This window comes from Artemia sp. Qi Xiang Cuo, chromosome 21, assembly GCF_049724085.1.
Source record: "Artemia sp. Qi Xiang Cuo chromosome 21, ASM4972408v1, whole genome shotgun sequence".
NCBI classification, from domain to species: domain Eukaryota; kingdom Metazoa; phylum Arthropoda; class Branchiopoda; order Anostraca; family Artemiidae; genus Artemia; species Artemia sp. Qi Xiang Cuo.
In genome coordinates, this window is record NC_142814.1 from 12,516,273 (window position 1) to 12,660,451 (window position 144,179).

The window sequence follows — 144,179 nt, forward strand, 5'->3', positions numbered from 1 at the left end:
TGTCAGTTGTTCGCTAGTATCCGTCGATGGCAGTTCATGTTTTTTTTGGATTTTGTTCAAATCGCGGATATTGGCGAATAACTCGCTTTTATGGTTGTTAGGTAGTTGGTTTTAATTCTTTTAATTTTTGGCTTTTATTGATACATCGTTTCGTTTCGCGCTGAAGAAGAGAGGCGTTTGTCCTCTTGAAATATTCGCTTTGTTTTTTCAGTATCGTCATTTGGCCTATAAAAACCCCATTTTTGCTCGTTTTTCTTTCTTTATGTTCGACTTTTAAATATATGCATGAATAAAAAGCTTCAAGTCATCAAACAGTTCGTCGTAACGAACTGTAAGTAAGGAGCCCGAGTAGTGTGCTATCTATATATTTGACGAGTGATTTCAGGGGTGTTATAGTCCATATACACCATATACAGTGCACTTTGATGTGCATATTGCAAAAAGCGACCAATCCTTTTATATTATAGACCTATAAAGTGAACAAACACGTTTTGAAAGCATAATTGAGATTATATATCGCAAGCAAACAGTTTTTTGAGAAAACACCCATTTTTTAGGGCCAATCAGAGAGAGCAGAGGTTACTCTATATACGATAAGTTGATTGGTAATTGTATAAAAGGAGTGATTTTCATTGCAATTCATATAAGTAAGAGAGTGGAATTCAGAGAGAATAGTTTATTTGAGACGATATTAGTAGAGAAAATGAGTGGAGCATTTACACTATTGGAGGTTGATGGTGGATCCGCTAGCAGCAAAGATATAAGAGTACCAAACGTGGCTGCGGAAATAACAGAGGGCTGTAGACTATGCCTTGAATGGGATGATATGTATGCTAGATATGTGATATCATTAAGCAAATTTAAAATGGAGAAGCAATTATGTTTTGCTGCGAAACTGAATATTATGCATATTTATAGACTTCAGGCAGCATTAGATGCACTAGTGAAATATATTGATGAAAACAAATTGAATCAGTGATTATTATTTTTTTAATTATGTTTAATTTTTCTTTCTATAGTAGGCTAGCGTATATTTTTTTTAAGGGTAGAAAAAAATTCTGGTTAGTCTGAAGTTGGTTGTGAGAGTGTTAGGACTAAAAAAAATGGATAGATTTGAGAAAGAGCGAATCATGGGGAATCTTGTGTTTATGGAAAAACGTTTGATTCTAGATGATGATTTTCTAGAGCTGTCTATTCAAAGGAAGATATTTTCTCAGGGAATGCTTGTCGATATAATGAAAACTGATTCTCCGTCATTAGACTATTGCATGAAGCTTTTACATTGTGGCCCAAATGCATTTACACAATTTATTGACATATTAATCACGACACGGCAAAATGATATTGTGGATATGCTTTTAAACACTAGTTTAGAAATTTAGGACTTTTTTTTCATGAGAAAGATGGTGTTCAAGGATGATTTACTCCTCTCTCTCTCTCTATCCCAACTCAATTTGTTGTTGTTGGTAGCTCAGTTTCATTGTGGCAGTGTGAGTGTCAACACATGAAAACATGTTCCATACATGTCCGCTATGCATGTACACACTGGGCAGCTGGTCATCATGAGAGAATTGTACAATGATTGATGAGTATGATGAAAAGTGTAGATTATGCAACCCGTGAAATTGCATAGACGATATGCTGTACAAATTAAAGGTTGTAATTCCTGTGTTGAAGAGGTGTGTGACTCTCATCCTAGTGGGCACCTATGCTACAATTGCCACTATGATAAATGTAATCAGTGGGAGAATACATATCCTGGTATGATTGGAAACAATCCTAAGCGTGATTTTAGTTTACTGCTACGAGATTTGTATATTCATGGTTTTAAATTGTTTTGGGAGGGGGAATCGGGTCAACGATTCAACTGTTGGAACAACAAAATAATTTGATTTCTACTGCATCGTTGTGAAGACAATGGCTACTATGATTATAAGCCCGCTGATTTTTATTTGGCTGTGACGGAATGTGATTCACCACTTGAGGACACTTTTTGTGACTTTTCTTTATATAAGTAAATTGAAACATGTGAATTCTACTGAATGAATGTGAATAGTATCATTGACTTTACAAACAGATATGACAAGAGTGAGGTTAAACTCTATTGTAGAAAATGCGACCCTGACATTGCAGCACATCAGATCAGTATACTGTGAATTCAGATAATCCATCTGCATTAGTAGTTATTAATAAGTACCTATACCTAGTAAAAGACGAAATCTAAGGAGTAGAAAAGCCTTGTTCATCATGTATATACATTTTTCCTTTATTAATAAACAATTTCACATACATTTTTGGTACATTTTATTCGTAGAGCACTAAAATCAATATTAAACACGCTTGTAAGTATATTTTCCACTAAAAAGTCGTTCAATCGAGGTAAGTCAACATAGATGTAGAGAAACTGCTAGTAGGTATAGCCACGACATCTGAAGATGAAAAAGAGTAGAGCATGAAAGCCATATGTCTTAGTCGTTAAATCGTGTACTCTTCGTTGATTTTGAATAATAGTTTTCCCACTGCTCTCAATAAAGCTGCTGATGTGTGGAGTGTAGAATTTATATGATAGACCAAGAAGATAAAAACATTCAATATTCTTCGCTCTTTGAAAGATGCATAGCCAATGGCCTGTCTTCCAAGTCGATGTACTGGTATTAACAATGAATAGGGTACTGTTAAACACTTGGCATTTTTTCAATGAAGTTCGATGGTATGCAGTAGGACTTGTACTGGGACATTTATGGATCCATACTAAATAAGTTGATTATTTGGTTTGTGTTCATGGTGCTAGGTCTAGTAGAACAATGCCCTCGGGTGTGATTTCCCAATAGGTTTCAAATTGACTCAATTATATTAGCGTGATACTCTCAGTCAAAGCATCGGCACATGTACACTCTAAACGTACATTCCCTGTTCGTACTATACTCATATCCTGGGTACCCGACAAGTCCAAAACAATTACACCAATATTTTTTGAAAACATTGAATTGGTTATTCCATTTCCAAATAGTTGGGAGTCATGATCTAGGGATTGCATGGTCAACTCGTACAGAGTTCTATAGGATTTTTTGTCAAATGATAGAGTGTACAGTGGAATACCATTCACTTTGCACACAAGGCTAGATAGACCGAAAAAATTAAAATCATGGGCGGATTCAGTCCAGGATCCAACGGCACTGCCACTCTTCACAAAGGCCAAAGCCAATTTTGATCGGATTTCTCCATTGATAAATGATGAATCGGTATAGCTACGAGAGCCGGTGGCAATGTGACGTTGATTGGTGATCGTATGGGGGACAAGAAGTTTAATGTTGTTGCCATTGGCTCTTAGCTTTTCCACTGCCAATGCAACAGAGCTCATAACCTGTTGTTTTCGGACGTGGAGAATTGCCGATGTGATAATGACATTTGCATCAGGTGCTGCAGGAAGTGTTTTTCTCAAAATGAAATTCGATGGGGCTAGGTGCAGCTTTATGTCAATCTTGACATTGGGGGGGGGGGGTAACTATTGGGATATATTGTATATCTTATGATTTAGTTTTCCAACAAAATGATAATCCTGGGTCACAGAAGTAGTTAACTCACCGCCAGTATCAACACCTGATCGATATTCATAACCCAATGACTGTCCTCTCAACTCCTTATAAGGCCTTGGTTTCATCATCATAATTTCATCATCATCATCATAAATTGTATGTAGCTTGCATAGTTGGATAAATTATTGCTAGTGCTCACCAATGTTCCATTAATAAATACATTAATTTGTTTGAACAGGTTGTGTAGAATACAGTTTTCGTAGGAGAGACCATCGGTAGCAGTTGGAGTCGTAATATCTGACTTTTTCTTCACCGCAACATTTAAATCAATAAATGTTGATGACAAATCAATGAAATAGTCTTCATTGGAATATATTTGAAAGTATATATTTTCCGAGAGGGGTTGCTGGGGGTGAAATTGTTCATAGTAGCCATACTTGACACTAACATCAACATTTTCGGCATTGAACTGATTCAATGAGGAACTGATTGATGGATGTGATTCCTTGTGGGGGAGATAAGTCATCTTAAGAGAAGAAATCCTTCTTTGATCTAACAATCTTTTTCTTCTCCTTATTGGTCTTCCTCATTTTATTCCTCAAAGTCCTTGTTGATGTCCTTCACTTCCCGCCTAGGTAGAGACTGATGAGTGAATGACGCGCACGCATCCTTTTCAACCCCTTCCCATTTTGCTGAGATTTTAATTGCTCACCAACGGCTCTTGCTGAAGATCTAATATTTTCCTTAACACTCTCCTTGAAATTCTTACCCGAACCCCAGCCCTGTAGTGTTGAGGCAGCAAAATTTGATGCAGCAGGTACAAGATATTTTCTGGCAAGGGGTAGTGCAGAACGAAACAGCCTAGCAAACCAGCTACCAAGACCATAGCCAGACATTGTAGTAAGCCCCTTGTAGTAATCCAATCCATTGCCTATTTGACGTGGACTCAGAGCACCAACATAGCAATCGATATCGGGACAGACAAATGGAATTCTTCTATTGTTCATTTTAGGTGGTGCTGGTGTCGCCGACAATGGGTCGAAAATGACATGTAATCACTGCTAAGCCTTTTGTTATTGCTAGAGGATCACCCAATTCACTTCTTAGTGTTAACTGACAGAGTTCGAAATACGAAGAGTTTACAGGAACATACTGAAGATGCTTTATATTATAGTCATGAACAAGTTCGTGAGTTGTTTTTCGTTCAAGAACACGTAGAAGGGGGACATTTGAATTACCAACTCTCGATGTTTCACCAAAGGATGCATAGAGAAATATGCAAGAGTCCGAGGCGAAACCAGGTGGATAATCTACAAAAATAACTTGATCCATCCCGTGAACGGTGCCAGCGTTTTTCCCATTGATCATATTCTGTTTAAATCCAAGAACGTCTCTCAGATTATCATTGAGAATAATTATTTTAGTGTCAACAGGAGAGGTAATGTAAATCCTGACGTGTTCCATTGAATAATTAAAATGGAATGTACCATTCCTAGGATATGAGATTTTTCTATTGACTGCCCGACACAAATCTCTCATAACATCATATTCTATATATTTAAATATGATATGTGAATGTTCACTAAATATAATTACTTCAACCCATTCATAGCTGGCAAAGAGTGCCCAATCGAATGGTATAACTTCTGTACTATTAAAACAACCTTCTTTCGGGATGTCATAAGCCGTATTTGGAGTAAAGTAAACAAGACCTACTGTATACTTCCTATCATCGAATTTGATGGCGGGGGAGAATTTCGTCCAAAAATCATTTGTGGTATTGAAGGCATTGTAGAAATGATCGGAAACGTTGGACATAAATGTTACATAGAAATCATTGGCCATTGTCAATATCTTCAACACGGATCCAAGAATCGAATTCAGAGGTATATCCTAGCAAACCGAACAAGTAACTATTTCATATGCTTTTGAGTACGAGTCTTTAATATCTTTTGAATTTGACAGATTTTACTATTATTTTTAACTTTTTGTAGTTCATAGTCATAAAAGCCGCAGAGAATCTCTTCATCTCTGGTATCGCGCAAACGATATGTTATGGGTTTAGTGTCTAGGAATTTTAACCACTTTAAAAAGTTCTGTGGACCAAAAGTAATTACCCTTTTTTAAAACATTAGTTGTTCTATTAATTCTAACAGTATCACCAACATTGAATTTTTTTTTATTGACAATCGTTTCATTGTAATATTTTTTAAGAAAGGTATCAATTGTATCAAGATCAGAATGATGAACTTCCGTTGGGGTTGAGTTGGACAATGATCGATGAGGTCGTTGATTATAAATCAACATGATTTTATCTAAATCATGAATAAAAGCAAATGTATTTTGAGAAGTCGAATAGTTCTTATCGATCGTTCGGCCAATGCAGCCTTTATACGACTATGACTATGATAGAGCAGTGTATTATATTCCACTAGTACTTTTGCAACATGGGGATTAACAAATTCACTACCATGATCCGTTTGAACTTTCTTAAACAAACCCTACTCGAGAATACTTTCTATAGCCTGAGCAACTTCAACGCCTCTCTTTGACCGCAATGGAATTGCATATGCATAACGACTGTAAACACTGATTGCAAGTAGAATTTACTTCTACGGTGTATTGTGACGTCTTTGAATCTCATCTAGTCAGGAGATCTGCTTGCATTATATGCAATGGGAAAAAGGCTTTAGTTTTTCGATAATGATTAGCCCGAAGTCTATGATTTCTATGCAGAGTGTAACTTGATTCATTTAGTAGATAGTCTTGTACACATTTAGTGTGAACACCAGTGACTTTGGAAAGAGTGGTGGGGGAGCTTAAACTTTCCGCTACACCAATATTTTCATAAGCATCCTTCAGAACCTCAATCCTTTTGAATGTAAGAACGTAGTTTTGCGTTCGCTACCCTTTTTTATTCAATTGGTTGGCAAGAAGGATGATGGTGAAGTTGCTTTGATATGTTTTTGCTTTTGTATAACTATAAGTGGTGTGCTGCTCCTCCTCCTCACCATTGTCAATTTTCCACTAGGTGTGCTAGTATTTTCCAAGATTGATTTAAAATCTTCTTCTTCTTGTTCATGTTCACATTTTAATGGCGTTGTTGATGATGGTGGTGCATGTTCATTTATTTTTTTTTAGAATTTGTCTATTGCTATTAAGGCTTTTGGGAAAGTTTATTGTATTTAGAAAGTTGTATAGATGATCATCAATTAGTAATAGTAACTTACGAATTGTTACCCTCTCAGAGATTGAAGGAAGAGTATTTAGGGTCTAGCACTGAATTACAATTCTTTTTCCACGCCCATAAGTCTAATTATAGAACTGGGAACATCTAACTTGGTGAGTTAGGAGCCGCGTTCTTTTTTCACGATATGAGTGGGGGCTAATATTTTCAATTTTCGACACAAATGTATACAATTCCTCCTTCAATAATTGTGTTCCAGCAGCAGCAGCAGCAGCAGAATCCTGAGGAGATGATTCTTTTTTTGTGATCAATACCACTGGCCTTCGCACGATAGGGCTTATGTTTGTCCACTCGGCGAAGTGCATCTTGAAGTAAAAGCAGTTTTTTATCATCTTCAATATTCTCGTTGTCATTAAATTTACTCAGATTGTTCTCAAAGTGTTCCACGGGTGAGAGAGCGAGTTCTATTGGCGTTGATTTATAGGGTTTTGCCATTCTCTAGAGAAAACTGTTTACAAGTCCTGCAATTATTGGTAGTAAAAGAGTGAAAAAGCTACCGCCCGCCTGGAGAAGAGGTTTCCTTTTAAAATTCTTTCCTTTGATTTTATAGGTCAATGTGCGTACAATGGAACGATGTTGCTTTGCCTGTTGCTTAACTACTTCTGGCAGTTGAACATTGCCCTCGGTCAAATTTAAACAAAATTCAGATATTAGATTAATGAAATCATTGTCAATACCATGTTTGAGTATGGCTTTCCTAAGCGAGGGTTTTGAAGTGCTTAGAACTGAAAATAAATGTCTATTTTCATGTAGTTTCTTCAGTGTCATGATGGTACCTAATACCCTTTTTTAATGTTCACGGGGATATATACTGTAATTTCATTGTCAAAAATATCTGTGACTACACGCAGATCCTCTGGTGTATTTTGATTAAGATCCAATAGAATGTAGCCGTAGGGTTTATTAGTTGCCTGATTTGTACGCTGAGAGCAGAAATTTAGGGGCGCAAGGGTATATCTGTTTATTAAGATCTATTACCGAGCTAAAATCATGTATAACTCTGAATATAACATATTTGGGACACTTCATTGCAAGGGTTTACATACACTTACTCTAGTAAAATAGGCTGTGTTGAACTAGAGTAACGGAAATCTGTTCATGATGAGAGCGAACAGTGAATATTTGCACCATTTCCTGGGACCATTGTTCAATAGATTCAGCCAGATCGTCAATAATACGCCAAGAGTTTGGTTCAATAATGTTGAAAACATCAAGTCCCTGTATGAATTGTATCTGCACCAATCCCGATATGCCAATTGCTTTTATTTTATCGTATGACTCCTGCCAAATACTGTAACAATAGTACATTTTTTTGGCTTTTCCACAAACATTTTATCGCAATTTTTAATTATTTTAGTTAAGAGTGCTGTTTTGCCTGACATTGATGGCCCACACAGAAACGATCTGAATGGTGTTCTAAATTGATACCTGTTCCCTTCAACAATTCACCTACAACTAACTGTAGACTATAGTTGTATAATGACTAAATAATTTCCCTACTAGTCCGTTCAAGAATAATGAGAAGAAGAAGAAGAATAAAGAATCATATTTTCTTTTATTATACATAAAAGTAATAGCACTTTATAAATACTACACTGAACATGAAAAAATTAAACATGAAAAAATACACTTTTTTAAAAATTTATTTATAATAAAAAATACAACATTTATTTTACATAAGCACTAGAAAAAAAAAACACTTTAATAAATACACTTTTTTTTAAATTTATTTATAAAAAGAAAATACAACATTTATTAGAATATATACACTTAAAATAATATCATACTTTTATTTACAACATTTTAAATTTGAAATAGGGTCCCCCCCAGGGGGGGGGCGGCCGCTGCAGCGGCCGGGAAGCGTTGCGGGCCCCGCTGCGGCGGGCTGGGGGGGGCATTAAATAGTGGAATTTGTGAGGAAATTGCTCTGCCTTGCACACACACACACACACACACATTGAAAATTGTTTGCGATGAAAAAAGAGAAAAAATAATTTAAAAACACACATCACCCAAAAAAAACCTCCCACCCAATTTGTACTTTTAAAGAATTTAAGTTAATTTTTGTAGACCGAGTTGTTTTATGTACTCTACACATTCAAGTCGGTCTGAGATTAAATAGTGACCGTGTGGTAGTACCTTCACACCATCCTCAAGTACATAAACTTTTTCTGATATGGCTGACCTGGCGTTTTCTCAGCTCTAGCTGTTTAATTTTTAAATTGTAAAGAGCAAATCGCGATGACTTTTGCTCTTGGGACTTAACTACGTTCCACAAAGTTTCTATACAAACACATATCGAAATTCTTTTTTTACAAAGTGTGTAAGTACCCCCTTGCAAACTTGTTTGATATCCTTGTTGTGCGTTTCCACACAGTATACTTTCGGCCCAGGAAACACACCACTGGATATCAGACCGCTTCCCGTTTCAGTTTTAACATTAACAATTGATTTGGGGCCTGGCATTTCACTAGCTCTGGATAGAGGGATTCATCTCAATTGGTGTAGTCCATTCGCAAACTAATGTACTCGCCATTTTCCAAATCATTGAATAGATTTTCATTTTTACTTTTGACAGGAGTAACTCAGTGTCTCCATAATACACTTGAACTTGTCCCTTAATCGGCAACTGTACCTTGCATATATTGTAATAAAATGACAACATGAGTTTTTTAGATATTTCAGTTATTGCACTCCTACCTGCAATATTTTTATTTAAAACAATGTTTCTTTTTTTGCGATGTAAAAGCACCATATCAGAGTCTATGATTGTGAACGATGTGAAGTTTGGATCCGCAATGATTCGAGCACAATCTTTGGGATTGGTTACAATGTCACATCGACTTCTGTTTCGTACGCTTTCGCACATTTTACCGAAGGCTGAGTTCAAAATGAGTTTATAGACTTCTTTTTCAACTTTCGTTTTCGCTTGTGAACGCTTACTGACAAAGGTGTCAATAAACCCTTTCATGTAAGGCTTTTGATCAAATTGTAGGGCTCTAAGGACTTCTTTGACTTTGAAACCATTGAACACCATCCATTTCAATAGCACGTGGTGAACAACGATATTTTGTTTTGGGTTGAGGTCGGCAATCAGTTTCAGTTTTGAAGGTATCCAGTGCATATTCCCATCTCTGCTAAAGATGAATTTTAGGGGCTCCGAGAGGCCCTACCTACCGGTCTATTGATGCACGGAAAAACAAAGTGTTTTACCGTGTCATGGATTTCCACGGGTATTTCACCGTCATTTTAAAAAAAACATCCCTGTGCCCCATTCTCCTCAACGCTAGCAATTTCGAGGAATATCGAAGAATATGGATTTTTAAACCATTTATAATTGCCAGACAGCAAAAATCAGTGAGACATTGCCGATGGGTAAAGGGAATTTATATCCAAAAAACTGCATCTGACTTTTCATCGGTGTGCTGTTTATTCGGATCAGTATTCATGATACGGTCCCCGTGAAAAACATACCCACCCCTCATTGATCTCTCTACAAACAGATGCTAATCCACATCGGCGATCAGACCTATTTCTTCTTTGCTGATTTTAAGTATCAAGTCCATCACCAGATGAGGAGTGGAAAAATAATAACCTAACTCCAACCGAAATTCCCCATAGATTTTATCCGTATTTTGCACACATTGTCCAGAAGAATGAGAACGTAAATGGCCAAGTATATTTTACAGTAATCCCACCCTTTTTTGTAACAGTCCTTTGCCTGATCCTTCTTAGCAAATTCATAGTGGCTAGTGGTGCACTCACTCTTATTAAGAGAATTGCTAAAAGCTTAAATGGGCGGTAAAGACACCTCATCTAGCGTCGAGGCAGAGTTGTAGTAAGCATATGCATATATGCCCTTACACGTTAATAAATCATACATTTCATCATCGGTGAAGCGCTGTTTGAGGAGGGGGAAGCTATCAAAATTGTCACTTTTCTGTACCTGAATCAACTGACTTAAGGACTTGGGGAAGAAGCTGAATGAGTTTAAAAAACGGATTTTATTTAGGCACGTGATACCCTTGTCAACTGTTTTCCACATGAATTCTAGCAGCAGTAGCATCTCCAATGATTTGGGTATGACATTATATGAAAAAGAACCATCTATCCATGCGTCATCTACAACTCCGCCCTTGGCAATGCGGGCCAACGCCGGTAGAACAAACTTTAATGCGTAATTGGAATTGTGTACAAAAACAGGTACGAAATATTGCTGTCTAACGTTTAAATTGCACGACTGATGTGCTACCCCTCTAAAGTTACTTCCCCCGATGTAATTTCCTGCCACAAATGATCGTGGTCGATCACCTTGCTCCTCTCTCCATTCCCTACTCCATCATCAAATCCCACTTGTAAACCTAACATATTTTACGATTTTTATTGCCAATCTGTCATCTTGTGATAAAAGTACAGGATAGTTTGCGTAACAAAAGTACAAAATTACAACGGCTACTGTTTTGATTAGACTCGCCAATACCAAGCGCATGCAGTCTTCGCCGCCCAACATCTCAACTACATCCAGCACTTGCATGGTACTATTGAAATCTCGTTGCGCATGAGCGTAAGAGACCCCTGTGGCTTCGTGTATTTAAACACGATTTGGATTTGACAAATCGTACACGTCTTTAAGTCGGGCCTTGCAGTCCAAAGCGATCTTATTGCTCTGTAGGAACGTGTTTTGGAAATTCTTAAAACGTAAGATCGCTCTATCTCCGCTTACCGTCTCCACAGCCTGGTATCCATGACGTTCACAGTGTTTCATGTGATGCTTTAACTTTAAATCAGTCCAAAATCAGAACAGGAATGTCGGACAGTACTAACGTAAACCCCCACATTTTTTACCCTCACTTAAAACCCTACTAATATCCGTAATTGGATTTAAATTTTCAATTGAATCAGGCTCTGTGGGTGGCGTGTATAGAAGCCAGACCCAATGTTCCACTGATTCAATTGAAGGAGCCCTCACTGGAAATAATACACCCTTCTTATCGGAACGGTGGCCCTCCTCAAATTCTGTTTCATACTGCAACACCGTGACACCAATCTTTAAATGCGCCTTAGCCCGTTCGAAAATATCTATTCCTTTTAATGTCACGCGAAATTGGCAATTTAAACAATTAAAATCTACTATTGGGAACTTTGAACCCTCCCCATCAATAATTGCCATTTCATCCAACTTTTTCTTGGATACGTTATCGTGCAGGGGTCTGTATGCGGCAATTAAAAATGCAAATTTGAAACACTGTAGCCTCGTATCGAAATAGATTCGTTGTACCCCCGTACATCCCTCTAAATCTGAATGATATTTTAATTCAATATTCCTCACTCCCCCTTTTAAAATAAAATCCTTTTTAAATCTAAAAACATTTAAATTTAAACTTTCAATAATTAAACCCACTGACGCACTACCCCCTAGTTATAATTGGCAACTTTAATTTGAATTAAGTTTAACTAATCTAAAAAAACCTTCTCATAATTCAATAGATACAAGTGAATCGCTAACATCCCTGTGCGCAAGTATTTTGAATACAGCTCGCTCGCACTTTCTTAAAAAAATATTTTTAGTGCTATTGATGCTTTTAAACTGACCCCCACCCCCCAGAGCCCCATCTGTTGTTCAAGAAAGGCTCGAATCTTATTAACATATAAATCGGTAATGTCCAGGGGATCTCTTATTATATCCCCTGACACTAAAGAGTTAAAGGGGTCACCGAATTTGGCGCTGTAGACCTTTGTAAGGTGCAAGGCAGAGTTGGAAAGAAAAAAAATCTGGAAGTGGGAATAGTTGTGACGATGTTATATCATTATTATTACTAGCAGTATCATTAACCAGAATGGTGGGGGGGGGTGGCATAAAATCGTCAATAACAACACCTCCAGTCTGTTCAACCGCATTGGGTGAATGTGGCATGAATTTCCCTAGGCTACTTAGTATATCTCCTAGGTTGTTTGGGGATAGCTGACCAGGCCAGCCCGTATTGTCCTGAGACGGAATTTCTTTATGAGGACCCGGTTTAGATGCACTAGCACTTCTAACATCACCTAAATGTTCTCTCATAAATTTATCTGTCCATTCCAGGTCCTCAACCATGTCAATGTCACAGGTTAGATCATCTAGGCTGGCCATGTCCCCATAACAATCATTTAGAAAACCCCTATGCCACTCCATATTATAAAAGAACTAGTGTAGGTTCATCCCTAAACTCCCTTGGTGGTGCGATGAATGGTTCAGGTCCACTAAAAATGGATGCTTCATCACCTGATGTTGATGGCTCTGCTAATTCATTGGTCTATGGAAAAAAGGGTTTATTTTCTATGTGAAATATCCATTATTTCATAAAGTTTAAAAACTGTCAATTTTTTACCCTCAAAACTTAATTTCTCCCTCCTAGAATTATCTTAACTAAATATTTGCCTCCACCCCCAGAAAGCTCGGAAAGACGCAATACCCCATTTATTATGAAGCATTTCAAGTCAGATGTTTACCGGAGTAGTAAATAAGTAGCATTTTTACGCCTCCCTCAAAACTTAATTTCTCCCTCCTAGCATGATTTTAACTAAATACATGCCCCATTGGGACTTGTTCATTGTCTTCGGTATTTTATGATTTCTCATAGGCCACTGGCCTAATTTGGCTTTTGTGTGTGCCCCATTATTTTCGAGTGGGATCCATTTTAACTGAATCCCCGTGTAACTGAACCCCAAGCAACTGAACCATCGTGCATCTGAACCCTCTTGCAACTGAGCCCTCTTGCAACTCAACCCCCCGGTGCAACTCCACCCCATTTAACTAAACCTTGTGTAACTGAACCATCGTGCAAGTGAACTTCCGTACAAGTGAACTCCCCGTATAACCGAGCCCCGTACAACTGAACCCTCTATGCAACTGAACCCCCGTATAATCGAATCCTCGTATAACCGAACCCCCATACAACTGAACCCTCGGTGCAACTGAACCCCCTAAGCTATCTGATAAATGGTGCTTGCCATAGAAGTTACAGCTAGCTCGCTACAAAATGTTCATGGGGCATAGTGAATCACGCTTTCTCTCCTCAAATTCATGTCAGTGCTGCCAGTCTCATGATTGAGCTTTGGTCGTTTTTCACTTGACGCCTGAATATCTGAGTCTTGGAAATAAAAATCAATTTTTAGTTATTCACTAGATATTTAAATGCAATGTACGAAAAAAAAATACAATTTCAACTATTAGCTACATTTGAAATTTATTTAGAATATTAATGGTGGGCACACCTTCCTCCAACGCCTCTTTTTTTTCTTCAATAATAACCCCTTTATTAAATACACAAGCGTATATACAATGATCTTCTCAACTATATATGGCACGGAAGAAAATTGCTATCTGTTGATTTAAAAATCGAAATTGTTGGGAACGCTCTTTCACCGAGATATCGCTATACCTGGCCATCTACTTTGAAGCTAGCAAAAAATATACGATCTGAAGCATTTCAAGTCAGATGTTTACTGGATATTAAATAAGTACCATTTCTACACATCCTTCAAAACTGAATTCCCCCTCCTAGCATTATTTTTAACCCCAATTATTAAGTTAGGTTAAGCTATGAATGCATATAGCCATAAAAGTAAAGTTTTTTGACACATCAGTCACATACCCTCCACCAACACTGCTACAAAAATGAGCCAAAAACACATAAAAAAAGGTGCATAAGAAACATTTAAAGCTAAATTGCCTATTAGTGTAGTGGAATGCTATAACATAAATTTTTAAATACGATACATGAAAAAAAAATACAATCTTAATTATTATCTACATATGAAATTTATTCAGAATATTAATGGTGGGCACACCTTCCTCCAACTCCTCTTTTTTTTTTCAATAATTACACCTTTAGTAAATACACAAGCGTACATACAATGATCTTCTCAATTATATATGGCACGGAAGAAAATTGCTATCTGTTGATTTAAAAATAGAAATTGTCGGGGAACGCTATTTCACCGAGATATCTTTATACCTGGCCATCTGCTTTGAAGCTAGCGAAAAATATACGATTACGATCTGAAGCATTTCAAGTCAGATGTTTACTGGATATTAAATTAGTACCATTTCTAAACATCCTTCAAAACTGAATTCCCGCTCCTAGCATTATTTTTAACCAAAATTATTAAGTTCGGTTAAGCTATGAATGCATATACCCATAAAAGTTGAGTTTTTGACACATCAGTCACACACCGTCCACAAACAATGCTACAAAAATGAGCCAAAAATACATAGAAAAAGGTCTATAAGATACATTTAAAGCTAAGTAGCCTATTAGTGTAGTGGAATGCTATAACATACATTTTTAAATACGATACATGAAAAATACAATTTCAACTATTAGCTACATATGAAATTTATTCAGAATATTAATGGTGGGCACACCTTCCTCCAACTCCTCTTTTTTTTTTCAATAATTACCCCTTTAGTAAATACACACGCGTACATACAATGATCGTCTCAATTATATATGGAACGGAAGATAATTGCTATCTGTTGAGTTAAAAATAGAAATTGTCGGGGAACGCTATTTCACCGAGATATCTTTATACCTGGCCATCTGCTTTGAAGCTAGCGAAAAATATACGATCTGAAGCATTTCAAGTCAGATGTTTACTGGATATTAAATAAGTACCATTTCTAAACATCCTTCAAAACTGAATTCCCGCTCCTAGCATTATTTTTAACCAAAATTATTAAGCTCGGTTAAGCTATGAATGCATATACCCATAAAAGTTGAGTTTTTTGACACATCAGTCACACACCGTCCACAAACAATGCTACAAGAATGAGCCAAAAACACATAAAAAAAGGTCTATAAGATACATTTAAAGCTAAGTAGCCTATAAGTGTAGTGGAATGCTATAACATACATTTTTAAATACGATACATGAAAAATACAATTTCAACTATTATTTTATTCAGAATATTAATAGGGGTCGCCCCTTCCCTCAACTCATCTTCTTTTTCTCTACAATAATTATCCCCTTCAGTAAATAGACACTCGTACATACAATGATCGTCTAATTAAGTTTGTTTAAAGTGCAGTGAAATGTAATCTGACGAAAAAACAGCCTTCTAATCAAAACAGCTGTTTGGAACATGTGAATCTTATCATAGCTCGCATATTTACAGAAAGTTCACCTTTCTTTGTGAAACTCAAAATGATAGATAATGCTGTGTGAAACTCATAATGCTAGATAGGAAATAAAAAAGCTTATATTAGTCTACGAATAATGTATATTTACTTACCAATATAATTTTTTTATTTTCAATTTAAAATGAGCGAATTGATTCTTATATACTTATTACAACCTCTATGAATCAACTGATCCATAAATGATCGTTTTGCTCTATATATATAGAAAAAAAAATTATTATAACCAACTGTAAACCGGTATTTCTTGGATGAGATCTTTCTTTGATTACGCAATTTGACAGTTTTTAGTTTTTGGTAAAAAAAAAATTGTTATGATGAAAGTTCGTCAAAAACCAGTCTGCTTGCGTTATATAATCTCAATTGTACTTTCAAAGCGTGTTTGTTCACTTTATAGGTCTTTAATATAAAAGCATTGGTCACTTTTTGCAATGTGCACGTCAAATTGCACTGTATATGGTGTATATGGACTATAACGCCCCTGAAATCACTCGTCAAATATATAGATAGCACACTACTAGCCCGACAGTAACCGAAACTCTAAAAAACGGAATTTTGATACAAATAGACACATCAAAAGAAGAGGATTTTTAAGATGATTTTAATATAAGTTTCATCAAGTTTAGTCCAACCCAGCAAAAGTTACGAGCTTGAGAAAATTTGCCCTATTTTCTAAAAAGGGGGAAACACCCCATAGAAGTCATCGTATCGACTCAGTGGTCCTAGAATTTCGTGAGAGGGCTCATTTGAACGGAAATTAAAGGTTCTAGTACCCTTTTTAAGTGACCAAAAAATTGGAGGGAAACTAGGTCCCCTCCCCCGCTCATTTTTTCCCAAAGTCACCCGATCAAATTTGTGAGATCTCCATTTTGTTCAGCATAATCGTAACATGTAATAACTATGTCTTTCAAGACGACTTAATCCCCCACAGTCCCCAGGGGAAAGGCTGCAAGTTATGAACTTTGCCCATTGTTTATATATAGTATTGGTAATTGATAAGTATACAGACGTTTTCAGGGGAGGCCTTTTTTCTGGGACGGGGGGGGGGGGGGGTCGGGGGGGTTGAGTTACGTGGGAGGATCTTTCCATGCAAGAATTTTTCACGGGAGAAGAGAATTTCCATGAAGGGGATGTTGGGTTTTCTAGCATTACTTAAAAAACAATTAAATAAAAAAAAGTTTTTTCAACTGAAAGTAAGGAGTAGGCCTACCACTAAAATTTAAGACGAACAGAAATTATTACGTATATGAGGGGGGGGGGGTTCTTTCCCTCCTCATAATCTCGCTCTTTACGCTAAAATACTTTTAGTTATTTCAAAAGAGCTATTTTTTATAATTCAACGACGTTTGTGATTCCGGGGTCATTATTAAAGAATTGGAGAAAATTTTGTAGTTTAGCGTAATGTGCATGGTATTGACGAGGGGACGAACCCCGCATATTACCTATATGAGGAATTTCACCCCCTCGTCAATACCTCACTTTTTACGCTAAAGTTCAAATTTTGTTGAATAATGGTCGATATAAGCAATAATTTATTTGTGTTGTTTTCAGGTCAATGTTATCATGTAATTTTACATTAAGCAGCTTCACGATTATGATTTTTATGTGATATTGTGATTTGTGATATTATGTGATTTTATGTGATATGATTTTAAACCAAAGACATTGTATGTCTTCGGGTTTTGGTTGTTATTAAATTAAAAACCAAAAAGTTTTTTCCAACTGAAAGTAAGGAATAACATTAAAACTTAAAACGAACATAAATTATTGCATATATCTTTTAAAGATTTTTCCTTTCATTTATTTCAGTGATTTGAGAATTGCTCCACTTCTGGCTTTCATTTTCATAAAAATAGTTTCGACCTCTTTGGCCGTTTTGTTATTATGCCTTACAATATTAGTTCCACAAATATCATTTAAGGTACGTGGGAGAATCTTTCCATGGAGATAATTTCTCGTGGGGGAAGGGAATTTTCCATGGAGGGGATCTGGATTTCCGTACATGATTAAAGAACGATCAGTAATTAAATAAAAACAAGTTTTTTCAGCTGAAAATGAGAAGCTACATTAAAACTTAACAGGAACAGAAAATATTACTTATATGAGATGGGCTGCCTCTTCTCAATAGCTCTCTCTTACGCTAAAGTTTCTTTTTTAACTTTTAAAAGAGGTTATTATTTTAATTAAACAACCTTTGTGATTCAGGAGTCATTCTTAAACGACTGGAACAAAAATCAAACTTAGGTATTATAAGGTTATTATTAGTTAAAAAAAGTAAAATTAATATACAAATTTCGTTTTAATTATTCGGTACTTTCGCATTATGAAGGCCTCTCGGGTTAGTCACTATAGAGAAGGCAATGATAAAACCCGTTTTTGACATGATAACCGATGTAGACTAGGCAATGTTAGCCTAGTTTGCATTGCGTATACGATATTATACTGTGTTTTTTTTTATTTTAGGGGGGGGGGGAAGGTACCCAGGTTAGGTTAGGTTACGTATTTAATATATGCAATGCTTTACTGTGAAAGCATTGTGTGTTTTGCACGTACTGTGAGCCAAATTCAAAACTTGCATTAATTCAAAAACGTTCAGAAATTAAATAAAAAACAAGTTTTTTAAAACTAAAAGTAAGGAGCGACATTAAAACTCAAAACGAACAGAAACTATTCCGTATATGAAAGGGGCCGTTCCCTGCTCAACGCTCCGCTCTTTACGTTAAAGTTTTTTGTTGTTTTATGAAGCCGAGTTGTGAGAAAGAGCCACACTTTAGCGTAAAGAGAGGGGTGTTGAGCAGGGAATAGCCCCTTTCATATACGTAATAATTTCTGTTCGTTTTGACTTTAATGTCGCTTTTAGTTAAAAAAAAACTTGTTTTTTTATATTTAATTATTAAAAAGAACTGCCGAGCGGAGACACGACTTTTCCAACTACCCTCCGAAATAGAAGCGTTTGTATTAAGACACGTTTTTCATTGGATGACATGAAATCCGACTTTATAAAATATAACTCGTCTCTAAACTTACCATAATATGACTATTCGAGCAAGAAATAAATTACCATTTTTAAAATATTCTAGTATATCCTTCAGACAGCACATCAATTTTAAACACAATAGAAGTATATTATTATCCTTTAGATATAAGGTACTAAAAGAAACGTACTATTTGACGGCAAGTACAAAAGAAAAAACGTATACCCTCTTAGTGATTTTTTTTCATACAAGTGATTGGCTGAAAGTTAAGGACAGTCATCAGTTATATACGCTAAGACTATGCTCACAAATAGTACTGTATTTAATCCCTTCAAGTGCTGAATAGAACTCGTTTTTTCAGACTATGGACATTTCTCTAGACTATTACATTGGAAGCATGTTTAGAAAGTTAAATCACAATCACAAAAGCACATCACAAAAAGTGTTTTCAGTAGTGAATTATATAAAAAAAAGGATATAGAAAACAAGCTATCAAAAAGCACTATTAGAAGTCCTTAGAGTAGTTTATTGAGTTTTTCTACTTATTTTTTAGAGCACAAATAAGTACAAAATTTTAGTACCCGAATAATTAAATTTTTTTTTGGGGGGGGGGCGAAAGAAGGGATTTTGTCTCAAATTTCATTATTTCTGGTAATACTCTACCAAGCATAGAAATGTTAGTCCAATCTGAAATCCTAAAAGCAGATTATTGAGTTTTTCTTGTTTTTACACTTATTTTTTAGTGGAAAATCAGTATATGCCTATCTATCTATCAGTAAACTCCACGTCTGTAACAGAATCAAAGTCAATCATTGTATAATTCATCAACGAGTACATTGTCGCATTTCAAGTATTCGTACACAATGCCTCTTCCATCTCAAGCAGGGTTGCCACCCTGACCTAGAAGAATTTACTAAATCGGAGAGGAAAAATTTACGCACGCGCACCATCAAGCATCGAATTTATTATAGGAGGATAATAAATACGATTTTTCACAATCTTTTTTCCTTTTTTCTTTCGTTTTCATATTACGATTGAAAATTCCGGAAACCTACAAGTTCAAAAATCCTTTTTTTTGGATATATATATATATATATATATATATATATATATATATATATATATATATATATATATATATATATATATATATATATATATATATATATATATATATATATATATATATATATATATATATATATATATATATATATATATATATATATATATATATATATATATATATATATATATATATATATATATATATATATATATATATATATATATATATATATATATATATATATATATATATAAAAAAAAAAAATATATATATATATATATATAATGTTACATTTCTACTTACTTTTAATTTCTCTCAGCAGGCTCCTTTTTACTCAATAAAAATATTCCAGCTGAGGATATTCACCTGATCACCTTGGGTGGCTTGCTTTTGTTTTGATTCCAATAGATTCCCAATCATCACAAATCCAAGCGTCATTATAGCTTCATTTTTAGTTGGTAAGATTTGATACACAGAAAGCTGATTTTGTCGACCTTTAGACGCCGAAAGTGAAGTGTCTGTTGTTTATGAAAATAGGTGACTGCTTGTCTGTCTCTTTAAGAGACAGACAAGCAAAATTGTACAATTGTAAAACAGACAAGCAAAAATTGTAAATTGTCATACATTTATGATAATTTTTTCCCTTAATTCCTGGAAAATAAAAAAAGTTTTGTTTACTATAAATCATGACTTTTTACTAGTTTTTACCAGATTTCGCGAAATCTACTAGATCCTCTAAATTTACTAGATTTATTTTTACTAGATCTAGTAAAATCCTACTGACGGTGGCAACCCTGATCTCAAGACTGCAGTTACTATTCAACAGTTCGTGGTAACGAACAGTAAGTAAGGAGCGATCCGGCTCAATAGTAACCGAAACTCTAAAAAACGAGATTTTGATACCAATAGATACATCAGAAGAATCAAATTTTAATGCTGATTTCAAATATATAACTTTCATCAAGTTTAGTGCTACCCATCAAAAGTTACGCGCCTGAGAAAATTTGGCGGATTTTCGATAAAAAGGGAGAAAGACAGTGGCGGATCCAGAGAGGGGGCGAGGGGCGCGCGCGCCCCCTAACGTAGTCTAAAGTAGCGTAATTTACTTAATTAACTAGAGTTCGCGTTAATTAAACTTGCTCCTAACGCAAGTTTATCGGATCAACCTATTTTGCGCCCCCCCCAAAAAAGATCCTGGATCCGCCCCTGGGGAAAGACCCCCTAAAAGCTATATAACCGTAATGAAAATCAAACATTCAGATTCAGCGTATCGGAGAACCCTACTGTAGAGGTTTCAAGCTCCTATCTGCAAAAATGTGGAATTTTGTATTTTTTGCCAGAAGAAAGATCACGGATGCGTGTTTATTTGTTTTTTTTCCCCAGGGGTGATCGTATCGACCCAGTGATCCTAGAATGTCATCAGAGGGCTCATTGGAACGGAAATTAAAACTTCTAGTGCCCTTTTTCAGTGACCAAAAAATAGAGGGCAACTAGGCCCCATCCCAAGCTGATTTTTTTCCAGTCACCCGATCAAAATTTTGAGATAGCCATTTTGTTCAGCATGGTCGAAAATATGATAACTATGTCTTTTAGGATGAATTAATCCCCCAAAGTCCCCAGGGGGACGGCTAAAAAGTTATGAACTTTACCCAATGTTAACATATAGTATTGGTTATTGGGATGTATACAGAGGGGGGATTTTTTCTGGTAGTGGGGGTGGGTCGGGGGTTTTGTGGGAGGATCTTTACATGGAGGAAGTTATCATGTGAGAAGGGACATTGCTATGAAGGGGGAGCCAGATTTCCCAGCATTATGTAAAAAAAAATCATAAATTAAATAAAAAAAAACAAGTTTTTCAACTGAAAGTAAGGAGCAACATCAAAACTTAAAACGAACAGAAAATATTACGTACATAATTAGGTTCGCCCCTAGTCAATACCTCGCTCTTTAAGCCAAAGATTTTTGTACTTTCATAAGAACTATTTATTCTAATTAACGGCCTTTGTGATTAAGGGTTCATTTTAAAAGAATTGGAACAAACTTCGAACTTTAGCGTAAAGAGCAATGTATTGACTAGGGTGCAAACCCCCTAATATACGTATTAAAAATATATGAATATAGAAACTCGTTACGTAAGTTAATTCGTAGATTATGTATAATTATTACTAATAAAAAACGTTCGTAAATAAATTAAAAAAAAGTTCGAGAAAGCCATTTAACCAAATAAAAGTAAAATTAATATACAAATTTGGTTTTAATTATTCATGTACGGTGAGCCAATATCAAAACCTGAATTAGTTAAAAAACGTTCAAAAATTAAATAAAAAAACAAGTTTTTTTTAACTGAAAGTAAGAAGCGACGTTAAAACTTAAAATGAACAGAAATTATTCCGTATATAAAAGGGGCTGTCCCCTCCTAAATGCCTCGCTCTTTACACAACTCTATTCTTTTTAAACAATAAAAAACTTTAGCGTAAAGAGCGAGACATTGAGGAGGGGACAGCCTCTTTCATATACGGAATAATTTCTGTTCGTGCTGTAGATTCATCTAGACCTCCATACTCTTCAATGCACTCGGTCAGCGTCTTTGAATTTTTATCATACTCTGTAATTATCCAGTATCCCTCTGTCCACATAATAGTCAAGCATTTCTAGGCATCCATCAATAAACTTGACTTTATCTAAGAAGTAAATTTCCTCTAACACAAATTTAAGTTTCTCTAACTTTCTGAGGTAAGGCTATTTGACTCTGACACATTTTGCATCAGCTTTTTTAGTTATATTACCTTTATGCTACTAAAAATTTTCCTTCCCCACCTTCACCTAGAACTATTTCAGTTAAAAGATATTTTTTATGAGACTTACTGCCGACTTTTTAACTTGCTGATAAACTTGCTTTAACTATTCACAGGTTTTTACTAATAAATTAATTGGAAGTCTATGCACACACACACACACACACACACATACACTATATATATATATATATATATATATATATATATATATATATATATATATATATATATATATATATATATATATATATATATATATATATATATATATATATATATATATATATATCTCCAGTACCGGGAGCCCGTGGGCTTCACCACCCGGCCCCAGCATGGCAGGCTTCTATATAGATTTTCATTGTCGCATGTCTTCACACTGAATACAATGTGAGCCTCTTCTTGATGTCTTGGCGTCAAGAAGTCTTCTTGATGTCTTGGCGTGGCAGGCTTGTATATATAGATTTTTTTTTGTCGCTTATCTTCTCACCGCAGACAGTATGAGCCTCTTCTTGATGTCATGCCGTCACCATAGGTTCGATACAACCACCCTGAGCGCCACCAAATTAGTGAGTTTTCTCACCAAATTAGTGAGAAAGTGCGAATTTCTCCTTAAAGTCGTGATCTACTTTTGTAGCCGGAATGTCAATGTGCCAGTTTTAAGAAAAAAAAGTAGCCGATTTCGATGCCGGGCGCCGGCACGGCTACGTGACAGCCTTGTATAAACTGGTTCTTTTTGTCACTTACGTTCTAACCACAGTATACAGATATAGCAGTAAGTTTACCGCAGATAATTTCTGGCTCTTCATTCTCGGTGCAGACAAACAGCTCCTCCCAATTATTCTTTCATTAGCGAGCACAAGCAGCTCATCTCATTTGATCTGCCATTAGAGGTCCAATTACCCTGGAACACGTATTTTGGCAGAAAGTTTCTCAAATGCCTTTGAAACCAACTTGAGACTTCTAAACCAACTTTTAAATCCTAAACACATCTAATAATAACATTGCACTACTAATTACCGATTTTCATATATGTATTGGAATAAATTAATTTAAAATTAGATCCTTCAAAATTTAGCGTTCCAACGTTGAAGCCAAGTTTCGCATTCAAGAGAAATCTGACTTGTCTACCCGTGAAAAGATCTAATGTCGCTTATGTTTCTACGTTATATGGAGCACTCGCACCTCGGTCCGGGTTTTTATAATGGGTGAGATAGGGAAAGATCATACTGCCTATAATTTATACACTGTGGTTCTAACCGAAGACAATGTGAGCCCCTTCTTGATGTCATGGCATCAACGTTGGTTCGATACAACTACCGTGGGAAAAATACAAATTCTTCCTATAAGTTGTGGTCTGTTTGGATCGTTTTAGCAGCCAAAAATATTAATATGCCAGTTAAGAAAAAAGCCATGTATCAAATTTGGAGGCAGGGCTCCAGCACTGGGCATGTGGCAGGCTTGTATACATTGATTCTCGTTATACCTTCAAATTTCTTGTTAGCAACCTTCAAATGAGTCACCTTCGTTTGTAAGAAAATTCCGAGAAAATTGTCTTAGGCAATCTCAAGCCTATTACCTCCAATTCATTATACATTCATGCCTACACATATTATGCTACTACGGGGAGGCAATCGATAGTAGATAAATTAGCTAGGAAGAGGTTTTTCAGGCCGAAAACACCTGCCAAAACAAACCAAGCCCAGAAAAATTATCCATTAATCAGAATCACGTGCGAATGTTGTGTCGTTTATTAACTACTACTACTGCTACTAACAACTCACCGCAGCACCAAGCCGCCTGAGGCCAACACAGCTACGCACGATCCTCCTCCTCCCCAATCTATTCAAAGCCTCCCTTTTTACACCCGCCCACGAAGTTCCCATTTCCTTTAAATCTTTCTTTATGACGTCCTACCACCCCAGAAGAGGACGACCTGCTTTCCGTTTAGCCTTAGATGGTTGGCCGAAAAGAACAATCTTCGGCAATCTGTCATCCTTCATCCACACAACGTGCCCTAACCACCTCAACCTTTCTTTCATTATAGCCCTAGAGAGCGGTATTGAACCACATTTTTCGTATAGCCTATTGTTTGAAATACGGTCAGTCAGCCGGGTACCCAATACAATCGTTAAGCAATTTCTCTGGAAAACATCTAGCAAATCTTCATCTGCTTTTCGGAGCGTCCATGCTTCAGAGCCATATTAGACCACTGTCATCACTGTAGCTTCTAATATTCTAATCTTGGTTTCCAGACTTATCTTCCTATTCTTCCAGACTTTTTTAACTGTGAAAAAACACCCTGAGCCTTGGCTATTCTATTTTTAATATCTTCACTGCTCCCACCATCTTTACTAATAATACTACCAAGGTAAGTGAAGCTGCCTACCTGATCAATCTTTTCATTACCCAACGTCACATTTTCATCTTCACTTATTCCTAGCCTTAGTGACTTATTCTTCTTAACATTAATCTTCAAACCAATTCTAGCACCCTGAACTCGCAAAACCTCTAAAACTTCATTCATTTTGCTCACCCTTTCATCTAGGATGCTTAAATCATCAGCAAAATCCAAGTCCAGGAGACTTTTTCCTCCCCATTTGATTCCGTGGTCTCCCATTGCCTTTCCTGTGCTCCTTAAAACAAAGTCCATCAAAATAATCCATATAAAGGGGGATAGAAAACAGCCCTGCTTAACTCCTGATTTAATACCAAACCAGCTGCTAACCTCATTTCCTACCTTAACCGCAGCAGTGTTATTCTCGTACATAGCACTAATCACTTTAATGTATTTGTCTGATATACCATACAAGGATAAAATCTTTACTAAAGCTCCTCTATCAACAGAATCGAACGCTTGCTCGTAGTCTATAAAACTGAGGACCAAAGGTGTTTGAAAATTCAGGCACTTCTCAATTATTTGCCTATGGCTGAAATTTTGGTCAACACATCCTCTACCTTTTCTAAATCTGCACTACACTTCTATTAAAGCTTTGTCTATGGCATATCTCGGTCTAGAAAGCATCACATTGCGCAATAATTTACTACCTGCAGCGACCAAACTGACTTCATGGTACTTGACCCACCCAGTTTTACCATCTCGTCTGATAAGAGGCTTAAGTAAGGTGTTCCTTAAATTGCTGGATACATCCTCCTTTTCGTAAGTCATATGAATAATATTGAGTAACTTATTTATAATCTTCAAGCCACCATGTAAAAGAAGATTATTTACCACTCTATCAGCACCTGGAGCCTTATTATTCTTTAATCCTTTTAGTACTGTCGCTAATTTTTCCTCACAAAACAAATCTTCCTTTACTTCCAAGGTATCACAAACTTTTTCATTTCCCTCTATATCTTTACCTGCAACTCTATCTCGGTTAAGAAAGTTCTCAAAATGTTCGGCCCATCTCTCTTTAGTTTTTTCCTTATCGCTAATTGCGACCCCTCTCCTATCTTTAACTGAGAAAACTCCGGATTGACTACTCCCTCTCAATTTGTTGACGTGCCTGTACAATATTTTACTATTATGCCATCTAGCTGCATCTTCCAGATCCTCGGCAATTTTAGCCATGGCCTCCACTTCACACCTCCTTAGTTCATATTTTAATGCTTTCTCCACTTTCTTTACATTTCTTTTGTTTTCATACGATTTATCACTCAGATAATTCTTGTACAAGTCCTTTCTCTTTTCTATTAAACATAAAGCTTTTTCACTAATATTCTTAGCTGCAGTTCTAGCTTTCTTCCCTAATACACCTTCAGCAACTTCACAAATTATTTTTCTAAAATCATTCCAACCATCTTCCACATTATAAAATTTTAAATTCTCAAGTTTAGTATTCAACTGTTCCTGGAAAATTTCTCTCAAATTCTCATCCCGGAGTCTACCAACATCTTAACTTCCCGGGAGGTAATTACCCTTCCAATATTTCAGCTTTAAATTATCCCTTGACACCACAAGATTGTTTTTCTTACCTTTAACATCAATTGCGTCCTTTTTGTAGACCGTAGTATCTTGTATTGATCCTGCCAGTCTTTAGGTTCCAATAGATTGATCAATAAGATTTGTTTCCCTGCCGTTATGTTAATACCGTGTTAACTTGTGAATCATTTTATGACCAAACACGGTATTGGTTATAACTAGATTGTTATACCGAAAAAATTGCAAAAGTTTGTATCCATTACTGTTTTTCCTACATCAAATTGACCAAATCGAGGATACCATAATTTCATATCTTGACCAACCGGGTCGCTTAAATATTCCAGCAATGGCGTGATATATCGGTCCGAGACCTTCCCTATTGGCTCATGCGAAAGTAACTAAAATGCGTTCAAGCCATTAGTATCTCCGTTTAATGAGTCAACAGGGGCACATACTAGAATAGCATACAGCTTGAACTTTCCACTCATTAATGAGCACCTTATATTATACGATTAATACCTTCCCAGCCTGAACAAGACTTAGCAGCAATATTTTTCATCTCGATTTTTGCTCTCTGTCTATATGTCCCATCCTTCCTGCCTAAGTGAACAAATTATATATCACCTTATTCTAAATTTCGTACCCCTTGGATAGGAGTTTTTGAAACTCCTAATGAATCCAGTTTGAAGTGTCTGAATTCGTTTGTCAGAATGTCAATACGATGGTCATTTTTTAAGGTCGTAATATTCCAAGTTCCGATTTTCATGTTCTTTAAATCGTTGATATTATTTTCGCCTCGGGAAAAGCAATGATCCCGGATACCAGTGTCGTTTATTAACCAAATAAATAATTACAGATTAACAAATTATAATGATTGAAAACAATTATTTTAATAGACAATTAATACGTAAATATATAATAAATTAAAAGCAAATAATAAATTAATTATTATTTTTGATAGGACCGCACCTCTTTTTGTAATACCCCCACAGTGTTGACATAAATATTGAAACTGGACAGAACTCCTTCAGCCATTAAGATATCACTATCATAGGCAGCGCGCTAGCGCTGCCTAAGTATAGAACGATGTGAGTACTATATGTTGTTGTTTTTTCTCTACACCCGGACACTTCGTATCGAAGTAGTTGTCGTAGAAACTTCGAAAAGTGCTCATTCGGTTGGAAATTGGAGTGGCTAGTGCCCTTTTTAATAGTCGAAAGTGATTGGAGGGCAACTAGCCCTCCCACGCCCGTCATTCCCCAAAACACACCCAATCAAATTTTTGAGATAGCCATTTTGTTCAGCGTAGTTGATTTCCAATTAGAAATATATTTTTAAGAAGGGCACTCCCCCACAACCCTCAGGGCACGGTTTTTAAGCTATTCCCCGGGGGCAAATTTAATTTTTATACATGACGCTGTCGTAGAAACTTCAAAAAGAGCTCACTCGATTGGAAATTCAAAGGGCTAGCGCCCTTTTTAACAATCGAAAGTGATTGGAGGGCAACTAGCCCCCCCACGCCCATCAGTCCCCCAAATACATCCAATCAAAATTTTGAGATAGAGATTTAGTTCAGCGTAGGTTAGTTGATTTCCAGATAGAAAATATCTTTTTTAGGAGAACACTCCCCCATAAACCTCGGGGTAAGGGTTTAATGTTATGCCCTGAGGGCATAGGCCTATAAGAACGATGTTGGCACTGAACTAAGTATTATTTTTTTCCTTTAGATAAGGGCACTTCATATGGAAGGGGTCGTCGTAGAAACTTCAAAAGGGGCTCATTCGATTGGAAATTGAGAGTTCTAGCGCCCTTTTTAATAGTCGAAAGTGATTGGAGGGCAACTAGTCCCCCCCCCACACCCATCATTCCCTCAAACACATCCAATCAAAACTTTGAGATAGCCATTTTGTTCAGCGTAGTTGATTTCCACATAGAAAATATATTTCTGAGGAAGACACTCCCGCACAACGCTCAGGGCGAGGGTTTTAAGTTGTGTCCTGGAGGTCTATAAGGTTTTCATTTAATTGTTCGTCGTAGAAACTTAGAAAGCTGGTCCTTCGATTGGAAGCTCAAAAGGCTATTACCCTATTCAATAATTGATAGTGATTTGAGGACAAATAACCCCCCTCTCACGCCCACCTTTTCCCCAAACACATCCAGTAAAAATTTTGAAATAGCCATTTTGTTCAGCGTAGTTGATTTCCAATCAACTACGGCATAAAGGCGCAAAACCCCTATGCCTTCCCAAGGCCAGAACAAAATTTGCACTTTACTGAAAAAATACAAATGAATGTGCATTGTCAGTTTAATATACATATACTGATATTTAGTAATCAAAATGTTTATATTATTTGATTTATTAAAGTTATAAGATTAAAAACATTTATTTTTTTCAGTAAAGTGCAAATCTTGTTCTGGCCTTGGGAAGGCATAGGGGTTTTGCGACCAACTTATGTTAATTTCTGCTCGTTTTGAGTTTGACTCGGTTAATTATTGTCATTTCTGTTCGTTTTGGGTTTCATTTATTTATCGATACTGATTTGTGGTAGTTTCACGCTTGGTAGATTATTTGATTTTATTTTTGCTAATTTTTGTTTAATGGAGTTCTTTAATTTTCTTTGAAAAACTTATTTTGTGGAAAAAGTTTTTTAAATTAATACCTTGAAATAGCTAACATCGTAGGCTATATAACTTTCATTAAGTCGAATCTTCATACAGATGTGAAAATTACATCTACTCCCCCTTTTAAGACTTATTGCAATAAAGACCTTATTAAGACTTTTGCTTCATACCCACATAAGACTTGCAGAGAAATTAATACGTGAGATTTGCCAGTTCCATACCTCCCTCGAAAGATCAATTTCAACTATTTCCCCTCCTATTTTACATCTCTTTTCTTTTATTCATTTATGAATATCTGAAAATTGAATTATTTTAGAAAATATTAGAAGAATAAAATAGTAAATAATTGAAGCTTTCACATCTGATATAAACTGACATTAAAAACAGAAAATATAAATAAAATTAACAGTAACATTTCAGTAAAATTTGAGTAAAAGAAAGTGCATATCAAGACTTGGGTATATTTACCCTGGCTGCTTCCGAGAATAGGTCCTTTGGGCTCATCTTTTCACGAAAATCAAGATGTTTTTGGTTGTTACCAAGGTTTACTACGTTAATCATATAATTTTCTTCTGTTTTTGCAATCATTTTGATTTTTTCTACTCTTTCTTTGTTTATTATACAAGCTTTGGCTATAATTTTGACTTCTCCATCATATGCAGGTGGGGGGGGGGGGGGGGCTTCGACTATTATGTTAATGTACTTGGAAAAAGAAGAAGGATTGTAATGGACATCCTGTGTTAAAATTAGCCAATTACATTCTAAAGTTTATGGAAAAAAAAAAAAAACGCTTCTATTACTTTAGTAAAATCCACAATGCAAAAGCTTCACCTTAAACTTAAAAGTCGATCTAAAATTTAATATATTTATTATCGAGGTATACATAACATACGTCACGTTCTAAATACACAACATACCAAAAGCATAGAATTTCAAGCAAAATCGCATCACCAGCAAAATAAACCTTCTAAATATAATAAAAACGAAAGGGCAGAACTAAAATTGTCATTACAGTGAACAAAGGCAATAAAAATAAGGGCAGATAAAGTCATTCTGTATATTAATATGCATTATGGTAAAACTGAATAATAGCACATATAACAAAAGTAGTTGAAGATAGTGCTGAACCATTAAGATAAAGTATACAGCACATTGGATTCAACACCACAATGATAAGATCTTCAACCAAATGGAATCAGCAGAGCTACAGATTCATTGCAATACTTCAGCAAAGAATGTTAACAAGATATGCAGCACAATAGATACATCACAATAACTAACAGACCTATAATAAGATCTCCAACCAAATGAAATCAGCAGAGCTACAGATTCATTGCAATGCTTCAGCAAAGGATGTTAACAAGATATGCAGCATATTGGATGCATCACAATGGCTAAACAGAACATTAATCAGTCAAACCAAATGAAATCAGCAGAGGTAGAGATTCATTGTAATGCTTCAGAAAAGGATGTTAACAAGACATGTAGCACATTGGATAAATGTGCTACAATGATTAAATAAAACGACAATAAGATCTCTAACCAAACAAAACCAATAGAGCTACAGATTCATTGCAATTATTTAGACTTACTAAATAGCAGGGGTGTCGTTTCGAGGGGGGGGGGGCAGTTGCCTTCCCCAACAATCGGTAGAATTTTTTTTTATATAGCCTATGCCTCTTGACTATACGGATATGGACTCCTCCTGCCCCCCCCCCCTCGATAAAAATGATGGAGCTAAACCCCTACTAAAGGGTGATAACTTTTGAGAGAAGAGTTTTTGTGGACACTCCTTTTTAAAGGCAAAGTGTAGACGGGGATAAAATTAACTCTCATTCTTTCATACAGAGAGGAGGAAATGGATTTATAGCCCACCCCCCTTAGACATTGTACAATAAACGTAAAGATTATGCACATATTTGGATATTGGACATCAAAATTATATTTTCTTAATACTAGATCCCCTCGGAATCCCATTGGGTCCCCCAAAAATTTGATTGGATACATCTATCTATACACCCAGCCAAGTCACTGACTGAATTTCACTGACAGTGACTGAATATCATGTGACACTCTTCTGGTGACCCTCTTCAGTGACACTGAGAGACAAGTCAATGACAATGTCTGAATTTCAAGTGACACTGACAGACAAGTCACTGACAATGACTGAATTTCAAGTGACAACTCTTCTGGATTGGAGAAATTACATCAGAATTATTAAACAACAACCATTTCAACAACAAGCTGAATATCTTTTACTGAGCACTGTATAGATGTCATCCCCGATTTTGCAGAAAATGGTCCCCCTGCTCTACCTTATATATAATTTAGTCATTAAGCTTAATAGAAAATATCATTGGGAAGGATTGAAAACTTCCTATTTCTGCTCCCGTTCCACACTAATGAAAAAGCTCTCCTGAACCCACTCTCCCCTAAGGGTCGAAACTGTGTTTGATATGTGAACAAAGTTAATGTGACTTGTCAGGGGGGGGGGGAGAGAGCAGAAAATTTTAAAATGAAAATCTAAAAAATTTACAGACGACTAATATACTTTCTTTTTGGCTTGTAAACCCTTCTAATTTTTTACTGCAGAATTATAAAATACCCAGGCTTTGAACCAAACCTACATCTCAGACTCCAAATATGTAATATCGCCCATTTGTTGCTATTTGATATTCTTTCCATCTCCAAGAGGATTTGTGGACCCATGCCTATTAGAAAAACTAGATAGAGGCTTGACTCTTGAGCTTTGTGACAAATTTGTTACAATTTGACTAATAAGAATATTTAAATATCCATTATTGTTCAATCCTACCATTTCCAGAATCATACTCACAATATATTTATTTTTTTTCAAGAACTAAGTATATAGTATCTATGTGTGTAAGTACATACTAACAATATATTTCTTTTTTTTTCAAGCACTTTCTATTTACTTTCTTTCAACGTGAGATAGCCTCTGATTACATCTATGTGTACATACTCAGTGTGAGTTTACATTATCTACTTTGATTACATACTTACAATTTAATTATTTTTTTTTTTAGCGCTATGTATTGACTTTATTTCGATGTGAGATAGGCCTGTATTAACAGACCATCTGTACATACTCAGTGTGAATGTACATCCTCTACTGTGAGTGCATACTCACAATATATTTATTTTTTTTTTCAAGCACTATGTATTTACTTTCTTTCAACGTGAGACATCCTGTACTCACAGACTATGTGTACATACTTAGTGTGAGTGTACATCCTCTACTGTAAGCACATACTCACAATATATTTCTTTTTTTTAAAGCACGATGTATTTATTTTCTTTCAACGCACATAGCCTGTACTTACAGGCTATGTCCGTACACTCAGTGCGAGTGTACATCATCCACTGTGGGTACACACTCATAATACATTTTTTTTTCAGCACTATGTATTCACTTCCCAGCAATATGAGGTAGCCTGAAATGGAAACGGTTTATTTTGGTCAAAGGTCATGGCAAAATTCCTTGGTCACTTTGGGCATGAAAATCATGATGAGGGGGATTCCATACGATTGAACAAAGCTAATAAATCTACACTTAATGCTTCTTTGCTTGCAATGACAACTTCACCTATATAAAGACTAGTTTGAAACGAAAACCACACTATTAGCATAATACAAAAATTCAGCCCTGAATTTTGTAGCCCCTTACTTATTACATTCCTCTTCACTGCAACTAGGCGTTAAAGGATGGACCTAAAAGCATCAAAAACCCCATTTTTTTTTTTTTTGGTTAGAGTCATGAAATGGGGACAGAGGACCGTGCATAGCTATTTTGGCCTCAGGCGGCTTGGTGATGCAGGGAGTTGCTAGCAGTAAATTTAATCTACAAGAGCGTAATACCCTTGACCCTCCTCCACGGGTTTCCCAAGGTGGGGGCGAGCCGCTCCTCCAACTTTTTTAGCATTGGGTAAAATTTTTCACCGATGGCGAAAATTTCGGCAGTAATTTTGCAAAATTGGCTGAAATTTTGCAAAATTCTTGATTTCAGCAGAAAATTCAGCAAAAATCAGGTAGCTATTCGGTAAAATTTACAAAGATCGCCCCCCCAGTAAAATGAGCCTCGGGACGCCCCTGCCCTCCTCTAAACCCCAGCGAGCGTCAAAAGGGTAAAAAAGCTTTTTTCAAAAAATAAGTTTCAAAAAAGAACCTTTTTATTTAAGGAAAAAAACGTACACCCACTTTGTTTTTCTCTTTGTTCTGAAATAGATTGACTGTTGAATTTTTTCTGAAAATAAAAAATTAAAGTACCAGCAAATGGTTAAAGCAGAACAGCAGCAGAACAACATAAAAATACTCAACAAACAAACAATATAATCATGTGATATTTACTACCACGGTATTACACACTAAAATTAGAGTATTCTTCCTAGTTGTTAACAAAATTATCAATGAGTTCTTGCAAAGGTTGTAACTCCCTCCTATCTATGAGGCTGAATTCATCAACAAAAAATATGAAATGCTTAAAAGACGTATTCAAATGTGCTTCCTCTCCAAGATCTACAATTCGACTAAAATGCTGGTGATAAATATGAGCATAAACTCGGAATAATCTTTTCAATATCGTTTTCGCAATCGACAAAAAATTCTTGGGAAAAGGAACTCCAATTTTAGAGGGGAAGAGGGTTTCGTCATCTAGCTGGTCTTGTACCCAGGTCATTAAGTAGTCTATATACTTTGGGGCAGAGCACTTAATAGGTTTTTTCACCGTTTGTCCATCAGCCCAATGGTATTCGTACTTAGGCCCAGCGGACATAACCGTACAACTTTCTTCTGTGCAATACTCAGTTATAGTTCCATACAGCATATTAATCTGATTGAAGAAATCAACCGTATTTACAGCAATCCATTCATTCAAATCTTCACCGTCTGGAAGGGCAACAGCCAATCGTAGATTGCCAGAGCCAAGAGTTGCAGCGGCCTGTTTCATCAGGTCATACTGATGGGTTCCTTCTGGGATGTTCTTTTTGGGTTTAAACGTCTTGACATTTTTACTCCCAAAAAGGAAACTCATTCTGAAAGAATGAAAAGTTATATTCAAAGAAGAAGAAGATGTAAATCATGGATGCGTTCCAGGCACTCTTCCAGTTAACTCTTGACTCTCTTATATAATGACGACCCTCTTAATATTCAAAGACACTTTTTTTATTTAATCCAAATAAGGGAAGGAATCACATTTACTGACTTCAATGGATTGATTGATAGATCTTCTTTATAGGCCTTGTTCAAGCTGATTTTCAGTAACGAATATACAAACAACATTGGAAGCGTTTTCTCCTATTCAAACCCTTTGGGAATAATCTGGAGTTAACCTGGTAAGTACACGGAACGATTCCACAGAATATAAAATACATAAGAAAAACCAAAAAACAATCTAAAAATATGCTTTTCAAAAAGAAAAATAAGCGCTATTAAAAATTGCTGCTTCAACAAGACCTTAAGGTACAAGACTTCAAATGTTTGAGGAATTACATTAAGATAGCCAATTCAAGTTAGGTCTTCCACAAGAGTGATCAAAGAATGGTCACAAAAGGGAACATTTGTAGGCCCAAAAACGTAGTTTCTCCTTAAAAGATGCTTTAATTAATAATAGACTATGTTCTGATTACCATTTATAAATGAAGGACAGACATTGTTTAAAATAGCGTTATTTTCCATTAAGTATATTTGATGATTAACTACCGAGGGTTGGGGGAGGGATGTGAATTTGGTCACAACACCATTTTTAGGCCCAAAGATGTGGATTCCCCTACCTGATGCTTGAACCTGTACTAAACTATGGTCTGTTTGATGAGCTTAAGGAGAGACTCCTGCAGATCATTTAAAATAGGATTTTTCTTCAGGCAAAATACAAGGCTGAGGGGGGCGCGGGAATGTCATAAGTGGATCTGAAGTTAGAGTATACCAAGACCAAAGTAACAGTTTCCTCCAAAATTTTGTTTAAATTTATAAGTAAAGTGCAAGCCATCAGCAAGGAAACTATAGACAGAAGTCACTTAAAAAAAGTTAAAAGAAGAGATCAGAAGCTGGCAACAAAATGGACTATTTCTGGGCCTAAAAGTGAAGTTTCCCCTTGTTTTTTGCTTAAGGTTTAAATAAATGATTTTCTACTAGTCATCCATAAAGAGAACACACATAGAGATTCCCTTAAAATGGCTTTGATTGGTTGCTAGCAATCTAAGGTCTTTAGACTTAAGCAATACTATTATATTTTATATTAGATTAGCAATCTTAGAGAGGATAGAGGGGTTCACATCTAAGCAACAACTCATGATAATCCTACCAAAACTTTCGTGGCAAATTTACCCCCTTCCACACATAGAGATGACAAGGTTAATAACTTGATCTTATGGATTATATATATATATGGATATATATATATATATATATATATATATATATATATATATATATATATATATATATATATATATATATATATATATAAAACCTAAGTCAACCTAACCTGTCGTCATCAAACCTTGTATTGAAATGAAAAAGTTCAATGGCAATGCTGACTAAATCCAACAAGAAATAAAAGGCATAAAGAAATTGACCAGTGAATCTTGACATCCACCAATTATAGACATTCATGGCAACATATATGTATATCAGTTTTTTTTTATATCTTGGAACATAGTTGAGGCAGGTGAATGAAACTCGGAAATCGTTCCATGTTCTTACCAGGTAGAAAAAGACTGAAAACCCAAAATTAAAATTCAATATTTTTGTGGAAATCTAAATAGGAACAGTAGGAGAGTGGGGAGGTGATCATGTGGTCTCTGATTCAGAAGCACTGGAAGCTGTTGTGCCACTATCTGGCTCAGTAGAACTATCTCTGAAGTAAGGGTCATATAAATCCTTTGCTCTTAGTCTCCTTCTTCTAACCTTCAACCTTGGTAGTATAGCAGGTAATGGTTCTGAATCAGTATCAGAAGATAAAAGATAGTTCTTTGTCATTAAAATTGAGGATCCATTATTTGGTTGAACTTGTCTAGTATTTACTCCTTCTCTCATAAGTCTAGATAGTTCCTCTTCAGTCAGTAGATCCTCTTCATCAATGTGAGGAGGATTTACAAATGAGGGAGGCTCTACAAAGAGATAATCTTCTAGATGTGCTAAGACTGAAGTAAAAGAGGCCCCTGGAACAGAAACTACTTCTTGCAGCTTCTTCGGTCTTTTTGCAATAGCTCCCAAAGTAAATTCTGGATCATCATTCTTTTGCCTTCTCATAAATTCTAAAGACTCCAATATCTGAGCATCATTCAGATTCACACCGGGCGTCAATGTTACCATATAAAGCCACTGGTGGGCAATTCGAGCTGATCTTATAGATAAATCTCTATTTTCCAACAGATCATTCCTTGCCGATTTGTATGCCTGGGCATACATTCTGAGAGGTAAGCTATATTGAGGTAAGACAATATGCACTATAACTGACACAAGTGAATTTAAGATAGTAGATGCGTTAATCATTTCTCTTGCAAGTAAATGAGCTGCTTGTAGCCTATTATCTATATCATTGACTTCACCTTCTGAATTGATGCTCATATCAATGTTCTTCAGAAGTTGAAACATCCATTGAGGCAGTCCATTTGAGGCATTTTCACTAGAAGTTTCATCCTGTGATAAGGCTAGTTGGCTTTGTTGGAGCCAACTCCATGAACACATGGCATTGTTGGAGGTTGTGTGACAGAAAACCAGTGTCACATACAATCTTCTAAGACCTATAAATACGAATTAGATAGATTTAGTAGCTTGAAAAGACCTTCCCAAGGTATATATTATATCCTGGATTCCTTCTTGAGTGTTTCATTTATATAACACATTTGCTTTCCAAGATACTAAGAAGCCGTTATGTAATGGGTATCCTCAAAGGGGAGGGCGGTATTAACTCATAAACCTCCTGAAATTGGGGACATATACAGTACAATATAAGGAACCAAAGGATGAGAACGCCATGGAAGCAAATCAAAAATGAAAAATGTATATCAACCCTTGGTCGACCATCAATCAACAGGTTCTGACCCTTAAGAGGGGCAATACAAGTTTTTTTTTGTAGAAACTTCAAAGCGCTCATTCCATTGGAAATTGAAAGGCCTAGTGCCCTTTTTAATAGTCGAAAGTGATTGGAGGGCAACTAACTCCCCTCTCACGTCCATTTTTTCCCCAAACACATCCAATCAAAATTTTGAAATAACCATTTTGTTCAACGTAGTTGAAAGTTCTGAAAATTAGGTGTGAGGATGACAAACCCCCACACCCTCAGGGCAAGGGTTGTAAGCTATGCCTTGAGGGCATATAACGTTATATAGAAAGCACTGTCATAGAAAATCAAAAAGGGCTCATTCAATGGGAAATTGAAAGGACTAGAGCCCTGTTTCATAGTCGAAAGTGATTAAAGGGCATGTAACACCCCTCTCACGCCCACGATTTCCCTGAACACATCCAATCAAAATTTTGATATAGCCATTTTGTTCAACGTAGTTGAAACGCCTGGAAATTATGTCTATGAGGGTGACAAACCCCCAACGCCCCCAGGGCAAAGGTTGTAAGTTATACCCTGAGGGAAAATATACTTTTTTACAGAAAGTGATGTCATAGAAACTTCAAAAAGGGCTCATTCAATTGAGAATTGAGAGGCCAATTGTCCTTATTAATAATCAAAAGCGATCAGAGGGCAAATGCCCCCCCACGCCCATCATTTCCCCAAACGGTCATGATCAACATTTTGATACAGCCATTTTGTTGAACATAGTGAAGGGCCTGGAAATTATATCTTTGAGTATGATAGCCCCCCATACAGCCCTCAGTACTAAGGTTGAAAGTTATGCCCTGGGGGCATATAAGATTTTTTATAAAATGTGTTGTTGTAAAAACATCAAAAAGAGTTCATTTGAATGGAAAAGTAATGGAAGGGACAATAACCCCCTACGCCCATCATTTCCCTAGACATTTCAGCATTTTGATATGGACATTTTGTTCAATGTAGTTGAAAGGTCTGGAAATTATGTCTTTTAGAATGACAAACACCCCACCCCCCATAGCCCTCAGGACAAGGGTCGTAAGTTATGCCCTATGGTAAGGTTTTTATAGAAAGTTTTGTTGTAGAAGCTTCAAAAAGAGCTCATTCGATTGGAAATTGAGAGGACTAGTGCCCTTTTTATTAGTTGAAAGTGATCAAATGTCCCCCCCCCCACACACCTATCATTTCACCAAACACTTCCATTCAAAACTTTGAGATAGCCATTTTGTTCAAAGTATTTGAAAGGTCTGGAAATTATGTCTTGAGGTTAAAAAATCCCCCCAGCCCTCAGAGCGAGGGTTGTAAGTTATGCCCTGGGGGTAAATAAGTTTTTTTATAGAAAGTGTGATCAAATAACTTCGGAGGGGGCTCATTGGATTGGTAATCAGACGCTCTAGTGTTCTTTTTAAGAGCCAAAGTGATCAGACCGCAGATACCACCAACACACATCGTGTTGTCCCAAAATGCATTGAATAGAAATTTTGAGATAGCCATTCCATTCAAAATAGTCTAACTATCATGTAAAAAGACTTTTGGGGTTGAAACAAACCCTAGAGATTAGGGGCAAGGGTTGTAAGTTATGCCCAGGAGATATTTAAAACAATGCCTTTTTTCACCAAATGCATCTGATTGAGATTATGAGACAGCGATTTTTTTCAAAATATTCCAAATAACTTATAACAATGTTTCTACGGAATACATAAACCCCAAAAGCCTTGGGAATAGGGCTGTAAGTTATTTTATGAGGACATATTAGGTTTTTTATTTAATCATATAAATATCAGATGGGGCTTATTTGATTTGAAATTGGAAGTTATAATGCCCTTTTTTAAGAGTCAAAGTGATTTGAGAGCAATCACCCTGTCTCTACGCACAGCATTTGCCTTAACACCTCCCATCAAAACTTGGAAATAAAAGTTTTATTCATTGTAGTTGAAGGCTCCAGAAGTTATGCTGTGAGGAAGACCCCCCCCCCCTATAGCTATCAGGGAAAGAGTTGTAAGTCTAGTGAGTCTCAGGGAAAGGGCTGCATGGCCTTGGGGCATACAAGGTTCTTGCAAAAAGGGTGGTCATATATGATTTGGAGGGGACTCATTGGATTGGTAATCATAAGTTATAGTGCCCTTTTTAAGAGTCAAAGTGATCAGATTGCAGCTACCCCCCTCCCCCCACACACAAACACTTTGTGTTTTCTTTATATGTATCCACTAGATATTTTGTGACAGTCCTTTTATTCAAAATAGTCCAAATATTATATAAAAAAGCTTTTGAGATTGATACAAACCACCAAAGGCTGAGGACAAGGGTTTTAAATTATACCCCTGGGGCATTTAAGGTTTTTATGGAAGGGATTAATGTATAATGTTTAGAGGTGGCTCATTTGGTTGAAACTGGAAGTTCTTGTTCCCTTTTAAGAGTCAATAGTGATAGAGGTCAAGTAGCACCCCACCCCCCAACAAACTACTCCTCTTTTCAACAAATCCATCTGATTGAAACTGTGAAATGGCAATTTTGTTTAAAACAGTCCAAAGAATGTGTAACAATGTTTCCAGGGTTGGCACGACCGCCCCCTCCCCAGAACCCTGGGGCAAAGGCTTTGTTATGTCCTGAGGTATATTAGGTTTTTATGGAATAGATGGTTGTATAAAATTCAGATGGGTCTCATTTGATTTTAAATTGGCAGTTATAGTGCTCTTTTTAAGAGTCCAATGATTTGAGAGAAATACCCCCCCCCCACAACAATCATTTCCCATAACAAATATCTAAACAAAGTTTTGAGACATCAATTTTTTCAGCATTGTTGGAAACTTCAGTAATTATAAGTAGCAATGGTTGTAGTAGCAGTATGCAAATAGGTCCTTTTTTCTCCATCTCCTTCAACACACGATGAAATTTTTAACTTAATATCATCAACCAGTCTTGAAGTATTGCTGATACGTCCTCTTGACAACCTATATGGGCATAGTGTGTTTTGATGTATTTCAATACAGGTATAAAATTGCCAAAATTTCCGCCTTAATTATCTTAGGTTTATTAGTTGTAGTAGTAGCAGCAGCCAATAGTTTAGTAACAGTAGTAAGAGTAGCAAATGAAACTCAGAGAGGAAAGAAAATAACAAAATGACAAATAAAATAAAAAAAGGTGAAAAAACTGAGGATTTTGTCAGCCAGTGGCGAACCATGAAGAAGAAGAAATAAGAAATATTTCGACAACGACCTCCGCCGAGTAGTCCTCAGTGCTAAACAAAAAAGAAAGAAAAGAAACCTAACGAAAATCGAACCTTTTGAAGTTTACTTGTCAACAACAGAACATAAACTAAATAAGAACCAGGTTGGAATCAATGAAAAAGAAATCTACCAAGATGATTGGGCAATAATCCTGTTTTGCTATAGCCTTGGCTGGCCTACAAATTCGTTCATCATTTGATGTGCAAATAGGTTCTTTTAAGTTATACTGGGTGAAAATATTGATTGAGTCCTCCAAAAATTAAACTGTTGTAAATTGGGTTTAATGAAATATCTCCAGTATCTCTATTTACTAGTAAATTTCGGTTCATGTATTTTTTTTTTATCTCAACTACCTCTTTAAAACTTTGTGGTAGGCCATTTACAGTAGATATTAAGGTTGCCTGGTCAAAAAGAACTAGATAGGTCGAATTTACGAAAATATGCGAAGCCAATGCCGAATCAAAGTTGTCATTGTTATTTTTTAGTCTCAGGGACTTAATGTAAAATTTATCACATAAAAACGGAATTCTGTAGACACCACTACCCAGTAAAGGGTCAGTTTATCCTTTCCTGATCTGAAAAAATGTTCAACTTTTTGTTCAGTTTTGAAAGAAACAGAGAGATCATGTTTTTTTTTATTTTTCCAACTTTATCACCAAGTTTCGGGATATATGGTAAAGTGATGAAATTTTTTTTTCTCAATTACCGGGGTAACTGAATCAAGGGGGACGGGCTCCCAATTTTGTTGTTTTATCTTTTTCAATCGTCTATCTATGATATTTTCAATAAGTTTGATTGGGTAACCATTGCAGAAAAGAATATCCTTGACATAGTTTAATTCAGAATTTATATAATTACAGGAACAGATTTTTAAAACTCTGTCACCTAAAGAGATTATTACCCCTCTTTTCACAGAAGGAGGGTGATGGGAAGAGAAATGTAGATGTAATACGAGAGAATGTATAAAAGAGAAAATGTAGAACGTAATTACGTCAAGCTTACGTAGGAGTAGCAATAGTTGCAGGAGTAGAAGAACTATTATTATGATGCAAATATTGTCTTTTGGTTAGTTCAACATCCCCCACAACAAGCATTAGGGAACGTTTAGGAGTTTCAATTGAATTAAAAACCTATATGCATGCAAGTATTAAAAGGGCATATAATCACTATAGGACATATAAGGCAGTAATGCTCTATTGTAGCTAGTAATATCAGATATTTTAAAGGAGCTAATTTGATTGAAAATGAAAGGTTCTAGTGCCCTCTTAAGAGCAAAAAAAGATTGGAGGGCAATCAGCCCTTCTCTTTACCTCATAATTTCCCAGACAGTTCCAATCAAAACTTTAAGACATCAATTTTGATCAGCATAGCTGAATGGTCTAGTAATTACATCTCTAAGGTTACTGGGTAGGTCAACTTCCACAGTTATGTAATTTGCCCATTATGCTTAAAAACTAAATATTACTTTAAAATTAAATAAAACACACACTATTTGCATGCTGGTTGCTAATAAGACATTTCAGCAATATACCTAGAACAACTGAGGGAATTAAGTTACTAGAGGATGTATATGACTAAATTAAACACTACTATTTGTGTCACAATTTTCAAAAGAGTTTATGCTGTCAAAAATTATGAAAAAGTTTTTCCAACATATAAATAGCAGGCCAAACTAGAATAACCAGAAAGATTCAAAATATTATTTTGTTTTCAAACAGTTTGTGGTAACAAACTGTAAGTAAGGAGCAACCCGGCTCAATGGTAACCTAAACTCTAGAAAACGGGTTTTTGATACCAATAGATACAGCAAAAAAATCAGATTTAAATGCTGAATTCAAATATATAACTTTCATCAAGTTTAGTCCAACCCATCAGAAGTTTCAGCCAAATTGTCATTGGCATCAACGTGCCATTTCAGCCAAATTTGGCTGATTTTCGAAAAAAGGGGGAAAGACCCCCTAAAAGTTATAGAGCCTTAATGACAATCACACCATCATATTCATCAGAGAACCCTACTTTAGAGGTTTCAAGCTCCTATCTACAAAAATGTGGAATTTTGGATTTTTTGCCAGAAGAAAGATCACAGATGCATGTTTATTTGTTGTTGTTTTTTTCCCAGGGGCGATCATATCGACCCAGTGGCCCTAGAATATCGTGGGAGGACTCATTGGAACATAAATTAAAAGTTCTAGTGCCCTTTTTAAGTGATCAAAAACAATGGAGGGCAACTAAGCCCCCTCCCACGCTCATTTTTTCCCAAAGGCACCTGATCAAAATTTTGAGATAGCCATTTTGTTCAGCATGGCTGAAAATATGATAACTATGTCCTTTAGGATAATTTAATCCCCGAAGTCCCGGGGGGAGGGCTGAAAGTTATGAACTTTACCCAATGTTAACATATAGTATTGGTTATTATGAAATATACAGACGTTCTCAGGTGGTATTTTTTCTGTTAGTAGGGAGGTGGTTGGGTCGGGAGTTATGTGGGAGGATCTTTCAACGAAGGAAGTTTTCATGTGGGAAGGGACATTGCTATGAAGGGAGCGCCGGATTTCCCAGCATTATTTAAAAAAAAGATCATAAATTAAATATAACAAAAACAAGTTCTCCAACTGAAAATAAGGAGTAACATCAAAACTTAAAACGTACAGAAAATATTACGTGTATGATTGGGTTTACCCCCTAGTCAATGCCTTGCTCTTTAAGTCAAAGATTTTTAGTACTTTCATAAGAGCTATTTATTCTAAATAATAGCCTTTGTGATTAAGGGGTCATTTTTAAAGAATTGGAACAAAATTCGAACTTTAGCTTAAAGAGCGAGGTATTGACTAGGGGGCAAGCCCCCTAATATACGTATTAAAAATATATGAATATAGAAGTTCGTTACGTAAGTTAATTCTTAAGTTATGTATATTTATTACTAATAAAAACGTTCGTAAATAAAATTAAACAAGTTTCGAGAAAGCTATTTAACCAAATAAAAGTAAAATTAATATGTAAATTTTATTTTAATTGTTTATGTACGGTGAGCCAAAATTAAAACCTGCATTAATTCAAAAACGTTCAAAAATTAAATAAGAAAAACGAGTTTTTCTAACTGAAAGTAAGGAACAACGTTAAAAATTAAAACGAACAGAAATTATTCCATATATGACAGGGGCTGTCCCCTCCTCAACGCCTCTCTCTTTACGCTAAAGTTTGACTTTTTAAAACAATAAAAAAATTTAGCATAAAGAGCAAGGCGTTGAGGAGGGGACAGCCCCTTTCATATACGGGATAATTTCTGTTCGTTTTAAGTTTTAACATCATTCCTTACTTTCAGTTAGAAAAACTCGTTTTTTTTTATTTAATTCAGTGAAAAAGACAATGTCAATATAAAACAAACAGAAATTAATTAAAAACCTTTTTCCACAAAACAAGTTTTCCAAAAAAAGTAAAGAACTCCAAAAAATGAAAAGACAAAAAATAAACGAAAATAGAATCAAATACGGTAATATACAAACCATAAAACTACCACAAATCAGTATCAATAAATAAATGAAACCCAAACGAACAGAAATTAAAATAAATAACAGAAACTCAAAACAAGCAGAAATTAATATGATTAGGGTTCAAACCCCTATGCTTTCTAAAAGGAAGAATATAATTTGAATTTTTTAAAACAAAGTCCATCAAAATAATCCATATAAAGGGGGATAGAACACAACCCTGCTCAACTCCTGATTTAATACAAAACCAACTGCTAACCTCATTTCCTACCTTAACCGCAGCAGTGTTATTCTCGTACATAGCACTAATCACTTTAATGTATTTGTCTGGTATACCATACAAGGATAAAACCTTTACTAAGGCTCTTCTATCAACAGAATCGAACGCTTGCTCATAATCTATAAAACTGAGGACCAAAGATGTTTGACAACTCAGGCACTTCTCACTTATTAGCCTATGAAAATTTGGTCGACACATCCTTTACCTTTTCTAAAACCGAACTGTTTTTCTCTTAAAACTTTGTCTACAGCATCTCTTAGTCTAAAAATTATCATATTACTAAGTAATTTGGTACCTACTGAGACCAGACTAATGCCCCGATATTTACCACACTCACTCTTATCACCGTTCTTATAAAGTGGCTTAATTAAGGTTTTCCAAAATCGTTAGGTACTTCCCCTTTTTCAAAAGTCATATTCATAATCTTCAGTAACTTCTTTCTAACCTCAGAGCCACCATATTTAAGAAACTCATTTACCAGCCTATCAGCACCTGGAACCTTATTATTCTTTAATCCTTTTAGTACTGTTACTAATTCCTCCTCACAAAACAAATCTTCCTTCACATCCAAGGTATCACAAACTTTTTCATTTTCCTCTATATTTTTTCCTGCAACTCTATCTCGGTTAAGCAAGTTCTCAAAATGTTCGGCCCATATCGCTTTAGTTTTTTCCTTATCGCTAATTGCGACCCCATTCCTATCTTTAACTGGGACAAGTCCAGATTGACTATTCCCTCTTAATTTGTTGACATTCCAGTACAATATTTTACTACTATGCCGTCTATCTGCATTTTCCAGATCCTCGGCAATTTTATCCTTGGCCTCCACTTCACAACTCCTTAGTTCATATTTCAGTGATTTCTCCACTTTCTTTACATTTCTTTTGTTTTCATAAGATCTATCGCTCAGATAGTTCTTATAGAAGTCTTTTATCCTTTCTAATAAATATAAATATTAGCCACTAATATTCTTGGTTGTAGTTCTAGGTTACCTGCCTAATGCTCTTTCCGCAACTTTACACGTTATTTCTCTAGAATTATTCCAACCATCTTCCACATTATCAAATTTTAAACTCTCAACTTTAGTATTCAACTGTTCCTGGAAAGTTTCTCTCGAATTCTTATCCTGGAGTCTACCAACATAACTTCTCCGGAGGTAGTTACCCTTCCGATATTTCAGCTTTAAATTAACCCTTGACACTACTAGATGGTGATCTTTACTTTTAACACCAATAACGGCACTGCTCTGTACACTAGTATCTTGTGTTGATCCTGCAAGTATTCGGTTTACTATAGCATAATCAATAAGGTTTACTATCTTTCCATCACGTGAATACCATGTTAGTTTATGAGCCATTTTATGACCAAACACCGTATTGGTTATAACTAGATTGTAACATTGGTTATAACATTTATTTATCAATAAATAAATGAAACCCAAAATGAACAGAAATTAAAATAAATAACAGCCAAACTCAAAACAAGCAGAAATTAATATGATCAGGGTTCAAAACCCCTATGCTTTCTAAAAGGAAAAATATAATTTGCATTTTTGCTGGAAAAATTCTTTTAAATGTTTTCACTTTTTTAACATTAAGAAATCAAAAATTAATTAAGATTCTAAGGAACAAATATCAGTACATGTATATTAAACTGACAATGCACATTCATTTGAATTTTTTTTCAGTGAAGTACAAATTATATTCTTGCTTTTAGAAAACAAAGGGTTTTTGAACCCTACTCATTATAATTTCCGCTTGTTTTAATTTCTAACTCTTAGTAGAAAAACTTGTAAAAAAAAAATCTGACTATTTTTAAAATCATTCCCAGACCTAACCAAGGTATGATTTTTAAACCTACAAGTTTCCTGCTCTTAAATTGTATATATCAGCTATTGTAAATTGATTGGTAGCACCCTAATTTACAGTTTTCTGCTTTCAGATTTTTTACTTTCAGTTTTCAGAATTAAAATGTTGCATTGCAGCCAAAATTTTATTATATTGTCAAAATTTGTAAAGTCAGTAGTTTTGCTAAAGTCCTTTGAAATTTTTAATACAGAATTTTGGGCGTACAAAGAGGGATATTGCTATTTGTACAGACGTAAATTCTGATCTTCTACATGGCCCACACTACAATATGGTTTTCTGATGTTAAATACATTATTTACACATGGTTACGCACATGTAATATTTTAGTTTACGTAAATAAACGAAGACAAACACTATCATACAAAATTGCTGAAAATAAATTCCTACTAGCATTCCCATAATCCCAAGAAATTTCCTAGCAAGGCTCAATATGGCCTGCCTTTTCTACCTCTGTGTTGGTAGGTGTGTGAATGTATATTTTAAGCTACATATACAAATATTCTTGCAATGAAAAGGGCACTACTACCCCCCCCCCTCCAAACCAATAATAAAGGGGTATATCAAAAATATTTGCTGGAATCAAAAGAGATTATATATCAGTTTTCACCACATCTCAACACTCATTCTATATCATTTCTCTCTGTTGTGGAACCAAGAAGAGGAGTACCTTAAGGCACAGTCAAACAGTTAAAGTATTTAGGGATAAATATACAATCATTTCTCTCTAATGTTGTGAAAGTAAGAAGTGGAGTACTTCATAGCACAGTCCTGGGCCCAGCTTTATTTAATATTTTCATTAATGATGCACCTTGTAACAGCAAAAATAGAATCCATTCAAGCAAACTTGGACTCATTTACTTGCTGGGCAGAGACTTGGAAGCTGAAGTTCAATGTCCAGAAATGCAAGGTTATCCACTGTGGTAATAAAAATTCAAGACACCAGTACTCAATTGAGTCAATGGACAAAAAAAGGCAACTTATTATCAGTAGTCATGCTGAATACGATCTGGGTCTCTTAGTTGATGAACAGCTAAAGTTCAGTTTGTATGCCCAAACTGTGGCAGCAAAGGCCAGTCAGACTCTTGGTATATTTAAGAGAACTTTCAGTAGTCATTCACCATCAGTTATTTCAAAGCTCTATAAAGGTTTAATTTGACCTAAGGTAGATTTTGGTATATGCATTCCCAATTAATAAATCTGACCAAGAAATTCTAGAAGCAGTTCAGAGACATAAAACTAAAATCACCTGGGGTTTCCATAATATTCCCTACCCCTCCAGGCTTAAAAACTAAATTTACCTTCACTGACTTTTTGCCTAAAGAGAGGGGATATGATTATGGCATTCAAGCAGCTCATCCATAGAGAACTTATCCAAAATGTCTTTCAACCAGAGATCTCTTCAAGGACAAGAGGACATGATCAAAAACTTTTCAAGAAGTGTGCCAACTCAAGATTACATAAGCTACGTTTTCAGACACCAGGTTAAAACACAGCTCTGCACCAGTCGTTTTCAGAAGTCTGGGTTCTACTTGAGTCTGCTATCAATTGTATTCAGCCATTGTGTTTTCTATCATATTCAAACCCAAGTTTTTAAAACCTGGAATCTGCTTTAGTACCAAGTTCAAACATTGGTTTACAGTAATTGGCGCTAGAATTCAAAATGAATTAAAAACCTGAGTTTATAGTTAATGAATTTTGTTCATTAGGATCTGTTGTTCAATTTTATGTGGCCTTTGTCATTGTGGTGAAAACTATCCACAGGTTCAATCTTTCACATTATGACCAATTTATGCATCTCTTTAAGATACAGTTGAAATGCAATAATAGAAACATATTGTAAAATTTGAATTTTCTTTATGGAAAACCATAAAAATCAATAAAAATCTGAAGCAGAACTAACTTCTTCTTGTTCTTGTATTTAACAGCAGGCGGGCTTTAGCCCTTTTCCTTTTGCTTCACTCTGTGGGCTACAGAGCTACTGGCTTGATTGCCTCATGATTATTAGATATTTTCAGATATCTTTCAGTAGATCTTTTGACTCTAGGAGTTCAATTATGAGATGATAGATGTCGATTTCTATGCTCTGTGTGCAGGTATAGTTGGCTAGGCTCTTGGCTGATAGTGAGATTTTGTGGTGTTTGAAGCAATTTAACAGTTTAAAATGCAAGGTATGTTGTGCAGACGTCAGCATATTACATTCAAATAGGCAGTGGTCAATTGTTTCATTATTCATATTACAAAACCTGCAGAGAGGGAACAGGGCAACTGAACCACTTGAAATAGGAAACTGGTACGAGAATGCAAGATAATTTAGTCCATTTGTTCCAGAACGAATTCTATGATAAATTTTAGAAAAATACTTATTGGGAAAGGGGGAAAGGATAGGATTATTTTTATTAAACATAGTATCTGATAGTCTCCATCAATAAATATCTCTAATGCAGTATGGTCTCCTACTTGGCTGGTCAATATTTTTAGCATTTTTTGCTATTTCATCAACCTGATGATTACCACTTATACCAGAGTGGCTAGGAATATACTGGAGGAGAGATCTAATTCCACTTGAAGCAAGATTATCAATAGTACTAAGAGAATGATAAGTGTCTATGTCCAACTTATACCGAGGAGCTGAAGACAGAAACTCAAGGCTTGATAAAGAGTCGGAATAAACTATAATATTATTAGAATTAGCAATAAGAGGTTGGTTTTCCATAAGGGGTTCTAGTGCCATGATTATGGCATTTAACTCTGCATACATTATAGATACATTATTATACAATCTCTCACCCATTGCAATTTTTAAGTGAGGAAGAAAAGCACTACTTGCTACCTTCTCATTTATTTTGGACCCACCAAAAAATATTTGGAAATAGTTTTTATAAGCGATTGTAGTAAGTTCGGCAAATTTTTTCTGGACAAAAGCAACGGGGGTTATATCTGTAGTCCACTTTGAGAAATCAGTATTTATTATGGGGATTGACCAATTCCATGGAGGGGATTGGGGAAAAAAGTAGGTGCAATATACTTTGCGGGTACAGGGAACTTCTTCTGAATATTGGTATACTCAACTGCAATTCCTCTATACATGGGTGGATTTCTTAACCAATTATATAGAGTGTGTGAGCTATTTGATTCAATTTTTGTAAGATGTTTTATCAAGAGAAAGCTACGTCTCTCCCTTATTGTTGTTAATCCACTCTCCATAAGCAGAAACTTGGTGCTTGTGTGTCTCCTAAGACCAAATATGAGACGTATTATATCATTTTGTATTGTTTCAATTTTTTGCATCTGGGTCTTTGCAAATGCACCATAGACAATGAGCCCATAGTCAATATGGGGTCTTATATGTGATTTATAAAACTGGAGTAAAGTTTTCTCCTTACAGCCCCAGGGTGTGGAAAGAAGTCTTTTTAGTATACTTGTTTTTCTATAGGATTTTTTTATTGTGTTTGAAATGTGGAGGTGGAAATTAAGTTTTTGGTCAAGCATGAGACCTATGTAGTTAATATGATTATCTTCTGGAATAGTTGTTCCATTTAGAGTTAGTCTTACATTAACATGGTTTCGCTTTCTTTGAAATTGGATTATTTTTTACTTGGTGGGCGCAATGGGTAAATCTGTGTACTGACAGAAATTTTCAAGCTGGGATAGTGACTTATGCAGCTTCGACTGTGCAATGTCAAAAGTGTTGCCAGATGAACATAGTACCAGATCATAAGTATATTGTATATTCGTGTGGGGAAGGTTCATGTCCCAGAGATATAGGGCAAAGAGGAGGCAGCTGCGGACTGCTCCCTGAGTAAGGCCTTTGGTTATTGTCTTTTGAGGTGATGAGGCTGAACCTACACAAACAATGAAACTTCGCAGTTCTATGAACAATTTTATAACGGATACTAGCTTGGGGGGTAGTCCAAGGTTTGCAAGTTTATTTAAGAGGATTTGGTGGTTTACATGGTCATATGCCCCTTCAAAATCTAGAAAAGCTGCAACTAGGACATTATTTTTTGAGAATGATTCATTTACTGCATTTGTGAATAATATGAAAGCATCTGTTGAGGAGTGGTGTTTCCTGAAACCAGTTTGAGTGTGAGGGATCATATTATTTTTTTCAACAAACCAGAGGAGTTGATAATAGATCATTTTATCCATTATTTTCCCCATCACAAGAGTAATCATTATGGGCCTATAAGACTCAGGTAAATTTTTGGGTTTATTTTTCTTTAGGATCGGTAGGAGGGACAAACATTTCCAGATATTGAGGAATGCAGATGAAGCCAAAGCATGATTATAACAATTTAGAAACTCATGTTTGTATGAAGGGGAGAGATTCTTTATCCATGTAGGGTGTATATTGTCATAGCTGCCACTAGTCTTGGTCCTAATATGATGAATTGCATTATTCATTTCCTAAATTGAAAATGGACTGGTTATATACTCGGATCCTGGGCGAGGTTGGTAACTAGGGTTCATAGGAATTGGGGATGTTTTGCTGCAATTGTTTGATGTTATCTTATTAACAAAAAGAGAGGCAAATTGCTTAGCTTTTTCATTATCATTGTCATAGTGGGTATTATTATGTATAAGCTCATACAGGAGTGGGTTGGGGGAAGTCTTTTTCCTACAGACGTGGCTTACAACTTTATGTATCATCGGCCCATGTGTTCTCAGGAGAGATTATTTGCAAAATTATTCCGGTAGTTATATTTGGCATTTATTATAGTCCTTTTTAGATTAGATTCTGCTTGTAATTTTTTTATACATGTAGTAAGTAATGGTTTTTTTTAGGAATGTTCTCCTAGCTGCCTTTTTTGTTCTCTATTTATTTTGGCACTCATTGGTCCACCATGCTTTGGGAATGTTTTCCTAGGTGTTGTCCTGGGGATAGCATGATTAGCTGTATTTATCAGTAATGGTGCCAAGATTTCAGCTTTTGTGTCAACTGTTGCATTTGAAATGCATGAATTTTGGGTGAAACTTGTAATTTCATCATTTAGCTTATTTTGGGACATAGGCCAATTTGCTTTAGTGTTGATATATTTGGAGGTATGTGATAGAGTTTCAGCAGGTTTGTTTAGAGAGCAAACTATGGCAAAGTGTTTAGTACATAGACTATCAATTTTATTTATATAAATTTTATTCAAAATATTTAATGACACAATTTGTAGGTCAATTGTAGAGAAACTGACACTTCTGGGGTTGAAATATGTATTCAGGTTTGGAGGGGTAGCAACAGCTAAATCAATAAGGGCATGGGCAAAAGGGCATGGAATGGCCTTCTCTGTTGCTATTTGGAGTGTTAGTGCTCTTTTCTTATATGCAGGGCATTGTGATTTATTGGTGGATTCATGTGGGCCTTTACAATTGATACATGTAGGCTGAGTGTTGTTGCAAGTTGTCAACTCTTTAGGATGGGAGCCTTTACAATTACTACAGGCTAGGAGAATTTAATTGCATTTATTTGTTGTGTGTCCCTGTTTTAGACACTTATGACACTGGATAGGCTTTGGCTTGGATTCCTTGTGTGGTTCGATATGCCCAAATAGGAATAACTTTTCTGGGATATTAATTTTTTCCTTCAGTGTAAATAAGAAAGATCTACTTGTTTTTAATCCATTAGAGTTGGGTTTACCCAGTTGAGTGACATCTTCTACAGTGATTGTGTTACCAGCCCTATCTGAGAACCCTTCTTTTAACTCCTGAATTGGTATTTCTAGGGGAACATGACATACTACTATTTTTGTTGGGGATTGTTTTGGGTTCCATTTAGATGAATTAATTGAGGTATTCAGAAGAGATTTTAGATTAAGTATTATATCTGCTGATTTCTGATCTTGGACAGCTATTAGCAAAGATCCATCACAGTGAATGTTAAGAGAAAACATTGATTTTAACAATTCGAAAATTGCAACCATTATTGTAGTAATATCTGTTATCTCAATGGGGGTATTAGGAGTAATTTTGATGTAAATGTCCAAGTTTTGAGAAGAGAAGCTTGGACTGGGAGAGGGGAATTACTTTTGATTGCGGAAATTTGTTCCCTTTATTTTGAGCTCCTAGAAAGAACCTCTTAAAAGCCATTATCATCTATGGTGACATTAGCTCCAACACTGATCATTGTCCTATTCTCAGAATTTGAGCTTTGTGATAGAAAGCTTGACCAGCCAAGATGGGGCAAAAACGGATCAATTTCATTAGCATTTAGGGTAGGATCTGGAGGGACTTTTTTTTAGGGGGAATTCTTTGCATTGCCTATAGGAATAAGCTTTAATCTAGGCAGGAAAGGATAGTACTATGATACAAGACCGTCTGTACTTTACTGTGGAGAAATCTTCACCATCCACAAAAGAAACACCACAGTATGGCCCTGAGGAGGATTTTGAGCACGATTGGTTCAGTACAACTACTGATAAATCGAGACAATAATTCACAAGAAATTTATTTTTAAATTTCTTAAAGTGTTGTTATGTTACTTCTTGATCTATTGTTTTTCTTCTTAAACCTCAAAGTTACTGGAGTCTATATAGGTTTAAAAGTTCATATTGTACGATTTTTGAATTCTTGCCTTAAATCCAACCATAAGGTGTTTTCAGCAAAGTGGGTACCAACCCTGTTCTTTGGTTCCAAGTATTTTAAAAATACTTGCTGCACTACATGTGTCCAGAAATTTTTTGCAGTTCTTATTATTGACTTACAAATAAAGTGAACATACCACTTGATCCCTTTTTTTATGCTCTTTATAAATATAATTATTGGTTCTATTGCAAATTCAAATTTACCTATCCCCCCTCCCCCTAATGTGCAAATATATACCCTGAATTGGAATATACCATGAATTGTCAACAGCAAAGTTTTGAATAGCAAAATTCAGCACTATTTTTGTTGATGGCATTCAACAAACTTGAAATGGTAGGAAAACACTTTATATTTGAGTTTCCCAGTAAATGAGGTTCAAATTGTTATAAATAAGTATTTTTGGAATATGTTACTCTTGAACAACTTATTTATAAACTACTGATATATTTTCAACCACTTTTCAATAACTGAACTAGTGTTGATAACTTCTTTGTGTGGTTACAATTTAGGCCTAAAGTGCATATTTGCACATTAGGGGGGTGGGTAGATTTGAATTTGCAATAGAAGAGATTATTATATTTGTAAAGAGCATAAATTAAGGCATCAAGTGGTATGTTCACTTTATTTTTAAGTCAATAGGCTAATATGAACTGCAAAAAATTTACCCACATCCAACCAGCAGGGGCATCCAAGGGGGGAGGAGGGGTATGCTGCCTCTCCAACAGTTTTGGCATTTGGTAAAATTTTCAGTGAAGGTGAAAATTTTGACAGAAATATTGCAAAATTGCCCAAAATTTAGCAAAATTCTTGATTTCTGCAGAATATTTGGGATAAATCATGTATTGATTTGGTAAAATTTACAAACATTGCCCCCTAATGAAATGACTCTTGGGACCCCCTGCTAACCAGTGTTGAAACCTGTGGTGTCAGAAAACAAAAATAATAGCAAATTCTTTTTTAATTGGGTGATGAATCTACAGAACTTGTTAGACCAGGTAATAGTCTCTTATATCAGTATTGAGTTCAGTCATCAGTTGACAAAGAATGGTGCAAAATGCCCTGGCAATTATTTAGGAACTCATCTGATCAGTCAGCAAACAATCTTCACTGACCAGCAAATACAAGATCATCCTAGGCTATTACTGGCAAGTGTTATTTAAGATAATGAGCCTCCTGTGAAACCATACCCTAGTTTTGGTAAAATTCTACACTAGCTACTTTTGGCTATCTTGTTAAGCGGTTGTGTTAGGAAAATGAAACTTTCAGGGATAGGTCTACAGGCTAAAGTATGTCCCAGGAAGGTATTTTGAAGTACCTACCTCCACTCCTTCTCCCTCTAGTGAGTCATGACCTTTAAACATCTGTGTTTTATTGATTAATAAAGAACTTGAACTTGTGTGTCATAAAAATGAAACCTTGCAAAATAGATCTTCTGCTTAAATGAAGTACAACAAAATTGCTTTCAGCTTCACAACTTTGCCCAATCCTAATTTATAAGGTTTTAAAGATATGCAAATACATTTCTTAAATTTTGGAAAAAAAAACATTGATATGGCTTAAAATTCTACTCAAATAGCTGGAACTACATTTTCAGAACTAAAGCCATAGGCCTAAAAAAAGAAACTGATAACTGAAAATTAAGGTAAAATGTTGTTTTATCAAAATTTCAATAGGTCATGTAGGCAAATTTCAGGACCTTCTAAAGAGAGAAGGAGTGGAGGTAGGTATTTCAGAATACCTTCACTGGACACATTTAAGCCTGTAGACCCATCCTTGAAAGTTCCATTTTCCTAACCTAACCCCTTTAAAAGATAACTAAAAGTAGCTAAAGTAGAATTTTCCTCTTCAAAATACCGGTAACTATATACCAAATCATATTAATGAGTTTCAAATAAAGTGAATATAGGCCTACCACTTGATGCCTTTTTTTTGTGCTGATTTCAAATAGGCTATAACAACCATTTCTATTGGAAATGAATCTTAGCCCCCCCCCCCTATATATGTCAATTCAGGATATATATTTGCACATATGGGGGTGGGAGTTAGGTTACAGGGGGGCTGAAAATCATTTCCAATAGAAATGATTAGCTATTATATTTGTAATCAGCATAAAAAAAGGTAGGCTATCAAATGGTGTATTCACTTTATTCCTAACTCAATAATATGATTTGGTAGGTATATATTTACCAAAATACCTTCCTGGGACATAGTTTAGCCTGTACACCCATCCCTGAAAGTTCCAGCTTCCTAACTTAACCCCTTTCCAGGATAGCCAAAAGTGGCTAAATTAGAATTTTAACTTAGTTTTTTTTTTCTTTTGGAGAACAAAACGATACCATACGTTCACCTTCTACTAAACAGAATAATGGACAAAATATAACCTATTTGCCAAATCCCTTTCAGGTTCCATTGTCAAACCCACACAGAAAGAAAATCAACCACTACTACACATTTTTATAGCATGAGCTGCGAAAAAATTGTTATTCAGTATCCTCACCTTTAAAATGACTATGAATTCTGATTCTCTCTTTGCTTTAACTAACCTTTTTTGCTAGGCTATCTTGAGAATATTCTGTCAATTGTTTTCTTGTCTTTCTTCCAATAGAAAAGTCTACGAGGTAGACACCTATCTTAAGCATTAAACGCTATCTGTTTCTATGGTATTGTCATTATCACGTGATTAAAAATCCAAATCACAAGACTGAAATTAATTCTATCATTCCATTGAAGAAAGTATTAGCTTAGGTCTATCAGGTTATTAAGTATTTGATAGAGTAGTCATGGCGCTTACAGATGCCGACGTCCAGAAACAGGTAATTTTGATTGAAAATTGGGCTACAGAGGTAGGGTTGACTAGACTTAGCCTAATTCTCACCTCATATCTTAGTTAGGCTTGTACTTTATAACACTCGTGAAAGGGATGATTGGTAAAGGTCTAGAATTGGGGCAATTGAGAAGGAAACAGGTTAAGAAAGCAATCCTTACTTTATAATTTGCAAGATAATAGGCTAGTAGTTAGGCCAACATAATTTGACTACAATCACAATAGGCTTAGTTAAATTTTTGGCAGTTCAAATTTTTGACTTACAAATAAAGTAAACATACTATTCAATGCCTTTTTGGTAAAGTTCTACAAAATCATATTATTGAGTTAGGAAAAAAGTGAATACACCATTCTATGCCTTTTTTTATGCTGATTAAGAATATAATAATCATTTATATTAGAAATGAGTTTTAGCCCTCCCCCCCCTATATTTGCCAATTCAGGGTTAGGTTAGGTTAGGTATAGCCGATATAGGGGGGGGGGGGTGCTGAAATACTTTTCCGATAGAAATGCTTAGGCTATTATATTTGTAATCAGCATAAAAAAGGCATCAAATGGTGTATTCACTTTAGTCCTAACTCAATAATATGATTTTGTAGAACTTTACTGCCTTTTTTATGCTCTTTCCAAATATAACAATCATTGTGTTGTGAATTTTACCCCCTACCCCTATATAGGCTAGGCATATACCAATTCAGGGTAGCCTATATATTTGCACATTAGGGGGGTGGGGGTAAAGTTTATTTGTAGTGCAAATGAGTGGTAAGTCTAAACTCCTCCCCCTCCCCCTAATGCACAAATATATACCCTGAATTGGTATATATAGGGGGGGCTACAATTATTGTTAGCTATGTTAGCTACAATTATTCTGTTCTACATATTATAAAGTAAGAATTATTTTCTTAACAGGTTCCCTGCTCAATAGCCCCAATTCTAGATCTAGCAGATAATCCACTAAATATACAAGGTAAATAGGCTATTGAGCAGTTCATATTATTGACCTACAAATAAAGTGAGCATACCTCTCAATGCCTTTTTTATGCTATTTTTAAATATAATAATTGCTTTAGGTTCACATGAACTTCACCCCCACCCCTATATATACCATTTCAGGATATATAATTGCTGATTGGGGGGTAGGGGGGGCAAAGTTTATTTCTGATGCAATTGGATGTTAAACTTGGATTCATGATGCAATTCTGACTATGGAAGTAAGCTTAAACTTTTCTGGGTAAAATTCTACTTTAGCTACTTTTGGCTATCTTGGAAAGGGGTTAGATTAGGAAAATGAAACTTTTAGGGATGGGTCTACAGGCTAAAGTTTGTCCCAGGAAGGTATTTTGAAATACCTACCTCCACTTCTTCTCCCTCTAGAGGATCCTGAAATTTGCCTACATGACAGGTCTATACCCATTGAAATTTTGACAAAACAACATTTTACCTTAATTTTCAGTTATCAGTTTCTTTTTCTCTGGCTTTAGCTCTGAAAAATGTAATTTCAGTTATTTGAGCAGAATTTTAAGACCTATAAATAGTTTATTTCCAAAATATAGGAAATGTATTTGAATATCTTTAAAACCTTATAATTTGGAATTCAGCAAAGTTGTGAAGCTGTAAACCATTTTGTTGTACTTTATTTAAGCAGAACATTTATTTTGCAAGGTTTCACTTATATAACTCACATATTTTTAAAGTCATCAAAGGTCAGGACCCTCTAGAGGGAGAAGGAGTGGAGGTGGATACTTCAAAATATCTTCCCAGGACATACTTTAGCCTGTAGACCCATCCCTGAAAGTTTCATTTTCCTAACCTAACCCCTTTCCAAGATAGTCAAAAGTAGCTAAAGTAGAATTTTACCCTTTTCTGTACAAATATACACCCTGAATTGGTATATATAGGTGTGGTTGTACAAGTCAAGTTAGTTCAAGTTCAATCATTTTATTATTCACATATACATGTATATATTTGACATAGGCCCATGGGGAGACAAGCTTGATAAACTAGGCCTAGACTAAGATAAAATAACAAATTATCCTACAATACAAAGATAAACACAATGGCATAGATACAATAACAATAACACAACAATAATATGGAAGTAGCAGCTAGCCCAGGATCCATAAATAATTAAAAAAAATTTCAATATTATTAAATATAAATTATTACTAGAAGATAGCCAAGAGGCCCACATTTACCCAGAGCAATAAACCATACAAATAACTTTGTCTTATTAAAAAGATGCTTAATTAAAAATAATCCTAAACTAAATGACTCTTTTTTTCATTTTTGATTTCATTGATTCAGTGATTTGAAAGTTCATTTGTGCCAAAAGCAATTAGTATATTCAGAAAGAGCATAAAAAAGGCAAGTGATATGTTAACTTTATTTGTAGGTCAGTAACATGAACTGCTAAATATTTACCATCAGCACAGCCATATATATATATATATATATATATATATATATATATATATATATATATATATATATATATATATATATATATATATATATATTATATATAATATATATAAATATATATAAATATATATATATATATATATATATATATATATATATATATATATATATATATATATATATATATATATATATATATATATATATATATATATATATATATATATATATATATATATATCCTAGGGGGTGGCTATATTTGTCCCATTAGAAGTGTACTTCCCATTAGAATATGCTGCAAGATTACATCTTGAGTTGGTGGCTTACCAGAAGAAAACATCTTAATGAAAAATAAGTAATAACCCTACCATTAAATTTCTTATCTTATGCTCATTCTAAACATCATACTTGCCTTATGCTTTCTTTTAAAAATGGGATTTTTGCATTAACAATGTGTAAAAACTGCTCCACTGGGTAATTGCAATTGAATTACTGAATAAAATTTCATTTAGAAATGTGGATAGTCTGACAATGAAAGGAAACATGACAATTTAGTCAAATAGAAATTTGCTACATAATAAAAAAAGTAAGAATTTCATTGCTTTAGTGTTTTCTTTTAGTTTGCAGCTGATTTTTCATAAGGCTATTAATAGAACAATCAGAGGGGGGCATTGTCAAAATGCAAATATGATGTTTGAAAGGAGCATAAAATAGGGAATCTAACTGTACTACTTTTAGTTATACCCTACTTTTATTTTGTTAAAATGTTTCCTTCTATGGAGCCACCAATCTAGGACTTTCCCAGGATGCAATTGTAATAACTATAATAATTACATTTGAAAGCATTAAATAGGGAATCAAATTATATTTTTCTTAAGTTTTATGTGATTTTCTGGCCTATATTGTAATTTACTCATCCCTTGCTCTTTCTAAATTTAAGAATTGTGACTGATGCAATTCCCTTCCCAGCCTCCTAAGCTAACCTTTAATAGGTCTAGACAGAGCTGTAGTCTATTTTATATACAAAAGTCTTCCTAATATTTTGGGTTTGCATTATTTTTTTGCACTTAGATTTACCTTAAATTACCTTACCTTAAATCATGCTTGCTAGCAATAAGACACTATTTCATCAATAGTGATTCATAATACCAAATAAAGCCTATTTAAAAAAAAAAATCAACAAACATTTGTATAGCTACTTAGGGCTCTGCCTAGTCCTTAAGGGGAAGGGGGATGAAATTGCTATGGCATGCTTGTCATATTTGAATAGAGCATTCAAGCATTCCAATATCTGCAAAAATTGCTGGCTTTGATGATTTTATCCTCTTTCTCATTAGTGGATCCTCTTTCTCATCTTTGTTTGTCCTCACTTCTCATTTGTGGTTGGTTTGTAATCCCAATTTTGAAAAAAAAACTCAACAAAATCAATATTTTTTTGCACATTACCTTAATTAATTACCTTAATTTGCACTTTAGAGCAAATATAGATCCATCTTGATCTGTTAATTGCTCCATACTTGATTATAATAATAATAATACTAATATATTGAAAACCCATTGTATACAGTAAATGTACAATGACAGAGTATACAAAAATGCAAAAAGAGGAAACAAAAAGAAAACATACTAAAAGAAAAATAACAACAAAAGCACCAACTTCTTAAATAGTATACAAAATAGTACAAAAAGAGGAAACAGAAAGATAACATAGGCTACTCAAAAATTACAACAGAAACAACAACTTCTTTGAAAATAGCAACAAGGACAACAACTTCTGAAATGAGAAAAAAAAGGGGAAACAAGAGGGACAAAACAAGCAAACTTACCCACTCATGCTTTAGAATTGCTGGTTTTATTTTTTGCTGCCTAATAAGTGTCTCAACAGCTAGATTTGGGTCTGCTAGGTTGTAGTGCCAAATCAAAAAACTTTTTTGTCCAAGGTGACAATTTTAGTAGGTACTTGGCAAAACAGAAAAATAAAGAGTAGATTTTAGACTTTTCATGGTTTGCCAATAATTTCCAGAAAGGGGTCACATATAATATATGTGGCAGAGCGGTAGCATTGTAAATACTTGCCAGTAGTGTACAGTTTAATCTCAGAGTGGATTTAACAATCAAAGCATAGGAGCTGCAAATTTGCCATTCAAGATGTGAAATCAGGAGGGAGCAGGTATGCTGTAATCTGGTGCCTATTGGCAGCCCCATATGTACTATTTTATCAACGAGTTTTACTGAGCAATCACCTAGTGTGACATTAGTAGGAGGGTCATTCTTCCAATTGTAAAGCAAGACTTCCAACTTTTGAGAGTTAAATCTCAGACTGACTTTCTGGGATTTTCAGACCAGCCAGGGAGGGTAGGATGATGGGGTCTACTTAGAGGGATGGCAGCTTTTTCAGCACAGCAAAGGGCATGGCCAATTTCTGTGCAATAAATATCAACTGATAGTTGTGTTTCCTCCTTTGAAAGAGCAGTTAATCTAGAGAGAAGATGGAAAGGGACACATATCTGACTAAGGACTCTGGTGGCTTGGTGTTTTCAAAGTTGTTTGCATTTGTGTATCTGAGCTGTGGCAAGGAATCTTTGCTGAGAACTGTATTGGTAAGTGATCAGATAGTTGAAAATCAAGCACAACCTTGACAGGCAAAATCCTAAGATTTGCAGATGCAATGATGTGATCAAGATCTGATGTAGACATTGAGGTGTGTAAAATTTAAATCTTTGCACTTGAGATCAAGCTGGTCTCCAAAAATACTAAGCAACAATGTAGAACATAAAGACCTAGATACAAGCAGTTCATTCAAATTGCAATCAAAGTCACCAACTAATTTGCATTGAAGGCTTAAGGATCTAATATGGTTAATACACTGGCCAAGTTTATCACTAGAATAAGTAAAAGCACACTCTGAACCCTCATCATGGTAATTTGTAGGAAAATATACATTAATAAAAACACAGCCCTCAACACAAGATCTTAGAGTTGAACAAACAAAAGTGGGAATACCACAGGAAGGTCACCCTTTTCCACTTAGCTGCTTTGCTGAAACTGAATAAACCAATACTGAACTATTAAAACTAAGAATACTTTTACTGCAGCTTGTAACAAAATGTTCTTGTAAACAGACAACTTAATTTTGCTCAAATACAACATCTAAGATCAGAATTTTATTTGTGAACAAGCCATTAATGTTCCACAATAAACATTTAACTGCAGAAGCTTCAGATGTCATTTCTTTTGTGGATTACTGTTTGAGGGACATTTTACACTGTAACACGTATGACTGCCGATTTTGCATTCAATGCAGAATGTTGGCTGTCTGCATGGTTCATCTTGCATAGAAAAATGTTCATTTGAGGCACATCTAGAGCATAAAGGTTCAACCATACACTGGGAAGCAAGGTGACCAATTTTGTGACAGTTATAGCATTGTCTTGGCAAGAACTTAAAGGGATCAGCAGTTAGATGCTCATAGCCAATAATCACCAAAACACTCAGAAATTGTTGGAGCTCACTGTTAGTGTCAAAATACACTTGAAAGAATGGGATTTTCCACATTGTTCAGTCTTTGTACTATTTGGGATTAGATTTTTTTAGTCCTTCACAGTTTATATCCTCAGGGACATTTTGAATCACAGCTATGTGCTGGGGTTCTTGAACAGCAATTTTGAGGTCGGACTTGTAAGATTTTGCTTTCTCAACAATTTTTGCTGCTGCAGCTTTTGACCTGACCACAAGCTTCCATTTGTTTGCAGATTTTCAAAGTTCGCTAATGTCATTTGCATTTTCACAGAAACTGTCTATGAAAGCTTTCTCATTAGGGCCATTGAGTTCCTTGGGGGGATTTTTCAAGACAACAGAATAGGAAGGATCTTTGGGCTTGGACATTTGAGGTGCACTACAACTGCCTGTGAAAATACTGATGGCTGGAGTGGACTGGGTAGCTAAAAAACTATCAAGCTTCTGAGAGAGTTCATTTACTTTGGCAGTAACTGTTGCATTCCCCACATCTCTGATAACCAGAACCAAGCAGGGGTTAAAGATGACAAATTTTGGCATGCTGACATTATTTTTCACAGCTCCTACTAGAAGTTTGCACATTTCAATGATATTGTCTTCATCTTTAGAGTAGGTCACAAGAAGATTTGTAATATTCAACTCAGTATGAAGGATTGCCTTTATAACATCTTCATGTGTATAGAAAGCAACACACACTTTTATGATACAGTCCAATTTTATTCCATCTGTAAGTGCTCTTGTAACACAATTCAGTAACGGATTCAAAATAATTTTTTCACTTTCTGCCATTGTAGGTCCAAGCATAATCAAATCTCAATGTAAAGTTGCAAAACAAAGACTTACCCGCAAGGGGGGCTTTTTTAAGTCCCCCCACTTTCCAATAAACGCCTTCTAACTATCCAAATGAAATAATCCAATCCAAATGAAATAGTACAAATAGTTCAATCACACAGCCTGACAGTCAATATAACCAAAAACTGGTTTTTTCAATAGATAAGTCTCTCAGAAAATAAGAGCTGTTAACTGCATGAATGCTTGACCTGAATGATGAAACATCAAATACATCTCACTGGAACCTCCAGGGAACACCATTCCATTTGATATCTAATAACTTCTTGAAAACTTCATCATTGGGTGCTGAGACTGTTGTATTTGAGACTATTCCAGTGGTTTACCAAATCGCAGAAGAAAAACTGTTGTCAGTGTTGAGTTTTGACAGATGGCTTGAACAGCTTCTTTGAATGTCCTGTCAGTGCCAATATTTATATAGCCGAGGACTACTTCCAGGCAACAGGGGGGGGGTAGGAGTGTAGTTAAACTGAACTTAACTCTGCAACTCTGGTAATTAGAATTTTTCTGAGCCTAATTACCTTAAATAGTATTGTCCAGAAGTGTAATTGAGGGAGAAGAATTTTAGCCTTACAATGTAAATTTACCATAAAGACTATAATAGCAAAATTTTTAATTCATACAGATTTTTCCAAAACTTGATTTCAGAATCATATCCAATTTAACTATGACACAAACAAAGGTGGATCTAGAGAAACAATCTCAGGGAGCCTAACATAACAAGGGCACGAATAATTAACCAAATTGGCAAGTTTATTTAAAAAAGAATAAATAACAGAATGAGGATGCCAGAAATTTTTTTTTTTTGGGGGGGGGGGGCCCCGGGACACAAAAGGCTGTTGCTACAATATGGATGGTAATTAGAGTCTTGAAATGAGATTGCTACTTATATTGTCTCTTTTGTCACTCATGAACCTTAATAAGATGAAGGAGAATTGCAGTCACAGAAGAAGATTTGATTAGTTGTTGAAGAAGAATAATGCCCAGAAAAGGCAGAAATAATTGGGTCTGTTTTTAATCAGAGAGGCAGTTAAAAAAAGGGTGAGAAAACAAATAACATGACTAAGATTTTTCAGCTATATGTTTCAAAAGCTTTTACTAGCTATTTTGGCAATGAGTATGATATTCTCTGTTAATGAATGTTCTGTCAGTGTGTTTCATGTTGTAATGTAATCTTTGGAAAAACCAAAGATATAATTTTTAATTTATTTTAAACAAAAATAGAGTTAGCCATAGGCCGGTCTCATTGCTAAGACAATAGACAAATGCAGCAACAAAACCATAAATGTAACAGTATGAGGCTGTTCAAAGGGGGGGGCGACTGGGGTGTTGCCCCAGGCACCATGGCTGGGGGGTGTGTCTCCAGGGTTGCCCAGTTTGATCAAAATTTTTACTTGCATTTGGCTTTTTTTTGAGTTAGGAAGAAGGGGGGGGGGCTGTAATTAATTTGTCCCTAGGAGCATCTCTGAGTCTGATAGCCATTACAAAATAACAGCAACAACATAACAAGAATAGCACTTTTGTTTCTGAGCAACAAAGCCATAAACATTATAGCCTCATTACCACTTCACATTACACATACTTCTGAATATACAAGGAAACAAATTCATAGTACTCTTCTTAGAAGGGGAACTAAGTAAAACATACCATACTAAGATCATAAATATTATGGTTCTATATACTGCCATATTTATTCTGGATATTATTGCCTGGGGTCTGGAAAATAAAGCTTTTTCTAGGTTTACACCCTCTTATTATTGTAAAACAACTTACAAGACTAATGTAGATTGAGAAGAAGTTGTTTCTCAACAGTATGTATGAAGAAGTTGTATTTGCTCTTCTCCAGAACTTCATTGGGTGGCTTCTTGGTCAGGTATTGTTGTTCAACTGGGAGAAAAATTCTCCAAAATAGTAGCTTTTAGGCTACCCCGTTTTTTTGTAGCTGAGGGACAAAAGATATTGGACTTTCTGGCCTCTCTTGCACCCAGGACAAAATCTTGATTAGCGCCCTCCCCCTGTCTCCCACAAAATTTTCAGGCCGGATTGAAAAATTTTCCATTTATTAACAAAATAATTTTTAATTTTTTTAATTGTATAATGATTCATTTTTTTATTTGTCATTGAAATTATTTAATTATTTTTAATTCATGAATTATTTTCATTTATTAACTGTCCCCTCTACTTTATTAATAAAATTTTAAAATTACAAAATGATTATAACTGTTAGATTATTTGTTTGAAATTTTGTGCCCCTAAAATGTCTGTCCTCAGGGAAAGTGCCCCTTCTGTCCCTCTCCTTAAACTGCCTATGCTGAGGGAGGGAAGCTTGAGTCTCTCAAGATGCAATGGATAATCACATTCTTTTGTGTTTTTATGCGCTCGTTTTACAGTATTTATTTTATTTTAAAGTTTGTTTCTATTTAGGAACATTTTGCTTATAATATCAATTAAAATTTATTTAAACCAATTTGTAATTTAACAAAATGTCTAACAGAAATAAATAATATTATACTTTTTAACTTCAATTAAAAACAATTTCCAACATTAGCCCTAGAAATCCGCTTTTGTCCAGTCTGCATCACCAGTTGAAAACATCTGGTTTGGTTGGTAAAAGTTGTGGGGAAACATAATTGAAATTGAGATTCAAATTTATTTTGTTTTCTCTTTTCTGCCATTTTTCCATCAGTTTCTGTGTTAATGATGGGTGTAAAATAAATTTAAACTCAAATAGTGACTCAGATAATAAAATGGATAAGTATGCTGGCAAGCAGGGAATTTCATCAGGAATTTCAGAGGGAATTTCATCAGGAGTTCACTATTTTTCTGAAGAAATATGTTTGCTGAATTCTTGTTCTCAGTCTAAGCTTAGATGACTTGCTAGAACCATAGGTAGACACAGGTTGGATCATTAGAGTAAAGGTGGATCTGGAAACAGATGCATGCAGGGGCGTTAGCATGAGGGGGGACTCCCTCCCCCCTAATATTTTCAGTCAGTTGGTAGCAAATTTGAGGTGGTAAAATAGTGGTATAGAGCATCACTGTTTTACTTACTCAAATCTTTTTTTTATTGGATAAATGGGCAGTCTTTGCTGGTAAAAAAAAAACGAATGAGGTACTTGTAATAGCAATATTGCCCAGATCAGTCAGTAGAAATGGCCAGAGCAAGTTGCTAGCTATGGCTGTGGATGCATGGTGATGACTGGATATTAAAATATGTTGTTAATGCCAGCCAAGATGGGTCCGGACCCAATGCAGTTCTTTGGATAACATTGCTATCAATAGAACATTTTTCCTTTCAAGTTAAGATTTCAGATAATTATTAAGATACACATAGTTAAGAATCTTCTTTTTTTCAGAACATCAACATGAACATAAAACTTTGTTTTCAAGTATGCTTTTTGTTAAATTTTTGACTTTTTACATCTTAAACCTAAAGATTGCATTAGCAAAGTATGTCAGTAACTAAGCTGGTGCACACACTCAAAATGGTTATTTTTTTTTAATTCAAGTTTTTTTCTATAAAAGGTGTTCTTTTTAAAATCCCATTCACTCAGAAACAATTTTTTTATAGAAAATTTGTAAAAAGAAAAGCTCCTCCCCATTGGAATTCCAAGAATTTTAATCAAACATAAGATCATTTTTTGTCTTTTTCTAAAAGTGTATAAAAAGACTATATTTCTTTTTCATAAATTAAGCAAATAATGGGTGTTACTATGGAAGAATTGAGCTAGTTTTTAAGTATAAATTTTATTTTTTTCATAGATTAAGCAAATGATGGGCTTTATTACCTTAAATTACCTTAAATCGCATTATCCAGCAAAATAAGGAAAACAAATCCTGTAGAGTTGCTGGTTGCTGGTCTGTGATGATGGGGATCCATTGGTTTGGCGGCGTCTCACTTATGGTTTGGTGGACCAATTCTTATCAACGGCGATCTTGAATGCGTTGACAGAGGAAGTGGTAACAGTTGCATTGGGAAGACTGTTCCAGGGGGCCACCCCTCTATTGGAGAAATAGTGGTTGTGGAGTCTGCTGTGAGCTTTCTTCTGAAGCAGCTTCTTACTATGCCCTCTTGTCCTGGTTGATTTGTCAAGTTGGAAAGGCTTCTGAGCAGAGGAATCAGCATGCAGTAGCTTGTAAGCCATGATGACATCACCCCTCTGTTGTCTGTAGACAAGTGTTGGGAGCTGTAGTTTATTCAGGCAAGATGGATAGTTAAGATTCTTGCATCCATCAACAGCTTCAGTTGTGTGCCTTTGAACAGAATCTATTTTCTGTTGGTCACCCTTATTCAAGGGCTTGGCTAAACATATCCAAAACTCCCGTAATGGTCGCACAAGACCCTTGTACAGCTTTGTCGTGACTTTGGATGATCTGCTACGTACTGTACGCTTAATTATTCCAAGGGTCTGAGATGCTTCGGCAACCGCTGTTTGTGTGTGTTTGTGGAAATTTAATCCTTCATCGACGACTATTCCCAAATCTCTTTCAGCTGCTGAAGAACTAATCGATTGCCATCCCCTCCACTCATATGGTACTACCACTTATCATTCTTTTTCTCGAAATGGACTGTCTTGCATTTCTGAATGTTAAACTCAAGCTTCCATTGGCGGGCCCAAAGGGAAAGTGAATCTAGGTCTTCCTGTATAGTGGCTCTTGTTGCTGTCGACTCCCTGGGCCCAATAAGCTTTGAATCGTTGGCATAAATGCTCATCTTATTTCTTATAGCCTGTGGAGCATCATTAATGAAAATATTGAAAAGTGTTGGGCCCAAAATTGTTCCCTGGAGAATGCCACTATCAACTCCAGTAACTTCTGGGAGGACTTCTTGCCTATTATCCCCAAACACTTTAACTGTCTGCTTTCTTCCTGAGAGGAACTGCATCACCCATTCAACAACCTCCGCATGTATCCTGGTAGCTAAGAGTTTTGCCTTCAAACGATGATGGCAAGCTTTGTCAAAAGCCTTTGCAAAGTCTAATAGGATCATATCAGCAGGGATACCCAGGTCTAGCAGTTCGGTGACATATTCATATGTATCAATAAGATTTGTCTCAACCAAGCGTCCAGATCTGAATCCATGTTGGCTATCAGTAAGTAATTTGTTGTCAATAAGGTGTTTCATTACAGTGGTTTTCATAATTCCTTCAAGGATTTTACTGACTGTTGAGGTGATACTAATGGGTCGGTAATTGGCAGCACAGATCCCACTTCCACCCTTGTGAACAGGTGTAAAATTAGCATTTCCCAAATCTTGAGGGACTTGTTTAGCATCAAGAGACTTCTGGAACAGTTTTGCTAGGGGAGGGCAAGCTCCGCCTGAGCCTCTTTCAAAGTCCGAGGGCGAACCCCATCAGGACCAACTGACTTATTTGTGTTCAAACTTTTGAGCCATGATTCCACATCCAAAGTGTTGACAGTAATAATTTGCATTGGTTTCTGAATATCATATTCTGGCACCTGTGGCAAGGGGGCATCTCCTTTAGGTGTAAAAACTGACTTGAACTGCTGGTTCAGATCTTCAGCTATATCTCAAGGGTTGCTTATGGTATTCCCATTAACCGAGAGTTCCGTTACTGAATGTCTTCCAGGCTTTTGAGTGGAGGCATACTTCCAAAATTTCTTTGGGTTTGTTTTCAATGCTGAAGCTAAAGACTCCTCATACTTTCTAGTAATTTCTCTTGTAAGGTAGCGGACTTTGTTTTGTATTTGTTTGAATTTGTCATGATTTGCCTGCGTTGGGACCTTCTCCAAAACTTCTTTTTCTTTTGGACTGCTAGCTTGATTTCTCATGTGATGAAAGGGAGCATTCTTGGTCTTTGTTTCCAAGTGGTTGTTGTGTTTTTTGCAGTTGTTTCACTGATGACCCTTTCCATCTCAAGCCAAGTTTCCTCTACATTATTCTTTTTAACAAAAGACCAATCTTGGTTAGCTAAGTCTTGCCTGACCTTGTTATAGTTTGTATACACGTGCTTTCTAAAATTGTTTATCTGCAGATACATCTTTAGTCGACAAGTTATGGTTACATGGTCGCTTGCGCCAAAAGGTGGCTCTGGGTCTATACTTTGGATTGCCTCCTCGACTTTGACAACTAGGAGATCCAGGAGAGATTGTACCTAGTCTTTCCTAGAGGGTACAGAGATTGTACCCTCTCTGTACTTAGTCGGGAAATCGATTGTCTGATACAATGAATGTTCTTTTTGGCCCTTGAGGAGTGGGCCAATCTGTTCATTGTTATCTCTTGTAGCAGCGTAACCACTAACTCATTGAATCTGAGGCAGGTTGAAATCTCCAACAATTACTATATTATGGCAAGGACGACTCATCACTGAACTTATAGAATTCGCAATTGAGAGGTGGGAATCTTTCTGACAGGGAGAGCTTGAGCTTCTATAAATACAACCTATAATTAAGGGGTGACCCTTTAGATAAATTTTATCCAGACCTACTCTACCCACGGCTCATACTGAGAACCAAGGTTAAGGTCTTTTACCTTCAGTGATGATTTGACGTACAGGACAATTCCTCTTCCTTCCGGTTTCAACAGGTTTGAAATTATTGAGCAAGAATTGAGCTAATTTTATAAGTATAACTTTTACTTTTTTTTGCAGTTTAAGCAAATGATGGGCTTTATTGAGCAAAAATTGAGCTATTATATTATGTATAAATTCATTTTGTCATAGATTAAGTCAATGATGGGATTTATTTAGCAAGAATTAGGCTAATATTTGAAGTAGACTATAAATTTTGTTTGTTTCATAGTTACAGCAAATGATGGGCTTGTTGACCAATAATTTAGCTAATTTTGTATATATAATTTTTTTCCATTGGTTAAGCAAACAATGGGCTTTATTGAGCAAGACTTGAGCTAATTTTATAAGCATAATTTTTTTTTTCCAGTTTAAGCAAATGATGGGCTTTATTGACAAAAATACATTATGTATTAATTTGATTTTTTCATACATTAAGCAAATGATGGGATTTATTGAGCAAAATTGAGCTTTTATATTATGTAGGCTATAAGTATTTTTTTTTATAGATTAAGCAAATGATGGGATTTATTGAGCAAGAATTGGGCTAATATTTTGAGTATAAATTTTCTTTGTTTCATAGTTAAAGCAAATGATGGAATTTATTGAGCAAGAATTGGGCTTATATTTGAAGTATAAATTTTATTTGTTTCATAATTATAGCAAATGATGGGCTTTATTGACCAAGAATTACGCTAATTTTGTAAATATAATTTTTTTTTCATTGATTAAGCAAATTATGGGGTTTATTGAGCCAGAATTTTGCTAATATTTTAAGTATAAATTTTATTTGTTTCATAGTTTTAGCAAATGATGGGCTTTATTGAGCAGGAGTTGAGCTAATTTTTTAAGTATAAATTAATTTTTTCATAGATTAAGCAAATGATGGGCTTTATTGAGCAAGAAGCTAATGAGAAAGTAGAAGAAATCGATGCTAAAGCAGAGGAGGAATTCAACATTGAGAAAGGAAGACTAGTGCAACAGCATAGACTGAAAATTATGGAGACTTATGACAGAAAAGAAAAGGCAGTAGAACTACAAAAGAAAATGTGAGCAAAAAGCATATTTCTAAGAGAATAATAGTTATAATAGAACAATAATCATAAAGTGACAATTCAGCTTTCTGTTATATATTTTTGTTGTAATATAAAATATAATCTAAGATATAGCTACAATGTAGTTTTCCATGGAGCCGAAGCTTATTGTCTCCATATACAAATAGCAACAAACCGGTTATTGTCTGACTTTATAGATCTAAATTCTCGAGTGTGTACTGGCTAACAGATAAATACCTTTTCTTCTAACAAGCTATCATAATACGTTATCTTCTGATTTTAATATTCTTTTTTTTCTGATTAAGTTTTATCCTCTTCAATGACCATTTTAGGGGCTTCAAGGATCATTTCAGGGATCTGGGTGAGCATTTTAGGAATATGACCATTGTAGGAATTTCAATGACCATTTTAGAGATTTTATTGACAGTTGTGGATGCATAGATAGTTTTAGGGAGGGACAGAGGAGGCATTTGCCCCGGGTGCAGAAATTGTAATCATTTTGTATTTTCGAAATTTCATTCTTATAAAAATAAAACAGAGGGCGCAGTTGGCAGTAATAAGTAAATCGAATCTGAAATTTTAATTTTTCCCATATCTTCGTTACCATTGCTTGAAAATAAAAGTAAGTAGACTGAATTTAATGTTTTGTGATATTTGTATTCAAGTTCTGTTAATAAATGAAAATTTTTTGAAGTTGGGCCTGAAAAATTTTTGAGAGGAAGGGGGCCTGACCGAGATTCTGCCCTGGGCTGAAGAGGGCCCAGAATCACCACTGTAGGGATGCCCAAATCGGGCAGCCTGTGAAAGAGTAGAAGAAAACTAGTAAATATAGATGCACATTATGCACACAGTTTCCAAACTTAGATGGAACTAGAAGATTGTCTGTTGAAGAGTTTAATGTCTAAAAAGTGCAATTTTAGGCCAAACTTCTGAAAAGAAACATTGGACTTCTTTGGAGCAATCCTATTGAACATTATTTCTGGCCTTTGTGTATGGTTATAAGGAAAGACCAGTTCAAATAAATCTGCTGGATGACCTCACATTACTAGAAAACAAAGAATGTTGTTTGAAGTTGCAACTGTATGTCTTTTCTTCCTGCTAAATTTTGAATGTTTTATTTATTGTATTTGCCAGTTACAAGAATTCTAATTTAACAATTCTCTTTTTTATTAAATACTGTATAAGGCCAGGCAGATACATTGTATACTTAAGGAGATATACTATCATATTACTATTACGATAAGATGTACTATCATATTACTATTACGATAAGATGTACTATCATATTACTGCTATGACTGTAACTACCGTTTCTTTTTCAAGTCAATCTTCGACAATGCTGAATCAAGCTCGTTTGAGAGTTTTAAAGGCTCAAGATGATCATGTTGGAAATGTCATTGAAGAAACGAAGAAACGACTGAGTGATATTACTCGGGACCAGGCAAAGTATTTAGATGTCCTTAAGTCTCTGATTGTGCAAGGTCTATTCCAGGTAAGATTGTTTTTTGTGTCATTTTGCCTATCTTCTTATTCAGCAAAAAAACTCTTGGATCTGCATCACTCAGGGTCCTTGTGGCTTCGAAGTTGGTTGATGCTCCTCAATGGCATTGATGTTTATTCTTCCAAGGGGGGAGGGGGAGAAAACTACTTTGGCTTTTTCAGAAGGACAAAACAAGGAAGCGTAGGGTCCTGTTACCTTTTTCGCGCAATTTAAGAGTAGAGCCTTTCTCAAAAGTACGAAAAGCTTATAGGACTTGAACGGCGTTGCCAACGCTTAGAAATAAACTGTACCAGTTTTTCGACTAAAATTATACCGTGAGAGATTGATTAGTACCATCTGAACAGATAGTTGTAATTTTGCCATAATAAGAAGAAAATTTTCGTTAAAATAAAATTTGAACAGATATCGGCGCCCGAAAGGAGCAATTAAAACTCGTGTACTGGAAAATTTGTATTGTTCCAACAATTGTACCAGGACCTCTAAATTATACCAAAAACGGTACAATTGTACCACGTTGGCAACCCTGTACTCAAAGTCCTTATCCATTCCCTGAAAATATCCATCTTATCAATCTGATTGCACTTCTCTTGATGAAAACGGGTTATGTGGACAAATATTCCGTTTTTTTTTTCTCATTTGGATCAGAGTGGGGAATTTTATATTTTGGGCTGTCAAAATTGTATCAAAGATAAACAAACTTCTTTTTCTGAAAAATGTAGTATTGTGTGTGCAATACCAAGAGCGCCACAAGTAAATTTTTCCTGGGGGAGGGGGCATTTTAAAAATTTGAAGAACAAATTTACTCTTTGTTTACTACAATTGACTCCTTGTAAGGAGTAGATAAGGATTAAATTGACTGTAAATTATTCCTTTTATATAAATACTACTCTTTTTATGTTAGTACTACTCTTTTTATATTACTACTAATCCTTTTATATTAGTACTGCTTCTATTGTATTAATAGTACTTCTTTTATGTTAATACTACTCCTTTATATTCATTTAATTTTGTCATGGCATCCCCCCCCCCAAAAAAAAAAATTGAATATACGGGCAATTCTTGTTCAAATTACCAAATCAAATCGTTGTTTTATTGTTGCTCCCCCCCGCCCCCAAATATTTTTATTGTTGCCCCCCCCCCTTATTCCGAAAAGAAATTCTTGGGTACGCACCTGGCTGGAGGTAAATCCAAAGAAACTACGGGAATCTTGGTCAACGAAATAGCATACTTGCACTATTTCGCAAAGAGCTTGGAAATGAAGTTGGTACTTTCTGGCTCTGTTGGGGAAAGAAAGGGGGCAAAGGGACTTCAGGTTTTGCGTGAGGGGCAAAAGATAGGGGACAAATAATTTCTGTTCAAGGTTGCCACCTTCAGTAGGGTTTTACTAGATCTATTAAAAAAAACTCTAGTAAATTTAGAGGATCTAGTAAATTTCCCGAAATCTAGTAAAAAGTCATGATTTGTAGTAAACAAAATTTTGCTATTTTCCGTGAATTCAGAGAAAAAAATTAGGCTCCATTCTTTACAAAATCTGATTTCGATTACGTTAGATATTATGGCTGCTATTGCTCTCATCTTTGCGATTTCGCGTCAACCCTAGCGCTTAAGAATCTTTACTTTTCTCTCGGCTTCTTCTTCATACTTGCTTTGAAAGGCAAACTATTTAAAATCAGGACTGGTAGCCGGCTTAATTTGTTTTCAGACAATTTTCCCAGACTCTCATAACAGCTGCTACGTTTGTTAGTTAGCCTTGTCCCTTTTTGAAGACGCTGCTGGAAACGAACTTTTTCCATACTTGCCTAAGTTCTTTCTGACTTTCTGCAGCTTGCCCCACTCAAGTGCTGGAGCAGAGATACAGTTCTTGATTTTGTCGGTCATCAAAACTAAAAACCGGAATAGGCTAAATGTCTTGAGTATTTCGTCCTTGATGAAAACGAAGCAACTTGTTCTCAGGTCGTCAAGTGGAGTACATGACTGGGTGATCCCCAGCAATTTGACTCGGGCTATCAAGAAATGGAAACTAGTAGATCCCTTAAGTCAGAATTCGACACTAGTGGATACTTTAAATTCGGATGAGGCCGAGGACGATTGAAGTCTTTCTAGTGCGACTTTTTTTTAATTGTGACTACATATCGTTCTTCTTACTTTTCAATTTGTATGATTTGCCTGACCCGAAGACTATTGACACAATTTTTTTTTTTTTTAAACTAATTATTGTATGTTATATAAGCTTTCTTTTTCTTGGTAGCCCTAGTCCAATTTGAGGTACACTTTTCAATTTACATATTTTTACAAGTAAACCGGAAGACGATTGCGTCATTTCCGTTTTGAAGTGACATAGATTGTATTGGTTTTGGATTCCCTTCAATACGAGAGAGAATCCAGAAAACAAAAAGTTAAAAAATTTCTTCTTAAAAATGCAAAATTGAAGGGTTTAGATTTCAAACCTAAAAACTTACTGGGGGACAAATTTCAAAAGCCGTCACTTTCAAACACACCTCAGATTCTAAGCACTCCATCGCCTGAATTGCTACGTGAATATGAGTTTTAGCTGTTTTTCTTCGTTGATTGTTTTTTAATTTTTCAATATATCTGAACTTTATGACCTCAAGACCATTGATAAATTTAAAGCCGGGCTTTACCAGCAGGATTTCATGAATCTATGATTCAAGACTATTGTTTGACGTCTTGGATACACCGCATCTGGAATATGAAGCCTATCCAGTATTCCATCCAAATAATAAAATAAAGGATTTTTGAACTTATAGGTTTCCAGAATTTTCGATCATACTATGAAAACGAAAGAAAAGAGGAAAAGAGAAAAAGAAAGAAAAAAGGAAAAAAGATTGTGGAAATCCTATTGATTATCCTCCTATAGTAAAAATCGATTCTTGATGGTGCGCGCAAAATTTTTTTTTTAGCATTTAGTAAAAATAGATGCGATTTAGTAAATTTTTCCACTCAGATTTTGTAAATTCTTCCAGGGCAGGGTGGCAACCCTGTTTCTCTCTCTGATCCACCAATACATTTTTAATTATTAATACTCTTTTGGAAATCTATGCACGGTTAAGTGCAGATGTATATAAAAAACGCTACGTGTTGCCAGACTATCAACACGACGTAGCAGCTCCGGGTGTCTTGTTGAAGCTTTCAGGGACTAGTGAGTGGGAAGCGGGGGGGGGGGTCATTGAATTATAAATTAGGGAAGAGGATAGGACTAGATCAAAATATCATAGCCGCAATCGCTTGAAAATCGGGGACGGAGTCAAAGCTCTTAGAAAGTATTTGAGAAGAAATGGGGAGGGGCAGGAGGACTTTTAGTTTTGTGTTGGGAAGATGGGCTAAATGAAACGTATTCAGGTATAACTAGTGATGTAAATGAAAAAACAGTAATTGTTGCCAGATTCTTAAATTAGCGTATCATTAGAATGTATTAGAAGATCAAGTTCTTTTGAGGAAGAGGGAGCATTTACTTACTTGTACTTCAATGAGGACACAAGCTGGGCGGCAACTCGCCCTGCTGCGAGGACGGTACAGACGGTTGAATTCAAATTTCCTCGGTTGTGAGCCTGTGAGCTGACTATTTTTAGCTTGTCTGAATCCCAATGGCGGCCGCGATTAGGCGGAGGTTTACGACGCAAACCTCCGATTGGCCCAATGTCCGTCTTTACGGGGCTCATCCATTCTTGATTTGCCTGCCCCTTGAATGTTTTTTCCATGTGGATTGGCCTATACCAAAAGGGACCTCCAATTTGAACTTGACGGAGGGGGCTGAGAAGGACTAAAAATAGTTTGTCTCAAATCTGCCTAAAAGCGTCGGCACTTTAGCCTGAATCTATTCAGTGGGATTAGAATCTATTCACGGCGAAGTGGAATATTGAAAGACGCTGGATATATGCCCGGCGTCAGAAACTACAATATCCGTAATATCTCAAGAATGGCTCGGGAGATCGAGTTGAAACTTCCAGGGTGTTATTGAAAAAAGTCAAGAGCCATATTAAAATAAGACGAGCAGAAAAACGTCATAAATAATTGAAGCTCTCAAAACTTCCAGGGGGCGTTGGGGGTCAAATCGATCTCAAATTCTGACTTGAGTGTGAGGCCAGAGGTAAATCTGAAGATATTGTGTGTATCACTTTACACTGACCTTCAAAATAGCGTATCCCCAATAACTCGGGAATTGCCTTGGGTATCAAGTTGAAACTTTTAGGAAGTTTGAGGGGCAGGGGGAGGCAATTGGACCTCAAATTTTGACTTAGGGGAGAAGGCAGGGGTATTGGTGAAAAGGTTTTTCCTCTGGTCCATCTGAACGTTTTGGGAAAGGCAAGAGCATTTTAGATGTTATGTTTAGGGAAAGAGATGGAAGTGTCAAAATACTTTTTGTCTCCTTGATATTAGTTCGTCTGAAAAAGGACGGACAGTTTTTATGTTAAAGCATGAAATTTCTATCCGTAAGTGAATGGATCAAGAGGATTCTTATGTAAAGAAAAAATTATTTATTTTGCCCGAAAATGGGCCCAAATCTTATTTTCTCGATTAGTTAGGATTTATAATTTACTCAGCTCAGTTACTTGACTTTGAATGTTTTTGATTATTCCAGACCACAAGACTAAAAGATTCGGGAGGCACAAAATGGGGCCTTAAATTTCGTCTCTCCCTTTCGTTTGATCTGTCCTAGTCGAGTGGTTAGCGCGCTAGACTTGAAATCCTGAGGATTGGGGTTTGAGTCCTGTTGTCGTTGGTTATTTGGTTTGAAACGCGGTTCAATAGTGGGACTATGTAAGCTCGGCCAGGGTCTACCAAGCTCTAAATGGGTACCTGGAGAAATATGGGGGAAAACACGGGAAGCGTTGGATGATTTTCCCCCAACCACGCATTGTACTCTCGGCCGAAGGCAGAAAATCAGGAGATGGGTACCTGCGCAACGCAGACCTTTGGTCACCATGTGAAAAAGAAATCAGTTTGAATATGGTATTCATTTGTTTCTTGGCCATGAGTTTCTTGGCTCCTTTGCAGGAAACAAATTTGAGAGGAATTTTGGCTGCATCAGATCGTTACGGCTGAATATGGGTCCAAAATTCAGTTCGTCTCGGATAGGCTTCTAACTTACAGGTCTGGAGTAGGTAGATCTCAATGAAAGCAAAATTATTTTGAAGATTGGTCGTATTGATATGCTGGTCGTATTAAGCTGGTCGTATGACCAGCTTTAAAATTTCAGAAACTTCAATTAAGGGAATGTGGTTGTCTGTTGCTACATTTTCAGGTTCTCTTGTCGGTAAATTGGCCAAAGGACAAAGGACCTCTCCAGGGGGCTTAGTTATCAAGATCAATCAAGAATTTGGGGGTTGACAAGTGACAAAAGTTGACATTTGCTAACGAATTAGTGAAAGCACAATTGTTTTACGAATGCATCACATCTCGACGGAAGAAAAAAAAGTGCAAGAGGAGGAATTTTGACTGAACTTGTATTTTTATCAAATCGGCGAAATCTTATACTCAGGGATAATTTTTTGAGGGGTAACCGTCTAGGGAGGGAATCATCCGGGAGGGGCATTAGCCAGAAAAGTGTCAATGCACAAGCAACTACGAAAAATTTCGTAGTTGAATTGAGAAAAAAAATTCCCCCACCTGTTTTCTTTGGGTGGGGGTGCGGGGAATTATTTGGACACTGTAAGAATACATAAACAACGTAGAGATTTTCGTTGAAAGTCAAATTAAAAACCATGCTTTTTCTCTGGGTTTACCGGTGACAATCGTTCTAAGATTTTTAATAATGTTTGAAAAATAGAGTGGGGGATTAGCTGGGACACCATAAATATATAAAAATGTCAAATGGATGGTAATTTTGAAGGAAACCAGGGGCGTAGTTTACTATGAGGTAGGGGGGCAACATCCCCTCCCAGACCTTGGTTTGCCTCCCCCAAGACCCCAGTTTGCCCCCCCCCCCCGGCTGAAATTTAGTTTCTTCCAAAATCTTGTCAAAACTAAGATAAACCTGCATAATTCAAGCATCAACAGAAACAGATAGTTTTCTAGTACAGTACTATAAGTTACCTTTATATAGTACTAGTACCTTTATAGTACTCTTAAATTACTAAATAGTGTCTATATGATACCAAACGGCTTATTTTTTAGTTTTTACTGTCATTTTCACTTAATTTGGGAAAATGGGCTCCAACTTTGCTCCCCCTCCCAGTATTTTGATAAAATTACGCCCCTGACGGAAACCCTACCGGGGTCTTGGCCTAACCTGAATTTTGATGACAAGGACCGCTAAGAAATGTTTATTTGGGTACAATATAGGGTAATTACATGCATATATATATATATATATATATATATATATATATATATATATATATATATATATATACAAACTTGGCTAGAAACTAACCTAGCTATCCTAATTTGAATTTGTGAGGGTTTTATTTATCCGTCGACTTGCCTAGAAATGGCTCGCGAATCGCCATAATGCGTGGCACTCTTCTGTCAAAAATGTCTGGCAACAAAGCTTACATATAAAATTTATGGAGCTTTGGAAACATTTTGTGTTGTCAGAAATTTTTTCGACGTGCATATCTCCTTTGCCGAAGTACACAACGAAAAATCCGAGGTCGAGGTTGCAACATTCTAGCTGCATCCGAACTTGATGAAAATAATTATGGTTTTTCTAAGATATCTGGGAAATTCGGTGTCGGCTGTTAGTTTTCTGTCGTTTATTTAAATCTATTATCTAAGTTGTACAAGCTATATCAAAGCCGCCGAAATAATTCTAAATAGTTTAACCACACAAACTAAAACGTTTATAATGGACGAGATAGGGCAAGTCTTTATCGTACCACATCCCCTTAATATAGAATTATGACCTTTTTTTTCAGACAGCAGGAGGGGGGGGGGCTCAGACCATTAAGCCCCATTGTCATGACCCCCCCCCCCCCAAAAAAAAAAAAATATATATATATATATATAGCACAGGTGTCAACTGGGCCATTGGTGACTCTTTGGGTGTGGTATAGAGTCAAGTTGTCCTCCATTGTCTTCCTCATCCCGAGAACCCCACCCGTAAGTTCAGACTGGCAATGCTCGTCCCTCAAAAAAAAGGAGAGAGTCACCCATCACTTGCCAGCCATCAGCGACAAGGGGTGTTTCATGCGAGGACTTCTTCGCCTACTCAGATTGTTCCTCAAGGAGGTTTTCTTGTGCCATAGTAGGCACTTCACATGTAATGGGGGATTGAATACCCCGTACATGATTTTGGAAGCCACTATTGGCTTCAGTCCATCCGATCTCGGCAGTGTATCCCACATAGAACTGTGCCTCATGGTCAGACACTAAGCAGGACGGCCAGTGACTGAAATCAGTATTCAAAGGCCCCTGTCTGTACCTACCACTGCCTTAATTAGCATTAAAATTTTAATTAGCATTAATATTGCATACAAATTGTAGATCAAAGTTTGACTGGATATTCATATTTTTGTGTAAAATTTTAATTACAATCCAAATTTTTGATCACAAAAACTTAATTTAAGCAGAAAAACTGAAAAAAGAAAATTGTGCATTTCAAATCAGTAATGAAATTATGTCATTAAAAAATAGACTGAAATTAATTTTATAGAAACGTTTTCCAAAAAAAGAAGTTGTTCAAAAAGAGCAAAGAGCCGTATTAAAATTTAAGAGGAGCAGAAATAAAGTCATAAACTTTCAGGAACAGAAATCACTATCAAAGAATAAAATGAAACCCAATACGAACAGATATTGAAATCAATAAACACATCAAATATAAAAAAATTTTGGAACTCGAAACAGAAACCCAAAAACATCAAAACGTCAAACAAAAATATAACTGTTGGTGAATAAAGAAATCCTAAAACGAGCAGAAATTGAAGTCAATAATCAAGTAAAGCTCTAAACAAATAGAAATTACTAGTAGGGCTATCACCCCCTAAACCCTCTAAAGGCCAGAGTGTCATTTGTGCCATACTAAAAAATAAATTTTTCTGATAAATCTGATTTTCTAAAAAATAAATTTTTCTGATATAACATTACAAAATCAAAATCGCTGACACTTATAGGTACTAATATAATTAAGCATAATTATTATATATAATTAATATAATATAATTAAGATAAATATAATTAAAGTAGGTACTAGTATAATTAATATATTAAACAATCAGTGTATGTTCATTAGTTCTTTCTAATAGTCTTTATTATTATTAATCACTTCCTTTGTTAATGTTAAATTTTTTTTTTTACAAATATAACCTCATTTTTCAAGATAGATATCGTTTTCTGTAAAACCCAAATAACGCTCAAGCCATGAAACGGAGGGGGACACCACTCTTAATGATAAATCGTGATTAGCCTTGGGATATTGTTTTTGTTGTTGTGTTTCTTTTGATATTCTGAAAAATAGAAAAAAACATTCCTCAAAATAAAATATTTTTCAATAAGCAAACGGAACTTTGGCTTTGAGGAGGTTTAAGGGCCTGTAGCCCTACTCCTATGTTTGGTAATTTTTGTTTATTTTAAGTTTAACTTGATTTGTCGTTTTAATATCGGGTCGCTTTAGGATTTATTCATGTATAGTAGTATCTGTGAACTTCATGTTTGATTTGATTTCTCATTTCCAATTCTGTTTGTTCTGAGCTTCATTTATTCAGTTATAGAATTTTTTGTTCGTTTCAAGTAGAATCATAATGACTGTATCTCGTTATATTTTTTAGTATGGCCTATTTACTTTTCTATGAAAAACTTCCTTTTTGAAAAACGCATTTTCAATTAAATTCTTGAGTAAAAAGCAAACTGAAATTAGGACATTTTAGCGCACTCATCCTCTGTCTAAAAATTCGAAATAAAAAAAAAAATATCCCACGAACTGTTAGATAAATTTAATAAATTCCTTTTGGTTATTTCCAGCTCATGGAGGCAACTGTAGCTCTCCGCTGTCGTGAAGTTGATGTTTCACTCGTTCAACGTGCAGTTCCAGATGCTATTGAAGCGTATAAGCAGGCAACGTCAAAAGAAGCAGTTATCAAGATCGATACGGAATGTTTTCTGCCAACTGGAACGTAAGGCATTTACATTTCCAGCTGGCTCAAACTTTTTTTTAACCCAATAATATTTCCTCAATTTGAAATTTTTTTATATACATTTTTAAAAATCATATATATTTAGTATTCATGTATTTATCATGGGGGCCGGGATTTTCGTCCCTAGAAACTTCCCTTGTGGAAAATTATTGAATCACTTGACTTAAGGCTCCTGCTGCATGATATGTGGCGTAGAGAGCATATCAACTTTGATGCTCCAGGTGGACCGATCTGCTGCCATGAAAGTGGCTTCGTCAGCTGCAATGTTGGCCATGTTCAAAAACTTCTGTAGCTTGTCCTTCCACCTATCCTTTTACTTCCGTAGATTTGGGGTCAAAGTCATATATCATTCTAATAGAGGCTGTCAGTGGCATCCAAAGGAGATGCCCAAACCGTCTGAGAGTCCGCTGGGCAATTTGAGTAGGGATTGGAACTTGATGAGTAAGGACAAGGAGCCATTCACACAAAATCGTCCCATCGGAGCCCCATCTTTAATCTGGCAGATATATGTCGTGCACGCTATCGTGCGGAAATTCCCGCTCGGGAAAATTTTCACACGCAAAATTGAAGAGCTACAGAGAAAATACAAGATAGGTACTTCAAAATGTCGATCACATGTATTGGGTGGTAACTAAAGGACCAGATATCGAAAACGGTTCTAGGGCAGGGGCTGGATGGTCTTCAATCACTTTCAACTTGAAAAAAAGGACTAGAACTCCCAATTTCCGATTGAATGAACATCCTCCGAAGTTTCTACAACCATGAGGCCAAGGTTGGGATGAGGAAGGGCAGTCCCCTCCCATACGGAGTAATTTCTGCTCGTTTTCGGGTTTAATGTTATTCTCTACTTTCATAATAACGAAGTAGACCAGAAATATTCCCGGAAATCGAAAGGTATTATGCATATATCTCTACCTCCACTCCCCTTCCTTAGAATTAATTCTGTTTATCTGAAGGATCAATGAGATTTAGAATATTTTAGCACTAAAATGCATGTTTTAAGGCCTTTGCCCCCCTCCCTAACTGCAAAACGATCAGAGAACCCTACTAGTGGTTTCAAGCTCTCATCTACAAAAATTTAGAATTTTTTTTTTGCCAAAGAAAGATCGCGGATATGTGTTTTTTTTTTATAACCTATAGATTGATTCCATGTTATTCATTTTATTGTTTTTTTTCACACTTCTAGCTTTTTCAGTTCTTCCAATTGTATTTTTATTTCTTTTTACTTTCCGCGTTGTGTGTTTTATTTTTATCCGGTTTATTTCGTTCTATTTTTGCTCAGAAAATGTGATGAATTGTTTGGTTCCATTTTTTTATTATTGTGTTTTATTATTATTTTATATTATTATTATTTTGTTTTGTTTTTTACTGATAAAAACATGTTAAATTTAGTTTAAAAGGTAGTCATTTGGTCCTTTAGTTACCCCTGACATCCTTTAGTTACCCCGGACATCTGATCAACATTTTGAGGTACCTACTTCGTACTTTCTCTGTGGATGCTCAATATTTCATGTGGGGAAATTTTCCGCGGGGAGATTATCCAGGGAATAGGGAACAACTAGCAGGATTTATCATAAATGTTGTTCGAGATCATATATAATGCCCGAATCAAATTCCGATTTTTAGGAGCAGCTTTTCAAAAGCAAAAAATTAAATAACTTATTTTTTATAGGTAAGTTATCACAGTTTAAGTGGTGAAGAGGTCCGTAAATATGTTCTGAGACCACAGTGGCTGACGTACCACAAGAACAAAAAAAAAGCAAACATGATTATGTTGGTTGATTTTCAGCTAGTAAATCATATGCAGCGCGCTAGCGCTGCCTAGGTAAAGAACGATGTGGGAACAATGTGTTTTGTTTTTTTTTGGTTTTTCTCCATACCCAGGTACTTCGTATCGAATACAGTTTATATAATATGCCAGTAAGTTTACCGCAGATAATTTCTGGCTCTTCATTCTCGGTGCGAACAAAAAGCTCCTCCCACTTATTTCTGCACTTATTGTCCACTTATTGGTTGAGCCGGCCAAGTGGTTTTGTCAGTACTTGTTCCGTAAGTGATTATTCTTTGTCTACCCGTGAAAAGATCTAATGTCGCTTATGTTTATATCTGAAAAAACGTTCTCTGGAGCACTCGCACCTCGGTCCGGGTTTTTATAATGGGTGACATAGGGAAAGATTATACTGGATAATTATATAAACTGTGGTATCGAAGGAGTTGTCATAGAAACTTCGAAAAGGGCTCATTCGATTGGAAATTGTAGTGAATAGGGTCCTTTCTCATTGGTAACAGTTTTGGGTAATAAACTAGTCCCCCCCCCCACACCCCTCAGTTCCCACAACACATTCAAATAAAACTTGTGGGCACTCAGTCTAGTCTGCATAGTTGATTTCCAGATAAAAAATATGTTTTTGATAGAAGAGCTCTCCCGCAGCCTACTGGTCAGGGGTTTTAACTTCTGCACTATGGGCATATAAGGTTCTTATAGAAGGCGTTTTGTTAAAAGATACTAAAAAAGCTAATTGAATTGGAAATTCAAAGGACTAGTGGACTTTTTAATAGTCAAAAGTGATTGGAGGGCAACTAGCCCCCCCCACGCCCATCATTCCCCCAAACACATCCAATGAAATTTTTGAGATAGCCATTTTGTTCAGCGTAGTTTATTTCGATATATTAAATTTCTTTTTGAGGAGTACACTACACAACATACCTCAAGGACAGGATTGTAAGTTATGCCCTGGGGGCATATAAGGTTTTTATAGAAGGCTAGTAGAAACTTCAAAAAAACTTCATTAGATTTGAAATTCAAAGAGCTCGTGCCCTTTTTAATAGTTGAAAGTAATTGGAGGGCAACTAGCCCCCCCCTCCGCCCACGCCCCTCCTTTCCCCAAACACATCCAAAAAAAATTTTGAGATAGCCATTTTGTTCAGGGTAGTTGATTTACATATAGAAAATATGTTTTTGAAGAGTATACTCCACCACAGCCCTCAAGGAAGGGGTTTTAAGTTATGCCATGGGGGCATATAAGGTTTTTAAAGAAGGCATTGTCGTAGAAACTTCAAAAAAAGCTCATTCGATTGGAAATTCAAGGGCTAGGGCCCTCTTTAATAAGGTTTTTCTTGAAATCTTTGTCGTAGAAACTTGAAAAACGGCTCATTCGATTTGAAATTCAAAGTGATAGTACCCTTTTTAATAGTCGAAAGTGATTTGAGGGCAACTAACCCCCCTCTCACGCCCATCTTTTCCCCAAACACATCCAATTAAAATTTTTAGATTGCCATTTTATTAAACGTAGTTGAAAGTTTTGGAAATTAGCTCTTTAAGGATGACAACCCCTCCCCCCACATCCCTCAGGGCAAGGGTTGTAAGACGCCCCTCTCACGCCCACAATTTTCCCAAACACATAGAATAAAGATTTTGAGATATCCGTTTTGTTCAACGTAATTGAAAGTTCTAGAAATTAGGTCTTTTAGGATTATAACTTCCTCAGAGCCCTAAGTACAAGGGTTGTAAGCTATGCCCTGGGGCATATAAAGTTTTTATTGAAAGCGCTGTCGTAGAAACTTCAAAAGAGCTCATTCAATTGGAAATTGAAAGGGCTAGTGCCTTTTTTAATAGTTGAAAGTGATTGGAAAGCGACTAACGCCCCTCTCACGCCCAACATTTTCCCAAACACATCTAATCAAAATTTTGAGATATCCATTTTGTTCAACGTAGTTGAACGTTCTGGAAATTAGGTCATTTAGGATAATAGCCCCTTCAGAGCCCTCAGTGCAATGGTTGTAAGTTATGCCCTGGGGCATATAAGGTTCATATAGAAATTTGTTGTATAATTCATAGGCAGCGCGATCGTGCTGCCTAAGTAAAGAACGGGGACACTCCGAGAACGAGACAAGAAACGAGGACTAAGTAAAGAGGAGGACACTCCCCACAGTCCTCAGGGCAAGAGTTTTAAGTTATGCCTTGGGGGCATATAAGAACGATGTTGGCACAATGTATTGTTTATTGATTTTATTCTTTAGAGCAGGGCACTTCGTATCGAAATAGCTGTCATAGAAATTTCGAAAAACGCTCATTTAGTTGGAAATTGGAGTGGCTTTGCCCTTTTTAATTGTCAAAAGTGATTAGAAGTTGACTAACACCCCTTCCAAGCCCACCATTTCCCGAAACACATCCAATCAAAATTTTGAAATAGCCATTTTGTTCAGCGTAGTTGATTTCCAGATAGAAATTATGTTTTTGAGGACAGTCCCCCTTAGGGCAAGGGTTGTAAGTTATGCCCTTGGCGCATATAAGGTTTTTTATAGAAGGCGTTGTCGTAGAATCTTTAAAAAAGGCTCATTCGATTGGAAATTCAAATGGCTAGTGCCCTTTTAAATAGTCGAAAGTGATTAGAGGGCAACTAACCCGCCTCTCACGCCCACCTTTTCCCCAAAAATGGCTATCTCATTCATCAATGGGCAAATCGGAGGGTGGGCGTGGGAGTGTGGGCGTGGGAAGGGGATTAGTTGCCCTCCAATCACTTTTAACAATTAAAAAGGGCATCAACCCTTTCTATTTTCAATCGAATGAGCCCTTTTCAAAGTTCCCATGACAACTGCTTCGATACGAAGTGCCCTGGTCTAAACAAAATGGTTTTCTCAAAATTTTGATGGGATGTGTTTGGGGGAATGATTGGCGTAGGGGGGGGGGGCTAGTTGCCCTTCAATCACTTTCGACTATTAAAAAGAGCACTAGCCACTCCAATTTCCAATCGAATGAGCCCTTTTCGAAGTTTCTACGACAACTCCTTCGATATGAAGTGCCCAGGTATGGAGAAAAAAGAAACACATGGCTATCCCATTTGCCATTGGAAATTTGAGTGGCTAGTGCCCTTTTTAATAGTCGAAATTGATTGGAGGGCAACTAGCCCCCCCCCACGCCGATCATTTATAATAGATAACCGAGACAAACTCAAAACGAGCAGAAATTAACATAAGTTGGGCTCAAAACCCCTATACCTTCCCAAGGCCAGAACAAAATTTGCACTTTCCTGAAGAAAATATGAATGTTTTTACTTTTATATCTTTAATAAACCAAATAATATTTACATTTTGATTACTAAATATCAGTATATGTATATTAAACTGACAATGCACATTCATTTGTATTTTTTCAGTAGAGTGGAAATTTTACAGAAAGATGTGAGATCTTAGATGTAAGATCTTAGTGCAAAAAAACGGCCTTAATATCGGCCTTAAAAACGGCAAAAAAACGGCCTTAAAAACGGCCTTAATAAACGGCCTTAAATTTATCAAGTTTTTGTTTCTTCTTTTTTTTCCTTTTAATTGTCTCAGTAGAGGTAAGACAAATTTGAGGGCTTTATGGCAAATCGGTTTCGATCTGCCTTTTATAATTTGTAAATGTTTTTTTTTTTTGTATTTATATATTCTTATGTACTTTGCATTTCTTTTTGCATTTGTTATTCATTACTCTTGTAACTTTGGTTCTTAGCTTCTGAAATTACCATGACTCTCTTTTTTGTATAATCATTTCCGAAATTAGTCTCTCATTTCTTTCTAGTCATTTTTTCTGATTAGATAAAAAAAAGTGTATTTAAAACTAAATTGCTATTTTTTCTAGAATTCCAGATTCTCTAAGAGTTCATAAAATTGTGTTACTTTATTTACTCAATTTAGCAAAAATTTCCTTATATTAAAGAATTAAAATCTTTTTCAAATCTTCTCTGATTCTCTGTTCATCTGATTCTACTGGATAAGGTGATGGGAATCACCAAATAATTTGCAAAATTTTAGAATAGCCCGCTACTGCAAGCTGAAAGAGCCCCCTTCTTTAAGTTCCTTTTAAATGTAAGCAGCGATGTTGATTCAATCACTAATTCAAATCATTTGTTTTTTACTCGATGCGGGAGGAATTAGATACTGTATACATCGTAATCTCGATGTCTCATTCTTAACGAATGAGAAAATAAACTTAATCTTAGCTCCTAATAAATGACAATTTTGATTTTTAATCAAATTCAAAGATTTCTAGAATTCCAGAAATTCTAGAAAATGGGAAAATAAAAATGGGGAGAAAAAACACCTGGAGGAGGACAGCACTAAACACTTTTTCTGTAATGACCCTTCGCTGCTCGCTTTTGGGATATAAGATTCTGTGAATTCCGGATGTCTAAGGGGAGTGACCTATATATTGAATGTGTAACCCAATTTGTGGCGCCACCGACCGAGGCGGTGGCGTTCGGTCGACTTTAAATTAATTTTGCGGCAATTCTTTACTGCGTCAACCGCAAAGTTGGAGCTTTTCCTTCTCGTGTGGTTTAGTATTTCGATTTTCCTGATGAGAAATCAAGCAGGGGCACTATCCCCGAATTTTCGGGTATTTCCCCGAAAATCTATGCGTCACCCCAAAAAATAGAGAACGAGAAAAATGGGAAAATAAAAATGGGGAGAAAAAACACCTGGAGGAGGACAGCACTAAACACTTTTTCTGTAATGACCCTTCGCTGCTCGCTTTTGGGATATAAGATTCTTTGAATTCTGGATGTCTAAGGGGAGTGAATTGAGAACGAGAAAAATGGGAAAATAAAAATGGGGAGAAAAAACACCTGGAGGAGGACAGCACTAAACACTTTTTCTGTAATGACCCTTCGCTGCTCGCTTTTGGGATATAAGATTCTTTGAATTCCGGATGTCTAAGGGGAGTGACCTATATATTGAATGTGTAACCCAATTTGTGATGCTATAGCAATGGATTTATTCTCGTCTATGTTCTTTTATATCTCTTTGCGTTATGTTTTTTTTTCTCTAGGACAGAATTTTTATTTCTTAACGTCTGACGAAAAGAAAAAAATTTAATTAAAAAATAACCGAGAAAATGATGGTAATATCAGCTGATGTAAATGGCTGAGAGGGTAACTGGCTGATATTACCCTCGTTTTCTCGGTTATTTTTTTAATTATATTGTTCTCTTTTTGTCAAACATCATGTATAGCCAGTGTGGTCTCAGAAGTATTTATATCTTCACCCAATGCCATATAATCTTAATTTCCTGTTACATTCTTTGAACCAAAAAGTATGGAAGCTGATTGTATAGAAACTCGAAATTTGTAAAAACAAGGGGGAAAACAAATAGTGCCATCTAGCTGTGCCCAGCAAAATCATAAAGCCATTCAGAACAACTCAATTGAAAGTATTATTTGCATTAATCTTACTCTTAATTATCTCTTTTCTACCTTTGCTTCACTTTGGGACTAGTACCACTCTGAACTTTATATACATCAAAATTACTATCTACTAGCGATGTGACCACTATGCCGCTAGTCATTCATAAGTTAACAGAGCCCCCCCCCCTAAAAAGTACTGAAACAATATTGAATAATCAAGACAGATTAATTTTAGAGGCTGGGTTTCAAACGATTAGCCCGATCAGCCACGTTGCTCGGGGCTCATCCACATGAGCCCTCATCAACTTTCCCTTTAAAATATCTGAGGGTTCTTTGGGGTTTCCCCCCATTTATCTTGTATTTTTCATAAAAACCTCACCTGTCTCTTTTTGTCCAATTTGCCCCTCCCCCATCCTAGAAATAGATTCTTGCGCACTTTTCTTAGCTCAGTCATAAAAAAGGGGCAAATTTTTTGCCCCAATTTGCCCCTTTTTGCCTTTTTGCCCATTTTTTTTTTCAATTTGCCCCTCCTCCTCCAAGAAAAAGCTCCTTTGTACTTTACTTGGCCCAGTCCCCTCTAGGAAAACGAAAAAAAGTTGTGTGTCAGCGCGAATTGGAATAACCTTGCAATTCAAGGATACAATTCCATGCGCTCGGAGTTGGCCTTATCTAGATTGGTCGCTAAACGTAACTGCAATCTTCAGTCAGTCCATCTTCACATCTCAGCTCCTACATTTCGTTTTTACATCTTTATTTTATACATTAGTTGTTTTATCATTGTCTGTGTCGCATATTTGTATTCTTTTTTTTATATATATATATATAACTCCTGTTTCTTTTACTTGTCTCCCTATTTCATTTTTTTATAGTTTATCTTTGTAAGATAATATTTATAAAAATGGCCAATATTTAGCCTATGTAATCAGCCAATAAATAAGGTCTAAGGCAGGAAAGACAGGGGGCATGAGAGGCAATTGCCCCTCCTTAGAATTTTCAGCCCTCCCTAGATTTTGAAAAGTACATTTTGCACCCCTTTAAATTTCCGCAAATTGATGCCCCTGGGGTTGAAGTCACATATCCCTTATTTGTAGATATACCATAATTAATGATACACATGTGTGTGTGTGTGTTTGTGTGGGGGGTCATTCAAACTGCTAAGAAGTAAGGTAATAAAAATGAAAATTGACGGAAAGGCGAAAAAATTATCATTTGTAATTATTAGACATTTGTTAAATAATAATAAAATAATTTACTTTATGATTGACAATTTTTTTTTCTTTTGGAAAATAAACAAACGAACTCTTTCAGGTTCGGTGGAGTTGAACTTTCGGCCATGCGTGGGCGTATCAGGGTTGTCAATACCCTAGAAACTCGTCTAGATATGATTGCGCATCAATTGCTACCAGATATCCGAAATACGTTGTTTGGTAGAAACCCAAACAGAAGATTTCTCGACTGAAAAGACACGTGATTGTCAGTCAAACAATATTTAGGCCAAATTTCCTTCAGTTGTTGAAAGTGTTAAAGCAATGGTCTAACGAGTTGATTTAATCATTGTGGTGTTTTTTTTTTTTAATTCACTTTTTGTTTTTCGATAGATAATAAATGTTTGCGTGTATCAAATAATTACATAATTGATTAATTTTATTCTGTAAATTATTTGAAAAAAACTACGTTTTCTAAAGAGTTAAAGAGGCTGAGTCACAAGTTCGAACCTTAAAACGTACAGGGATTAGAAGGTACAGTTGGAGGCTGCCGCCCCCCAACCCCCCGATTTCGCAGCCTTTAAATAAAAAAAAATTTAAACTGAAAGTAAGGAGCGACATTAAACCTTAAAACGAACAGAAATTATTCCGTATATGAAAGGGGCTGTGCCCTCCTCAACGCCTCGCTCTTTACGCTAAAGTTTTTATTGTTTAAAAAAAAGAGTTGTGAGAAAATCAAACTTTAGCGTAAAGAGCGAGGCGTTGAGGAGGGCACAGCCCCTTTCATATACGGATTAATTTCTGTTCGTTTTAAGGTTTAATGTCGCTCCTTACTTTCAGTTTAAAATTTTTTTTTATTTAAAAGCTGCGAAATTGGGGGCTTTGAGGGGCGGCAGCCCCCCAACTGTACCTTCTAATCTCTGTACGTTTTAAGGTTCGAACTTGTGACTCAGCCTCTTTAACTCTTTAGAAAACGTAGTTTTTTTTCAAATAATTTCTGCAAGTTTTTGTACAGTTTATTACTTAATATTGCTTGACTAACTGTTAGATGATTGTGTATTATTCTTTTCTTTCTCGACAGGGTGTTTTAAGGGTCGACCTTGTAACTCAGCCTCTTTAACTCTTTAGAAAACGTAATTTTTTTCAAATAATTTAAAAAAGAAACTGAGTTTCTTTTTTAAACTTTAATTTCGGTATATAAAAAATTTCCTCTGACGGGGAATCGAACCCGGTTCTTCCGCCTGACAGTCAGGAGTATCGACCGCTGTACTAAAGAGACACAATTGTAATTGTTTTCTTAGTAAGTGGAATCTATTTTGGACGCAAGCAAATGCCCACAAAACTTGATATTTGCTTTTTGGAAGACAGGGAAGGAGTGATCAGATTGAGCTGAAATTTCGAGGATAAGCTCCCAGGCCCCATGAAAACTTATCCTCTAAATTTCAGCCCGATCAGACAACGTTAAAGGGGGCTGTGGTGGGAAAAATTAACATGGGTTCTTATAGGAAAACGAGGTTTTTCGTAAATGTAAATTCGGGGGATAATTTTTTCGGTCTGAAAATATCAAAAGGCCCTAACAGGTCAAATTCTGCTTCGAATGAGTCCTCATTCACCCGGATCAGTTGCCAACTGTGGCCTGTAGGCGTGGCTAAGAAGAAATTTTTTTTTTTGAACTTATATTTGGTTTTTGGAAAACAGGGAAGGAGTGATCGGATTGAGCTGAAATTTCGAGGATAAGCTCCCGGGCCCTAGGAAAGCTTAACCTCTAAATTTCAGCCCAATCGGACAATGTTAAAGGGGGTCTGTGGTCGAAGGGTCGAAACTTCCGGCCCACTTTTACCCATGAAGATAAAGTCGGAGGGTGGTGAAATTTTGCACGTTTCTTAGTTTGAGCTTGGGCTACAAAATGCGATTACCGCTGTCTCTCTGCGACCGCTAGGACCGGAAATCGCTTAACATTGTGGTGGGTCGCCTCTTTAAAGAGGCACAAGTGTGCCTCCTTGATATGTAATCCCGGAAATGACGCAAAATCAAATCCTCATACTTCATCAGTTTTACCCTAGGTTTACACGACTGCATTTTGGCGCGTCATTTTGAGATTTTGTCTTTTTTATCCTGTAATACGAATGAACCGATTTCATATGAACAGTTCTACTTTTTACTGCTTTTACACCAACGCTAGCCATATTGTTGCCAAGGCCGTATGCAGGGCTTTTGTTCAGGGAAATTACCCCAAAAGGATGGGTAGGATATACAATACTGAAGCCATTAAGGTGATTTGGCTTCTTTTTGGGCCTTCTTTCCGCCACAAGCTTCTTTTTCCGTCTATCCACGGAAGGGAAACCCTTCCCGAACGACATCATAGTGCCATCAGGGCAGACGTTTCACAAGTTTGCCTAGCCCGAACTATGACTACGAATAACGTGCCACGATAATCATGGAAGTGGCATCACTGGCGTTCCGGTAGTGACCTGGTGAGCCTAAAAATTCTGAAATGTATTTTCCCTTCTATATCTGGTGCTCTGACATCACTGATTAATGATTGCTTCCGTCAAAGAAGGTTTCCAGATTGTTTAAAAAAAGCAAGAGTGACGCCGGTTTATTAAGGTGGTGATAGAAATGATTGGGTTATTATCGCCCAATATCAGTCTTGCCAGTTATTTCTCGTCTTATTGAAAAATGTTTTAGTAATCGGTTGACCCCTTTTTTAGAGAAGTTTATTTTTTTGAATAATAATCAGCTCGGTTTCAGAAAAAATAGGAAGACAGAAGATGCATTGATATTTTTGACTAATATAATTAACAAAGCTTTAGATGAAGGATTTAAGGTTGGTGCAGTGTTTCTAGACCTACAGAAGGCTTTTGATACAGTTAACCATGGCCTACTCCTGGAGAAATGCGAGGTCTATGGGATCCGAGGTAAACCTCATGAACTTATACGGATTTTCCTTAGTAACCGGTATCAGTTTGTAGAAATGACTTGTATACAATCAGAAATCCGCCCATTGGTTTGTGGTTTCCTGCAAGGTTCAGTTCTTGGTCCGATTCTTTTTTTATTATTCATTAATGATATGCCTAATTGTATCCCAAGTTTTTATTTTAATGTTAGTGATATGGCTAAAAATCCCCGGAATGAGACGGTATCATTATATGCTAATGACACAATTGCTGTTAGTACCGCGAAGACAGAAGCATTGCTTCAGATATCGATAAAACATACTGTTGAAAGGTTAAATTCCTGGTTGAGAGATTAACCTGGGTTAATGAGATTAAGATAGGTTAAAGATTAACCTGAGTAAGACTAATTTTGTTATTTTTTCCCGTTCACTTGATTTTTATCCATGGATTCAGGATATTGTAACACAGTATGGGAACTTTAAAGCGGGTTATTATAAGTACCTGGGGGTTTATATTGATGAAGTTTCATCATTCAAGCGTCATGTACAGTATGTTTGTAAAATTGTGTCTCGTAAACTGGGTATAATTAGAAAACTTAAGCATTTTTTCCTCCTTTTGTTATGCGCCTTCTTTATTTTTCCCTTATCCATCCATATATACTGTATTGTAGTAGCGTTTGGCTTGAAACATTTCCTTTTATTGTTCGGCCAGTACGAGTTCTACAAACCAACGCTGTTCGGCTGTTAGATGGCCTGCAACCCCGGGATTCGGTACGAAACACGTATGAGCGTGTAAAGATGCTGCCAGCTTCCGGATTACGGGAGTTGTAGAAAAGGGTATAAACCTCCCGTGTTTTAATGGCCTAGCAAACCGGAGATCTTCCGTCCATGATCATGAGACTAGGTCATCTGTAGAGGTTAATTTTCCGCTGGTTGTTTCGGCCTGATCGATGTTTTCTTTGCTTCATAGGGGGATCAGAAGTTGGAACCATCTTGACCAAAATATAGGTGATATTTCCTCGTTTAAGATAGCAATTAAAGGGGATCTTTTTAGTAAGTATGAATTTTAGTGTTTTTTTTTTAAAGATATTGGTAAATATTTATGGCTCCTGGGGGTGATGATTATGAATATGATAGTAAATTTAATGAAAATGTTAAGGTGTAATGTTTGTGGTGCTGTTTGGGGACTGTATTATAGATAGTTTTTTTTTTTTTTTTGTTAGTGTATTTTTGCCACCCCCTTGGACAAGTTTTTACTTCTTGGGGTGGCCGCTATACTAATGTTAAATTTTTTGTTTGTTTAGAATAAATCTCTCTCTAGGACTGAATTCTGTGCTATAGATTCTAGATTTTTATGTCTTGGTGGCCCGTTTAAGCTCCTTTTTGCAAGCATGAATATATATTGATTTGGAAGTAATAGTCCCGAGACTCGTTGTGCAGAACATCAAATCTTGTTCATAGGAGTGAATTGCCACTTTTTCTGAAAACCCTGTCGGGACTGCAATGGGCCTCAGCTTGCAAAACGCCTCTACTCAACTTAAGATCCTGGAGACGTTGTCCAGTTGTAGAGTGGCTTAAGCCTTTTTTTGTAGACTTGAGAATTTAATGGTCACTAGTGGGACCGTTTCCTGTTCTTTAGGCCCTGTCACTTACATTGATTTAAAAAGTCTATAAGTTTCGCTGTTACCACGTTTGAGAGGCAACTATCACAATGACATTTTTACTGACAAATTTAGACATTTTGAGATGGACTTGTCAGGAGTTCAACTCATCTCCCAGGTTAGGAAAATAGCAGTAGACGATAAGGGATTTATTTATTCAGGTAGAAAGAATACAGAGAGCAAACTCACGATGAGTAGGGAAGCTTCTACTTCTTGTTTAGGCTGGGAAAGGTTTGACTAATAGGATTTTAGTTGGACACTACGATGAAGAAGCACAAGATACCGCTCATAGTGGTATAGGTTTTCCCCTCAGTAAAAAGAAGGATGTAGATTTGGAACATTTTCCACGGAAATGCCCGTTGCTTTCTGATTTCATAGGAGAATATTTACATGGGACTCTCTTGGTGCTTCCTTTCCATTCTTCCAGTATGTTTAGAATGGACAGCAATCGTCTGCCTCATAATGTTTGGTATTGGACTCCTCCAGGAGTTCGACGGCGCGGACGACAGAAGGCTACACTTGGACAATGCCTAGAAAAAGACGCAGCACTCTCAAGAACATCCCTTAATGAACTTTTGCCGACTACATGGAGAGGCATCGTTACCGCCTTATGCGCCGACCGGCGTGGGAAGTCCTAAGTAAGTAAGTAGAAACCCAACAACAATAACTCGGGTTGGTGTGTACCACAGTTCATATAATTATCCAGTAAGCTTATCGCAGATCATTTCTGGTCTTCGTTCTCGGTGCGAACAAAAAGCTCCTCCCACTTCTTTCTGCATTAGCGGGTTAGTCTGTTTCTGATTGTTTCCAACAAAGTGCATTATTCGTAATAGCGGGTTTCCACTTGTTTCCGATTAGATCACAGTCTGACTAGTCTACCCGTGCAAAGATCTGATGCCGCCTATGTTTCTATCTGCAAAAACGTTCTCTGGAGCACTCGCACCTTGGTCCGGGTTTTTATAATGGGTGAGATAGGGAAAGATCATACTCGATAATTATATAAACTGTGGTGTGTACATAGATAAATGCTATGAAAGAAAGAAAAGTTATCCAATTAAGGTATTTTTTCTCTAATTAAGGTATTTTTTGTCTAATTAGATATTTTTCGCTTCATAATTTGTTTTGTTAATGATTTACTTGTTTTGTATATATTTTTGAGGTATATTGCCCTTGGGGTTTTGAAATAAACTGATCTAGCAATCTATAGTACTGTAGAACCGACTGATGGAGACAGCACCGACTTGAACGAAATCTACTTACAGCTCCACGACTAAATATACACAATCTCAAGTGTAAAATTGATATTTTTATTTGGAGACTTTATACTATAGTTGGAACAAAATTTAGATATATGTTTCCCAACCTTAGTCCAATTTGATACACAAAGGAAAATAGCAATGGGTGATAATAGACGGCAACAATTTTCATAAAATGGCCACCGCGAAACGATTTTAAGGTATCATAGGCAGCGCAGTCTAAGTAAAGAGTGAAGTTGGCGCAACTTATTATTTATTTTTTCTAACCAAGGCGCTTCGTATAGAAGGAGTTGTAGGACAAAATATTCCCAATCCCACGCATAAATGTGATATTTTTATTTGGAGACTTTAATACTATGGTCGAGTCAAAATTTAGATAGATGTTTCCCAACCTTAGTCCAATTTGATACACAAAGGAAAATAGCAATGGATGGTAATAGACGGCAACAATTTTCATAAAATGGCCACCGCGAAACGATTTTAAGGTATCATAGGCAGCGCAGTCTAAGTAAAGAGTGAAGTTGGCGCAACTTATTATTTATTTTTTCTAACCAAGGCACTTCGTGTAGAAGGAGTTGTAGGACAAAATATACCCAATCCCACGCATAAATGTGATATTTTTATTTGGAGACTTTAATACTATGGTCGGGTCAAAATTTAGATAGATGTTTCCCAACCTTAGTCCAATTTGATACACGAAGGAAAATAGCAATGGGTGGTAATAGACGGCAACAGTTTTCATAAAATGACCACCGAGAAACGATTTTAAGGTATCATAGGCAGCGCAGTCTAAGTAAAGAGTGAAGTTGGCGCAACTTATTATTTATTTTTTCTAACCAAGGCACTTCGTATAGAAGGAGTTGTAGGACAAAATATACCCAATCCAACGCATAAATGTGATAATTTTATTTGGAGACTTTAATACTATGGTCTGGTCAAAATTTAGATAGATGTTTTCCAACCTTAGTCCAATTTGATACACCAAGGAAAATAGCAATGGGTGGTAATAGACGGCAACAATTTTCATAAAATGACCACCGCGAAACGATTTTAAGGTATCATAGGCAGCACAGTCTAAGTAAAGAGTGAAGTTGGCGCAACTTATTATTTATTTTTTCTAACCAAGGCACTTCGTATAGAAGGAGTTGTAGGACAAAATATACCCAATCCAACGCATAAATGTGATACTTTTATTTGGAGTCTTTAATACTATGGTCGGGTAAAAATTTAGATAGATGTTTCCCAACCTTAGTCCAATTTGATACGCAAAGGAAAATAGCAATGGGTGGTAATAGGCAACAATTTTCATAAAATGGCCACCGCGAAACGATTTAAAGGTATCATAGGCAGCGCAGTCTAAGTAAAGAGTGAAGTTGGCGTAACTTATTATTTATTTTTTCTAACCAAGGCACTTCGTATAGAAGAAGTTGTAGGACAAAATATACCCAATCCAACGCATAAATGTGATACTTTTATTTGGAGACTTTAATACTATGGTCTGGTCAAAATTTAGATAGATGTTTTCCAACCTTAGTCCAATTTGATACACGAAGGAAAATAGTAATGGGTGGTAATAGACGGCAACAATTTTCAGAAAATGGGCACCGCGAAACGATTTAAAGGTATCATAGGTAGCGCAGTCTAAGTAAAGAGTGAAGTTGGCGTAACTTATTATTTATTTTTTCTAACCAAGGCACTTCGTATAGAAGGAGTTGTAGGACAAAATATACCCAATCCAACGCATAAATGTGATACTTTTATTTGGAGACTTTAATACTACGGTCTGGTCAAAATTTAGATAGATGTTTTCCAACCTTAGTCCAATTTGATACACGAAGGAAAATAGCAATGGGTGGTAATAGACGGCAACAATTTTCATAAAATGGCCACCGCGAAACAATGTTCAGGTATCATAGGCAGCGCAGTCTAAGCAAAGAGTGAAATTGGCGCAACTTATTAGTTATTTTTTCTAACCAAGGCACTTCGTATAGAAGGAGGTGGAGGACAAAATATACCCAATCCAACGCATAAATGTGATAATTTTATTTGGAGATTTTAATACTATGGTCTGGTCAAAATTTAGATAGATGTTTTCCAACCTTAGTCCATCTTGATACACCATGGAAAATAGCAATGGGTGGTAATAGACGGCAACAATGTTCATAAAATGCCCACCGCGAAACGATTTTAAGGTATCATAGGCAGCGCAGTCTAGGTAAAGAGTGAAGTTGGCGCCACTTATTATTTATTTTTTCTAACCAAGGAACTTCGTATAGAAGGAGTTGTAGGACAAAATATACCCAATCCAACGCATAAATGTGATACTTTTATTTGGAGTCTTTAATACTATGGTCGGGTAAAAATTTAGATAGATGTTTCCCAACCTTAGTCCAATTTGATACACAAAGGAAAATAGCAATGGGTGGTAATAGACGGCAACAATTTTCATAAAATGGCCACCGCGAAACGATTTTAAGGTATCATAGGCAGCGCAGTCTAAGTAAAGAGTGAAGTTGGCGCAACTTATTATTTATTTTTTTAACCAAGGCACTTCGTATAGAAGGAGTTGTAGGACAAAATATACCCAATCCAACGCATAAATGTGATATTTTTATTTGGAGACTTTAATACCATGGTCTGGTCAAAATTTAGATAGATATTTCCCAACCTTAGTTCAATTTGATACACGAAGAAAAATAGCAATGGGTGGTAATAGACGGCAACATTTTTCATAAAATGGCCACCGCGAAACAATTTTAAGGTATCATAGGCAGCGCAGTCTAAGTAAAGAGTGAAATTGGCGCAACTTATTATTTATTTTTTCTAACCAAGGCACTTCGTATAGAAGAAGTTGTAGGACAAAATATACCCAATCCAACGCATAAATGTGGTACTTTTATTTGGAGACTTTAATACTATGGTCTGGTCAAAATTTAGATAGATGTTTCCCAACCTTAGTCCAATTTGATACACGAAGGAAAAAAGCAATGGGTGGTAATAGACGGAAACAATTTTCATAAAATGGCCACCGCGAAACGATTTTAAGGTATCATAGGCAGCGCAGTCTAAGCAAAGAGTGAAGTTGGCGCAACTTATTATTTATTTTTTCTAACCAAGGCACTTCGTATAGAAGGAGTTGTAGGAAAAAATATACCCAATCAAACGCATAACTGTGATAATTTTATTTGGAGACTTTAATACTCTGGTCTGGTCAAAATTTAAATAGATGTTTCCCAACCTTAGTCCAATTTGATACACGAAGGAAAATAGCAATGGGTGGTAATAGACGGCAACAATATTCATAAAATGGCCACCGCGAAACGATTTTAAGGTATCATAGGCAGCGCAGTCTAAGTAAAGAGTGAAGTTGGCGCAACTTATTATTTATTTTTTCTAACCAAGGCACTTCGTATAGAAGGAGTTGTAGGACAAAATATACCCAATCCAACGCATAAATGTGATACTTTTATTTGGAGACTTTAATACTATGGTCTGGTCAAAATTTAGATAGATGTTTTCCAACCTTAGTCCATTTTGATACACGAAGGAAAATAGCAATGGGTGGTAATAGACGGCAACAATTTTCATAAAATGGCCACCGCGAAACAATTTTAAGGTATCATAGGCAGCGCAGTCTAAGTAAAGAGTGAAGTTGGCGCAACTTATTATTTATGTTTTCTAACCAAGGCACTTCGTATAGAAGGAGTTGTAGGACAAAATATACCCAATCCAACGCATAAATGTGATACTTTTATTTGGAGACTTTAATACTATGGTCTGGTCAAAATTTAGATAGATGTTTCCCAACCTTAGTCCAATTTGATCACAGTTCATATAATTATCCAGTAAGCTTATCGCAGATCATTTCTGGTCTTCGTTCTCGGTGCGAACAAAAAGCTCCTACCACTTCTTTCTGCATTAGCGGGTTAGTCTGTTTCCGATTGTTTCCAACAAGTGCATTATTCGTAATAGCGGGTTTCCACTTGTTTTCGATTAGATCACAGTCTGACTTGTCTACCCATGAAAAGATCTAATGCCGCCTATGTTTCTATCTGCAAAAACGCTCTCTGGAGCACTCGCACCTTGGTCCGGGTTTTTATAATGGGTGAGATAAGGAAAGATCATACTGGATAATTATATAAACTGTGAATTTGATACACGAAGGAAAATAGCAATGGTTGGTAATAGACGGCAACAATTTTCATAAAATGGCCACCGCGAAACGATTTTTAGGTATCATAGGCAGCGCAGTCTAAGTAAAGAGTGAAGTTGGCGCAACTTATTATTTATTTTTTCTAACCAAGGCCCTTCGTAAAGAAGGAGTTGTAGGACAAAATATACCCAATCCCACGCATAAATGTGATATTTTTATTTGGAGACTTTAATACTATGGTCGAGTCAAAATTTAGATCGATGTTTCCCAACCTTAGTCCAATTTGATAAACAAAGGAAAATAGCAATGGGTGGTAATAGACGGCAACAATTTTCATAAAATGGCCACCGCGAAACGATTTAAGGTATCATAGGCAGCGCAGTCTAAGTAAAGAGTGAAGTTGGCGCAACTTATTATTTATTTTTTCTAACCAAGGCACTTCGTGTAGAAGGAGTTGTAGGACAAAATATACCCAATCCCACGCATAAATGTGATATTTTTATTTGGAGACTTTAATACCATGGTCGGGTCAAATTTTAGATAGATGTTTCCCAACCTTAGTCCAATTTGATACACGAAGGAAAATAGCAATGGGTGGTAATAGATGGCAACATTTTTCATAAAATGACCACCGCGAAACAATTTTAAGGTATCATAGGCAGCGCAGTCTAAGTAAAGAGTGAAATTGGCGCAACTTATTATTTATGTTTTCTAACCAAGGCACTTCGTATAGAAGGAGTTGTAGGACAAAATATACCCAATCCAACGCATAAATGTGATAATTTTATTTGGAGACTTTAATACTATGGTCTGGTCAAAATTTAGATAGATGTTTCCCAACCTTAGTCCAATTTGATACACAAAGGAAAATAGCAATGGGTGGTAATAGACGGCAACAATTTTCATAAAATGGCCACCGGGAAACGATTTTAAGGTATCATAGGCAGCGCAGTCTAAGTAAAGAGTGAAGTTGGCGCAACTTATTATTTATATTTTCTAACCAAGGCACTTCGTATAGAAGGAGTTGTAGGACAAAATATACCCAATCCAACGCATAAATGTGATACTTTTATTTGGAGACATTAATACTATTGTCTGGTCAAAATTTAGATAGATGTTTTCCAACCTTAGTCCAATTTGATACACCAAGAAAAATAGCAATGGGTGGTAATAGACGGCAACAATTTTCATAAAATGACCACCGCGAAACGATTTTAAGGTATCATAGGCAGCGCAGTCTAAGTAAAGAGTGAAGTTGGCGCTACTTATTATTTATTTCTTCTAACCAAGGCACTTCGTATAGAAGGAGTTGAAGGACAAAATATACCCAATCCCACGCATAAATGTGATATTTTTATTTGGAGACTTTAATACTGTGGTCGGGTCAAAATTTAGATAGATGTTTTCCAACCTTAGTCCAACTTGATACACGAAGGAAAATAGCAATGGGTGGTAATAGACGGCAACAATTTTCATAAAATGCCCACCGCGAAACGATTTTAAGGTATCATAGGCAGCGCAGTCTAAGTAAAGAGTGAAGTTGGCGCCACTTATTATTTATTTTTTCTAACCAAGGCACTTCGTATAGAAGGAGTTGTAGGACAAAATATACCCAATCCAACGCATAAATGTGATATTTTTATTTGGAGACTTTAATACTATGGTCGGGTCAAAATTTAGATGGATGTTTCCCAACCTTAGTCCAATTTGATACACGAAGGAAAATAGCAATGGGTGGTAATAGATGGAAACAATTTTCATAAAATGGCCACCGCAAAACGATTTTAAGGTATCATAGGCAGCGCAGTCTAAGCAAAGAGTGAAGTTGGCGCAACTTATTATTTATTTTTTCTAACCAAGGAACTTCGTATAGAAGGAGTTGTATGAAAAAATATACCCAATCCAACGCATAACTGTGATAATTTTATTTGGAGACTTTAATACTCTGGTCTGGTCAAAATTTAAATAGATGTTTCCCAACCTTAGTCCAATTTGATACACGAAGGAAAATAGCAATGGGTGGTAATAGACGGCAAAAATTTTCATAAAATGGCCACCGCGAAACGATTTTAAGGTATCATAGGCAGCGCAGTCTAAGTAAAGAGTGAAGTTGGCGCAACTTATTATTTATTTTTTCTAACCAAGGCACTTCGTATAGAAGGAGTTGTAGGACAAAATATACCCAATCCAACGCATAAATGTGATACTTTTATTTGGAGTCTTTAATACTATGGTCGGGTAAAAATTTAGATAGATGTTTCCCAACCTTAGTCCAATTTGATACGCAAAGGAAAATAGCAATGGGTGGTAATAGGCAACAATTTTCATAAAATGGACACCGCGAAACGATTTTAAGGTATCATAGGCAGCGCAGTCTAAGTAAAGAGTGAAGTTGGCGCAACTTATTATTTATTTTTTCTAACCAAGGCACTTCGTATAGAAGGAGTTGTAGGACAAAATATACCCAATCCAACGCATAAATGTGATACTTTTATTTGGAGACTTTAATACTATGGTCTGGTCAAAATTTAGATAGATTTTTTCCAACCTTAGTCCAATTTGATACACGAAGGAAAATAGTAATGGGTGGTAATAGACGGCAACAATTTTCATAAAATGGGCACCGCGAAACGATTTAAAGGTATCATAGGTAGCGCAGTCTAAGTAAAGAGTGAAGTTGGCGTAACTTATTATTTATTTTTTCTAACCAAGGCACTTCGTATAGAAGGAGTTGTAGGACAAAATATACCCAATCCAACGCATAAATGTGATGCTTTTATTTGGAGACTTTAATACTATGGTCTGGTCAAAATTTAGATAGATGTTTTCCAACCTTAGTCCAATTTGATACACCAAGGAAAATAGTAATGGGTGGTAATAGACGGCAACAATTTTCATAAAATGGGCACGGCGAAATGATTTAAAGGTATCATAGGTAGCGCAGCCTAAGGAAAGAGTGAAGTTGGCGCAACTTATTATTTATTTTTTTAACCAATGCAATTCGTATAGAAGGAGTTGTAGGACAAAATATACCCAATCCCACGCATAAATGTGATATTTTTATTTGGAGACTTTAATACTGTGGTCGGGTCAAAATTTAGATAGATGTTTTCCAACCTTAGTCCAAATTGATGCACGAAGGAAAATAGCAATGGGTGGTAATAGACGGCAACAATTTTCATAAAATGCCCACCGCGAAACGATTTTAAGGTATCATAGGCAGCGCAGTCTAAGTAAAGAGTGAAGTTGGCGCAACTTATTATTTATTTTTTCTAACCAAGGCACTTCGTATAGAAGGAGTTGTAGGACAAAATATACCCAATCCAACGCATAAATGTGATATTTTTATTTGGAGACTTTAATACTATGGTCGGGTCAAAATTTAGATAGATGTTTTCCAACCTTAGTCCAACTTGATACACGAAGGAAAATAGCAATGGGTGGTAATAGATGGAAACAATTTTCATAAACTGCCCACCGCGAAACGATTTTAAGGTATCATAGGCAGCGCAGTCTAAGAAAAGAGTGAAGTTGGCGCAACTTATTATTTATTTTTTATAACCAAGGCACTTCGTATAGAAGGAGTTGTAGGACAAAATATACCCAATCCAACGCATAAATGTGATACTTTTATTTGGAGACTTTAATACTATGGTCTGGTCAAAATTTAGATAGATGTTTTCCAACCTTAGTCCAATTTGATACACCAAGGAAAATAGCAATGGGTGGTAATAGACGGCAACAATTTTCATAAAATGGCCACCGCGAAACGATTTTAAGGTATCATAGGCAGCACAGTCTAAGTAAAGAGTGAAGTTGGCGCCACTTATTATTTATTTCTTCTAACCAAGGCACTTCGTATAGAAGGAGTTGAAGGACAAAATATACTCAATCCCACGCATAAATGTGATATTTTTATTTGGAGACTTTAATACTGTGGTCGGGTCAAAATTTAGATAGATGTTTTCCAACCTTAGTCCAACTTGATACACGAAGGAAAATAGCAATGGGTGGTAATAGACGGCAACAATTTTCATAAAATGCCCACCGCGAAACGATTTTAAGGTATCATAGGCAGCGCAGTCTAAGTAAAGAGTGAAGTTGGCGCCACTTATTATTTATTTTTTCTAACCAAGGAACTTTGTATAGAAGGAGTTGTATGAAAAAATATACCCAATCCAACGCATAACTGTGATAATTTTATTTGGAGACTTTAATACTCTGGTCTGGTCAAAATTTAAATAGATGTTTCCCAACCTTAGTCCAATTTGATACACCAAGGAAAATAGCAATGGGTGGTAATAGACGGCAACAATTTTCATAAAATGGCCACCGCGAAACAATTTTAAGGTATCATAGGCAGCGCAGTCTAAGTAAAGAGTGAAATTGGCGCAACTTATTATTTATGTTTTCTAACCAAGGCACTTCGTATAGAAGGAGTTGTAGGACAAAATATACCCAATCCAACGCATAAATGTGATACTTTTATTTGGAGTCTTTAATACTATGGTCGGGTAAAAATTTAGATAGATGTTTCCCAACCTTAGTCCAATTTGATACGCAAAGGAAAATAGCAATGGGTGGTAATAGGCAACAATTTTCATAAAATGGCCACCGCGAAACGATTTTAAGGTATCATAGGCAGCGCAGTCTAAGTAAAGAGTGAAGTTGGCGCAACTTATTATTTATTTTTTCTAACCAAGGCACTTCGTATAGAAGGAGTTGTAGGACAAAATATACCCAATCCAACGCATAAATGTGATACTTTTATTTGGAGACTTTAATACTATGGTCTGGTCAAAATTTAGATAGATGTTTTCCAACCTTAGTCCAATTTGATACACGAAGGAAAATAGTAATGGGTGGTAATAGACGGCAACAATTTTCATAAAATGGGCACCGCGAAACGATTTAAAGGTATCATAGGTAGCGCAGTCTAAGTAAAGAGTGAAGTTGGCGTAACTTATTATTTATTTTTTCTAACCAAGGCACTTCGTATAGAAGGAGTTGTAGGACAAAATATACCCAATCCAACGCATAAATGTGATACTTTTATTTGGAGACTTTAATACTATGGTCTGGTCAAAATTTAGATAGATGTTTTCCAACCTTAGTCCAATTTGATACACCAAGGAAAATAGTAATGGGTGGTAATAGACGGCAACAATTTTCATAAAATGGGCACGGCGAAATGATTTAAAGGTATCATAGGTAGCGCAGCCTAAGGAAAGAGTGAAGTTGGCGCAACTTATTATTTATTTTTTTTAACCAAGGCACTTCGTATAGAAGGAGTTGTAGGACAAAATATACCCAATCCCACGCATAAATGTGATATTTTTATTTGGAGACTTTAATACTATGGTAGGGTCAAAATTTAGATAGATGTTTTCCAACCTTAGTCCAACTTGATGCACGAAGGAAAATAGCAATGGGTGGTAATGGACGGCAACAATTTTCATAATATGCCCACCGCGAAACGATTTTAAGGTATCATAGGCAGCGCAGTCTAAGTAAAGAGTGAAGTTGGCGCAACTTATTATTTATTTTTTCTAACCAAGGCACTTCGTATAGAAGGAGTTGTAGGACAAAATATACCCAATCCAACGCATAAATGTGATATTTTTATTTAGAGACTTTAATACTATGGTCGGGTCAAAATTTAGATAGATGTTTCCCAACCTTAGTCCAATTTGATACACGAAGGAAAAAAGCAATGGGTGGTAATAGACGGAAACAATTTTCATAAAATGGCCACCGCGAAACGATTTTAAGGTATCATAGGCAGCGCAGTCTAAGCAAAGAGTGAAGTTGGCGCAACTTATTATTTATTTTTTATAACCAAGGCACTTCGTATAGAAGGAGTTGTAGGAAAAAATATACCCAATCCAACGCATAACTGTGATAATTTTATTTGGAGACTTTAATACTCTGGTCTGGTCAAAATTTAAATAGATGTTTCCCAACCTTAGTCCAATTTGATACACGAAGGAAAATAGCAATGGGTGGTAATAGACGGCAACAATTTTCATAAAATGGCCACCGCGAAACGATTTTAAGGTATCATAGGCAGGGCAGTCTAAGTAAAGAGTGATGTTGGCGCAACTTATTATTTATTTTTTCTAACCAAGGCACTTCGTATAGAAGGAGTTGTAGGACAAAATATACCCAATCCAACGCATAAATGTGATACTTTTATTTGGAGACTTTAATACTATGGTCTGGTCAAAATTTAGATAGATGTTTTCCAACCTTAGTCCATTTTGATACACGAAGGAAAATAGCAATGGGTGGTAATAGACGGCAACAATTTTCATAAAATGGCCACCGCGAAACGATTTTAAGGTATCATAGGCAGCGCAGTCTAAGTAAAGAGTGAAGTTGGCGCAACTTATTATTTATTTTTTCTAACCAAGGCACTTCGTATAGAAGGAGTTGTAGGACAAAATATACCCTATCCAACGCATAAATGTGATACTTTTATTTGGAGACTTTAATACTATGGTCTGGTCAAAATTTAGATAGGTGTTTCCCAACCTTAGTCCAATTTGATCACAGTTCATATAATTATCCAGTAAGCTTATCGCAGATCATTTCTGGTCTTCGTTCTCGGTGCGAACAAAAAGCTCCTCCCACTTCTTTCTGCATTAGCGGGTTAGTCTGTTTCCGATTGTTTCCAACAAGTGCATTATTCGTAATAGCGGGTTTCCACTTGTTTTCGATTAGATCACAGTCTGACTTGTCTACCCATGAAAAGATCTAATGCCGCCTATGTTTCTATCTGCAAAAACGCTCTCTGGAGCACTCGCACCTTGGTCCGGGTTTTTATAATGGGTGAGATAGGGAAAGATCATACTGGGTAATTATATAAACTGTGAATTTGATACACTAAGGAAAATAGCAATGGTTGGTAATAGACGGCAACAATTTTCATAAAATGGCCACCGCGAAACGATTTTTAGGTATCATAGGCAGCGCAGTCTAAGTAAAGAGTGAAGTTGGCGCAACTTATTATTTATTTTTTCTAACCAAGGCGCTTCGTAAAGAAGGAGTTGTAGGACAAAATATACCCAATCCCACGCATAAATGTGATATTTTTATTTGGAGACTTTAATACTATGGTCGAGTCAAAATTTAGATCGATGTTTCCCAACCTTAGTCCAATTTGATAAACAAAGGAAAATAGCAATGGGTGGTAATAGACGGCAACAATTTTCATAAAATGGCCACCGCGAAACGATTTAAGGTATCATAGGCAGCGCAGTCTAAGTAAAGAGTGAAGTTGGCGCAACTTATTATTTATTTTTTCTAACCAAGGCACTTCGTGTAGAAGGAGTTGTAGGACAAAATATACCCAATCCCACGCATAAATGTGATATTTTTATTTGGACACTTTAATACTATGGTCGGGTCAAAATTTAGATAGATGTTTCCCAACCTTAGTCCAATTTGATACACGAAGGAAAATAGCAATGGGTGGTAATAGACGGCAACAGTTTTCATAAAATGACCACCGCGAAACGATTTTAAGGTATCATAGGCAGCACAGTCTAAGTAAAGAGTGAAGTTGGCGCAACTTATTATTTATTTTTTCTAACCAAGGCACTTCGTATAGAAGGAGTTGTAGGACAAAATATACCCAATCCAAGGCATAAATGTGATACTTTTATTTGGAGACTTTAATACTATGGTCTGGTCAAAATTTAGATAGATGTTTCCCAACCTTAGTCCAATTTGATCACAGTTCATATAATTATCCAGTAAGCTTATCGCAGATCATTTCTGGGTCTTCGTTCTCGGTGCGAACAAAAAGCTCCTACCACTTCTTTCTGCATTAGCGGGTTAGTCTGTTTCCGATTGTTTCCAACAAGTGCATTATTCGTAATAGCGGGTTTCCACTTGTTTTCGATTAGATCACAGTCTGACTTGTCTACCCGTGAAAAGATCTAATGCCGCCTATGTTTCTATCTGCAAAAACGCTCTCTGGAGCACTCGCACCTTGGTCCGGGTTTTTATAATGGGTGAGATAGGGAAAGATCATACTGGATAATTATATAAACTGTGAATTTGATACACGAAGGAAAATAGCAATGGTTGGTAATAGACGGCAACAATTTTCATAAAATGGCCACCGCGAAACAATTTTAAGGTATCATAGGCAGCGCAGTCTAAGTAAAGAGTGAAGTTGGCGCAACTTATTATTTATTTTTTCTAACCAAGGCACTTCGTATAGAAGGAGTTGTAGGACAAAATATACACAATCCAACGCATAAATGTGATACTTTTATTTGGAGACTTTAATACTATGGTCTGGTCAAAATTTAGATAGATGTTTCCCAACCTTAGTCCAATTTGATCACAGTTCATATAATTATCCAGTAAGCTTATCGCAGATCATTTCTGGTCTTCGTTCTCGGTGCGAACAAAAAGCTCCTCCCACTTCTTTCTGCATTAGCGGGTTAGTCTGTTTCCCATTGTTTCCAACAAGTGCATTATTCGTAATAGCGGGTTTCCACTTGTTTTCGATTAGATCACAGTCTGACTTGTCTACCCATGAAAAGATCTAATGCCGCCTATGTTTCTATCTGCAAAAACGCTCTCTGGAGCACTCGCACCTTGGTCCGGGTTTTTATAAAGGTGAGATAGGGAAAGATCATACTGGATAATTATATAAACTGTGAATTTGATACACGAAGGAAAATAGCAATGGGTGGTAATAGACGGCAACAATTTTCATAAAATGGCCACCGCGAAACGATTTTTAGGTATCATAGGCAGCGCAGTCTAAGTAAAGAGTGAAGTTGGCGCAACTTATTATTTATTTTTTCTAACCAAGGCGCTTCGTAAAGAAGGAGTTGTAGGACAAAATATACCCAATCCCACGCATAAATGTGATATTTTTATTTGGAGACTTTAATACTATGGTCGAGTCAAAATTTAGATCGATGTTTCCCAACCTTAGTCCAATTTGATAAACAAAGGAAAATAGCAATAGGTGGTAATAGACGGCAACAATTTTCATAAAATGGCCACCGCGAAACGATTTAAGGTATCATAGGCAGCGCAGTCTAAGTAAAGAGTGAAGTTGGCGCAACTTATTATTTATTTTTTCTAACCAAGGCACTTCGTGTAGAAGGAGTTGTAGGACAAAATATACCCAATCCCACGCATAAATGTGATATTTTTATTTGGAGACTTTAATACTATGGTCGGGTCAAAATTTAGATAGATGTTTCCCAACCTTAGTCCAATTTGATACACGAAGGAAAATAGCAATGGGTGGTAATAGACGGCAACAGTTTTCATAAAATGGCCACCGCGAAACGATTTTAAGGTAGCATAGGCAGCGCAGTCTAAGTAAAGAGTGAAGTTGGCGCAACTTATTATTTATTTTTTCTAACCAAGGCACTTCGTATAGAAGGAGTTGTAGGACAAAATATACCCAATCCAACGCATAAATGTGGTACTTTTATTTGGAGACTTTAATACTATGGTCTGGTCAAAATTTAGATAGATGTTTCCCAACCTTAGTCCAATTTGATACACGAAGGAAAATAGCAATGGGTGGTAATAGACGGCAACAATTTTCATAAAATGGCCACCGGGAAACGATTTTAAGGTATCATAGGCAGCGCAGTCTAAGTAAAGAGTGAAGTTGGCGCAACTTATTATTTATTTTTTCTAACCAATGCACTTCGTATAGAAGGAGTTGTAGGACAAAATATACCCAATCCAACGCATAAATGTGATACTTTTATTTGGAGACTTTAATACTATGGTCTGGTCAAAATTTAGATAGATGTTTTCCAACCTTAGTCCAATTTGATACACCAAGGAAAATAGCAATGGGTGGTAATAGACGGCAACAATTTTCATAAAATGACCACCGCGAAACGATTTTAAGGTATCATAGGCAGCGCAGTCTAAGTAAAGAGTGAAGTTGGCGCCACTTATTATTTATTTTTTCTAACCAAGGCACTTCGTATAGAAGGAGTTGAAGGACAAAATATACTCAATCCCACGCATAAATGTGATATTTTTATTTGGAGACTTTAATACTGTGGTCGGGTCAAAATTTAGATAGATGTTTTCCAACCTTAGTCCAACTTGATACACGAAGGAAAATAGCAATGGGTGGTAATAGACGGCAACAATTTTCATAAAATGCCCACCGCGAAACGATTTTAAGGTATCATAGGCAGCGCAGTCTAAGTAAAGAGTGAAGTTGGCGCCACTTATTATTTATTTTTTCTAACCAAGGCACTTCGTATAGAAGGAGTTGTAGGACAAAATATACCCAATCCAACGCATAAATGTGATATTTTTATTTGGAGACTTTAATACTATGGTCGGGTCAAAATTTAGATAGATGTTTCCCAACCTTAGTCCAATTTGATACACGAAGGAAAATAGCAATAGGTGGTAATAGATGGAAACAATTTTCATAAAATGGCCACCGCAAAACGATTTTAAGGTATCATAGGCAGCGCAGTCTAAGCAAAGAGTGAAGTTGGCGCAACTTATTATTTATTTTTTCTAACCAAGGCACTTCGTATAGAAGGAGTTGTATGAAAAAATATACCCAATCCAACGCATAACTGTGATAATTTTATTTGGAGACTTTAATACTCTGGTCTGGTCAAAATTTAAATAGATGTTTCCCAACCTTAGTCCAATTTGATACACGAAGGAAAATAGCAATGGGTGGTAATAGACGGCAACAATTTTCATAAAATGGCCACCGCAAAACTATTTTAAGGTATCATAGGCAGCGCAGTCTAAGTAAAGAGTGAAGTTGGCGCAACTTATTATTTATGTTTTCTAACCAAGGCACTTCGTATAGAAGGAGTTGTAGGACAAAATATACCCAATCCAACGCATAAATGTGATACTTTTATTTGGAGACTTTAATACTATGGTCTGGTCAAAATTTAGATAGATGTTTTCCAACCTTAGTCCATTTTGATACACAAAGGAAAATAGCAATGGGTGGTAATAGACGGCAACAATTTTCATAAAATGACCACCGCGAAACGATTTTAAGGTATCATAGACAGCGCAGTCTAAGTAAAGAGTGAAGTTGGCGCAACTTATTATTTATTTTTTCTAACCAAGGCACTTCGTATAGAAGGAGTTGTAGGACAAAATATACCCAATCCAACGCATAAATGTGATACTTTTATTTGGAGACTTTAATACTATGGTCTGGTCAAAATTTAGATAGATGTTTCCCAACCTTAGTCCAATTTGATCACAGTTCATATAATTATCCAGTAAGCTTATCGCAGATCATTTCTGGTCTTCGTTCTCGGTGCGAACAAAAAGCTCCTCCCACTTCTTTCTGCATTAGCGGGTTAGTCTGTTTCCGACAAGTGCATTATTCGTAATAGCGGGTTTCCACTTGTTTTTGATTAGATCACAGTCTGACTTGTCTACCCGTGAAAAGATCTAATGCCGCCTATGTTTCTATCTGCAAAAACGCTCTCTGGAGCACTCGCACCTTGGTCCGGGTTTTTATAATGGGTGAGATAAGGAAAGATCATACTGGATAATTATATAAACTGTGAATTTGATACACGAAGGAAAATAGCAATGGGTGGTAATAGACGGCAACAATTTTCATAAAATGGCCACCGAGAAACGATTTTAAGGTATCATAGGCAGCGCAGTCTAAGTAAAGAGTAAAGTTGGCGCAACTTATTATTTATTTTTTCTAACCAAGGCACTTCGTATAGAAGGAGTTGTAGGACAAAATATACCCAATCCAACGCATAAATGTGATACTTTTATTTGGAGACTTTAATACTATGGTCTGGTCAAAATTTAGATAGATGTTTCCCAACCTTAGTTCAATTTGATACACGAAGGAAAATAGCAATGGGTGGTAATAGACGGCAACAATTTTCATAAAATGGCCACCGCGAAACGATTTTAAGGTATCATAGGCAGCGCAGTCTAAGTAAAGAGTGAAATTGGCGCAACTTATTATTTATTTTTTCTAACCAAGGCACTTCAAGGAGCGGTAGGACAAAATATACCCAATCCAACGCATAAATGTGATACTTTTATTTGGAGACTTTAATACTATGGTCTGGTCAAAATTTAGATAGATGTTTTCCAGCCTTAGTCCAATTTGACACAGGAGAGAAAATAGCAATGCTGGTAATAGACTACAACAATTTTCATAAAATGGCCTCCGTGCGGAGACTCACGGAATGATTTAAGGTATCATACCCTCTTAAAAATAATGATTACCATCTAGTAGTGCCCAGAGTTAATTTAAATCTGACATTTAGGTAGGATAACTACAAAGGCCGTATCCAGGGGGGGGGGTTATCCAGTTTGAACCCCCCCCCCCCCGAAACGATACTATGGGAAGTAGTCCCATATGGGAAGTAGAATACTTGACTTTATAGGAAGTAGTCCGGTGTTCTACGAGTAACGTGAGGCTCGCCTCTTCTGGGTGCTGGGTCGAACTGTAAGAATGAATACTTCAGGGAATCATCTAACTCCATTATGGCAGCTTGATTACCACACCGGTAGCAATAATTTGGAGCCGAAAATATTGTCACTACATTACGATCATGGCACCAGTTATATCCTTCCATGACCAATTGATGGGCTCGTGAAACAAAATTTAGATAGATGTTTTCCAACCTTAGTCCATTTTGATACACGAAGGAAAATAGCACTGGGTGGTAATAGACGGCAACAATTTTCATAAAATCGCCACCGCGAAACGATTTTAAGGTATCATAGGCAGCGCAGTCTAAGTAAAGAGTGAAGTTGGCGCAACTTATTATTTATTTTTTCTAACCAAGGCACTTCGTATAGAAGTAGTTGTAGGACAAAATATACCCAATCCAACGCATAAATGTGTTACTTTTATTTGGTGACTTTAATACTATGGTCTGGTCAAAATTTAGATAGATGTTTCCCAACCTTAGTCCAATTTGATCACAGTTCATATAATTATCCAGTAAGCTTATCGCAGATCATTTCTGGTCTTCGTTCTCGGTGCGAACAAAAAGCTCCTCCCACTTCTTTTTGCATTAGCGGGTTAGTCTGTTTCCGATTGTTTCCAACAAGTGCATTATTCGTAATAGCGGGTTTCCACTTGTTTTCGATTAGATCACAGTCTGACTTGTCTACCCGTGAAAAGATCTAATGCCGCCTATGTTTCTATCTGCAAAAACGCTCTCTGGAGCACTCGCACCTTGGTCCGGGTTTTTATAATGGGTGAGATAGGGAAAGATCATACTGGGTAATTATATAAACTGTGAATTTGATACACGAAGGAAAATAGCAATGGGTGGTAATAGACGGCAACAATTTTCATAAAATGGCCACCGCGAAACGATTTTTAGGTATCATAGGCAGCGCAGTCTAAGTAAAGAGTGAAGTTGGCGCAACTTATTATTTATTTTTTCTAACCAAGGCGCTTCGTATAGAAGGAGTTGTAGGACAAAATATACCCAATCCCACGCATAAATGTGATATTTTTATTTGGAGACTTTAATACTATTGTCGAGTCAAAATTTAGATAGATGTTTCCCAACCTTAGTCCAATTTGATAAACAAAGGAAAATAGCAATGGGTGGTAATAGACGGCAACAATTTTCATAAAATGGCCACCGCGAAACGATTTAAGGTATCATAGGCAGCGCAGTCTAAGTAAAGAGTGAAGTTGGCGCAACTTATTATTTATTTTTTCTAACCAAGGCACATCGTGTAGAAGGAGTTGTAGGACAAAATATACCCAATCCCACGCATAAATGTGATATTTTTATTTGGAGACTTTAATACTATGGTCGGGTCAAAATTTAGATAGATGTTTCCCAACCTTAGTCCAATTTGATACACCAAGGAAAATAGCAATGGGTGGTAATAGACGGCAACAGTTTTCATAAAATGACCACCGCGAAACGATTTTAAGGTATCATAGGCAGCGCAGTCTAAGTAAAGAGTGAAGTTGGCGCAACTTATTATTTATTTTTTCTAACCAAGGCACTTCGTATAGAAGGAGTTGTAGGACAAAATATACCCAATCCAACGCATAAATGTGATACTTTTATTTGGAGACTTTAATACTATGGTCTGGTCAAAATTTAGATAGATGTTTCCCAACCTTAGTCCAATTTGATACACCAAGGAAAATAGCAATGGATGGTAATAGGCAACAATTTTCATAAAATGACCACCGCGAAACGATTTTAAGGTATCATAGGCAGCGCAGTCTAAGTAAAGAGTGAAGTTGGCGCAACTTATTATTTATTTTTTCTAACCAAGGCACTTCGTGTAGAAGGAGTTGTAGGACAAAATATACCCAATCCAACGCATAAATGTGATACTTTTATTTGGAGTTTTTAATACTATGGTCTGGTCAAAATTTAGATAGATGTTTTCCAACCTTAGTCCAATTTGATACACCAAGGAAAATAGCAATGGGTGGTAATAGACGGCAACAATTTTCATAAAATGACCACCGTGAAACGATTTTAAGGTATCATAGGCAGCGCAGTCTAAGTAAAGAGTGAAGTTGGCGCAACTTATTATTTATTTTTTCTAACCAAGGCACTTCGTATAGAAGGAGTTGTAGGACAAAATATACCCAATCCCACGCATAAATGTGATATTTTTATTTGGAGACTTTAATACTATGGTCGGGTCAAAATTTAGATAGATGTTTTCCAACCTTAGTCCAACTTGATACACGAAGGAAAATAGCAATGGGTGGTAATAGACGGCAACAATTTTCATAAAATGCCCACGCGCGAAACGATTTTAAGGTATCATAGGCAGCGCAGTCTAAGTAAAGAGTGAAGTTGGCGCAACTTATTATTTATTTTTTCTAACCAAGGCACTTCGTATAGAAGGAGTTGTAGGACAAAATATACCCAATCCAACGCATAAATGTGATATTTTTATTTGGAGACTTTAATACTCTGGTCGGGTCAAAATTTAGATGGATGTTTCCCAACCTTAGTCCAATTTGATACACGAAGGAAAATAGCAATGGGTGGTAATAGATGGAAACAATTTTCATAAAATGGCCACCGCAAAACGAGTTACTAAGGCTACCTCATAGGCTGCTGGAGTCTAAGCTATAAGAATGAATACTTCAGGCGCAATCTTCTAACTTCATTATGGCTAGCTAGATTACCACTATCGTGTAGCAATGATTTGGAGCCGAAAAAATATTGTCCACTCCATTACGCATAACATGTGCACCAGTTATATCCTTCCGTGACCAATTGATGAGCTCTGGTCTGAAACAAAATTTAGATAGATGTTTTCCAACCTTAGTCCATTTTGATACACGAAGGAAAATAGCAATGGGTGGTAATAGACGGCAACAATTTTCATAAAATCGCCACCGCGAAACGATTTTAAGGTATCATAGGCAGCGCAGTCTAAGTAAAGAGTGAAATTGGCGCAACTTATTATTTATTTTTTCTAACCAAGGCACTTCGTATAGAAGGAGGTGTAGGACAAAATATACCCAATCCAACGCATAAATGTAATAATTTTATTTGGAGACTTTAATACTATGGTCTGGTCAAAATTTAGATAGATGTTTCCCAACCTTAGTCCAATTTGATCACAGTTCATATAATTATCCAGTAAGCTTATCGCAGATCATTTCTGGGTCTTCGTTCTCGGTGCGAACAAAAAGCTCCTACCACTTCTTTCTGCATTAGCGGGTTAGTCTGTTTCCGATTGTTTCCAACAAGTGCATTATTCGTAATAGCGGGTTTCCACTTGTTTTCGATTAGATCACAGTCTGACTTGTCTACCCGTGAAAAGATCTAATGCCGCCTATGTTTCAATCTGCAAAAACGCTCTCTGGAGCACTCGCACCTTGGTCCGGGTTTTTATAATGGGTGAGATAGGGAAAGATCATACTGGATAATTATATAAACTGTGAATTTGATACACGAAGGAAAATAGCAATGGGTGGTAATAGACGGCAACAATTTTCATAAAATGGCCACCGCGAAACGATTTTTAGGCATCATAGGCAGCGCAGTCTAAGTAAAGAGTGAAGTTGGCGCAACTTATTATTTATTTTTTCTAACCAAGGCACTTCGTATAGAAGGAGTTGTAGGACAAAATATACCCAATCCCACGCATAAATGTGATATTTTTATTTGGAGACTTTAATACTATGGTCGAGTCAAAATTTAGATAGATGTTTCCCAACCTTAGTCCAATTTGATAAACAAAGGAAAATAGCAATGGGTGGTAATAGACGGCAACAATTTTCATAAAATGGCCACCGCGAAACGATTTAAGGTATCATAGGCAGCGCAGTCTAAGTAAAGAGTGAAGTTGGCGCAACTTATTATTTATTTTTTCTAACCAAGGCACATCGTGTAGAAGGAGTTGTAGGACAAAATATACCCAATCCCACGCATAAATGTGATATTTTTATTTGGAGACTTTAATACTATGGTCGGGTCAAAATTTAGATAGATGTTTCCCAACCTTAGTCCAATTTGATACACGAAGGAAAATAGCAATGGGTGGTAATAGACGGCAACAGTTTTCATAAAATGGCCACCGCGAAACGATTTTAAGGTAGCATAGGCAGCGCAGTCTAAGTAAAGAGTGAAGTTGGCGCAACTTATTATTTATTTTTTCTAACCAAGGCACTTCGTATAGAAGGAGTTGTAGGACAAAATATACCCAATCCAACGCATAAATGTGATACTTTTATTTGGAGACTTTAATACTATGGTCTGGTCAAAATTTAGATAGATGTTTCCCAACCTTAGTCCAATTTGATACACGAAGGAAAATAGCAATGGGTGGTAATAGACGGCAACAATTGTCATAAAATGGCCACCGCGAAACGATTTTAAGGTATCATAGGCAGCGCAGTCTAAGTAAAGAGTGAAGTTGGCGCAACTTATTATTTATTTTTTCTAACCAAGGCACTTCGTATAGAAGGAGTTGTAGGACAAAATATACCCAATCCAACGCATAAATGTGATACTTTTATTTGGAGACTTTAATACTATGGTCTGGTCAAAATTTAGATAGATGTTTTCCAACCTTAGTCCAATTTGATACACCAAGGAAAATAGCAATGGGTGGTAATAGACGGCAACAATTTTCATAAAATGACCACGGCGAAACGATTTTAAGGTATCATAGGCAGCGCAGTCTAAGTAAAGAGTGAAGTTGGCACTACTTATTATTTATTTTTTCTAACCAAGGCACTTCGTATAGATGGAGTTGTAGGACAAAATATACCCAATCCCTCGAATAAATGTGATATTTTTATTTGGAGACTTTAATACTGTGGTCGGGTCAAAATTTAGATAGATGTTTTCCAACCTTAGTCCAACTTGATACACGAAGGAAAATAGCAATGGGTGGTAATGGAAGGAAACAATTTTCATAATATGGCCACCGCGAAACGATTTTAAGGTATCATAGGCAGCGCAGTCTAAGTAAAGAGTGAAGTTGGCGCAACTTATTATTTATTTTTTCTAACCAAGGCACTTCGTATAGAAGGAGTTGTAGGACAAAATATACCCAATCCATCGCATAAATGTGATATTTTTATTTGGAGACTTTAATACTCAGGTCGGGTCAAAATTTAGATAGATGTTTTCCAACCTTAGTCCAATTTGATACACGAAGGAAAATAGCAATGGGTGGTAATAGATGGAAACAATTTTCATAAAATGGCCACCGCAAAACGATTTTAAGGTATCATAGGCAGCGCAGTCTAAGCAAAGAGTGAAGTTGGCGCAACTTATTATTTATTTTTTCTAACCAAGGCACTTCGTATAGAAGGAGTTGTAGGAAAAAATATACCCAATCCAACGCATAACTGTGATAATTTTATTTGGAGACTTTAATACTCTGGTCTGGTCAAAATTTAAATAGATGTTTCCCAACCTTAGTCCAATTTGATACACGAAGGAAAATAGCAATGGGTGGTAATAGACGGCAACAATTTTCATAAAATGGCCACCGCGAAACAATTTTAAGGTATCATAGGCAGCGCAGTCTAAGTAAAGAGTGAAGTTGGCGCAACTTATTATTTATTTTTTCTAACCAAGGCACTTCGTATAGAAGGAGTTGTAGGACAAAATATACCCAATCCAACGCATAAATGTGATACTTTTATTTGGAGACTTTAATACTATGGTCTGGTCAAAATTTAGATAGATGTTTTCCAACCTTAGTCCATTTTGATACACGAAGGAAAATAGCAATGGGTGGTAATAGACGGCAACAATTTTCATAAAATGGCCACCGCGAAACGATTTTAAGGTATCATAGGCAGCGCAGTTTAAGTAAAGAGTGAAGTTGGCACAACTTATTATTTATTTTTTCTAACCAAGGCACTTCGTATAGAAGGAGTTGTAGGACAAAATATACCCAATCCAACGCATAAATGTAATACTTTTATTTGGAGACTTTAATACTATGGTCTGGTCAAAATTTAGATAGATGTTTCCCAACCTTAGTCCAATTTGATCACAGTTCATATAATTATCCAGTAAGCTTATCGCAGATCATTTCTGGTCTTCGTTCTCGGTGCGAACAAAAAGCTCCTCCCACTTCTTTTTGCATTAGCGGGTTAGTCTGTTTCCGATTGTTTCCAACAAGTGCATTATTCGTAATAGCGGGTTTCCACTTGTTTTCGATTAGATCACAGTCTGACTTGTCTACCCGTGAAAAGATCTAATGCCGCCTATGTTTCTATCTGCAAAAACGCTCTCTGGAGCACTCGCACCTTGGTCCGGGTTTTTATAATGGGTGAGATAGGGAAAGATCATACTGGATAATTATATAAACTGTGAATTTGATACACGAAGGAAAATAGCAAAGGGTGGTAATAGACGGCAACAATTTTTATAAAATGGCCACCGCGAAACGATTTTAAGGTATCATAGGCAGCGCAGTCTAAGTAAAGAGTGAAGTTGGCGCAACTTATTATTTATTTTTTCTAACCAAGGCACTTCGTATAGAAGGAGTTGCAGGACAAAATATACCCAATCCCACGCATAAATGTGATATTTTTATTTGGAGACTTTAATACTATGGTTGGGTCAAAATTTAGATAGATGTTTCCCAACCTTAGTCCAATTTGATACACAAAGGAAAATAGCAATGGGTGGTAATAGACGCCAACAATTTTCATAAAATGGCCACCGAGAAACGATTTTAAGGTAACATAGGCAGCGCAGTCTAAGTAAAGAGTGAAGTTGGCGCAACTTATTATTTATTTTTTCTAACCAAGGCACTTCGTATAGAATGAGTTGTAGGACAAAATATACCCAATCCAAAGCATAAATGTGATACTTTTATTTGGAGACTTTAATAATATGGTCTGGTCAAAATTTAGATAGATGTTTTCCAACCTTAGTCCATTTTGATACACGAAGGAAAATAGCAATGGGTGGTAATAGACGGCAACGATTTTCATAAAATGGCCACCGCGAAACGATTTTAAGGTATAATAGGCAGCGCAGTCTAAGCAAAGAGTGAAGTTGGCGCAACTTATTATTTATTTTTTCTAACCAAGGCACTTCGTATAGAAGGAGTTGTAGGACAAAATATACCCAATCCAACGCATAAATGTGATACTTTTATTTGGAGACTTTAATACCATGGTCTGGTCAAAATTTAGATAGATATTTCCCAACCTTAGTCCAATTTTATACACGAAGAAAATAGCAATGGGTGGTAATAGACGGCAACAATTTTCATAAAATGGCCACCGCGAAACGATTTTAAGGTATCATAGGCAGCGCAGTCTAAGTAAAGAGTGAAATTGGCGCAACTTATTATTTATTTTTCCTAACCAAGCCACTTCGTATAGAAGGAGCTGTAGGACAAAATATACCCAATCCAACGCATAAATGTGATACTTTTATTTGGAGACTTTAATACTATGGTCTGGTCAAAATTTAGATAGATGTTTTCCAGCCTTAGTCCAATTTGACACAGGAGAGAAAATAGCAATGCTGGTAATAGACTACAACAATTTTCATAAAATGGCCTCCGTGCGGAGACTCACGGAATGATTTAAGGTATCATACCCTCTTAAAAATAATGATTACCATCTAGTAGTGCCCAGAGTTAATTTAAATCTGACATTTAGGTAGGATAACTACCAAGGCCGTATCCAGGGGGGGGGTTATCCGGTTTGAACCCCCCCCCCCCAAAAAAAAAAATGTTTGTTTGACTCGTAAAAACGTAACAAAAATGGACATAAACAAATTTTTTATGCTTTTTTTGAGGTTTTTTTATGTAACCCCCCTCCCCTAAAAAAAATTAGTAACCCCCCCCCCCGAACAAAAATCCTGGATGCGCTTCTGATAACTACTTATCAGGCGGTTATGATGTTGATAGAATTCAGGATCAATATTTCAGTAGAACTTCCGAAGGATAGTTGGATAGGAAATTGGAGGCTTTAGAATTTGATAATGGAAAATGTAGATGGGATGATTTTAGGGAAATAGCTAGCGAATTACCGGAAGACATTTAAAGTGGGGAAGTTGAAAATTGCAGCTAAAGGTATTAGGAATGGAAAAAGAGAAAAAGGTTTCGCGCAAGGATAAAGATCTTACTAAACAAGTCTGTTGAAAATATGAGGGAAGTAGAGAGGACACTAAACGGCGAACAAAGGAGACATGAAGTGGGGGCCTCGGATAAAATTACCGAGGAGGTGGAAGATGCAGTTAGACAGTATAATAACAAGATATTAAACAAATTTAAAACTTCGTAGGAAATAACAGAAGTAAAGGAAAATATATTTAGTAGGGAGGAGTTAGAGATGGTGTTAAGATGCCTAAGAAACGACAAGGCTTCAGTTACTGATAATATGGTAAATAAGTTTATGAATGGTGGTTACGAAGTTAGGAATTTGATACTGTGAAAGTTAGAAACTTGATTTGTAATAAAGATAAAGTTGATTAAAAAACTTAACCATGCCCGCTAAAAAAAAGAAGAAGCATAGATGATAGAAGAAGACAGTGGGGGGGGGGGGTCCACTACTCTTAGGTTATGCAGCTAATTTGAGTGTCCTAGATATAACACATGAGCGAAATGAATGAATTTTGGATTCTGAGAGTTTAGGATATCAGAATAGTTTTGAAATTAACATTAAGAGACTAAGTCGCTTAAATTAGGAATAATTGAGGATGAAAAGGTAATGTGAAATAACAATAAGATCGACGGAGAGGACAGCTCCAGTTACTTAGTGTAATTAGTAAGGCTGCTTGTCAGCTTATCAGTTTTCAATAGCAGTAGTACTAGTATTCAAGATACATTCCAATCAAAGCAAGCACTTCACATGAAATTTGGTTAATGCATAAAATACGGGGGATAGTTTTTCTTTCGGGAACTAAGGTCTTTAGGCATGCGGTGTCGATAAATAGCATGGCATTACTTTCCGACGCCGGGCATAACTCCTTTACCTAGAATAACCGTCGTATATATTTTGATGAACTAATAAAAGGAATTCTGTAATCTAAGTTAAAAAGAAGAACTGCTTTTATTATTGGCAAGCGCAACAAATTTAAATTCCGAAAACCTTGTACTTGATTCAACAAAATTGAAACCGAGCTTAACTTTTCAACATCATGCACAGGGCCAGATATAAAGCTTTGATGCTTCTAGGCCTAAGCGTTTTTGCGAGATTTTTGGGGACGTCCCCGAAAATTCAAGGATAGTAAAAGTACTGAACAGAACGCAACTGATGAGTCAAAAGTAATGAAAGAGTGGTGAAAACCGGCTGCCAGCTGCTATTCGTGGGAAACATTTGATACCTTATATATGCCCACGGAATTCCTGTGTTGTTTTAAAATTCTTTTTCTGTGAATAGGCAGCACGGCGGCGGAGTACACTTGGGACTTTGACGACACACCCCATCACTCCAGTTTTTTAAGAAAAAAAACCCGTTCAGTGATAATTTATTGCGCCCCGTGGAATTGTGCGCCCCTAAGCCCGGGCCTATTGGTGAATTCTGGCCTGAAAATACGCAGAAGTAATTACATTTGATTAATGAATTAGGGCCAAGTATCCAAAGTAACGCCAAAACAAGTCGTTTAAAAACAAGTTATAATATCAGGTGGTTTTTGTTGCTTAACACGAGGTAAATTTCTATTTCTTCACATAAATGAATAAGTAGATTTTAACGGTTTCTCAAGAGTAGAAGAAGTGTCTACTCTTTTAAGCGTCGAATGACAAATTTCGTGAAGTCATGGAAATAAAACGTACTCGTCTGAAAAAACGATACATCATTCTGCGCATAAACGCCGAGGGGGAGGGGGTTCAAACCTATTTCCCGAAATGACAAGATTTTTCAACGTATCCCTACACTTTATATTTGAATTTACCCCCCTCCCCTTCCAAAATGTCAGAACCCCTACGCAAAGGCGTAGCCAGGATTTTTGCTGGGGGGGATAAAAGGAGGGGTTTCACAAAAAAAGAAAAATTAGTTTATATGCTTTTTTGCTACGTTTTAGGAGTCGAACAAAAAATTGGGGGGCGGGTTCAAATCCGGAGGGCCTTGCCCTCTAGTATATAAATACTTGCGTTCTCTAAAAAATTCTCTACACAAGCACTATCTAAGAGACGAGACAGACACCATTACAAATTTTATTTCTACATGATAAACAAAAAATATTAATATTAATTTTAACATTAATACTAATTAACTAAATTAACTAATTAATTAATATTAACATACATAAACAAAACAACATTAATGACTGGCAATATCACAATCTAATAAGGGTAGGATTGAACACAATAAAATAAAACATTGATCCTAATCCTATTCCTCAAAAATAAGGTACTAAAGCCCACGATTAACTGAATTCTAATGTATTTCTAAATTATTAATTGTCACGATCAACTAAATCCGGATTAAAGATTATTTAATTAATTCGAATTTAAAGATTAGAGGTTATAATCGATTGAACTCCAATCTATTTTCAGCCTTACTGACGCTCAAAATCGATTAAATCATTATTATCTCCTTAGCCAGATAATCGGCGCTTTTTTAAATTCTATTCTTTTCGTTGTTGCTCTAATCAATCAATGGTTCATAATCAAGCTAGTTATAAAATATTACGCTCTTCATAATTTGGATTGGTATAGAAAGGAAGACAGAAGGGGGGGGGGAGGTTACTGTAATATTAGACAATTAATACGGAAAAAAGTACCCAAACCGCCCTTGATTCAATATAAAAATACCTCATAAAGCTAGGTTCTGAGAGAAATCAAATTATATTCCGGAAGCCGGATTTCATGTCGCCCAGCAAGAAACAGTTTTAATCTGGGTGGATATTCGGTCCGTTTCTATTTCGGATCGAAATGGTAAAATTCTTTAATGGGACCGACAAAGTACTGGTAAAAATATAGTATCATTTTTTAGCATTGTTATTGTTATATGTTATATTGTTATTGTTATATGTTTTTTAGCATTGTTATGTTATATGTTATATTGTTATTGTTATATGTTTTTAGCATTGTTATTGTTATATTATTCTGCATTGAGTGTGCATACTGTTTTACATTACTGCACCCACTGTATAATATTGTCATTATTATTTGGTATTATTTTTTAAATAGGTATTCAAATCGTATCCAGTAAATTGATTCCTTGTTTGGTAATGAAGACCCCGGGGTTTGATACCAGCAGACTCAAGGTCGGGCGACATGCTTACTACCTGTCCATGCAAAAAAAGAACCGGTAACCGTAACGTCGCCAAGTTTCGACCCTCTATGCGCTATAAAGCTCTGCTGGAGGACGTTAATCCTTTTATTCAAAGAAGTCTTTTGTTGGAGAAGTATTCTAGCGAGTATTCAGAGAATTTTGTTTTTAAGTAGACATAAGCCAGAATTCGAACAGTAACGTTAGTGGGTCGATATTTACCATCTTTGCAGCGTTATTGGGCCGACACTTGACGATATTTACCATCTCCCCAGAACTTAGCTTAACACCTTAAATAGAAGTATCAACCCCAAATTGATACAAAAAAGCGTAGAAAAGGGAAGACCAAGGTTCAGAATGTTAGCACAGTTATCGTGAATCAAGTAAATGCACTCGTAACTATAAAATTTAAGCTAGTTTAGAAAAGAAAATTAGAGTATTAATACATGTTAAGAATGTACCACACTATTTTATACCTTCGGATCTCCTGAAGCCATTTTCTAGTGGCTTTCGACCTTTTCTGAAAGTAATAAGGAAGAACGATGTGAAGGAAGAAAAACACAGGAAGAAAAAGAAGAAAGACACAAAGGTTATTGGCACATGACCAAACATTACTGAAGAAGGAGAGTTCTCACCCAAAGATGGAATGAACCAAATAATAAAATGGCAAGTGTCCCCAGGCACATTTTTGGAAGAAGTATTCCGAAGTCTTCCCACTGGAATCGGAAAAACAAATTCACCTCCTTCCTTTAAAGTTTAGGTTAATTTCGTCGCACGACAGCAATTTGTAATTTTGGTCATTAGCTCATTCCAATTTAACTTCAGCGCCATCCTGCTGCCGAACACCTATACTAATTTTTTGCTAAAAATTATCACGAAAGAATTGGTTTTATCTTTAGATCAATTTTTGGAATGACAAACAAGAATTTTTTTTTCCAAAATGTCTCTAGAAATACTACTATTTTATACCAGCGTCTTTTGCTTATTTTCTTACATACCTATTAATTACACAACTGAATGTTATCAGATCATTATTTCTCTTTCTTCTTTTTAAGGTATTCGGCGATTTCAGCCAAATTCCAGAACTTAATTCAAATGTGCATTAACTACAACATTTTACATAATTAATATTTTTAATTATGTTTTAATTATAACATAATTATACATAATTTAATTTTATACATAATTATACATATTTATACATAATTATACATTAATTATACATAAATAATATTTTAATAATTTCAAAAATTAGAGTTTTTATTGAAGTGTCTTTTCTTGATATTTTACGAAGTAGAGAAATCACTAGGGGCGACGCACAGACGCATAACAGGATTTTTCTTTCTTTTTTTAGGCGGAATATTCCCCATCAAAACGGAAATGGAAATTATAGTAAACTAAGACAGCATAATAAAATATCAGGCTGTTTTTTTTATATTATTGAATTTTTACTTAAAAAATTATTTTTATTTCAGATACTCTTCTTACTTTAATATTAATTCAAATAAGTTACAAAAGTTGAAATTATTGACTTGTTAAACCTTTTTAAGTTTCTTGAATTAATCTAACTTTTGGTTAGAATTAAACAACAAAGACAGGAAATCTCGAATTGTTTACCAACTCCTGGTACCAAGGACATATCCAGAACTTCTGTTCGAGAAGGGGTGGGGGTGCACAATAAAAACTGTAAAAAAAATGCATCAGTACTTTGTTGTTGTTTTTTTTTGCGTTTTTAGGAGTCAGACAAAAATTTCGGGCCGGGGGGGGGGGGAGTTGATTCAAACCCCATAATGTTCAGGTACAGCCTTGCCTTGCAAAATAGGAAATTATATCTCAGTTCAAAACTGTAGGCAGCGTTTCAAATTTTGGTGGATTTGCTATTGGCCCAAAGAGGCGTGTCAAACATTATGCTTTGTATTAACTTAATTGAAAGTTCAAAATTTTGATTCCTTTGTTTCATACCACTGAAAGAATTATCAGTTTTCAGTATACTGTTGAATGGACCCCCCCCCTCCTCCTACCTGTGTATGTATCTGTCCGCGCAAATCATTGTCTACACCTAGCAAATGTTGGCAAAAGAAGGGGTCTTAAAAATACTTGAGGACTAGTTCAAAAACTGGAATTACTTATCTTAGAGCAGTAAATAGATTAGAGAAGAAACAGATTAAAGGAGAAATAACAGTTTGAATGGCAATAAAACAGAAAAATATAGAATAGGGATGAGAAATGATGAGCAGTGATATAGGCGAAATCGTTAGATATAGTGAAAAGGGTTAATCCACAAGCAAAATAATGCTCCTATTTGATTAGATAAAATCCCGAAGTAAAAAAAAGTTAAGACGAACATAAAAAGACATAAACTTAAAGTCTACATTTTTGACTGTAGACATGAAATTTTCTGAAGTCCACATTTTGAAGTGTAGACAAAAATTTGCTTCGAAGAGAAATGTACTCGACTGGTTTTGACTCTTCATTTTTCTTCTTCTGAAATACAAGCAACAAACAAAACAAAACTCTATAAGAGAGAGTCCTTACTTCAAGACTTATGGGCATTATTTCAGACTATTATTGAAACCCAATTAGGTAATAATACCGGATTAAACGGGGCGAGAAGGTTCATAACTCAATTATTTATGAAAAAAGAAGTTAGATTTCGTCCTCTAGAAAAAGAAGCAGATTTAGTGACAATATCAAAAAAAGGAAATTTTGAAATATTTAAAACTGGCCATTTTGTTACACTAAATCAGTTCAAGAATTCTAGGTATTTTTAGTTCAAGCGTAAACACTATTTAGGTCATAAATGAGCCTTTCAGAGGCAAAACTAATCAAGTGAATAAGAGAGGAAAAACGGAAGAAAATTCAAGGAGAACATCAATTCCCGTTTTTTGAACTTTTTTACTGACGTTTATAAAGAAGACAGCTGAAAAATTTAAAAATAAGGCACATTTTTGGTTTTGATTATTATACCAATTTTCTAGTAAGATAATCTGCAGGATAAAAAGGTGTTTGTTACTGTGGTTGATTACAGAAGATACTCCATATTCCTATTTTGCGTTATTGATGATGCAGATTAATTAATTATTTAAGCCATGCTTAATTAGGAAGTCACTATGTTTCTTCAACTGACTTTTTTTGTAAATTGACGAAAATAGAGCAGTCAATTAAGGAATAAAATTTTTATTATTACTTTTGGTACAGCCCTCATATAATTTAATTATACGAACGAACACGTACAGTTTTTTCAAAAGCGAAGTTCATCTATAAATATTGACACAAAATATATTGCTGGTAATCTAGAGAAAAAGACGAAGATATAAAGTTAAGAGTTAGCCATGTATTAATGGTTAGAAGCGAAATTTAAAAGGGGACTTAATAATTTTGGCTTCTGAAAGGCCCAAATACCATAGACCTAAGAGACGTGCTATTTTGGGACAATAGAAAGTGCAAATACGGAATATGTCTTTAGACAACTAAGCTACTTGCTCAGTTCTTGATAGGCGTCGTCATACTCAGGGTAGTGCAAGCTTTGGAACAAAAATGAAGCTTAAAAAATATCACTCTAGTTTTCTCCTATGAATATAGTAACCCACCATTCAATTAGGTACGTAGTTTTTGTGTTGGAGGGTTGGGGTACAATTAGAAAGCAAATTTTATTTAAAAATTTGAATAGGAAAAATTCAGGATTTCAGGAGCAGCCACCCCCCCATCCCATGCTACAATTACTGCTGTGAAACTACCAAGAAAAGCCTGGTATGTTAAGTTCCGAAGAATTGAAATCTCACACATGCGTTTTTGATGTTCAACAATCACTTGAAATTAACAAGGCCGTATCCAGGGGGCGGGGTTAGGGGGTTTGAACCCCCCCCCCCGAATTGTTTGTTTGACTCGTAAAAACATAACAAAAATGAATATAAACAAATTTTGTAAGCGTTTTTTGAGTGTTTTTTTGTGTGTAGCCCCCCCCCCCCCAAAAAAAAAAAACAATCCTGGGTACGGCCTTGGAAATTAACTTGATATATATATTAATCCCTGTATTTTAAAATATCACGAGACTGTGTTTATGAAGTATTTCGTAAAAATGAGTAGGTTTGTAAACCCATTACTGCTCTCCTACTCGATTATTTCTAAGTGTTTTCTTTGAACATAATGTTTTCTTGATTTTTCATTTTTACCTGCCGACCGCGGTTTTTTGCACCCAAAGAGTTTTTTTTATATAGTATTTTTTTTTAGATTTTTGAAAAATAGTGTTTCGTTAAAAATTTACACCGAAGTTCGATCCATTGATAGATCTTCGCAAAGCAAAATTTTTGTCTACAGTTCACAAACTAGTCCATATACCCTATATAAGTAAATGTAAGTCAGTTTTTGATCCCAAGGATTCCCTCAGCCACTCCCAAATAATACACTGTTTGTGCAATGCCAAAAAGGGGTGCTATTACCATCACTCTGCACCCAGCACCTTTCATGAAAGCGGAAAATCCCTCCTCTCGAACAATTGATCTGAAATAAAAAAAAATTATTTAACAAAAAAATTTAAGCAGCATAAAGTGTTTTTAAAGTGTTACGCTAATTCTGAGAAAGATCATCAGTAGATATAAACACAATTCAATAGCGATGTTAACATGAATGTCCGAACTCTGGTTAATGCCGAAATTCAACGATTAATATCCGAAATTTCTTTTTCTCTGCTTGGATTCAACTAGCTTTGCGAGTCAACTTTTTCAGTCTTATGCAAGCTATGATGGCGAAAGTTAAAGTTAGGTTAGGTTATGTTAGTTTACGTCAGGTTAAAGTTGGTTATAAATATCAGAAATGGGTTAAAAAACCTAACCTATGCTAACCTAATCCAACCTAACCTAACCTGTCACCATAAAACCTTGCATTAAATTGAAAAAGTTGACCGGCAACGCTGACTAAATTAAAAGAGAAAAGAAAGGTATTTCGGAGATTTACTGGTGAGTGTCAACATTCACCAATTTCGGACATTCCCGGCAACTGCGATAGTGACGGCTAACTTTAATGTTTGACGTTTCGAATACCTAACTTAAAATGATGTCGCAAATGAATGAAGATACTTTGATTGAATTTCGCAACTACATTCACGCTGGGTACTCAAACCCAAAAATATGAGAAACCACAAAGAGAGATACAGCAAGTATAATAAGCCTAAAACTCATACGATCAAACAGTTTGTGGTAATGAACTGTAAGTAAGGAGCGACCCGGCTCAATAGTAACCAAAACTAAAAAAACGAAATTTTGATACTAATAGATTCATCAAAAGAATCAGATTTTAATGCTGATTTCAAATATATAAGTTTCATCAAGTTTAGTATTACCCATCAGGCACCTGAGAAAATTTGCGATTTTCGGAAAAAGGGGGAGACACCCCCTAAAAGTTATAGAACCTTAATGAAAATCACACCACCGGATTCAGCGTATCAGAGAACCCTACTGTAGAGGTTTCAAGCTCCTATCTGCAAAAATGTAGAATTTTGTATTTTTTGCCAGAAGAAAGATCACGGATGCGTGTTTATTTATTTTTTTTTTATTTTGTTTTACCACGGTTGATCGTATCGACCCAGTGGTCCTAGAATATCGTGGAGGGCTCAATCGAACGGAAACTAAAAGAAATTATAAGAAGCCTAAAAATCATAAGATTGTAAAAAGAAAAGAAAGAGTCCATTAAGTATTCCGAAAAAAGAAATGTTAACTTACCTATAAAAAACAAAAATAAAATTTCAAAATATATTTATTTAACTATTCTTTAACTCTTGCTTTACATTGGACCGAAGACGAAAAAGGCTCTTTTTCCAAAAAAATTAAAATTTTTTTCTTGAATTAGCTTACAATTCATTAGCCTATATTATTGTATAAACGATAGAAAATGGCTCGAAACTAAACAGCTTGCATACTTCCTGAAATTAAAGCCTAGGTCAAAATAACGTTCAATCTCCAGTTTAAATTTCGATTTCAGTAATTTAATTATATTGTTTTGATTTCTTTTAGTTCTGTTGGGTTAATGGCACTATTAGCGCTGTGACCACTGCTAGTGGTAGAGTGGTATTGTAGTGGTAGTGACACTAGTTGTTTTCTACTCACATTACATCTGTGTAATTTGATTGCATTTCGCGATTATATTCACGCTAGGTACTTCCAGAGCCGTTAAAAGAGGGAGGTAGGGGAGAGGGGCAACCAGGTCAGCTGCCTCGGGCACAGCAGCCAGGGGCAGCCGCGGCTGGGGGATTGCCAACTTTGATCAAATTTATCACTTTAAATCATCCTTTTTTTTGCTTATGTTTCAGTCGGAAGGGGGGCGCTGTAATTAATATCGCCTCGGGAACCACCAACCGTAGGCATGGGCGTAGCTAGGGTTTTGAGTTTGGAGGAAGATATAAAAAATATACCAAGAAAATCGTCCAGTGTGCCAACAAATATGGACACATAAACTAAATTAATACGCCAGATTCCCAACATTCAAAGGCGTCAACATTGCGTGCCAACAACCTAAAACTTTGAGGGAGTCCCCCCTCTCCCCTTAGCTGCGCCCCTGGTCCTAGGAACTACTCTGGGTACTCCAAACCGCAAACATGAGAAACCACAATGAAAGATGTAACAAGTGTACAAGAGGCCTAAAAATCACAAGTTAAAAATTTCGAAAGCTAATTTTCATCCATCCAAAAATACATTTAATTAAACATGGATAATTAATTAGAAACATGAAAAAGCATTTGGCTTAAATGAAATGTATATAAATTTATAAGGGGAATAACAAAATCCGTAAATCTAAGAATCTTGAATCTTTTTATTTGATGGAAGGAGGGTTGGCCCCAAAGACCATCTACCCTGCTTCAGTGTTTATACTATGCATTTTTAAGCCCTAGGGTTTAATATGTTCATATTACAGAAGAATAAGAAGAGTATGTATCTTTAGAAGAATATGACCACAGAATCCACAAAAGAAGAATATGTATCATTAAAACCAAATAATTAAAGTCTTCTTCAATTTTATTTTCCTCTTAAAAATATTAGTTTTATTACCAGTTGGTTAACAGCTGTGTTTAATTAAAGTGTGGAAAGGACATCTACAACTTCTTGTGCCATAAGTTTTTAACGCCCATTTGCCCCTCTTAAGACCATGTTTTGTTTTTAAATTTAGCAGCCCCTACTGCCAAAAAATGATCGGCCAAGAAGATAAATCTTAAGCCTATTCATACCTGAACACCACGATCTTCTAATATTTGTGTTTTAGGGTTTCTAAGGCAGTATCACATCTTCGTCAGTGTTGCCACATTAAGTCGTGGAATAAAACAAGTGAAACTGATTAGCTAAATTTGACAACGTTTTTACTCCGTAAAAATTTAAACATTAACAACCTGTCTACACCCTCAAAGGAAAGCTACATCAGATGTTTTTAGCTTATTATTTGCCCATGTTTCTTTTTCTAATTCAGCGCCAAATACTACCAAATACTGCATAACTGCACATGGAAAACTGAATTCTGATTTTTCATTAAAATAAGAACTTTTCATTAAAAACTGAATTCTGATTTTTTACTAATTTTTGAAAACCTCCATAGTTGTGCAAGTTTCTATTCAACCAATTCCAACAATCAGATTTCATTGCCACTGTCCTCGGTACTTTAAGGAAATACTCTGGAATACTAGAGAGACCAGATAAACTACAAACCAGATAACTTAACATCAGGACAAGTTTCCACTTAACCAATTCAAACAATCAGATTTCATTGCAATTTTCCTCGGTACTTTAAGGAAAGACCCTGGAATACTAGAAACACCAGATACACCAGAAACCAGATAACTTAACACCAGGACAAGTTTTCACTGAAACAATTCAAACACTCAGAATTCATTGCCACTGTCCTCGCTACTTTAAGAAAAGACCCTAGAATCCTCGAGACACCAGATACACCAGAAACCAGATAACTTAAAACCAGGACAAGTTTCCACATAGCCAATTCAAACAACCAGATTTCATTGCCACTTTCCTCGGCACTTTAAGGAAAGACCCTGGAATACTTGAGACACCAGACACCAGATACCTTAACACCAGGACAAGTTATTCCCCTTACCCGGTTAGGTTTGGGAAGAGAGTCTTAGGCGAGTTCTTAATATATATTAAGGGGAAGCCTCCTCCAATCCCCACTAACGGACAACAGTGGCCAAATATACCTCTCATAAAGTAAGCGTTTAGCAAACAATGTCCAGTTTAAGACTTACCTAAAGGCGTCAGGTATCCCCGTATATGCTCGTTCGTTAGCCCCTCTAGTGAGACTTACCTAAAGGCGTCAGGTATCCCCGTATATGCTCGTTCGTAAGCCCCTCTAGTGAGACTTACCTAAAGGCGCCAGGTATCCCTGTATATGCTCGTTCGTTAGCCCCTCTGGTGAGACTTACCTAAATGCGTCAGGTATTCCCGTATATGCTCGTTCGTTAGTCCCTCTAGTGAGACTTACCTAAAGGCGTCAGGTATTCCCGTATATGCTCGTTCGTTAGCCCCTCTAGTGAGACTTACCTAAATGCGTCAGGTATTCCCGTATATGCTCGTTCGTTAGCCCCTCTAGTGAGACTTACCTAAAGGTGTCAGGTATCCCCGTATATGCTCGTTCGTTAGCCCCTCTCGTGAGACTTACCTAAATGCGTCAGGTATTCCCGTATATGCTCGTTCGTTAGCCCCTCTAGTGAGACTTACCTAAATGCGTCAGGTATTCCCGTATATGCTCGTTCGTTAGCCCCTCTAGTGAGACTTACCTAAAGGCGTCAGGTATTCCCGTATATGCTCGTTCGTTAGCACCTCTTGTAAGAAGCTGCAATCGTGTTTTGATGACATCGGCCGGATTCGCAGCCACAGCTGCCACCCCTCCAGCTATTAATCCCGACGTAAATGACCAATAGAATGGAGCCTCATCTAAAAAAAAAGTACAGTTTTTAAACAGGATCATTCAAATATAAAGAAACATGGGAAAAAGTACCAGATATCGCAGTTTTACAAATCGTATTAGAAATGACGCACTAAAAACCGTACAAATCGAGATCCTGTTCATGTTCGTCTTAGATCATTTTCTTTTCTAGAAGAAATGCCTTTTGGCTGAGCAAGTTATAATATAATAAGCTATATAGTAATTTACAGCCCATAGTAACTTGCATATATAATAATAACAATAGTATAACATTATACAATAACATAACAGGCTTTTCCAAAGAGTAAATTCAAAGAATGCGCATAAAAGCTCCATTGGATAAAGATATTCAGAATTGGTAGCTGCTGGTTTAGCAGTTGCATTTCATTTGCTTAGAATGAAAAAAACTTTCCGGTTATCCTGAAAATGACTGTTGTTATGGTTCGTTTATCATTCGTCGAAAATTAACGTGGAGAGGCATTTGCATGGGATCTAATTGAACTTTGAACTTCAGTGATGCTATTGAATGCCATATTACAACGATTATCATTTAATGTTCAAACATATTATAAACGGTAATAACTCCATTAGCAATAAAAGAAATTTTTATTGTAGCCTTTTTTCGAAATTAACGTGGAATTTTTACGGGATAAAACGTTGTCAAATTTAGCTAATTAGCTTTCCTTGTCTATTTCATGACTCAACGTGGCAACACTGACGAAAATGTGAGGCTGCCCGAAAAACTTCAGTAAAAAAGCTAAAAACAAATGGCACCAAATAGCTTCAGAAGGTGTATACATCCTTTGAAGGTGTAAATGTCCCTGGGAATGAACATGTTGTTAATGTTTCAACTTTTACGGAATAAAAGCGTTGATAAATTTATCTAATTAGCTTTCCTTGTTTATTTCAGGACTCAACGTGGCAACACTGACGAAAATGTGAAACTGCCCGAAAAACTTCAGTAAAAAAGCTAAAAACAAACGGCAATTAAAAAGCTTCAGAAGGTGTATACATCCTTTGAAGGTGTAAATGTCCTTGGGAATCAACATGTTGTTAATCTTTCAACTTTTACGGGATAAAAGCGTTGTCAAATTTAGCTAATTAGCTTTCCTTGTTTATTTCATGACTCAACGTGGCAACATTGACGAAACTGTGAGACTGCCTGAAAAACTTCAGTAAAAAAGCTAAAAACAAATGGCACCAAGTAGCTTCAGAAGGTGTATACATTCTTTGAAGGTGTAAATGTCCTTGAGAATCAACATGTTGTTAATGTTTCAACTTTTACGGGATAAAAGCGTTGATAAATTTATCTAATTAGCTTTCCTTGTTTATTTCATGACTCAACGTGGCAACACTGACGAAACTGTGAGACTGCCCAAAAACTTCAGTAAAAAAAGCTAAAAACAAATGGCACCAAACAGCTTCAAAAGGTGTATACATCCTTTGAAGGTGTAAATGTCCTTGGGAATCAACATGTTGTTAACCATTCAACTTTTACGGGATAAAAGCGTTGACAAATTTAGGTTTCGTCAAATTAGACGAAACTGTGAGACTGCCCGAAAAACTTCAGTAAGAAAAGCTAAAAAAAAAAAAAAATGGCACCAAACAGCTTCAAAAGGTGTATACATCCTTTGAAGGTGTAAATGTCCTTGGGAATCAACATGTTGTTAATCTTTCAACTTCTACGGGATAAAAGCGTTGACAAATTTAGGTTTCGTCAAATTAGACGAAACTGTGAGACTGCCCGAAAAACTTCAGTAAAAAAGCTAAAAAAAATGGCACTAAAAAGCTTCAGAATGTACATATATCCTTTGAAAGTGTTGGCCTTGGGGATCCAAAGATTGTTTATTCTTAAAGTTCCTTACATCTTAAAAGTAGGAAAAATCGGAAAAACCCTTCTGAATGAAAAGGACATCCTTAAGCAATTATGAAATTTTTGGTAGCAGCCAGCACCAAATCATAGGCAGCGCCATCACGCTGCCTAAGTAAAGAACAATGTTGGCACAATGTATTATTCTTTTTTCCATACCAGGGCACTTCGTATCGAAGAAGTTGTCGTAGAAACTTCGAAAAGGGCTCATTCGATTGAGTGGCTAGTGCCCTTTTTAATAGTAGAAAGTGATTGGAGGGCAACTAGCCCCCCCACGCCCATCATTCCCCAATCACATCCAATCAAATTTTGAGATAGCCATTTTGTTCAGCGTAGTTGATTTCCAGATAGAAAATATATTTTTGAGGACGACACTCCCCCACAACCTGGAAGGCAACTAACACCCCTTCCACGCCCACCATTTCCCGAAACACATCCTATCAAAATTTTGAGATAGCCACTTTGTTCAGCGTAGTTGATCTCTAGATAGAAATTATGTTTTTGAGGAGGACACTACCCAACAGCCTTCAGGGCAAGGGTTGCAAGTTATGCCCTGGGGGCATATAAGGTTTTTATAGAAGGCGTTGTCGTAAAAACTTCAAAAAAGGCTCATTTGATTGGAAATTCAAAGGGCTAATGCCCTTTTTAATAGTCGAAAGTGATTGTAGGCCAATCAACCCCCCTCTCACGCCCGCCTTTACCCCAAACAAATTCAATAAAAATTTTGAGATAGCCATTTTGTTCAACGTAGTTTAAAGTTCTGGAAATTAGGTCTCTGAGGATGACAACCCCCCCCCCCCCTAGCCCTCGGGGCAAGGGTTGTAAGTTATGTCCTGAAGACATACAAGGTTTTTTATAGAAAGCGTTGTCGTAGAAACTTCAAAAAGGGTTCATTCAATTGGAAATTGAGATGGCTAGTGCCCTTTTTAAGTCGAAAGTGATTGGAAGGCAGCTAACACCCCTTTCACGCCCACCATTTCCCCAAACACATCCAATCAAATTTTTGTTATAGCCATTTTGTTCCACGCAGTTTAAAGTTCAGGAAATTTTACCTTTGAACATGACACTCCCCCCCCCCACAGTCTTCAGGGCAAGGGTTGTAAGTTATGCCCAGGGGGCATATAAGGATTTTATTGAAATCTTTGTCGTAGAAACTTAAAAAGGGCTCATTCGATTGGAAATTCAATTTTAATTGTCGAAAGTGACTTGAGGGCAACTAACCCCCCTATCACGCCCACCTTTTTCCCAAACATATTTCAATCAAAATTTTTAGATAGCCATTTTATTCAACGTAGTTGAAAGTTGGCACAATGTATTATTTTTTTTCCATACCGAGGCACTTCGTATCGAAGAAGTTGTTGTAGAAACTTCGAAAAGTGCTGATTCGATTGGAAATTGGAGTGGCTAGTGCCCTTTTTAATAGTCGACAGTGATCGGAGGGTAACTAGCCCCCCTTCCACGCCCACCATTTTCTGAAACACATCCAATCAAAATTTTGATATAGCCATTTTGTTCAGCGTAGTTGATTTCCAGATAGAAATTATGTTTTTGAGGAGGACACTCCCTCCCCCACCCTTCAGGGCAAGGGTTGTAAGTTATGCCCTGAAGGCATAACTAGGTTTTTATAGAAGGCGTTGGTGTAGAGACTTCAAAAAAGGCCCATTCGATTGGAAATTCAAAGGGCTAGTGCCCTTTTTAATAGTCGAAAGTGATTGGAAGGCAACTAACACCCTTCTCACGCCCACCTTTTCCCAAACACATCCAATCAAAATTTTGAGATAGTCATTTTATTCAACGTAGCTTTAAGTTCTGGAAATTAGGTCTTTGAGGATGAAAACCCATGAGGGGGACCTTGAGGGGGGTCAAAACCCCTATGCCTTCCCAAGGCCAGAAAAAAAATTTGCACTTTACTGAAAAAAAATACAAATGAATGTGCATTGTCAGTTTAATATACATATACTGATATTTAGTAATCAAAATGTTAATATTATTTGATTTATTAAAGTTATAAAAGTAAAAATATTTATATTTTTTTCAGGCAAGTACAAATTTTGTTCTGGCCTTGGGAAGGCATAGGGGTCTTTAGCCCAACTTATGTTGATTTCTTCTCGTTTTGAAGTTAACTCGGTTATTTATTGTAATTTCTGTTCGTTTTAGGTTTCATTTATTTATCGATGGTGATTTGTGGTAGTTTCACGCATGGTAGATTATTTGATTTTATTTTTGCTCATTTTTCGTTTAATGAAGTTCTTTACTTTTCTTTGAAAAACTTATTTTGTGGAAGAAGTTTATTTAATTAATTAAAATAAAAGGAACTCGGGTAAAAATCGGCGAAAAATGTTGTTTATGGGTTGTAGTTGTTTATGAGTACCCATAGATTGTTAATGTTTGAATTTTTAGGAAGAAAAGCGCTGTCAAATTTAAATAATTATTTTCGCTTATTTATTTCCAGAGTTCCCCATGGCAATCAGGGCTGTGGAGTCGCAGTTTTTGTAAATTTTGCGGAATGAAGTCGGTACATTGAAAATGTCTGGAATCATAGGTGAAGGCGAAGCCAATTATAACTTGTAAAATCTAGTTAAATGAAGCTTTAAAACAAGGCAGTGGATTTAGAGTCGAGGAGTTGGAGTAAATTTTGTTGAATGGAGTTGGAGGGGGTATATTGAGAAAGTCTGGAGTCGGAGTCGGTTATAACTTATAGCCGACTCCACAGCTTGGGTGGCAACACCAACAAAAATATGATACCGTCCTGAAAACTTTATAATCTTGAAGCACTCAAAAGAATACCTGAAAAAATTGCTGTTTTTAAGTATGAATTGACCTAAGATAGGTCCGAAGCAAAAAAAAAATTCATTTTGATGAGCTTGGTATTTTAGTCACTTTCGATATGACTTAAACTTTTATAAATACAAATTTTATCGCTAACAATATATTAGACTTTACTCACTAAAAAATCAGTTGTTTAAAAAAGCAGTTTTAAAAAAAACAGTTGTTAAAAATAAGCAGTTTTTCTTACCAGCTTGATTAATCCTACCAAGGTCCCTCAAATTGGCAAACAGCGGGAAATATATTAAAGAAAAGAAGACATCTCTGAGTAAAGTAGCTGCATTTCCTTTATAGAGACCACTTATTCCTTTTGACTTAAGTAGGTTTAAAGCAATGGCAGTGGCGCTGAGACGTGGCGCTTGCAAAGCTGCTCCACCTATAGAAGCAACGAGTTACTACACTGAAAGAATAAGTTAAGTTAAACCAACCGAATATGGAAAACTAACGTCCGAACGAACTAATTCTACCATCTAGTATTGAAAAAAAAACGAATAAATATTGTTGATTATATATATGTAGAAAATAATACGAACAATTAAGACCACGAACGTATTGATTTGGACGATCGATAATAAATTTGCCTATAGGCATTCAATTTATCAATCGCCAAAATTCTTTCATATAGGCATTAAATTTATCAATCGCCAAAATTCTTTCATATAGGAATTAAATTTATCAATCGCCAAAATCCTTTCATGTAGGCATTAAATTTACCAACCGCCAAAATTCTTTCATATTTAAATCTATCAATCGCCAAAATTCTTTCATATAGGAATTAAATTTATCAATCGCCAAAATTCTTTCATATAGGAATTAAATTTATCAATCACGAAAATCCTTTCATGTAGGCATTAAATTTACCAACCGCCAAAATTCTTTCATATTTAAATCTATCAATCGCCAAAATTCTTTCATATAGGAATTACATTTATCAATCGCCAAAATTCTTTCATATAGGCATTAAATTTATCAATCGCCAAAATTCTTTCATATAGGAATTAAATTTATCAATCGCCGAAATCCTTTCATATAGGCATTAAATTTACCAACCGCCAAAATTCTTTTATATTTAAATTTATCAATCGCCAAAATTCTTTCATATAGGAATTAAATTTATCAATCGCCGAAATCCTTTCATGTAGGCATTAAATTTACCAACCGCCAAAATTCTTTCATATTTAAATCTATCAATCGCCAAAATTCTTTTGAGTCGGAAGGAAAAAAAACAGGTCCCAAAGACCACCAGCAAGACAAAATGAATAGTTGGCTCTCCTTAGTACAGAAATATACTATCTCTACATACTAGTAAACAAGCAATATATGCTAGTAAACAAGTAAATATACTAGTAAATAAGTCAATATCGCTAATTATAAAGTCATACATCTTGTAAAAGTGGAATAAAAATCTGAATAATTAAGCACATAAAACTCGTCAAATTAGTAAATAAGAAAAAAGGCTAATTAGGTGAAATTTCATTGGACTTAATTTCATCTTTTCTGATATCAATAGTAGAGGCAAACTAGCCAAAAATATGGGTCAACCCCAAACAAATTGCAACAGAAATGATTTTTATACCATGTTGATGAGAAAAAAAAAGCTCAACAACATATCCAAAGTTGCACATTCTAGGTCGACAGAAAACTAGTTTTTTTTGCTTTTCGTGTCAATTTTTTCAGTTTTTTCTAACAAAAAATTAACTGTCTGTAAATTTTTGTTTTTCTGTATATGAAGTACCGTCCCGATGTAAAATGAAGAGTTGAGCCTGAAAATTAAGGCAAATTTGATGTACAATGTACCAGAAAAAGGTTTCATAATCATCAATATGTGATTTTACCCTTCTCATCGTTGTAACGACTTTTTCACCATACTATCAGAAGGCAACTGTTCTGACATAAAATGATGAGCTGAGCCCAAAAATTAAATTAACCTGATGTAATGTCTACTAGAAAACCTGTTTCATATTCATCAATATGCACTTTTTTTATTTTCATTTGACATGTTTCTTTCAGCACTTATTGTCCACCAATTCGTCGATTGTTGGAAAAAAAGTGGGCTGATAAATTATGGTTGGCTGACAACCTGCAGTTATCAGCCAACCTGGTATTTCAAAACTACAAACCTGGTTGGAATGACACACAGCATACAATCATGGTAGGGACTCGCCCAGGAAAAGCCTCCATTGTTTTCCTCCCTATGATTGACCTTCCAGCTAGTGACGACACTTGCATTTATTCGACTTTGCTTTTCGTAGCAGAGCAGGCCAGGCGACATGGATATATTCCGGTTGTAATATTTGACTAACCACTGTGGTGGAAAGCCATGAAAATTGTCGAAGCTGCTGCTCCAGGAAGTAAGCTCTCAAATATTGCTCCAAACTTGGAACATTCCACACCATGATGAGCTTCCTTGGATCAGTTGGCTACATCATTGAGGGTTCAAGACTTAGAGAGGTTCTTGAACTTGTCTACGCACCTAACACTGTCCCCAATCTTCTCAGCGGAAAAGCAATCACCAGGTCAATATGTAGCCATTTTCTGGTTGACACTGCGCTACATGCTATTCTGCTTTAGAAACATCACCAATGGTCTGACAGCCTACGAATCTGCCAACGTTGATTCTGCTAGAGATTTAGGCCTAAAAATTATTTACTCCATGTCTGGAAAGCTGGTCGCTGATTTTGTATTTCGACGAAAACAACAGGCAGTTCAAATTACTACAAAGCAGAATCCAGGTGAAGGTTGCAAAAGATAGGACCCCACTCTCCTTTTTCAGAGGTTCATCAGGCCAGCAAAGAGGATCAATCTCACGAAATCTGAGTACTTTCAACACGAACTGTGTTCCTATCCAGCATCACTTTTCGACGCTTCTTCAATGCTCTGGTCTTCGAAAAAACAAGAGTTAGCCAAACATTCATTACAGACTTGCAATATTGAGAAGCACTGTCCTCCTCTTCCCCAAGGTTTTCGACATATTATCGACGGTAGATCTCTTTTGCAGAGAAGTCTATGGGCCAAAAACAAACGATACTCCAAAATCTGTGGCCATTATGTTACTTAAGTGACCCAAAAGTATCCATCTGCCATTATTGTGTTTGACGGCTACGATGGAGGAGCTACCATAAAGGATATGGCCCCGTCAAAGAGAAGTCGTATAATTGGTAGTGAGATCTTCTTAACAGCAGATATGCAGCTGAAGGTAAAAAAGGGTGGAGGGTGTTTATCTCCAATCAAAGAGCTTCGTCGTTGTCCAGGCACCAGGTGATGCAGATGTCCCAACTGTGCAAGCTGATGTTAATTCTTCCCGGTATTACGACACTGCCGCAATTGGAGATGATACTGATCGTTTGGTTATATTGTGTTATCATGGTGACCTATCAAGCAAGAAACTATTCTTTACACCTGAGCCGAAGTCGAGCAAAGCTCCCCGAATATGGAATATTCACAAACTTAAAGAGAAGCAGGGCCAAGAGACATGAAACTTGATTCGTTTTGCTCACACCATCTTAGCCTGTGACTCTACTTCACGGATCCACAGTATGGGAATAGGTCTTGCTCTGAAGAAACTAATGGCAGATACCTATTTTCGTACATCAGCTGCAGTTTTCATGCTAAAGTAAGCTTCGAAGGAGGAAGCAAGGGTTGCTGGAGAAGACACTCTGCTCATGATATATGGCTCATCATAACGGGGAAATCTGAATGAACTCCGCAGGGAAGTTTTTAAAAAGAGTGTGACTTCTGCTAGCACGTTCGTCCACCCAGAATAGTTACCACCAAATTTGATGCGGCTCATTTTCTACCAAGTTCAGGTATGGAGTTGAGATCCTGATTCTGAACTTAAAGCCGAGGAATGGGGCTAGAAAAATAAAGATGACTTCTTGTATCCATTGACAACTAAGGTCCCACAAGCCCCTCGTCTGCTTCTGAAAATCGTGAAGTGCTCCTGTCAACTGGAATGCAGCTCAACGAGATGCAGCTGTTTAAAAACGGCTTAGCTTGTACTGCAGGGTGTAAAACGTCTAAAGGGACAGTATGTTCTAATTCTGTACGAATCAATATCTATAAAGATTAGGAGGACGTCGAAGCTTAGATATCTGAATCAAAAGAAAAAGTTGTGAACGCTAGTCGGAGTTTGATTCTGTCTTTCAAATGTTCATGAAGTTCATTCAATAATTTTACCAATTGTGAAGACTAGTCAGTGTGTTTATAATAGTTTATTATAAGAGGGATTTTAAATGTCGGCCTTTGAAAACTAGTTTTATAGATGATTTCCCTTTTCTAATATTTTTCATGTTTTAATAAACATATTGCAATCACTTTGCGACGATCAGATTCAGGCCAACTAATTATTAGATCTCAAAACCGACAATTTAGCCAGCGAAAGATAGTCTAGTAAAAAAAAAGGGGGTCATTACGACGAGAAGCGTAAAAATCTCATAGTAATGATTATGAAACTTTTTTATATACTGTACACCAAATTTGACTCCATTTTCGCACTCATCTCGTCTTTTTACATCGGAATAATAATTCAATTCAAGAAAAACAAACAATTACCGGAACTTAATTTATTTTGGTTAGGAAAGTGAGAAAACTGACACGGTACGCAAAAAAAAAATCTTGCGTCAACCTAGAATGTGGAACTTTTGATATATTGTTCAGCTTTTTTTTTCTCTCTACAACATGGTGTAAAAATTATTTCTGTTGCAATTTGTCTGGGGTCAAATTCTAGTTTGCCTGTAATACAAAGCATTTCGGCGATCAAATACTAAGTTTTATCATATAGCCATTAAATTTACCTTTTGCCGAAATTCCTTTGTATCAGAAAGACAAAAACAGGTCCCAAAGGCCTTCTGTAAGATAGTAGGTAGTTGGCTCTCTTTTATATGAAAATATACTATACCTATGACATTACACGTTACCTCTAGACGAAACCATGACTTTATGGCCAATCGAGGAAATAGAAGTCCCCAAGCTTGATAACTAAAGCTATCTACGAGTGTATATTTATTTTATTTCGTTGGTCCTGCACCAAAAGTCCTGAGCTACAAGTCAGACGGGTCGGAGGAAGCTGATTAACTATGGAAGAGATCTTTGTATTGCTATTTGTTACAAAACGAGTTAATGTTTTGAAACTTTCCAGCATGAAAGCTGTCGAGACCTATTTCCCCCAAAATAAAACAGCTACAAATAATCTAAGCGGAGGGGGCGCAGGGTCCATTGTTAAAACTGTAAAATAAAACTATTAAATATTTGATCATAAAACCAGCATCATAAAAAACAGGAGAAGTTTGTCAGGAGTGTAAAAACGACAGAATTTAATTTTTTAGACCACAGTTGGGAGGGGTTCAGTAAATTTCCAAGTGGGAAAGGGTCCTCTGAAGAGTCTTGGGAAAGTAATTTCTTCCTTCCAGCGAGCAGACTTGTTGAAACTTCCCCAAGAATTTGTAAAAGAAGAGTGCAAATTTGATTAGAAGGTTGCTTTATGTAGCCCTCGATAGAAAGTTGTACGTTAATAAGTATCTTTAGTCTTTTTTGTCTCCTTTCGCTTACTTTTAACTTAGGCTAAAACTATGCTCTCTTGGCGTTTGACAATTCTTCCAATCTGAGATTACTATCAATAGTAGATTTTACGGACTGAAAAAAAAAAAAATTATTTCGAACATTTCGTTTTGGCAGCCAGAAGCTCAGGGGAGTAGCTCCAACATTATTATTCGGGGGGGGGGGGGGCAAGAGGAGTCCATATCGGTTTAGTCAAGAGGCATGAGCTATATAATTGGTATTTTCCCAAAATCATTGGGGGGCAATAGCCCTCCTACTCCCCCCTCAGAACGACACCTCTGCAGATGCTCAGCCATACCCTTCTCCCCTATCTGTTGGGAATATCTTTCAATTATCTAATAAAAACAAGAATGCTAGCATTACTTTAGGAAAGTGGGGCAGTCAAAAAACCAAAATGAATGTCCAAATGTAACAAATGCAGATATAGGATATAATTATCGTCACATTTATTTAATAAATTTAAACTAATAGAATACATTGATTCTAAAAAGTATTGAATGTTAATAAGAATTTTAATTACTTACGAATACAATGAGGCTAACATGGCTATCTGATAAGTTTTTATGATATTCGAAAGAAAGAAGTGCGTATAATGAAAATAAAAATAAGAAAACTGTAAAACTGAAACTTTTTTTTACAAAGATGAAACTGAAAGGAACTAAAAAGTTTTTTTTTGTGTTCCTAAGTTATTTTTTCTTAGATTCTTAGGTTTTTGTACAAACCTAATTTATATTTATCCAAAAAGGAATTTACAATTACTTTTTATTGCAAGGCAATTTAAAAAGAATTGAATGAAGAAAAAAAGGAAACAAAATTGCAAAGAGCCACTCAACGGGATAGCCAAGTTCTATGAAGTTCCTATAAACCAAAATCAAAATTGTTGCTTTGTTTGAATATCTAATTGTTTCTGTATAATTTGCTGTATACTTAGTCAATATTGTAGCGTAGTATTGGCAACGCAGTAAAACTAAGTCAATATTGTACTAAATCAATAAGGATTCACTGTACCAAACGAACATTTTAGCGCAGCATTGCCACCCTGCTCTATCATGAAACACTAGATGGCAAAGAGGGTTTTGAAAATACAATTTGCTCCGAGTACTGAGTCTTAGCATTTGTCTACGAAAAAAAAAAAAAATAACAAAAAAATCAGGGAATATTTGGAAATCTGGCTCTTATTAATCAATTAGATCGATTTTCAGAACCGAGAAGGCTGTTTGCAACATTTCTGTAGGGCACTAGCGGCTCTTCAACGTGTACTATGGTATCAAAAACCTTCCGCTAATAGTACAGAATACCATAGTATATGTAAATGAGCTGTTTAAGAACCGATAGTACTAAGCGCCGTGGAATTACTGGGGAGCAAAATTGTATTCAGATCCAAGTTTTTAATACTACATTTAATCACCCGAAACTGTTCATAGTTTGAAATCATGTTCATTTTTCTACTTGGATTTAATCATAACAAAGAAAATGATGAGTTGAGTCAATTTTAAATCAAATAGATTTAGGCCTATTCATGACGCTTTCTGTAAGACACTAGCGACTCGTCAACGTGTACTATGGTATCATATACAATATTCTGTAATAAAGTTTATGATATGGAGCACCATAGGACACATTATCGAGCTGTTGCAAGACTCGCTAGTTCCTATGTGTATGCATCAATGCACGGTGAATCTATTGGAAAGTAAAATTACACACATTTTTTATGTAATATTTCATCACCTAAAACTGTTCACAGCTTGAGACCACACCATTGTACAGGTTTGATTTTTTCATGTCATATCTTTTGACATTTTTTATGTCACATTTCGTCACCTAAAACTGTTCACAGTTTGAAACTACACACATTTTACAGGTTTTTTTAATGTCATATTTTTTGACAATTTATGTCATATATCATCACCTAAAACTGTTCACACTTTGAGACCAAATACATTTTACAAGCTTGGTTTTCTTCATGTCATATTTTTTGACATTTTTTATGTCATATTACATCACCTAAAACTGTTCACAGTTTGAGAGCACACACATTCTACAGGTTTGATTTTTTTCATGTTATATTTTTTTGACATTTTTAATGGCATATTTCATCACCTAAAACTGTTCACAGTTTGAGACAACACACATTTTACAGTTTTTTTTTATATAGTATCAGTGAATGTTGTCGCTTTCAAAAGGGCACAAGAGATAGTGCCTTAGGGTACCATTAAAAGGTCACTAGAGATTAGCACGTAGAGATTAGATTCGTCCAAAAGTGTAATAGCTCTGTTATTTTTGAATTACCAAAAGTCAAAGGGATATATACATAAATGCCGCGACTAGTAGCCAAAATGTCTTCAGTAAATTTT

The 144,179-nt window shown here is 36.0% G+C and overlaps 4 protein-coding genes across 5 annotated transcripts in view; 1 reads left to right on the top strand and 3 right to left on the bottom strand.

The window, feature by feature from the left end:
• Window positions 1–30,193: 30,193 nt before the first annotated feature.
• Window positions 30,194–55,435, bottom strand: mats (MOB kinase activator-like 1). 2 transcript variants are annotated; one of them, XM_089107132.1, is made up of 2 exons: window positions 55,344–55,435; window positions 30,194–34,399 (listed from the first exon to the last, which is right to left on the bottom strand). In XM_089107132.1, exon 2 carries the CDS (start codon window positions 34,396–34,398, stop codon window positions 33,754–33,756), a length of 645 nt encoding a protein of 214 aa, XP_088963258.1. In that variant the 5' UTR covers window position 34,399; window positions 55,344–55,435; the 3' UTR covers window positions 30,194–33,753. The 2 variants fall into 2 exon arrangements, with proteins under 2 accessions (XP_088963258.1, XP_088963259.1); XM_089107133.1 differs by lacking the exon at window positions 55,344–55,435 and adding an exon at window positions 36,917–37,042.
• LOC148939246 (uncharacterized) lies at window positions 34,404–55,413 on the bottom strand. The gene is made up of 2 exons (XM_089107131.1): window positions 55,390–55,413; window positions 34,404–37,111 (listed from the first exon to the last, which is right to left on the bottom strand). Exon 2 carries the CDS (start codon window positions 37,053–37,055, stop codon window positions 36,156–36,158), a length of 900 nt encoding a protein of 299 aa, XP_088963257.1. The 5' UTR covers window positions 37,056–37,111; window positions 55,390–55,413; the 3' UTR covers window positions 34,404–36,155.
• A 92-nt stretch (window positions 55,436–55,527) lies between the features above and the next one.
• On the top strand, window positions 55,528–89,427 carry Vha26 (V-type proton ATPase subunit Vha26). The gene is made up of 5 exons (XM_089107031.1): window positions 55,528–55,659; window positions 69,860–70,035; window positions 71,365–71,533; window positions 80,462–80,613; window positions 89,106–89,427. Exons 1-5 carry the CDS (start codon window positions 55,627–55,629, stop codon window positions 89,254–89,256), a joined length of 681 nt encoding a protein of 226 aa, XP_088963157.1. The 5' UTR covers window positions 55,528–55,626; the 3' UTR covers window positions 89,257–89,427.
• A 32,153-nt stretch (window positions 89,428–121,580) lies between these two features.
• Window positions 121,581–144,179, bottom strand: part of LOC148939248 (mitochondrial glutamate carrier 1-like) — a 106,139-nt gene continuing 83,540 nt past the window's right edge. Inside the window, exons 6-8 of the mRNA XM_089107092.1 lie at window positions 136,460–136,645; window positions 131,425–131,581; window positions 121,581–127,154 (exon numbers count right to left, since the gene is read on the bottom strand). Of these exons, the coding sequence (XP_088963218.1) occupies window positions 127,013–127,154; window positions 131,425–131,581; window positions 136,460–136,645 (485 nt within the window). The 3' untranslated portion in view covers window positions 121,581–127,012. The remainder of the gene's footprint in view (window positions 127,155–131,424; window positions 131,582–136,459; window positions 136,646–144,179) is intronic.

Bases quoted from the DNA above. Each gene is read 5' to 3' on its own strand.
- LOC148939246 (XM_089107131.1), bottom strand. From the start codon at position 37,055: ATGTGTTCATGGAGTTGGCTCCAACAAAGCCAACTAGCCTTATCACAG.
- mats (XM_089107132.1), bottom strand. From the start codon at position 34,398: ATGAGTTTCCTTTTTGGGAGTAAAAATGTCAAGACGTTTAAACCCAAA.
- Vha26 (XM_089107031.1), top strand. From the start codon at position 55,627: ATGGCGCTTACAGATGCCGACGTCCAGAAACAG. The intron at 71,534-80,461 runs GTAAGATTGTTT...GGTTATTTCCAG, and splicing joins TTGTGCAAGGTCTATTCCAG to CTCATGGAGGCAACTGTAGC. The intron at 80,614-89,105 runs GTAAGGCATTTA...GAACTCTTTCAG, and splicing joins TGTTTTCTGCCAACTGGAAC to GTTCGGTGGAGTTGAACTTT.